The sequence below is a fragment of the Motacilla alba genome, chromosome 4A, assembly GCF_015832195.1.
Source record: "Motacilla alba alba isolate MOTALB_02 chromosome 4A, Motacilla_alba_V1.0_pri, whole genome shotgun sequence".
Classification (NCBI taxonomy): Eukaryota; Metazoa; Chordata; class Aves; order Passeriformes; family Motacillidae; genus Motacilla; species Motacilla alba.
Genome location: NC_052045.1, coordinates 11,103,945 through 11,225,840, shown reverse-complemented (window position 1 = coordinate 11,225,840; position 121,896 = coordinate 11,103,945). Strand labels below are relative to the sequence as shown.

The window sequence follows — 121,896 nt, the reverse complement described above, 5'->3', positions numbered from 1 at the left end:
TCTTTTAACCCTTTCAGTACATCAGCACATACCAAGAGCTTTCAGCGGGGTGTGTTATTTGCACACTTTGAAAGAAAGGCAATTCTTTTGAGCAGAAAGGCAAAGGTCTCAAAAATCTCATCCATGGCCCTTCCCTGCTTCCCTCTCTCTGACACCTCTGTGCAGGTGCAGATCTCCACTGCCTCTCCCCAAATGCCCTGCCCCTGTCACAATATCACTCCCAGGGCGTGGGTGCTCCCAGCTCTGCTAAGTCAGAGGACAAAACAGCTGGGTTTTAACAAGCTAAGTTTCACACCAGACAGACAAGATGCATGTGGAAAGGTTGAAATTATTTTCAACATTTTTATGAACATCAACTTTTGTTTGAGAGCTTTGGTGAGGGGGAGAGGAGCAGGGCAGGAGGGAACAGCAGGTCAGCTATCTGCAGGACTAACCCTGGATTTCCAAGCAGCTCTGGTCCAGGACACTTCACGCCTGCAGGCCTGGGTGTCCTGTTTGCCCCAGTCACTGAAGGCGCTGGTGACCCTTGTTCTTGCAGGGTAACCTAGGGAGATCCTGGTCACCACAGATCCCCAGGGGCTGGGCTAAAGAAGCAGTGAGACTTCCAAGCCCTTCAGCTCTCTTGAGGTAGGAGGAAAACTGTGTTTCTGTTAGCTATGCTGCCTCTGCCACGGGATGTGTGGTGGCCTCCCAGAGTGTGAGAATGATTGGAGCACACAGGGTGTAAGGAACAAGCTGAGTAGGAGCCTTGAAATGCCAGTGGTTTCTGCAGCAGCATTTCCATGACCTCCGTTTGGTAGGTTAGAATTTTTAGGATGTCAGGTTACAGCAATGCAACGTGGTAACCACAGGCACATGAAGGGAGACCAGTGAATTGGCACTGTCAGAGAAGAAATCTTTTGTAAGGGTCCTGTTCTGTCTGTCCCTGTTGACAGGATCAGACCTCTTATGGCTACTGGGACTCACCTACAGGAGCAAAGCCTGTGAGACCAAATCCAGTGTGGGTCACTCAGCATCACTGCCCACTCCCATGAGTCAAGTGGCTGTGTGCCACTGTAAAATAAAGACCACAGCCAAGCCTTTAAAGTTAAATATCTTATAAACTATACACACATGTCATCCTGAGATAGTGCCTGTAACAAGTCCCAAGGTAGATAAGCTTCCTGAGCCCAGAGGTCCTCATGCTGCATGAGCACATTGTTGTCCTGTTTTGGCAGGCTCCCGGCCTCTCAGAGCACGCTGCACTTCCTAATGCTCCTTTTTATTTCGGGGTGGGTCTAGTGAAACAATCAGATTGACGACTGCTACCAGCATTCCAATGGCATTCCTTCTGCTGTTCAGATGAAAGCAGTCTTGATCCTTTGCCAGTTCTCTCAAGGCTTGCAGAAACAGGCTCACAGCTTCCCTTTCTATTTTTTGGCCAGCCAAGAGCTGTGTGGCTGCAGCCTCCTCCTAGAAGAGCAGCTGTGCTGTGCCGAAGACACTTCCCAAGACAGGGCAGGAAACATCAGTAGGAATCAGACAGAAAAGTGACAGGTATGAGCCACAATGGAGGGAAGAAGCTGAGTACAATGACCAGAGGGTCAAAGACCATGCATTCCAGTCACATGGGCACGTAGTCGTGTTTTGAGTCCTGACAGCATCAGCTCACAGCCAGACCTTTTAAACCCAGGGGAAAAATATTTTTCAAAATTCTCTTTGCTTAAGCACTATATATTCAAAAAGTTCTTATTATTGTTTCAGTATTTTAGCCCTTAGTTGATTAGTCACCAAAACCTGTCAGATGCCTGTTGCCATAAAAGCACTCTGAGCACCTGCAGCATTTGTAGGAATATCAAAAAATAGCTTTAGCAACTAGGAATTATGCAACAGAAGGAGAAGGCAGGACAAACTAGATTAATACAACTTGTAGTGGATTTGTTAATGTTAAGTGTATGACTCGTTGCAGAATCATGCCAGAAAATGGTACCATGGAGCATACTGGTAAGGGCAGTAAAAGGCTAATGCATTACTTTAGTCATCAGTGAACCACTCACTCACTCAACATACTTCTTCCAGCTGAAATCAAAGGTTTCCAGTGAAAATGCCTCTACAGACTGTAAGCATCTTACAACTCTGCCTTTGAGCTCTACTGTGATAGCTGCTTCATTAACATTGTGGTTCCAGTGCAAAAAAAAAAAACCCTCCAGATCCCAAATCTTCGTTCTTTATACTTTTGATTGTCGTTCATCTGTCCATTCCTGCTTAGTGTTCTGTAAAGCTTGAGTCTTCTGTTCATCTACCTGGACATAGTCCACTCTCTGTTCCTCAGACAGAAAAGGTTTCTATGGGACAGAGAGGAAAAAAACCAATGTTTTAATTTTCAGGTTGAAAAGGGGTGCTAGTAAAACTTAGCTTGATTTTCTGTTTTCCCTTTCCCTCGTTCCTTGATTGCTTCACTTCACCTTGAAGCCCACAGTGACATCAGCTGACAAAAGCATTGCTTTACAGCCTGCTTTAGCTATAATTATCCATCTGTCACCCTGTCACTCAGCCCAGCACAGCAAGTGAGGGAAACATGCTGTACTGGCTACTTCCATGCAAGTAATCATTCTCTCCTCATCTGAGTGATGCTGCTGCAGGGATAACCTAACTGATTTTAGATACAAGGAGGGTTTAAATAAGAAAGCTTAAGAGTCTTGAGTCTTTTGCATCTGGGAGTATTGGCTGATGTGGAAAATGATACCCAGACATAGAATGATCCAAACTGACAGCAGTTCATTGCTTTGCAGTCATACCTACCCATCACTTGGGTAGCTTAGAAGTTCTTAGGAACAAGGAACGTATTTTCTCAGCATTGCAAAAGAAATTGAAATGGTTTTTGGTGATGCAAGAATAAAGACGCACATTTTGCCAGATTAAAAGAGATGGTACAGTTTTACCCCGTGAATTTATCATGGGCCGCAAACTTGTTACTGCAAAGAGATTTTTGGGAAAACTAGCAGGAAAGGCTTTGTGGAGATCCTGCAGGCATCAACCTGCTGGCCCACAAGCCCTCATGGCTGCACTTCCAGAGCAGTCTCATACCCTGTGCTGAGCTCGTGTTAGCAGCATCCCTATGAGCCACACTAAGGACACCTTGTCAGCACCCTCATCATGCTTTTGTCATATTAATCTCGGGCCTGACACCAACAGAGCCAGCTGGAAACACGACTGGCTTCATCATGGCACTCAGGGCACCTAGCAGAATGCAACCCTGGGTCTGGATTTCCTCCCAGCAGACAAAAGGGCAGGAGGCTGCAGTGTTTTTCAGATGACTCCTACCTTCTGCACAGGGGATGGGGAAGCAGAGTTAAAATCCAGTGCTAAGTAATCAAGGTTAGATTTCCTTGTCCATGGAAAAGCACCACTGTATGGAGAGGTGGCCTGTCTGTGTTCCTGTCAAGAAAGAAGAAAAATTTTTAATGCTCTAAAAACATGATCCTAAAAGGAAACAGGATCACAACTGGGAGATGGGAGATTCATCTGGCAGAACATGAATGAGAACAGTCAGGGCCCACATAATTTCCTTAGCCAAGGGTGCATTTGGTTACTAACCACAGCATAACACTGATAATAGTGGGATAGCATAAAGAAATTGTGAGATCCTTTTTCTTCTGATAGTTTTGTTGGCAAAACAAACAAAACAGGCTGATTTACACTTGATTTTATCAAGAAGGACTTGTGCCCAGCTTCTCAATCCAAGCCCTCAGATTTGCAGGGGTGCCCACTTAAACATCATCATTCAATGAATTTAAATAAATGGTGAAAATTCAGTTCAAATCCAGAAACTGAAAACTATCCTCATAAAACCACAAACTTATGTCGGGTTTTCCTAGACTAGAAAAACCAAATAGGGAATGGTTAAAACTGGAACTGCACTCTTGAACAGATTTCAGTCTGGTAGAGATGTGAGTTAAAATTTGAAACTATGGTTCATAGAGACTGTGGTCAGTTTTGCAGTATATTTTTATAGCTATTGGTATTGGGCTTTGACTATGGAGCAGATCTGTAGACATTGGCTCAGATAAATGGATTTGAGATCCATTTCCACCTAAAATTCAAAGTAAAACAAGATTCTGGTCTTTTGCAAGATATGGCTAAAGAGTAAATGAAAAAAAAGGAAGCCACAAAGCCAGATGTTCTTCTTTCATGGGATGGGAAGTGGGGTTAGTGCCACCAGCCAAAGCAGAAGCAATGAGACTTTAATAGGAGTTCTGTTTCTGCACAATATTTGGTGTGTTTCTTTAGGAAGTGCACTAACGGCTTTCTGTTATTTCCTAGGAGATTTTGCAAGGCACACTTTTAAAAGGTGAAAAGATTTAATTTTCTTTTGTCTTAATGAGTTCTCATGTAAATATGGCTGATCCCTGTGATCTCTTGGAACTGTTCAGCAACATTCGTGGGCGAACAGCTGAGTTCTGCAGAGTAGGAAAAGGGCTTCCCTTATCTCTCTGTAAATTGGTCCCAGTGTCTTTGGTTTAAAACCATTTCATCATTTGAAAAAAAAAAGAAACAAACCAGAAGGCAAAGGACAAACCTCCTCAACGTTTTTTTCTTAGAAAACAAACTTCTGCATTCTCCATCAATGTGACAGAGCAGAATAAAGCAAAGGATGGCTGTGTGAAAATGACATTACCATATGAATGTAACTTTCTTCCTCTTCTCCGGAAACTGAATTGGCAAATATTCTTGCTGAATTAATACTGTCTCTTTCTGGTGAGATAAAGCTCATTCGATTGCTATGAAGAAAAACACAGGAGAGGTTAAGGAAGCATCTTACAGATGCACTGAAATGAAGCCAAAGCCTGACACAGTCCATATGGTGAATAAACTCACACTAAGGCTGCGGCCTTTGTGGAGAGAGGATGTCCAAAGCCACTCCTTAGTTCTAGAAATAGTGTGCTATATTGCTGACTGATTTTGTTGATTTTTTTCCTCTGGGATTTATGAAAGTTTGCCATCTGGTACAACAGAAACCATAAAACATTGAAGCAAAAATTCTCTACCAAGGGTGACAGAGCTATCATTCCTTTGGGTAATAATGGGCACAGTTACTTGGCTGTGTAGGTATCCACATTTTGGAGACTGATGTGAATTAATCAGCTGCTAGAGGTACATGCAAAGGAACTTGGTCTGGCTTTGCACACAGTGTCAACACCTGCCACCCGGGCTGTGGAGATGGCTGTGACTCAGCTCTTGCACAAGGAAATCTCTCCCATGAACACAACTCTCAGAGGTGCATGGTGAATAAATTACCACAGGCAAGCACAATGGGCTTGGTTAATAGGAAATTAGATGGCTTCTCTGTGCATGAACAGCATAATTCCTTTTGCTGTATTAGTTTCAGGCATAACTTCTTTGTAATTTTTGTTAGTGTAAAACATGCAAACTCACTCTAAGCTCATTATCCTTCAGGACTCTGCACTGTGTCAGCACTGATTAACCTCAGTGCTCTGGCAGGGGTGCTTGGGAGGCAGGGTATTGGCTTTCCCTAACAGGCAGTGCCAAGGGCCTTAACCAGCCTTGGACTGGATGTGACAGAGGGCTCTGCAACTGAGAAACTACTCATCTTGTGTCTCTTTTGCCCTTCACATGACAATCTGAAACAGGGGAGTGGAAATGCCCAGTCTGGCACTCATGCCAGCAAAACCCCACATCTTCTGGAGTGCCCAGGGTGTGCAGAGGAGTTTGGTGGGAATTTCTGGCTTTTACATGCACACTTCAGTACAGCTGCTATTTTTTTTTTTTTTAATTTTTTTTTTTTTTTTTTTTTTTTTTTTTGTGCCAAGACCCTCCCAGCCAGCAGGTTGAAGTCCTCCCCTGCTCACAAGTTCCCTGAAGATCAACAGTATCATCCGCTCATACTACCCAGGCTTTGGGATCAAAGGCATTTGTTTCACCAACAACTAATTTCCAGTGACAAAAGGTCATGCCAAAAGTTCAAGTCTGGACTGCTGTGTGGCAAAATTCTACACCCAGTCTACAATTCAGGCAGATCTTTATCTGACCTGGCTGTCCTTTGCTACATTAAGGAGCAAAAATGGCTCTATCATCTCTATCATGGTTTAGACATGCTAAGCTTTTAGCCATTGTAGCAGCCACACCAGAGTGCAGACCAGCTCCATGTTAAAAGGAACCTTTAAATCATGACACTGAATTCTCTGGAGCTGCTCATTGTGAAAGGGAGCTCTGCTTCTTAGAGACAGCAAAAGCCTGGGGGATAGTGAAAGAAACCTTGGGGAACTTCTGTTTGTGGACTTTGCCAGGAATCTTTTTTGTGGGATGGGATAAGTTACTTTTAACTCTATTCCATGCTGATGCTCAGAAGATTGGAATGGCAGGTTTCTTGCTGACTTACTAAGGCACAGTCCACATCCTGGTCACGGCAGCATGCTCCCGGATCGTGGAGAGGTTCCTCAAGTCCAGAGGAGGTGGTCGTGCTGTAAGAAAGTACAGAAGGAACTATGTTGTCAATGAAAAGTACAGACTGTTTAGAAAAATGTGGTTTTGTATTAACAGAAAGAAATTAACAGAGTATTTCACAGAACATAACCAAGAAGGAAATCAGTAACAAATGACCTCTTCGGTCAGTGCGGGAAAGCAAAGTCCTCCAATCACCTTAAAATAACAGAATAAATATAGTGGGCATAAAGAGACCAAATGCCACACAAGATACATACACTTGCCCCAAATATGCTCTGTATATGCTGCCTGGGAGAGGTTGGTTCAGCCTACAGGTTGTAATAGGTTTTGGATTGTGTTCTAAACAAAAAGGTCCTATACATGGGGATCAGGACCATCCCTGTCACTACTCAATGTACATGTGCCCACCATTCTCACCACCCTTTAAAAAAGGATATTAGTTTGCTTTTCTTCATGGCAATGGTCTAAATGTCTGTCCCCACTTTACAGTAGCACTGCCTGAACCAATTTCTGAGTAACCCTGTGGCTCAGCAACCCTAAGAGCTTTACTGTAGGCTAGGTTTAGGCAATTTTTCCACTTCAAAGCTGAATTTTGTCCCCAGTATATTCTCTAGAAGCACAACCCATATTTTGGACATGCCATGAAAACCAGAAGTGGAAAATTACCATCAGCAAAAGTATCTGCAGAAAATTCCTAATTAAACTAAGACAGCTGTGCCTACCCAAAAGAGGTTTAACCATGGCCAACACATCAAGTTTGAATACTTGAGTTTGGATGTCCCATTCCTGGCAGGTTGGAGAGCTGGTGGGACAGGAGTACACACACATACTTCAGAGGGGCAGGATTTAGTCTGCTGTCTCTCCCAGGCTAGGTCTCTCTGGCTGTTTGCAGTCACTGTGAAAGACAGGCACTGTTCTTACATAGACACCTGGGCTCGGACTGCAGAAGCAGCCGTGGAAACTCTTCCTCCACTCACAAACCACCCTGCAAGCACATCCTAGGCTACAGTGCTGTAAGTCACCTATGCAGCATTTCAACCCGTCCTCTAGAGGGAGAATTGCTTTAAGACGTGCCAAGGACGCTATCCAAGGAGGTCACCCGTGTCCCCACCATCGGGACTCCCAGGCTTTCCACTTAAAAAGTGGTCTGGGCTTACACTTCCTCCGAGGCTTGAGGTCCCGGTTCACCGGCGGGGGCTCCACATCGGAGGGAAGCTCAGGCAAGGGGCTGGTGAGTTTTTCAGTGCTGACGACGGGGAAGGTGAAGGTGGCGGAGCCGGGGCTCATGGGGATGTATCCGTCGGGGGAGCAGTCGGAGGCGGGCGCGGAGGGCGAGGTGCTGGGGCGCATGGGCACGTAGCTGTCCTCCGCGCTGTCCGCGGCCGCCGAGCACAGCGGGGAGAAGCGGCACGGCTGCAGGGCACGGCAGGAAAAGGCAGAGAGTGAAAAGGCTCCATCAATGCACAGCCAGCCCCCTCCCAGCCGGGGGGTGCTGTGAGCTGGGAACACACCTGAGCTGAGCCCAGGCCAGGACTGCTCTGATGGGGCCCCAGAGAGGCACAAGATGGACAAGAGACAAACGCGTGAGTCCAGATGAACCCTCCAGCCCTGGAGCAGTCCACGCTGAGCTACTAGAGTCACTGCTAGAAACTAGAACCAAACTGACTGGTGACTTTATTGGTTAAATTCTTCAATTTCAGCGAGGCTGCATTTGCCTCTCACAGCAGTAATTCTGATCTGTAAAATGAGGGAGGATCCTGAATACAAAAAAAAAGTCTGAAAGGAGAACACCTGATGAACAAGACTTTGGCAAATGTGGAAGCTGAGAGAGCGGACACAGACCTACAACTCACTTCTGATCACTGAGAATTAGCATTAGAAAATCACTTTGTGCAGGTTAGTGCCGGCTGAGTGGTGAGAGGGAGCCATTACAATTCTTGCAAGCTTTCAAAAAGGAGAAAAATATAAGTTGCCCACCACCAGCAAAGGATCTCCCACAGAAAACAACATCCAGCCCCAGGCAGAAGACTGGCTATGTGATGTGAGATGGTGCTGCTTAGAACTGTGTCTGTCAGAGGCTGGCAGGAAGCTGTGGACTGACAGAGCCTTCAATCACAGGCACTGTGAGAGCAGACATTTTCCAATGTCTTAAAGAAGAGATATCCCTCAGGACCACAAAGTGATAGGCTTCTTTAGAGCCCTTTTTCAAGGAATAAGCCATTTGCTCTGGTGCTCTTGGTTAACAGTTTAATTCTTGAGGCTACTGGGAACCCTTGTCATAACAGACCCGCTTCATCTACTTAAAAAATGAGGCGCTCAGTATTGAGGCCTCTTCCTCCCTCTTCTCTCAAAGGCTGACTGAAGCCACAAAGCAGCCAGCACTGAAGTTGCCCAAAGCTAGGCACTTTTCAATTTTTTAAATTCTTCTACTGAACAGAGCAAGAGGAATGACTGAGTATCAGGATGTGAAATGATTAATTCTGAAGTTTGTGCCAGTGTTTTAAATTTGTGGAAACAGAGTACTTACCAAATTCAAGCTAAGCCTCTTATCTCGACTTCTTAGGGAACTGCCTTCCATGTCTGCTGCGAGGAAAAAAAAGTGATTAAAAATGGGATAAGGCAGTGCAACCTTACAGAGATAATTCTGGAGTAAAACATATGGCTCTGAAATAATTAAGAGTTTTATAAAGATTCCATAACTCCTAAATGAGGAAATACACTTCAGACCAGATCCAACTCAGCAGCATTTCAAGAGTGATTACATCTATTTTAAGTATGATGAAACCAAGGAACCTGTTCATGTATTATCCAGCTGCAACTTATGCTTCCTGTAACACAAGCAGTTGGGGAAAAAGGCTGGTGTGGGAGCAAGCAAGCAGTAATTTAAATGCAGCTCCTGCTCTAGTTGTTCTCTGTTTTCCCATTGTCAAACTGGGGAAATTATATGAAAAGGGGCTATTACAGATGATATTATTTCTTGGATATTTATTTAGTAGCCTTTTAAGGTGCCAGGGAAGCAATTGTTATTGCACAGAAAGTGGTACATGGAGGACCACATTCTTTGCTTTGTCATCCAGAAGTGCTGATGTGGTCAAGGGGCTCAAGGTGATGGGGAATGAACAGCCAGATCATGGTGACAATCACCAGTCTCCTTGTGCAGCTTGGTCTTGGGCCTTGGTCTTGGTATAGGCCAATTTTATTTTCCAAGCAAAAGCCAAAAATCCCTAAAATCCAGCATTCAGTACATAGAAGATCAGCTGTGGGAGATGCTTACAACCACCATCCTTTTCTGAAATGGGATTGTCTGTGCAGAAAATGGCTTTTCTGTGGGAATGCCTCAAATCCCTGCAACCATGTTAATCTGTTCCCTGCTCTTACAGTAGAGATGTCAGTACTGCAACTGGGGGCATTTTTGGTGCTACCAGCTAAACAAGAACAAAGCAATTCTGTTGGTGCAGATACATACTCAGATAGACACAGTCACTGTCCTGGGACAGGTACATTTATTTATTTTGGCAAGAAGACATTGAGGCACAAGGCTGTATCAGGTGCCAGGATACAGGTGCCTCACAGCTCATCTTCCTTCATGGCACTTCCACTAGCTCATGCTGCTTTTGCCCTGGGCTAATTACAACTGTGCACCTTTTGCAGGTTAGCAGGGCAAAAAATTAAGTTAATAACTTGAGTGTACTCACTTGGGAAGCTGGTGAGGAGCTCCTGCTTTCTCCTCTTTATTTTTCTGATCTTTCTTGTTAAACACATTTTAATTTAGAGTTTAACCCTTCAAATGGTTTCAACTACACTTAGGGTAAGAAAAAGTGGCAGCACTTATTAATTCATTGCTGCCCCCATCAGGCAGAGACAATCCTGCAGCACAAGAGCACAACATGACATTTGGCCACTTAATCCTCTTAGAGACGTTTTGGTGTAAATTGGGTTGGAGGATCATGAACCAGCTGTATTGGAGGAGCACACGTGCAGAAGCAAGAGCAGCACCTCTCAGGGAGCAACCAAATGTAGCTGATAATTAAGAATAGCAATTCCACTAATGGGTGTTCCTCCAGAAACCTTCCAAGAATTGTCTGTACACTGATAGACTGAGCAGAGATCCCCTTGCTTTGGCTTCTGAGCTTTAAGAGCAAGATCTAACAGCTCCACACATTGTCTGGTCATTCAAACTGCAGGAGTCTAAAGAATGCTTGCCCTTAAAAACCTACACTTTTTTCCTCATCAGAAATGAAGACTTTCACATCACTACAATATACCTGATGATTTTCAGCCAGGTATTCCAGCTGCCTCCCTCTGTTCTGTGGCTCCATGTAATAAAGTTCTCATGCTGCATATGCTGGTTTTTGACACCACGATGTTCTGGGTTTTGACTGTTGCTCCTGTTTGTGATGATGGTGTTTCAGGAGCAAGTGGAAAAGCCAGCTCTGCTCAGAGTAGAGTTTGCTTTGCAGCCTTGCCTTGCTCTGTAGCAGCAGGTTTTCAGACTGCCCTGACCCAAGTGCAAGGACAGAGTGGGATTTGTTCAAGGACATGCAGAGTCCCTGGTTCAACCAGGATTACACCCCATCCCCAGTGTCTCCCTGACTTCCTGGTCTTTACTCTAAGCTGTGAAAAGACACACAGCTCTCACAGAACGGACTGGGTGTAGCAAAGCAGCACAGCTCCAGAGGCATTTCCCACATCCAAGCCCTGTATTAACAGAGTTTGGCATTGCCCAATTCAGTGACTGACTTCTCATTTTGGCTTTTCTACTGCTTTCTCTTCTGAGGAGGAAGGGGGAATATTAGCAAAGCATGAGGCACCCTGAAGGGATCAGAGCCAAACTGCTGCCCATCTGTACACCTACTGAGAGGCTCCTACACAGCAGGAGCAAACCTAAGGGACAGGCCTGAATCCTGCTTGCTAATTAATTTGAAAGCAGCACTTGGTGTTACATTGGGTGGTATAAGATTTCACAGAGGGGAGGACAGAGAGGCACAACAGGAAGTCAAAACTGCTCTGTGCATGTGGGTAGCTCCAACCCACTGGTGATGCTTTGCTGGCTCTTGGAAGTGCACTCACCTTTCCAGTTCCTCATGTTGTCCAAGCTGGACAAGGAGATCCTTCTGGGCACCAGAGCGACCTGAGTGCGGCAGATGCCCGTGTGCCCGTTCTGCAGGGCCCCCAGCTCCTCTCCCCTCCTGTCTGAGAAGTGCGTTGGCTTGGGCGGCCGCGGCGGCGGCGTGTTGGACAGCACGTCCAGCTGCGTCACCCCGAAGGGCAGCGCCTTCTGGCTCTTGTCAATCTGAAACGTTGGGGTCAGTGGCGTCCCCAGCAGCGGGGAAGAGGAGGAAAAGTCACTGGATGGACCACTAATGTCTGTGTTCCTGGATACCATGCTGGGATTTGCCACTGGGGCTCCGACCTGGTGCACGGCGCCAGCGCTGGTTGGCTGTACAAGGTACAAGGAGGGCTGGGATTGCAAGGAGTCAACAAAAACATCGTCTGATGATGTTTGCTCCAGAGATCTGTCTGAATTTGACCAGCTGTCACACCTGCAAGGAGACAGAGGTCAGGACCTGAGCTTTCCTTTTCTCCTGGCTGTAAGAACACAGAAAACAAAAAAGCCCAACCACACAGTCTGGGACAAGATCTGTCCTTTCCCTCTGAGCTGGACTGGAGGCTGGGGCACTTTGTGGAGCACCTTGGGCAACAGCAGGTGTCTGGGGGAAGGCTGTGTGTCAGATCCTCAGCCACCCACCTTGGAAAGGGACAGGACCAACATATGATGCTCAACCACTAATCTGTGCTATGAAAAGCACCCTGTAAATTGGATTAGGCTGGTGGTCCCCCATTGTGTTTGGGAGCAAGCCTGAGTGGCAGGGCTCCCTGGGGCTGTGTTTCATGCCTGGACAGACAGAGGGGGGCTCCAGCCTGACACATGTGGCAGAGCCCAGACTCACCTGTTGTGGCTGAGCTTGCCCGACTCGCAGTTGGACAGGAAGAGGTAGTCAGGGAGGAAGACTGACCCAGACTCGCTGGGGGTCTCCTCGGCGGCAGCATCAGCAGCAGCGTGCTCCACTGAGAAGGAGGGGTCGGCGATGCGGGAGGCGTGCGTGGAGGCGGCCGGCGAGGGCTGTGGGGACGAGGTCGTGTGAGACAGGCTCTCCACAGAACCTGCAATGGCAACGGATGGCCCGGCTGAGGGACAGCTCTGACTCGCCCTGCCCCTCTGACTGTCCTGGCTGTCACCACCCTGCTTTTGCACCAGGGATGTTTTACGCCCGAGCAGCAGTGAGTCAAGGCAAACACTGGTTCTGGGTAGACGGCAGCCTGATTTTGCTCCCCCTGCCTGGGCTGTCAAAGTCCTCCAGGCTGCAGGCTTCTTGCTCTGGGGTCCCCCTCTCCCTCCTGCAGCCAGCAATGAAGAACAGACTCTGCTGAAGAAAGAGCTGAGGCACAGCAGCCTGTTTTATCAAGTATTTTTTTTTAGTATTGAATGCAAATAATTAATTATTCATCTCACAAACTTCAAATTAATGGTGACAAGGAAAGGGATTGGTTTCTTGCCACTTTCTAGATCTCAGTAGACAAAGCTGAGCTTTCCAGCTCATGGAGTAGCCAGACAAGCTCTGAACTTGTCTGCAAGCTTTTTATGCTTGTCTCAGCTGGCCACCAAACCACAAGAGCAGTGCTGTGGCTGTAACTGCCCAGCTGGAGGCTTCCTGGCTCTGCTGAGAAAAGTGACACTATTTTTCTGGAGGTCACAAGGCACCCAAAGCTCAGTGCCACCTTCTCTGGGCATAACACTCCAGTGTCCCCATCACAGAGTGGGATGGCAGTGGGACAGGAGGGGGTCTGGGCTGCAGGCAGTGGGGCTGGCCCAGAGCTGGCTGCTTGCTCACACCACCAAGGACCCCCATATCAGTGGCAGCCTGTGGCTGAGACACTCATCTGGCCTGGCAGCAGAGAAGTCTGGTTCTGTTTCTCTCCCAACCTCTGTCCCTGCTAGAGAGCTGGGGAGAAGGAGCAATGGCTGAGCCACATGGAGTCAAACTAAACAAAGATTTTGGGGCATTCCAACTCAAAAAATCAAGTGCAATCCAGACCTCCCAAAAGGGGCAGCTGTGGAGTGGGAAGGGTGTCTTTACCCCAAAAGCAGCTGCTCCTGGCAGCAAGCTCAAACAGTGGCACCAAGAGCACAAGTCAGTTAGGGAATATGATTTTTCTAATGAAGTTTTAGGTTGCTGCATGGCAGTTCCTTCACCAGAGCTGTGTGGGGATGGAGCACTGCTCACTGGGTCCCTGGCACCTGCAGGGCTTGGCAGTGAATGCCCATCTCTCTGGCTCAGACACTGCCTGAGGCAAAGCTGCCAAACCCTTCTCCAAAAGGAAAAACCCCACAGCAGAAACAAACACAAGAAACCAGCAACTGCTCATAAAACCACACTGAGAATTAACATGCCTTCAACGCGCAGCAAGATGGGAGATTTCTCTACTGCTGATATCCAGAACTTGATGGAAATGCTGGGAACCAGCCCCTGACCAGCTGCATGTGTCCTGTGCCCCAGATCCTGCACCGTGTGATGAGGTCCTGAGACCCTCCAGCAGGTCCAACCTAGTCCCTACCTCAACAGAGGCACAAGCATTGGCACTGTACTAGGCTGCTGTAGTCACTTCTCAACCCTGGGAGGTGCTGGGTATACATGCAAGCAGACCAGGGGGGATGGAGAGGACTGCCAAGCCTTGACTGGTTAGACATCAACATGACTAAACACAAACTAAACCCTCTCAGGCACACGGTACAATTCTTGTACAGCCCATCCTGTACAGGGACAGGAGTTTGGCGTGGTGATCCTTCCAGGCGCCTTCCAACTGAGGTTAGTCTATGATTCCAGTGATCCAGGATCTCACACCAGCCACAGTAGGCTTCACCCCTCATCTTTCTGATAGCAGAAGAAGAATAAAACAGCTGATCCTCCCTCCCTGCACTATCCTACATCTCATCCTCCCTTTCAACTTGGGAGGGAGCTGCCTCTGCTTCCCATCTACCACTATTGACTCCCTGCTGCTTCCTCCAGTTAGCTTCAGAGATCTGGGCAGTGGTGAGCCTCAGATCAGCAAAGCATGTAAGAACATGCTTAAATTCAAGTGTAAGCAAAGGATTTGCTTTAATTTTGAGCAGGTGCTTATAGCAGCAGGGTTTCATCAGTGATCATCGGGAAGGAATGGCTTTCACATTTGCAAAGCAGAGCTGACGGCTGCGGCCTTCCCATCTGAAAAATAACTTTTGTTCATCGTGCTGGCTCAGACAGTAACTCTGCTTTTCAATCTAGGACTCAAAGCAGTCTTGCAAGCTGACAATGATCAAACATACACTGGGCTAACTCCCATGGGATCTCAGAAAAGCATGTTCACTTCACCATCTGACTACATTTAAAAAATCCCAAAACCCAACAACTAAAACTGCCACAACGCATAAGAAACAAATTAATGACATTCTGAGTTATTAACACAGAGAACGAACAGGCCTGAACTCCATCTGGTACTCACAGGGTTTAGCCATGGATTATCCCATCAGGAAAGGCTGTGAGCTGCAGACCACATGGCAACGGTTGTGAGCAGGAGGGAGGGGTGGGGACAGCACAGACCTGCCCTTTCCTGACCTTCAGGGGGCTCAGGGACCTGCAGCCAGCTCCTCACAGACTGTTCCTGTCTCTGCCAGCTCTGCTGGTAACTGAATCGTGTGCATTAAAACTACCACGACAGCAGCTGGGCAGAATAAATTATGCATGGCTACTTTCAACAGTGAGAAGGCAGAGAACAGGTTTGGTGCCTGCCATCCCCTTTGCCAGAGAGACAGCAAGAGGCTTCACCTGCCAAAATAACTGCTTTGGTGGGACTAACACCCAGCATTTCTGCCCTGCAAATATGGACAAAGCCACACAGAGGTGCACAGCATCTTCCACAGTGACCTCTCCCATCAATGAAGGGCCATTGCTTGGAGAAACAGAGGGCTTTTCCCTTGTGCTACAGACCCAAGCCCCTTCCCCAAGAATTGCTATGGTGCAACAGCCATGCAGGGACACGGTGGAATAGGGATGTTCTCCTCACATCAACCACCCCCAAGGCTGCACTGACACACCAAGGAGGTAGAAATAATAACAGTAAGGCTTCCTAATGAAACTGCTTAAACAACCTTCCCACCAGTTTCTCCAATGAAAAGCTGTTACATTGGATTGTGTCAATTAGTCATGGCTTCGGCTTGTACATGGAATAAACTGTGCCCCTGGTGTTCCACAGCTGCTTCATTTCATCCCCTCCCTTGCCCCAGACACTCGGGCCAAGCATCCTCCCAATCCCCTGCATGGCCATGGATCCCGTGGGGCTGGAGAATGATGGCTCTATTGGGAGGTTTCACCAAAGATGGAAGCAGGATTTTGCTGAGATAGGGTAGGAAAACTAGGAGCAAGGCCTCTTCCTCTCTCCTCCAGCTGACTCTCCAAAGGTGCCAGCTCCCCTCTCATTTCCAGCACAGCCAGCAGCACTTTCTGGTGGCAGCAGTGTGTGAGTGCTGCTGGCAAGTCCTTCCTGACAGCCGCCCTCCCAGGTGCTTCCTGACATCTGCCTGGAGCTGCCATGTCATCTCTGCCTCCCAGCTGTCCCCTCTCTTGTTGACTACAGAGCTGTGCTCACAGGAGCCATGGCTTTTGTAACTTCACTCTGCATCTGGCTGCCAACACCTCTGGTGTGGGGATCTGGCTGTCCATCCTTCTTTGCTGCTGGAAGGGACTAACTGGGAACAACAGGATGGCCCTTAAAGCTGAGTCACTGCATAAACCTGGGGCTACACTTCGGGCATTAAGCAGAGAAAGCAGCAGCTTTGTGTTTTGTGTTTTGGCCTCGGTCACAGCAAATTTTCAGTGATGCACAGATTAAGAGTGATATGACTCATGGCAGGGACTGGTATTTTTTTAAAGCAGTAGCATTTAAGTTAAAAAAAGCATGTGGCATTTAATAGGGCTTTTCTCTTCTAATGTTAATTTTAAAGGGTAATGTGTTTAAACCTACAGGCTTTTGGAGAATTTAGAAGATCCTGAAAAGCTGAAGCAATTAGCAACTGTTTGAAATGTGATGTGCAATTTTTGGGGCTGTGCAGATTTAAATCAGAGGATCTGGATGTGCTTGGCAGCCTGACCTGGATACACCCCAGACCTGAGCTCACTGGCAGGAGCTGCAGGATAAATAGAAGCTCTTAGGAGCTATTTGGCATTAGAGACCCAGTAAGTGCATGTCTGGAGGCTTAGCTCACACCATCCTTGATGAGGGCTGCAAGTTCAGGTGCCAGACTTTGTACTGAATCAAGGCAAATGCTCGGCAGTGCTGAACTTCTTGGGGGGTAGTATCTGCCTTGGAAAGCTGGATAGGTGTCAGCTTTCCCAACTGCTGCTGCACGAGCTGTCATTTCTCATCCATCAGTGCCCACACTGGCAATCTTTGCTCAGAGAGAAACACCAGTGTGTAATACTCTGGGTATTGTCCATGTGCAAGTCTTACAAGCAATAGTGTACTGCACCAGCAAAACAGAGAAGGCATTTCCCAGTGTAAATGCATCTGTCTGGGACAGCCACTGTCTTAGCTCTTCTGCCACAGATCACTCCCCCCATGAACATCCTCACAAAGTGCCAAGAGAAGGCTGCTACACATTCGAGAGACAAAAAATATTTTTCTCTTTTGCATAGAAGGGTTTATCTTAATTTCAGAGTAATTGGTAAAACTGGATCTCAAATAAACCTGCACCAGAAATAACAATCCAAGAGCAACAACTCAGCATCAACAAAGGCAGAACAGTAGGAAGGTGGTTACTGAATATCCCTAATTCCATCCAGCCTCCAAAGGGCAGTAGACTCCAATCCCTGCCAGAGCTACTTTGAAATTTGTATTCACGGGCAGCTTGTACCGACACATAATCTGTCAGCAAGTTTTCATGGTGGTTTCTGAAGTGAAGAGGAAAAGAACAGACATCACATTTGTAACAGGACCACTGCAGTGTTCTTGCCACTCCCATTTCCCTCAGAAGACACTACTTAAAAGACAGCTAAGCAATGCCAGGAACCATGATAGATTAAAATAAAACCTTTCCCATAGCCTTTTGTTTATTATCAAGTTGCTTGGTAATGGTGTGGCCATGCAGCACTTGCAGACACCAGCAGCACTCCAAGTGCAGCAGCACAAAGACCATGGAAGGATAAGCTGCCTGGCCACACATGATACCCCCAAACACATTACTGCCCGAGGGCTCATGTCCCTCCATAGCCCCCTCTTCTACTCCTGCATTGCCTTTTATCACATTGAAGGCTTCATTCTGACTCACTTCCTCTGCAACTCTCAAATTGCTGCTGTATCTGCCCCTTGGAATTGTCAAGGGAAAGACAGATTGCTGTTATCTGAGCCTGATTGTCTCATTTAAAAGGTAACTTAATGATGGTACAGGTCCCCACTTTAATTACCGACTACATCCATCCTGGAGTAGTTAATTCTTGGCAGCTTTTCAAGAAATTCACTCTGCTGAGTATATACAGGTATAGGGCCTGGCAAAAAAGCTGCCCAGATGCTTCACTGGCAGGACCATCTCATAAGTCTATACACACACTTCTAACACTCCTATCCTCTGCCTTTTCTTTGTTTTCTCATATTAACAGACTAAGGCAGCTTAGTATTTCTGTCACTGATTTATGTACAGGCATCTACACCCAAGTCTGTGCACATTCCACATCCAGCATAGCCTGAGAAAATGGGAGTTGAGCAGGATGCTTTCCTGGAACAGGTGTCTTACATTAAGCCTAACTAAATAAATACAGGACATGTAATGAAATAAATGGCCCCAGAAGATAACACTCAGTCAGCTTTTTACATAAACAGCACCTTTTCTTATTAAGGACCTGCTGTTTGCTCTAGCAGGAATTGATTCATCAAAGGGAGACCAGGCAGCCAGTGAGTATTTCCACCCAGCAGCAGTGTGGTCTCTGAGAACTTTCAGATCAGGGTTTAGCAGCATCTCAGTCTGTATGGAGCTACAGGAACTCTTCCACCTGCCCAGCCCAGCCTGACAGCAAGGTCCATGCCTCCTGTCACCCCTGGGCATTCTCCCAGCCTCCAAGATGAGTGTGATCCTACCTGTGCCATCTTCCAGATGTCCAAAGTTACAGATCTGGCTGATGTTGCGCACCCAGATCTGCATCTCCTCCTCAGTCTTGGCTACCAGGTAGAAGGTGCGGTAGGTGGTTCTCACGATGAAGACAAAGTTGTTCTGGAATTCCTTCTTGATGAAGTTGGGCCCCGAGTGCTTCAGCACTTCGCACTCATTGAGGTCGATGATGCGGATGGGCTTTTTGGAGTGGTTGTTCCTGTAGTACTCCAGCACGTCGGGGTTCCCACTCATGCGGCCCCTGCGCAGCACGAACCAGCGCTTCCGCCAGGCCTGCAAGGGCACAAAGACCTTTAGTGCCAAACACCCACTGCAGCAACCAGCCCCATGCAGCATCAGCGGGGCTTGAAAAGACCCCTCAGCTCATTGAACCCAGGCATCAACCCAGCGCTGCCAAGCCCAACCATGTCCCTAACACCCCATCTGCACGTGTTCACAAGAATTCCAGGGATGATAACTCCGCCAATTCCCTGAGCAGCCTGTTCCAATGCTTAACCACCTTTTCAGTGAATAAATTTTTCCTAATGTCCAAACTAAACCTCCCCTGAAACAACCTGAGGCTGTTTTGTCTTGTCTTGCTGCTCATTACCTGGGAGAAGAGCCTTACCCCCACCTGGCCACAACCTTCTTTCAGGTAGTTATAGAGCAATAAGGTCCTCCCTCAGGCCTCTCTCCTCCAGGCTGAACAACCGGAGTTCCTTTAGCTGCTCCTCATAGGACTTGTGCTCCATGCTTACTTTCTTTCAGGTTTTATAGCTGTTTTGATAAGCTGGCCGAATTGTGATTTTTAGTTGATGCACTTGCTATCAGCCTGCACTGGAGATTGGAAAACAGGCAGAGGGCTGTCCCTGGGAGGTCAAGATGAACATTCTCCCTTCCCTTCACCCCGCCAACATGATGCAATCCAAGTGTTTCAATACATCACCACCTCATCCGTAGAAGGGAGAACACAATTATTTTTGTAGAATGAAAATACCAAGAACTTCATATACCTGGAAACAAGTGCCTTTTGCCCAGCAAAGCCCAGGGCTCCAGATACCCTGTGCAGCTTCCCTCCTATGATTTTCAGTGCTATTACAAAGCTGTTTGTGAGCTGCCAATTACTTCTGAAAGCCCAGACCAAACCCCTGAGTGAGTTTTAGTGCTAAACCCAGAAAACTTCAGCATCTTACAAAAGGAGAATTATTTACACAGGCACTGTCAACCTGAAGCAAACCTGGCAAGCACTGATGTTTTCTGACCCTTGTGACTGAAGGCATAGGTCCCATACAGGCTTAAATGAAGTCCTGCAGCATCACTCTATAAAGCTACATGCCTGTTTCTAGGCACAAAATAATATACTTTCTCCCCCTTTTTTTCCCCCAGCAGCTGCTTTTGTTCATCAACAGTATAAGCACCTCTATGTTGATTATAGCTGTCACCAACGCCGACTCTGGGCCAGAAGAAATCAATCCTGATCTCTGTCCCACAGAGAAAAGCCAAAATAAGACATCAGGACATTTGCCCTTGCCAAACTCCATAAAAACTGGTGGATATGTCATGCCCAAACCAGCCAGGCTAGGGACTGGCCAAAGCTAATGCTGCAGCTGCCTCAGGGCTACTGCTGCTGGTTCTACAACACCCCGAGGCAGGACAGCCCAGTACCTGATTTCATCTCCAAGCATTTTGGTTTTCATGATTCTAAAGGAGTGTGTAGGCTGCGTTTAGCACAACCCAGGCAGCTGGTGAGAGAACAGAGAAAACTGCTGCTGTGCTCTGGGGAAAAGCCCATGGTGCCTCCATGAGGCAAGGCTGGCTGTGGTGTGTGTGAGCTCGTGGCTCTGGCCCCGAGGAGCTGCCTGCTAACCTGTGGATACACAGCCCCATCAGCTTTGTCATCGGGCCGGCGCTGCAAGGCTGGCCATGGAGCGGTGCCCTGTCCGAGAGCTCGTGATGGGAGACGAGAGCAGGGCTGGGTCTTTGGGAGAAAACAGCGGCTATCGCAGCTGAGCAGCCGTGAGAACAGGCTGAGGGGAAACAATGGCAGATAGCTGCCCACATCTGCGCGGCCCTCGGGCAGGGTGGGCCCCGCTCCCTCTCCCGCAGGGCAGGGTGGCCTCAGCACCTTCCCCAGGCCGGCGGCGGGGCCCAGGCAGCCAGGCCGCCCGAAAAGCAAGGAGACTGTTCTTGTGGGGGCTACACAGGGACTACAGACACGAGCAGGAAAGGAGGGGTGGGTGAGACAGAGGAACTGCCCTTTGGTGGTATCACAAGCTCAGGCAAGTCAACAGCCCTTGGCTGCCACCGCAGAGTGTCCCAAACATCAGAGTGTCCCACACATTGAGTGAGCTCGCAGCCTCATGGAGCTGCAGGGACCAAAGCAAATAGCGCCCGTGCTGCCAACCACTGCTGAGCCTGGAGCACAGGGCAGGGAGAGGCACGGAGGGACGGCAGCCTGAGCCAGCAGCGCAGGTGAATCAACATTTGCACACTCAGATCTTCACAGACATTTAAGCACTCAAGCCCTCTTGAAATCAGGTGCCATGGCAGAGTGGCAGTGGCAGGTGAGCTCACCAGGAGGATCCAGCAGACTCCCCGTTGTCCCACACCACTGCCACTCTTGCCTTGTGCCAGGAATGTTCTATGCCTGACACCAAAGAGTCTGAGGGAGCAAAAGCAGCAGACACCGCCTCACCCAGCACTGGGAAATGGGGAGTGCTGCCAGCCCACTGCCCCAGCACACAGCCTTGGCTGGACACAGGCACCCAGCACCAGGGAGGGCGTAGAAGGGTGGGAGAAGATGAGAACACCTCTTCCCCGATTGCTTGCTCTTAATATTAGCTTCATGATACCATCAAACTGCATCTGCACACACCTCAACCCTCTGGGCTCTGTTGTCTGTCCTCCACTTTCTAAGGAAATAGTGGCATCAGCTGCTGACATGACGTGGTTACCTGTGTGGGTGGGGTTGAAGGACCATCTTTTGCACATCCTCTCACATTTGACATATCCTGTCCCATCACTGCCTCCTCAGACTAATTTCCATTCTGAAACCTTCCCCAATATGTGCATTTACAAAATCTTGGCTCCAAAACCCTTTTGCTTATCCAACAAGGCAGAGTGACAGTGCACAGGGTTTTTGGACAGGAGCAGGTTTGCCACTGCCAATACACAGGACTTACCCTGTTCTGTGGCATAGGCAAAGCAGGGGTTTTGGTTCTGGAACACCTTGCAGCAGGAGCCTCTTATCTCTGAGTCAAATATCCTCTCCTCATTTTCCTGGCATTTGCCTGCAATCTGCTGTACACCTCCTTTTCCCAGGGTAAGGGGATGCAGCACACTGGGGTCACTGGGAGCCCAGCAGTGACAAGCCCTGGCCAGAGAAGTCAGCAGGAGCAGTTTTATCTCTCAGGGCCTCAGCAGCTCAGACACCCTGCTGCAGAGGCTGCTTGGCCCCTCACAGTCCTGTCTAGAGGACAGGCACTTGTCCCTCTCTCCAGTCCCCAGCCCCAGGGCAGGGCAGGATGGGTTTTAGAGAGCTGTATATCCTTAGTAGTTTCCTTTTTACCATTTTCCAGTCACAAGACTGCTTCCTCCTTTCCCTGTTACAGGACTGTCCTTGTGTCTGCTGAGGGAGTTGGTACCAGGCTAAGAGAGACCCTGGCAACCCCTGCAGTGGCTTGAGGCCAGTGGGGACACCCAAGGAGGCAGCAGGGCCAGAGTGGCTGGGCTGTGGTGAGGAGGGATTTATTTCAGCTGGTCAGAGCCAATAATATCTACCAATGTTTAGTCTAGAGCTGCACATGCTGCCAAATTTACAAGAGAATGTGGATCAATTTAAGGGTGAAAGACTGCACTCCCATGCTGAGATGAAGTATATTATATACTGCAATAGGTACTGATTCCTGGCACTCAGCTTAGGCTCCTCAATCACACTATTAAAAGGTTCTATGTATCCAGGCTATTCCATCCAAACAATTACATTTATTTTGGGGCCTCCTGAAATTATTATTTTCTTGATGAAGGAGTGATAGGATAATTACAAGTTTACACATCCTCAAAAGCCTTGTGGGCATTAGAGAGAAGGCTGTATCAGAAAAACACAACTACCATCAGACAAGAGCCAACATCAATCTAGAACAATTTTCATCTGCCCTTCATAAGTGAAACAGTTCAATGCCAAAAGAAAGAAAGAATTTGCAGCAGCATTGGTTGGCTGCCAGCACATTCCTTTGTGTAACACAAGCTATCAGTGTTTTCATCTTGCTCCTGAATTTTTGACTTTGGGAATTCCAGAGTCACATCTAAAAGAAAGAGGAACAGCTCTGTTTCCATTTCAGTAGGATTTCCAAGAAAGAGATTGCTCCTTCCACAATCTGACGTCTCTGCTTCTGCTGAATGAGTGGTGTGAGGTTTAGAGGGCTGCTCTTACATGGGAGCATTTGCTCTACCTCAGCACTGTCAGACAAAAGCCATGAGCAAACCTGTTTTGAGCTGAGAAACAGCTGGCTAGTGAACAGGGCAGAATGAAGGCTGAAAAGGTTTAGCCAAGGACCTTCATCACTTACCTTCTGCCTGAGGACAATGTTCTCATTTGTTTGTACAACATATCCACTATTTGAGATCTAAATAATTTATTAGAGGACATACAAGCTCAGTGAGGTAAACTGGCCTGAAATGTAATTTACCCTGTGGTTTTTGATTTTTTTTTCTGGTTTTAACAACAAAACACAGAACAACCAACAAACCAACAAACGTGAAATTCTTGACCGGCTATATTAATGCTTACAACTCCCCCATGAGGATAATCTTCATTTTACAGAATGCAGCAAAGGGGATGGCAGGGTGAAGCAGAAAGAAAGGTGGCTGTGTGCTGGTTCCTTGCCTGCCTGGTGGCCTTGCAGCCAGGACAGGCTGCAAGGACATGGCACAGGGCATGGTCTGATCCCCATGCCTGCTGCAGGGCCTCTGGCACTCAAAGAAGAGTTTGAGAGCTCACTGATAGGGATGATTGCAAAAGGCTTGATTATTGGGCATTGCTCTCATCCTGCAAAATCCCTTGGAGAGGGGAAAAGCAGCAAATCCCACCAGAGAAGGGCTTGGCATGGCTTCTCTCCCACAGCTGGTTGAGGGCCGGGAGCTTCAGTGCACAGTGCTCCTCCTGCCACTTACTGTGGGCCCACAGCTTAAGTCACCATCCTTGGGGCAAGAGAACTAGCAGAGCTGCAAGATGATAGTCCCATGAGAGTGCCAGCACTTGAGACAAATTTTCACAGCTTGTCTTTTTTAAAGAGCAGTTTTTAAACATATTCCTGTGGAAAAAAAGAAGTTAAGCGGAACTTTATAGCATTTCCTATAAAAAGCCCAAAAGAGGAAGTTAAAATTCATATGTAGTCAGGTTTGTAAGTAGCTGATTCTAAGCCCACTAAGACCATGTATGTTACCAGAGGTTCCCTGCCTGCACAGAGTGGGGCTGCAGAGCACGGTCCCTGCAAGAGGAATCTGTGCACTGGCAAGGACTCCAGACCAGCTCCCAGCAAACGTCCTTGTGTTCAAAGAGGACGTTGTTGGGAGCTCTTTGTGCCACTCTTTCCAGAGCAAAGGGCCACTTCCACGCAGCACATGCTCCTCAGAATGTGAGACCCTTGCAGAAGGGCTCACACCTTAGCAGCTTGCAGTGCTTGGTTGTAACACTTGATTTACTCACTCACGGAAATCAGATGAAAAAGACCACCACTCTTAAACCACCCAGCCTGTCCCCCAGCTGGAGTTATGGTTTTGCTGTTTCAGTTGTGGCTGTTGGTTTGCAGCATGTATCAGCTCTGCAGAATTAATGATGCTCCTGATGAGGCTGCCTGCTTGTCCCTGACAGTATGTCCCTGTAGAGCACTCTGCGAGCAGATGAGCTCACTGTCCATCACTCACTGGTTTAATGCTTCTCTTGGATTTTGTCTCCTGTATTTTCCACTCAGCTCTCACAAATGTCTTCAGTAGTGAGGGGCTGAAACTCATGGTTTATGACTGGGAAAGAAAAATCAATAAATACTCAATTTCAGAGAGGGATACTCTTCCCTTAGGCCCTTCCTCTGCATCCACGGGCATGTAATTCTATTTAATCTAGAGAATAAAATAAGACATATTTTTTGCAGTAATTTTTCTCCTTTTGCTCGGGTGCCTGGAAGTTGAAGGGCATTCTTGATTGTGCTGGAAAGGCATTGGCTCTCCCTGCCTGTTCATGCCCGCTGCACCTCTGCTTTCTCAAGGCTAGGGCTCAGCTCTGTGGGAAAAAGCTCTGAGCTAACCAGTGTTTCCACACGAAACAACTTTCCACACAGACTGGCACAAATGCTCTGGCTCACCCCGTGCAAAGGGCTGTCACACAGCGAGCTCAGGACAGGCTACAGCCTCACAATGGATTTCCATCTGCCACGTTCTGACCTTGGTAGTTTCAGAATGACTCTAAATGAACCCTGTTTCAAGAAAGTCACCATGAGCCCTCAGAGGAGACGTGATGGGTACGTAGTACAAGGGGAAATACCTTCTTCCTTTCAAGGTGATACAGCTATGTTAATTGACTAAAAACACCAGTCAGAAAATTTCCTGCACTTTAAGTGCAATGAGAGCTTTGTAATAAATAAAGCACCTTAGAGGACATCCTGTAGAAGCAGAGACGTGTTCTTTGTTTCTGTTTCTTTACATGAAGGAATCTGTGGTTTGTGAAGAAAAGATGACACATATTTTAAAAAAAGTAGAAAAAAATCCCACAGTCACATGTTGCCTGCTAACCTACACACATTCCCATTGCCTGCTCTACATCCTAATCCATAATATTTATGGTGCTTTACATAAACAAACATCTGCATCTGAGTGAGTCACTGCTATTTAATAAACATGAAGATTCTTTGTTACTCTAATGGGTTTGTTTGGGCATGCAGGGTCAAAGTCATAGGGACCCAAAAACGTGAGAATTTTAAATACTAAAATTTAAAATTTAAATTTTAAAATACTTGCAGAAGATAAGTTCTGAAGGTAAAATCAATAATGAAACCACTTCATTTTGGGGAGGGAGAAAGGAGGCAGACATTTGGATGAAGAAATATCATTTCACTCATGTGCACTGCCATTTAATAAGGGCAATAAAGAACTGTGCTCCTCACAGTCATTTTGATGAGGGGTTTTCCCCTGAGGACACCGGCAAGGTGGCACTGCATCCCTTTGTTTCTCATGCAGGTAGGAATTGCTCACAGGACTCTGTGGGCTGCAGGGGAGCTGCAGTGCTGTGCCCTCCTTGCTTTCCCCATGGCTCCTGGTGGGTGGGTGTCAAGGAGGTCTCCCACAGAGAAGAAATGTGGGTGCTGTGGTCACGCTGCCCACATGGGTCCCTGGAGTTTGTAGGGGAGGATGCTGATGGAGTATCTTATCCCACAAGATCTTGCTGTGGGGGAAGAGCTCACTGACTGATCCCAGCTACAACAAACACTGCCACAGCGGAAAACCACCAGAGCTCCACCTCACCCAGGGGGCTGATATATGTCAAATGGCCTCACAGGGTCCTGTCCTGAGGTCTGCAGGGCAGGCAGGACCTCACTGTCACCCCATCACTCGACAGAGCTCACTGTCCACCACTGTTCCAGGCTGTGGAGATGGCTCTAGGCTGATAAAGCCTTGCTTGTGAAACACACAGCAACAAAACACCCGAGAAGTGGTGGCAGGATGGCAATCCATTTTCAATGTATTTCCATAACAGTGACATCCTGCAACAGGCATGGAGCCAATGACTACCCTCCCCATTGCCAGCCCAGGGCATCACACCTCTATTCTTCCTCCTATTTTGACAGCAGTGGTGTTGAAAGCTTGGAGCTTTCCTTGTGAACTGCCCTGCAAATGTGTGCAGGCCTCTTTGAGCTCATGTACAGAAAATATAAGGATCAATCAATATGAAATTAGTGCTGCTTGCCACCCCAGGGCAGGACCCAGCTGTGCCCCAAGGGCTGCACCTCCCAGGGAGAGGCTTGTGGCCAAGGGGGGTTTGTCAGGAGCACCGAGGGACCAGGGCCAGCCAACAAACCTGACAGCACCCGTGGGACACCAGGAAGAGACACAGTTGGTATTAATAAAAAATGAAGTAACTCCCCAGCTGCACTTGGCTGTGGCTCATTGGGACTAACAAGATGGTAAAAACGATCTCCCTTGCTTTCAGGAAACAACTGGAATTGCTGTGACTCAGCATCATGTAAAGCTATGCCCAAAGTGATCTGCAGAACTAATGTAAAATCAGGCTAAGGAAAAGAAAGACAGCTGTGGTGTGATACCTGCACAGGTCTGGGAACTGCCTTGTCCCCAGGATGGCCACCTTCCATCTGGGCTGCCAGCACTTCTAGTGGACCTTCCATCAAGAGTATGCTGCAATGGGTGAACAAAAGCCCTGGGTGGAGGGAAGCTGACTTTTGCCAGCTGACCTTGCCTTGGCAGGCAGGTGGAGCCTGTCCCACCTGTATCCCTGCATGCTGTGATGCCAGGCAGGAGGTACCAAAGTACTGGGCACCAGGGTTGGATTTGACTCACATCATGAGCACCCTCATGAGCAACCTCATGAGCAACCTCATACCCTCTGTTTCATTTTGTCTTCCTTTTTCACTTTTAGTGGGGATGTAAAACAGGTCACAGCTCAGAGCAGAGTTCCCAGCAGCAGAAGACAGCACTGCAGTGATTATTGCCACTCAAGGACCTCCTCCCACCCAGAGCCCTCTGCTCCTCCAGGACACTTTTCCTTCCCAAGTGCAGGCACTGTGAAACACTAATTCCTTTAAGCTGCCCCTCAAATGACACCTTCTGACTGCTGCCAGATTTTTGCAAGCATTTAAGCTCCCCCGACAGTGAAGACTTACAGGCAGGGCTCTTTACATGAGGATGTTTACAGCCTCGCCCGCTAGCCAAGAGTTTTAGTTCCATATTCCCTCACAGCATGTTTGTACGTAGCATTTAAAATGACATTGTTATCATCCTGAATGCAGCTTAAGTTTCTGGAGTGCTTTTTTTCACCTTTAAATCCTAAAGTACTTGACAACCAGTACATCATGGTTACAGCCTCCATATGTTGTGATTTGTTCACCTGCCACAGGCTACACCTGCCTCTGAAGTTGTGCTGTGTTCCTGATACTTGGACTGCTTCTCCACACACCCACAGGGATGCACTCCCATCTGTGTGTTCAGCCTCAGCCAATCTGCTGTGACACTTTCGCATCTGAAACCCTTTATTAGCTGCATAAGGTGGCAGAGGTTGGTGGACAGAGAACTGCTGGTCTGGCTTGGCACCGCTCCTCTGGTCAGTTAAAAACCAAAATTTGGATTTCTCATGATGCGGGATTGGATGCAGGATCTTTTTACAGACACAAGTTGAAAGCAGAGAGAAAGGAAAAACTTCATGCACTGACATAGGTCTTCCTGGATTTAACCATTAACTTTGTTTTCTTTAAGTGGAAAAAATGCTGCTGAAGCTTTAAGCTGCCTGATAGGAATTCCTACTTTTACATAAAAAGTACTTGTGTAAAATGCTTTGGAAACTCTTAAGAACCCCGACTTGTTCACAATAAATTCTTTAATACTAACTTAAGGAATAAGATGAAATCTTGAATAGAGGTAAATTTTGATTTCTTAGAATGGCTTTAATCCAAAAGTCTTGCGCAGCCTTAAAGGATTTTTGGAAGACTCTGCACGGACCTTTGAGATCTGACTGAAAAATAGGTTGCTCCCAAGTTGTTTAAGAAACAACAGTTCTGAAATACAAATGCCGGATATAAGCATCTGCTGAATAACTGAATAATAACTAAGTCACAGGAGTCTTCAGTCATTTTTGGAAACGAGTACAGGAAAATGTATATACCAAAGGGACTGAAGTTTGGACAAATTTTGAGCAAATTTGCTAAACTAATAGCTTTTATGGAAGGACTCCAAACCTGCTTCGCTGAGGAAAGGAGTAGGGGCTAATCCCCTTTCTTGTCACTCGCAAGCACAGTGTGAATACAGATGTGCAAAGCAGTTAAAGACCAGAAAAAACTGCGGGCAGACTGCGCCCTGCCTCAGGCTATCGGGAGTCCCTCTCCCTCTGCTTTACTTGGAACTGGCAGTTTTCTCAGTATTCTTTACACAAACAGAGCAAATTTTGCTGTTTCACCTTGTTAACTGAACATGTGGCGTGAGGTCAGCAACAGTCGCCAGCCTATCTACAACTGTCTGTGCTCACATGATGTTGCAGCTCGAGCATAAACAGGAAATTGGGCAAAGTGACTCTTTTAGTAGGGGACTACAACACCACTTTTTTTTTTATTTTTATTTTTAAAGTGTTCAGCAACACGCTGTCAGACCTAATGAAGAAAAGCAGAGTAGCCAGCAGGAGCAGAATAAAAGCTGCAAATGTTTAGGCTGTAGCACTTTTGCCTGATCATAACAATGAGGTTCAGGAAACGCCCCCACGCTCAGTGTCCTGCTCAGCTGATCCGGGTGCACATGGAGTAAAGAGCTGTATCCTCCACATCCCCTTCAGGCCAAATCTGGGCTGCTCTTTTTTACATCCTTATTGACTTCACGGCTACACGCCGCAAAGACTTGACCTTTGCACTTCATTTCACTCCTAAAATTGCCTGGAGAAAGGAAGTGTGAGGGAGGCAGGCAGCAAAACAGGGAGGAGGCACCCATGTGTGGGAGGACTTGCTGTGGAGAACAGGTCACTTTTGTTGAAAATAAGAATCAACCTTTCTGCACATATGGACAAAGATAGAAAGAAAAATAGGAATAGGTCCAATCTTGCAAGAGCAGCTATAGAGTATCCAGATGAGCTCTGGTTTTAGGCATGAGGAGGGGACACTGATTTAATTGCATGCTCCAAGGTATACTGACTCAGAGATCTCCTCTGGGATCTACGTACTGGCCTGAAATCAGTCCCGTGGGAACCACCCGGCCTTTGCGGTGACATTTAAACTCCACTGATGCAAATGGCAAAGCTCCCATTTGCTCTGAGGGGGCCAGGTCCTCCTCTTGACAGGAAGCTTTGAGAAATTCAGAGATTCCCAAAAATGGAAACATGATATGAAAAAATTATCTGAATAAAGGAAATCTGCCTCTGGACTTATGAGAAGCATTTCTACCAACCACATCAGAAGATGAACTCTCCCTCCATGGGTCTAGTCTGGGTTTTGCGGGTTGCACACAGGCTACCCACAGCTGATTTTTCTCCAGCCAAAGAGCAAGTATCTGCTGCTGACTTCAGGCATGGTAAAAGCCCCTGTTAGGGGGAAGGCAGGCTTTACCCTGGCCATACCTGGTCAGGGCAGGCTTTGTGCAGCACAAACACCCAGCTCTTACAGCCACATGGGCAGAGTGGCAAGCCAGGTACCACGGTGAGCTGCCAGGGCTCCTGCAGGAGCAGAGGGTGTCTGGTGCACTGGGAGAGCTGTTGGAATGCAACCAGAAAACAAACAAATTATGGTGAAATAAAGTGAAGTCTGGAAAGGTCTGTATTTGTCCCAGAGATGCAGTTTGAGCAATCAGGTCTCTGCAGCCTCCAACTGGAAGCAGTGCTGTGTGATTCAGATGCTCAGCCAAAGCCAGTCATCACTGGCCAGATTCCCTTGGTGAATATTTACAGAAAACAAACCAGATTATAAACTAAGAGTTATTTGTCAGATCTATTTAGTAAATATTATAATTGTATTTAAGAGCACACCAAGTGTGTGGGCAAGGCACAAACCAAAACAGACGGTGGAATGTGCTGGATGAAGTCTCTACATTGCATATATGCAGGTACTGATGTTTTTGAAAGGGGGTATATTTAGGTGGCCCATGCTTCCTTTAAAGTGGGTTGAGTTGAACCTCAAAGCACTGAAGGTGGCTGAAAGTGCTCAATAGCTGCTTTTTGCACCCATTGGTTCATTTCAAAGTACATTATTAGAAAACCAGCTATGGGATGGAATTAATAATTCTATTTTGATTGCACTTCTGCAGTTTTCACCTGTCTTCTCATCAACTAAATTGTGATGCTTAACCTTTAATTATTCTCTAGGCAGTGTTACATCTCCAGACCTGGGTTTACTTCTTTAAAAGCTGTCTTAAAATAGTCTCTGCTTCATACTTCACAGGAGGCAGAGCTAGTTTTTAAATATTTTTAGACTTTGTTTTTTTATTCTCCTTTGTGTAAAAGCGGTCATTACTCATATGGCTCATAATATACAGCATTCACTGGCTATTATTTTTTATTCTAAAATACATAAATGTTAGGAAACACATAAACAATGCTTCTTTTGCCAGGTTTTCTCTTTTTTTGTTTAAGACTTCTCCCTGAGTTGTCAGTACTTTTTCTGTTGATGTTGGGCCCTGTGTGTCATCCAAGGAAAAAGGTTTCAGCACAAAGGGTTTGAAGAAATAGCACCCTGTGAGCTCCGCTTTCCTTTAAGTTTTAGGTGTATTTCACAAAGTCAGCTGGTTAAAGTCAGCTCGAGCATGCAAACGCTGCTTGTGTAAACTTCCCATGCTCAGGAGATAACTGCGTTCCTCGCTCGGCTCTGGGAAGGCAGGGCTGCTGCCTGTGAAATTCTGCAGGCCTGCGCTGTTTGCCTCAGGGCTCTGCCTTCTTCACAGCAGCCCGTGGAGCAGAATGCTCCAGTGGAGCTGGGGATGAGCAGCAGGGCACAAACCTGGACTCTGGACTTGGGGCTGCACCTGGCTCCTGAGCTGTGCTGCTCCCAGAACCACACAACACCCTGTGCTGCAGAGGACCCACAAGGACCACTGAGTCCAGCTCCTGGCCCTGCACGGCACCATCCCCAAGAGTCACCGTGTGCCTGGGAGCATTGTCCAAACATTTCCTGAGCTCTGTCAGCCTTGGTGCTGTCACCACTTTCCTAGGGAGCCTGTTCCAGTGCCCAGCCACCCTCTGGGTGAAGGTGGTTTTCCTGATATCCAACCTAAACCTACCCTGACACAGCTTCATGTTGTTCTTTGGTCCTCTTACTGGTCACCAGACAGGAGATCAGTGTCTGCATCTCTTTTTACCCTCATGAGGAAGCATCTTCATCATCAGTGCCTTCTCTTCTCACCTCCTGAGACTAGTTCTTCCCATTGCAAATCACATGCAGGTTAAGCTTTTTCAGCCCCCTGTTACTGCTGCAACTTTGGCCTGGATGTGGAGACATGAATGTGGCCAGGGCTGGCATTTGCTGTACAGCACTGCTATTGAAAAAACTCAGCATGGCAAATAAAGTCCTAAGAGCATATGTAAAGTTTATCTTCATTTCCATGACTTCTCAAACTTCCCTTGCTGAACCAAATGATGAAATCACAACATGTTCAGAAATATTAAATCATTTCCTCAACATCTGAATACAACAGGCTGCAGAAGGAAAACAATTACTTCTGGCATGCTGCACACTTTAACACTCCGAATTCTGGTATCCCAGCATATTTGCAGGCTTGCACTGTGATCACAGCAGCATTAAAACAACTATGGATCATGATTTACGTCATGGGAAATGCCCCAGCCTTGCTGAACCCAGCTTTGCCTGGACATTGAGGATTTCAGAGCACACAGTGCACATGCAGGCAGAAACTTCAGGATGCCCCAAACCAGCTTCCTCCTGCTGGCCTGTGGGCAGCAGACTGGTGCCACTCAGGAATGTGCCTAAGCCAGCACTGGGTAGTGTCCTGCTGTCTCTGTGGTGCAGAAGGGCCAAATTCATTGTGGCACCGAATGGATGAGGTGCAATGCAAGGACTGCCCTGCCTGGCTGTGCACCCACCTGTGCCTCCCCACTGCAGCTGCACCCTGTGTGAGTGCCTGAGCTTCCCCTCGCTGGCCATGGGCAAGGGGCAGAGCAGAGTGGGGCTGCTCCTCAGCAGCTGGCCGTGGTCCTCCCTGTGCTGGGGAAGGCCAGGTCCCACACGTGGAATCCTGGCAGGGCTGCTGATGCCAGGGAGAGAAACAGGGCCTCCCCAAACAGAAAGGAGAGAAAGAGTGAAAAATAAAAGTGCTCATTTCTGCAGAACCCCATGGATTTCACACCCAGAAGGGTTCATTGCTGCAAGCTGATAAAGATGCAGCTTTCAAGAGGACAGGACAGCTTTCCTGAGCAGGTGCCTTCTCCTTGGGGTTATGTTCAGTCAGTTGACAGGGATTTGTAATGCAGATTTTTTTTTTTTTGTGACTACAGCAGAAGTAAAACTCACTGCCAAACTCCACAAATAGTGGAACAGTTTGGGAGTAAAGACAGATTTCAGAAATGAAAGTTCAGCTTGATGTATTGGGAACAACGTGCAATTAATGTGCTCAGCAATGTCTTAAATACGAGCAATGTGGGAGAAGGGTAATAGCTCCCTTTCTATCATTTTTCAACCTGTCAGCACACTAATCTATGAAACACCAAAATCCAGATTCTTAGTAATGTAAACTGGTAAATGTGGTTGAAGGCAGTGATATTGTGCAGCCTATCTGGATCTACGTCTTTTTTAAACAGTAAAGCTATCAGAAGAGTATGTGCCTGTGGGATGGTGAAATAGGATCAATGTTACTGTTACAAAAGTGAGGACAATGAGCCAGCTGGGTTTTTCCACAGGCATTTTTAAAACTACAGCGTTTATTTCTGCTTTTCTGCAACTTCTTCTCTATCTCTTCTCCTCCCTTCCCTATCCCCTTTTCTTTTTTTTTTTTTTTTTTTTTTTTTTTGTTGTGGTTTATACACTCTGAGCTACACCCAGAAAATGAGGTCACCAGGGAGCAGTAAGGATGTGGATGCAGACTGTGACTGCATCACTTGCTCTGTGCATGCTGCTGGCTGCCTTCTCTCACCAGGGCTCCCTGGAAGCAGCTGGAGAAGGGACCAGGAAGGAGGAGAAGGCATCGAGACTGAACTGCTTCTGTGTGATGATGCTCTGCTGCTAGTGCTGTTTGAACAGGCACCGGGGAAAAACACAGACAGATGGGATGTGCTTCAGGGAGAGCTTTCTTGTGCCCTCCTGGTGTCTGCAGCTAAAGAAGGAGGAATCCTTCACACCCAGGCTGCTGTGTCCCATGAAGGTTAAGGGCTGTAGGGGGTCTGTCATGGCCCACCCAGCCACCCTCTCCTAAGCCAAGGCTGCAGGCAAATGGGGAATATGAAGAACTGCACAAGCTCCTTGGCCATCCCCTTTCCTGCCAGTTCCCCTGCCTCACCTGAGTGTGACCTGTGCCCTCCCAGCCAGTCATGGCAGGACAGTGCCACCACCTTTGTGCACAGCCACCTACACACCTTTTGCCCTGAGGGAAATACCTGTACACTTGTTCCCCCTGTGTCCTCATGTCTGGGGAGAACCTGAAGCACATCTAGGGCATCTGAACCACATGTGACTCTACCCCAGTGAGGCTGCAGTGAGGGCTGCCCAGGATGATGCAATCCCAGCCAGCTGGTGAGGCCATGCTGCTATGCTGGAATGAAAGGCCCATGTGACCTTGGCCATGACCAAGGTGTGTTCTGCTTTCCTCTGATGGGAAGAGTTGGTCAATTGGCTTTAAAACCATACCTCAGCCAGCCCAAATTCTATAAATCTTCAAAGCCAAAAGTGTACCGTCATCTGCACAGTCTGCAGTGCTTGCTTCTGAAGGAAGCAAATGTAAGTGTGGCTGATGCTAATACTTGAACTGCTTGAATGCTGTCAACTTGAATTGCAAAATAGGAGTTGAAGTGAAATTCCAGCTGCCTTGGAGTTCCTCTGCTGAATTTTGAAATCATTTTCAGTTTTGAAGTGGGTTTTATTGTTTCTAATCCTATAGGAAAGATTAATGAAGACAGAGAAACTAGCAGCAGAAATGCCAAGACAGCATTACACCCTAAGATCTGCTCCAACCAAAATGCAGACACATAAAAATTCAAAACTCTCTACAGATATGACCATTTCCTGGTCAGCTGAATGTGCAAGCAGAGTTGATCCACAGGGCTCTCCTCCTGTGTTGAGGACACTGCACCCCCTTCTCAGTCACTGCTGAGTTCTCCTCTTCCTCTCACCAATGATGCCTGGCCACAGAATGTTAAATAACTGAAGGTTTGTGCCCAACAATGTGCTTTCAGCTTGTTTCAAAGAGTGCAAATCCTGGACAGTCAGTGCCTTCACACTGGCTAAGAAGGCCCTGCTCAGAGCATTTCTCTTAGGGAGAGTGTGGAGACAGACACATCATAACAAAGAAACCGTGTGCAACACCCTCGGCTCTGCACTGGAGCTACACTGCTCAGCCTGTTAGAGAAAAGCAAAGCAGAATTTCCCTGTGGCTGCCTTCAGCTGAAATGTGGTGCTTGGGAGCCATGCAGATTATTCTTTTTATAACAGGTCTCAAATCCACTTCTGTTTTAGCAGGCAATGTTTTGCTCCCTGGCTCTGCCATTTAGGCTCCTGCCTGATGTTATTTTAGGAGCGACAGCATGTGGGTATCAACAGGCCTGTTGGTGCTTGTAGGTAGTGATGGGAGAAGGGATGCAGGCTTGTTTGGAGAGGTCATTTCAAGAGTGTTTATGCTCTAGGAGCAAGACAAGACTACAGAATAATAAGTGTTTTTAAAGGCAGAGTTAAAGGAAGAGCTAAAAAGAGAGAGAAGGGGAATCCCAAATGGGCAAGAAAATTGGAAAGACAGGAATGGGAGGAGCAGGAAAGCTGAAGGAAGAAGGACAAATTTAAAAAGAACTGTGGGGACCATACAGAGAATGGACTGGGCACTGCAGCTCTGTGGGAGGATGTCACAGAGGAGCAGCTTCATCCCCAGCAGCTCACACACAGCACAACCTGCAGAAGGCTGACAGTAAACCCCTGGTCCCAGCACAAGGAAGGGCACAGCTCCTTCAGCAAGGGCTTCTCAAAATTAGACCTAGTTTTAACTAGGGGTGGAGTAGCCCCATCACACTCTGAATCATCGGGCTGTGCGCTGGCCATTGTATGCATTGTTATGAGGTGTCTCCTTAGCTAAAGCCAAGCAGAAAAGCCAGCAAAGCAACAGGAGGGAAGAGGCCGTTACTGGAACCCTATGAGAACAGTGAGGAATGATGATAGACAATGCCTCACATCCCTGCTTCCATTGCAGGAGCTGCTAGTGCAACAGCGCAGTGTCCAAAGCACGGTGTGACAGGCACGGCTGGCCAGGGCAGCTCAGAGCGGGCACCTCTGCTGGCTACTCAAGAACTGCACAGAGCCCTGGAAACCTCCTGTTTTGCTAGCGTACTGCAAGCAGAGGGCAAGAGCTAATCAGGAGTCGTGCTAATTAAGCTGCCTGTGCTGGGAGAGGATGGGGATGTGGCTGGATGCCAACAGTAATATGGTAGGCGGGACCAGAGGGCTCCGCTGACTCCCAGGGAAAGTCTGCTTTGGTAACCTGGTCCTTATGCATTCTTTCTTCCCTCTCCTGGGGTTGCTTGTGGAATGGCACAGCCCGTGCAGCCTTTCTGGAGCCCCCCACAGCTCCTGGAGGCACACGGGCAGCAGCCACTGGTCCTGGCAGGAGGGCAGAGCTCGGCCGGGAGCAGCCGCTGGGCTCGCATCCCCTCTGCTCAGCCCCGCCGTGGGCTGTGACGGCTGGGGCTGCTGCTGCTGGCACAGCTACAGCCTCGTGTTTTTTGACCTTTTACTCTTCCAGAGATAGAAATGGGATTTGTCTGAGGCTTGGAATAACTTCCTGCGATTGTGCTGGAGAGGGCTAGTCTGGCTTGCTAGATAGCTGTGTCTGTCGGGCTGGCTCAGGAACGGAGAAAGCCTCGGCTCCATGACTAAGCTGGAGACAGATTTAAAGGAGCCCAAAGACACAGCTGTGCCTAAGAGAAAAATAAGCTGAGAGCACTATACATTGTCCCCAGCAGGACAACTGGGCCGGGGCTGTTTCTGGGTTTGGGCATTAGCCATCACTGGAGAACCATAAACAAGCCTGAAGCAAATGGGTCTGTGTTTTGATAGTGATTCCTCAGATGGTAACTTATAAATCCTCTGTGGATCACTGACGTACGTGTGTCTGCGTGTGTGGGAAAGTAGGTAATGGTCTGAAAATTGATCCTTTGGGACGATGAGAGCAAGCAATGGTTGTGCAAGCCTCCCCCTCCTCCGTCACCATTCCTCTGCCTCTGCTGCCAGCACGGCCAGTGTCACTGGGCAGGCACTGAGGCTGAGGCGAGGGCTGCTTTGCTTTTCCTGCATCTTTTGATGCCCTTCTGCACCTCTTTTGTTCCATCTTAAATTGACTTCTAGCAGCCTTTACAGGTGACATTGACGGGTCAGACGTTTTCTAACAGCACAACATTCAACAGATCTGTTGGGATCTCCCAAAGAATTAAGGAAATGTACTTCAGATAAAGCCTTTTCTAAGCAAGCTTTTAGTTGTATCTGTATTTTACTCATCAGTACTCAAAATCACTATGTACAAGATGTGTGCTAGTGTATTCCTGGGTGACACTCACAGCCTGGCTGCCTCTGACTCTCCTTTCTTGAAGTCTGGAGCAGGAATGATCTTGGCCCTTTACTGATATTACTTAGAACAACTGAACACACAGCACCTTGTGGGCAAGATTATGGACTGAAAATGGTAATTTTCTACTCTTCTGGCCACCAGCAGTACCCCTGAAGATCCCCTGGCACATACCAAGGAACACTCAGGCTATATCCAGCCCAGCCAGCTATCAGCCCCTTCCCCTCCCGGGCTGGGTCTCCACAGGCTGGAGATGTCAGCCCTCCCTGCTTGGCACTGCTTGGACAGGACAGGGAAAACAGCTCTCCCATGGCTGCAGCTGGAGCTGGATCTGTGCTGTTCCCGAGCACGAGTGAGTTTCATAATGAGTAAGAAATAAAAATTTGGATCTTCCTGCCCAGCAAAAGCAGAGCTGTCCCAAAGCCAAGTCACGTTTCTGCTGCAAACAAGTCTTAACACAAAAGTTCAACATACTTAACACTTCTGTGCAAAGACACCATTCACAGGTTTTCAGCCTCAGGGGAATTCAGGGTGTTAGTGATATGTATCAGCAAATGTGATTTATAATGTAATTGTATAATACAGTAAGAGGGTAACACTTGAGCCTTTGAGCCTCAGTGCACAGCCAGCAGAGAAGGAAGCAGTGCTGGACTGCACTGTTTATCTGTTTGCATCAAGCTCTGGCTCCAACATATATTTCACTTACTGCTTTCTAAATAGGAAGTGTCAAACAAACTGGAATTTTTAATAAGTTTTTATATTAAAAAATCTGCAACCCAAACAGTGAAAAATTAACAAACAAAAACCCAAAAACAAACTAGTTTATTTGTAGGTAAATTAATATAATTCATTAATTCAAAATCCTTTTAAAAAGTGTTTAAATGCTTTTGTATTTTTTTCCAATTCTGTTCAAATGCAACTTGTTTCAAATCACATAAAATAATCCTTGCTGGGGGAAAGCAAGCTTTTCACAGTGATACTTCTTTAACATAAAAATTGTAACATAAAGAACATCAGTAATTGTGTATTAAGCTACACTGATGCCTGGATATTTATGGATGGATAAATGCCTGTTAGCAGAAATAAGCACTACATTTACCCTAAAAACTTCACTTAATGGTAAATCATTGCACATCAGCTAATGAAAATGTATTTCAAGGAAATAAAAGGAAAAGTACCTGTGGCAAAAGAAGAGACTTAGAAATCACCATTCAATTCAAAGATTTATACCTTCCCATTTAATATTATAAACATCTGTGCTGACACTATGTGAATTAATGCTCTTTATGGGAAATTTCCTCAGGATGACTGGACTAGACTGGGGAAGTATCATGAGGGGGAGCTGTTGAAATTAAAAATAAAACTACTAGTGCTCTCAGACTGAACAATACTTGCAGCCTGTGATCAATGGTGTCGCATGCAATACTCTTTTTCTACCCTCAGTCATGTATGTCAAAAAGACAGTGATGGACTGTCACAACACAAGGCATCTGTTAACCCACAGATTAAAAGGTATCCAAGGGCTAAGCCATTCATCTTTCTCACCACACCTTATTCCCAACAACTGAACTCAGTTATTTTACTTGTGGTACAGCAGGCAGCTAGCACATTTTCACAAGGACTCTGAGAATAATGCACACTAAGAGTCTTTGGAGCTTCTCATGCACATGGGATTTCCCTGGGCTCTCAGTGTTCACAGACTCTGACCTGGTGGCTACAGCCATAATTCAAACACAGCTAGAGTTTCATCTAAGAGCAAACATGCAGATATGCCTGATACCACTTAAAAAGACCAGGTCATGGTATACATGCAGTAGCTCACACTCTGGTGAGCACGTGTGAAGTAGGTCAGCACTGAGGGTGTCTTCCAGGCACAACCCAATGGAGTGTGTAGGTGTGAGAGCAGTCTTACCATAACAAAAAATGCCCCACATGAACACCACCACAAAAAGATGTAAAACACTGCAGCTCAGCTCCCTGTAAGCTTAGGCTTTTCTCTACTACACCAGGAAAAGAAAACCCAGAAGAGAATACCCGTTACTCAGACTCCTTCAGACTGCAGATCTTTTTCCTTACAGTTTCACAACCCATCACAAAGCATCCCAGTGTTTTCCATCCACTGCTCTTGGGCCAGTGACATCAATCCTGATACACACTGTGCCCTACAACACAAACCCAGGCAGGCATCCCACACCATGGCCCTGCATGGCTCTGCTACATCGAGAGGTTCTCTCACAGCAACAAACAAATTTCACATCAGCAAAGATGTTACATCATCCTGAAAGTCTGTGTGCTTCTCATAAAATTTCTGAAATTCTCTGCAAAAGGCATTTGGCTGCAGAGCCGAGAACTTCCTGCCCCATTCTTGAAGGTTGGTGAAGGCTCGTTCTTCACCAACCCCTTGCTGTCATTGTCTGACCCAGTTCCAGGAGCAGGAAGCTGTGCTGCTGTATTGCCACTTCTGACAAGCAAAGTCGACATGATCTGCCCTGCCTGCAGAGCAGGGATGGTGGCAGGAGCTGCAAGCAGAAGCGTGAACTTCCCAGTGGCTGGTTTTGCTAAATGAATCCCATAAAAAGTGATGTGAGATAAAAAGGGATGTTTGAGCACAGAGCAAACAAACACTCCACATAGATCCTGAGACTCCAGCGAGCTTAGCACAGTTAGAGGAGTCTCTATCTCTCACATCCAAAAGATAACTTTTGAAATTCAGCCTGACAGAAACTCTTCTGTCAAAGGCTGTTTCCTGAGAGTACCAAAAAATGTCCAATTATTCATGACCAAATTTGCCCTTCAAGCTTAGGTCCCAGTTCCAGAAAGCTCTTAAGCACATGCTTCACAGCAAGCTCAGGAACAGTTTTGACCTAATTTAAACTAAAATTTAAGGAATGGAGCCCGCTTATTTTTTTGCCATTGTCTAAGTTTCCCCTGTCATTTTCACTGCCCGAAGTGTGAGCACCACCTGGCAAAATTAAAGGAGAATTTTGACTCTGACTAAGTGAAATGCTCCTATTTAACCTTCTTATTGCTTCAGAGACAGTGAAGATTTTCTTTCAGAAAAATGCTATTGCACAGTATGTATCTAACACATACACATCTGTATGGTACGAAAGGGAAGGGACACTTCCTCTTCTAAAGCAAAAGCCATGCACCAAGAGGCCAGCAAGCACCACGCATGAACATGTGCATCAGAGGGATATGGAAATCATTTGGGATGTTGAATGTTTGGCATCTAATAATTGTGATTTGCAAATGGGCCATACAAAACCAGCAGCACAATTAACCTCTCTCTGTCTGGGGGCTGCATGGGAAGAAGTCTTTCCCTGATTCAGCAGAGAGAGTGAGGCAAAGCTTGGTTCTTCAAGTCTTGCAGTGATTCCTTAATTATTTGGAAGTGGTGGAGTCACCATCCCTGGAGGTATTTAAGGGTATTTAAAACATGTAGATGTGGTACTTGGAGACATGGTTTAGTGGTGGGCTTGGCAGTGCTGGCTTAACTGGTTGGACTCCATGATTTTGAAGTTTTTTATCCAACTGAAATGATTCTGTGATACTGTGATAAGGGATCTTGGCCTATGGGAGCTCAAACTGTGTAAATGGAAGAGCTGTTTGTGCTCTGAGTAAGGAAGTTTAAATTTGACCTGCAGTAAGTGTGTAAGGCTGCAGAAAGGAAGGGCTTTCTTCAGAGCAATCTCTCTTTTGTCTAAAGGCCACTGTGGCTGTGACTCACACACAGCCATCAGACTATTAACACTTTTATTCCAACTAGTTATTTCTGGCTTTTGGCAGTCAAAATACCTGAATGCCCAGAGTGCTTCCAGGGTAACTATAGTAATCACAAAAACAAACAACAGCAGTTCGACCCATGGGTCAGCTGAAGCCAAACTCTGAATCACGCACTTATTTTTTACCTATAGTTATGAAAAGGAATTCAAGCTGGACAGCAGGGCAGTTCATTTCCTAGCCACCTCAGGGTGCTCAGCCAGACAAGCTCAGCACAGAGGCTGTGACTGCTCGCCCCCTCCATGGGAGATGCAGAGAGGTGGGTGCTGCACAGCTTCCCTGAGAACCACAACTTCATCAGAAACGCTTTGTAAATCCACTGGAGGCTGATGGACTGAATGACTGATCTTTCTTTTTCTGGGTATTCATAATCTGTATGTTTCAGAGAGCTCTGAAGGTCAGAGCTCTGAAGTTAGGAGAAAGACTGTTCAAGCTCTAGACCTCCTTCACACTTTCAGTTCTTCCTATTCCTGCAACAGTGGTCAGTTCACTCTCAGCTGGGTCAGTAATTGCAGCTTCATGCTAGTGAAGGTGTAGGGCCTTCTAGAAGAAGCCATAATGTATTTAAATTAATTACCTTGCATCTCAAAAATGTCACATTTTTAAAATAAAATAGTATTTTTAAATAAACATTTGCAAGGATACATTGTGTTGCTGCTTCACCACAATGGGTTCTTCAACTCCTCTCCCTCTCTAAAACAAGTCAAAATTTACTATCTATTTTGATTATTTAGATTATTTAGGATATTGTAAAGACAGGTGGCTCAGCAGCCAAGCACTTTTCGAGTACATAATCCAAAAGCTAAAGTGCAATTTGAGAAACAAGATCACAAATAACAAACAAATGTATTATAGCATATAATACATATTTTAATAATAGACAATGGTCATTGATCCTTCAGTTGTGCTTCTATTTACTTTCTATAAAATCAATTTTGCTAAACTAGAGGGCCATGAGGTGTGTATTATCAGTAAATAAAAAAGATCAGAATACAATGGAGCAAGACCTTTATGATTCACTAGTAAACCACGAGAAAGAAACCACCAGTCTGGAAGCATCAAACCTTCCAGCAGAACAAAATGCAATAAAATGTGTAACAGGAGCAGCCAAGATAACTTGCAGGCAGCTCCCGGTTCTCTAAAGCTGTGTGCCTCATCTTAACTGAACAAGATCTAAATTAAATTAAATCCAAAATCTCAAGGTTTGAAAAAAAACCAAAAACCCTAATACACTAAAAAGGAAAAGGGAAAATATAATGAATTTTTTGTTTCTTCTCCTGGATTTCATTAAAATACACAAGTGCAAAATACTGTCTACAAACATGAAGCCAGAGTTACACAGAGGAGAGAAATTCTGTGTAGGCTGAGATAATTCTTGCACATGATACCCCAAAAGGGTGGTTCTGAATGAGAAAAGAGATTTTTTTTAAGGTGTTGCCCTTGTTGCCTGGGTGCTGCTCACAGCAACAGTGCAGGGAACAGCACACAGAAAGGACTCTGTAAAACCATGGGTGCTGCCAGCACCATCCAGGGCTGGGCACCGTGGAGCCTTTACAGCTTTCTACTGTGGATCAACTGACATTTTGAATAACAAATCTTCTGAATTCTATAGGGAAAGACAAGGTTTACCCTTGTGCCATTCCCCATGTCCTTGCTGGTTTCCAGGGGAGGAATACTGCAGGAGTTCCCTTCCAGGAGAAAACCAAGCCAGTAAAATCCCTTCTCCCGATCCCTCCTACCCCAACAATGCACAATATTGTTGAGTAAAAATGGAGTCATACTCACAGGCAGCAGATATAAAAGAGACTTCTGAAAGCAGTGGTTGTACACAGAAAGCAGTAACTGCTTTCCTTTTTTTTAGGCTTCATGCTTATTTGTTTAAACCACTAAGAGACATTTGCATGTTACCTTTTTCTGGTCCAACATGAAAAAAAAAAAAACAAACAAAAAACTTAGAAATAAATGCAAGAGCAAGTAACACCTCCTGTTAACTTTCAAATTTAATTTTAACTCATGAAACACTTCAGCTAAGATCCATCACTTGACTTTACGTTTTTAAAGAAGCAAAGAGTAGGATCAAAAATGACTTTACTAAGAGGTGGAAAGAAACAACAGAACCCCAACTATTATCTTTTCTTATTTTAAACCTCATCCCACACTTGACACAAATTTAGAACTGAATGCGGAATTACTCCTACTCTTCTCCTTCACTTATGACTCTTTCTTACCATGTTTTCCAGACTGTAAATGCTCCTTGGGAGGGTCCAGTGCAACAAGGAACATGCAGGGTGTGTGCTGCAGGCAGCAGCCCCACCAGGCTGCCTGCTGCAGATGTGGTGACTGACAGCTATGAGTAATTGCTAGATTTAAATGGAGCCTGCTGGGAGGTAAAATACCACCTGGTCAGGACAAAGATCTGTATTACACTAACAGAGATGCTAAACCAGCCACAAGTGAGTGGATTCCAAACCCCAACATTACAGAGGTTTTTCAGCCACAGAGTTAAGAGTGGCTGTAGCACAGATGTGCCCATTCAGAGGGCACTGGCCCAGAACTGGTAGTTTTATGATTGATCTAGTCCTTCTGCAGATAGAAATGCCTTTTCTCAGCAGAAAATACATTTTTATTACTTTACAATGCCCAGGAAGACTCATATGGTGATGATGTCTTGATGTTCAGGGAGCTGTTTTCCAGGGACATACCAAGGGAAATGCCTCTCCCATTCATAACGACTCTGATTTCCAGAGAAGACCATAGAGAAGAGAAAACAGTATACACAGGAATATTAAGAATGGCATCTTGGCCTTAGAGAAACAAGGAGAAGAATTTATTTTCTGACTTCAGCAGGTTACAAGAATAATCAGACACACACAAAGCCATGTGGCCTGTGCATCAAGACAAGCAATACAATGTGATATCTCAAACCAGGGAAATTTGTTGAAAAGCAATCTAACCTCAGAGAGCTGATGGGCTGACTGTAAGATATAGAGGAATACTGAAAAAGCTTCCAAAGAAGGCAAGGAAGACTTTGATGACACTACTCCTTGTTCAGCAAACTGTATTTTCTTGGGGAAATTTCAAGGATTGCAACAGACAGAAAAATTTCAGCCAGTGGCCACTTTCTGATTTCACACTCAACACTGTCTGAAATTGGTGGTTTCTGATGGGCATGGTCTGTGCTAAGTACAACCCAAAGAATTTTGCTCTGACTTTGGCCCTCCCTGTGGTGCTGCCATAGCTATTTTAGTGTGCAATCAGAGGACAAGCTGGACAGATGAAGACTTGAGGAGAAACACAAGGCATTACTTTTGCCAGGCAGCTCCAGACTTACAGTACTTGCTCAGCTGGGTTCCAGGAGATTTTCAAGAAAAATCAACCGTACTGACTTTTATGGAATTCCAATGTGCTTCTTGTTTCAGATGAAACAGTGCCAGTGCCATTATTTAATGTTCCTATCAATGAAAAACCGTGTGACGCTGATTCTTTTTCACCCTCTCAGCATGGATACTCAGACTATCTTTGATACTCCCACTACCGTTTTACTGTGAATCAAACCAGCATCAAAGAAACCCACATAGGAAACAAGATGGATTTAGATGCTTAAATAACTTAGACAATCTGGCCTGGGAGCAATGGGATGTTTGTGCCTGTATTACTCAAAAGGGACCCTCTAAACCAATAATGCAGCAGAGTCATGATGCTATGCTCTTTTTGCACCCTTCACCCTGCTTTGCAAAAGTAAGAATTTGCATTATCCATTTCCCTTCTGAAAAAGAGTTTGAACTGTCTTCCAATGATTTATTCATGTGGTGTCATTAAGCACAGAATCTGACCCAGCTTAGCAGAGGCACAATTTCCAGCTCTGTGGTTTTTCACCTCTGAGACTATTTACTATTTGCTTGCCAGTAATTACCACAACCATCTCCTGCTTTGAATTCTGGTACAGAAGAGGGTTTCCAATTAGTTTCCTTAAACTTAAAGGGAACTTAATTTTAAAACTCAGCTGAATGGAGAACTTCCATGAATCAGGCAATAAAATAATTTGCAAGTTTTTCTTCTTGCTCGTTCACCAGGTTGGTTGTTATTGGTTTCAAAATGCCCTGGCCAGCATTTTTTTTCAGTCCCTGAAGTAATTTTTGTTGTCGTTTTTTAATACACCCTGTGCCTAAAGGGACAAATGCTTGGAAGTGTTTACATTTTTCACTTGTTTCTTGGAAATGATGGCCCAAAGATAAAAAGAATACTTCTGCAACGATAATTTGGCACTTAAAGAGCTTCTAGTCTTACTGACTGTTTGAATTAATTTTTAAACCCATCACAGATGGTCATATTTTATTCTGTGAGTTCATCATAACTTAAAATAAGTTGAGAATTATGGTGCTTACTGCACCAATATTATTGCATTACTATTGTCATGAGATTATAATATGCATAATTTATACAATGGTTTATTGGAAAAAAAAGAAAATGGAATTTTAAGCCTATCTAGGAATTTGGGGCATTTGAGTAGTCATCTTTCAATAAATCCAAAGTAAATATTTTAAATATGCCATAGGACATTCCTGTCTATCTCTTTGAATACTAATATTGATCCTGTAACCTCAGTCTCCTCTCCACAATGGTTTATTTCGATTTTTACAAAAATTAGGCAGAATAATCCAATTGCCTTGAATCCAGCTGGAAAAGGACTTTGTGTTTGTTTAATCCAAGGCTCCTTCTCCACATCTGATTTTGTGTTTGTTCCTATTTGACAATTAAAAGGAAAAGAAAAAAAGCTTTTCTTGGCTACAAAATCATGTGCAAAGTCACCCATAATGTACAACTAAAGCTGAAGATGAATGAAGCACTAAAATCATGCCATGCCCGTTCCTTGCACCACTTCTGGCATCCAGTTTGAAAAATTGGTATTTTTGCAGGCCATAGCACTCTTTAGTGTTTTTCAGGATATTTTCACTTTCATTCTTTTGCTGCAAAGAATCAATGTCTCTAGAGACTGCTGCTTGCATGCTTTCTAATCCACATTTAAACCAGAACCCATGACATATACCTATGATTAATTTCACACATTGCTTCAGCTCTGAGGTAGAAACACTTTTCTCACAGCATTATGTGACTGATGTCACGTGCTCTGTGTGTCAGAAAAACCCTCTGAGAGAGACAGCTCAGCCCCTCCAGAGCTCCAGGACCACAGCTCTACTCACAGGAACACAAACATGCTCCAAGACCCCTTAACAGCCCCTGATTAAAGAAGCTGCCATCCAGGAGACAGACGCAGCAAGGAGAGATCTTTTTGTTTGTTTGCCATTTTCTAAGCCTGTGGCTACTTCACTTTTATGTGGGCTAGCATGGGCCACAGGCACCCCAGGGGGCCAGGGAAGCATCTGCATGGAGGCTGAGGGCTAGCATGGAAACCACCAAAGGAGGAATGTGGGAAAGGTGGAGGTGGCTGACAGAGTCCGAAGCAGGAGGGCCAAGGGCCTCTGAAGAGACACTCCAGTCCGGGGCTGCAGTGTGTGTCAGACTCCTTTGGGGTTTTTTTTTTGCATGTGTGTGTCTTGCATTCCCACACCACAAAGCTGCTGCCTCCCTCCTGACAGCTCCAGAGTTCTGTGCCAGGCACAGCTGAGCGTGGATTGTGCCTGAGCACGGACTGGTGGCTCTGCCTCGCCTCTGCCCAGGCAGAAAGTGCCAGCTCTGCATTTACTGCCATGGCAGGGTGGAACTGGAAGGGAAGTCCTCCAACTGCAGCTGGGCACTGCTTCCACAGAGATTCACTACCAGAGACTTCCCATGCCTGACAATCTTCTCCAGAGTTCTCTGCTTCTGGCTTGGTCCTTGATTAATTCAGGGCTTGACACTGTGAAACTGAGAATTTTTCCCAACAGCATTATATACAGGAAAGAGCAATCACAGGCTCAGGACTGAAATCACTAAATGCACTATACACACACTGTTGCACTCATTCCACTGAACTAAATTAGTGATTAATGGTATTTTCACCAAAAAGCCGAGCAAATACAGTAATAATAGTAAGTCAAATGTATAACGTTGTGAGATATGCGTTTCAAAAGAACAGGAACCAAAGTTGCCAAGGCCTCCTGTATTTAGGTAACTACCTGAGCTCTTCTTTCCACTCAGCTGAGATCTCCCCAGCATTCACCACAGTTACACCCTGACCCCAGAAGCTGAGTGTTATTATCAGCATGTCAGAGCTCCCCTCTGATTAACAGGTGTTTGTTTAGAAGTTTGTCGAGTCAGTGTTTATTTTTAACAGCTGGATTACCAACAGGCATTGGATGTGTTTCCCTGTTCCCTGAGGTGGAGTCCCTGCCCTGGGGCTCTGGTATTTGCTGACTAACAGAGTGCCTGTAGCCTGCTCCAGAGCCACAGCTCAGACTTTTTCTGGGAACAGAAGAGGCAACTCTGCACCAGCAGGCTGGTAACTGGTGGCTGGAGACAGTTTTTCAGGTAAGCTGTGGCAGCAGAAAGGGTATCTGCACTGGCACAGCCCTTGCCACCAGCAGTTTGTGCTTCCTACAGGGTCTTTCCACAAAAGGCTGAGATGTTTTCCAGCACTTGGGCATTTCCCTTTGCTGCTCTGGAGGCTGCTCCAAGGTCTTCAGCAGAAACATGCCAGGCCTGCTTCCACCATTCCTATTTGAAGGCAGCCCCTGGACAACAGATGCAGCTCTGGACTGGATCTCAGGGAATATAAGGAACACACCATTTTCCAGACAGCCACCGATGTTCAAGCATGGAAGAAACACAGTTTGATAATTGCATTCTGACTACTCTATTGCACAAGCATGTTAGGAACAAAAAACATTTCTGCAAAACTCATAGTGGATTTCACTTTTTCGTATTTAACTGTTTTATTGTAAGCATGTACAATGCCTCCCAAAACAATTTTTGTTGGAAAAAAGTGAGCCAGCATAGCAAAGTTTTAAACATCCTTCTGCTTCTTTACAATCAGACAGATGATCATGAGATTTAAGTTTTCCCTTTACTAGTTTAAAACTTTCCCCTTTATCTCAGAGTCCTTATGCTGAGAGATACTTCAGAGAGTTTGATTGTACAAGCAGTGAATAGAGACCCGGGTTTTTTGTTGTTGGTTGGCTTCTGTATATACAGAATTTAATCATGGAAAATCAGATATTCTCCTTGCTAAACCCTCTCTTGCTAAACAGGTCCAGTAGTGAAATATCCTCAACCATGCAACCTAGTCCACGACCTGGTCCAAAGAGTTTTCACTGGGGACTCACAAAATTACTGTCCCAATGATGGGCCAACAGTACCCTTGGATGAGCTTAGTAAATTGAGAAGTCTTAGTGCAGGCTTCAGGGGACCACAGTAAAAATGGGAAGGATTAATTTTGTTTGCAATTGGAGTAAATACACCAAGGGCAAAGGAGACACAAAACCTGAACTATGCTCTTAAGACCTGGAGACAGCAAAAGGAATCTGACAGGGCAGTGTGTGGGAAAGCAGGGATTACCACTGCTTGTGCTGCTGCTGCTTGAATCAAAGGGCTGTCTGCATTTTTACTGGCATGGCTGAGCTGCCATGTATCTGCTGGCATGAGTATGCCATGGGAACACTCTGACATTGATAAAAAGAACATTGTTCCCAGTTTAGTTTCTATTGCTCCAGAAACAGTTAAAGGAAAAAGATGCCACTCACCCCAAGAATATCTGAGGTGTTTATCAGCCTAGTTATAGTGATTTGAATTCATGCATCACCATACATCTCTGTGGGTTTCCTGCAGATTACATTGGAAATGGAGCCTCTGGGAACAAGTCAGTGGCAATCATTTTATCAATGTTAAACATAAACAGGTTACTGAAGCAGATTTTTGCTGTATCACTAAACATGGATTACTGGAATTTCCCACAGGAATATACTGCTCTGTCTTAACAGCCTGGAAAAAAAGAACCTTCTAACACTGGTGTGCTGAGTGGCATCACAATGTGACTGTGAGGTGTCAATGGCAATTATAAGCTTATATTAAGGGTAAAGATGCTTTTTTCCTGGACCTAGCCATAAGTGCTTAGGTGATTTGCAAACTGAGCCCTAAGGACTCAAACAGCAAGCACCCAAACAGATTCTCTGGAGAAAGTCAGTTGCAAATCTGCAAACTGTTCTGTTCTTAAAGAGATTTAGAGATTTTTCAAGATTTTCTGAAGTTTTTTCCTAAAACTCCCAAAGAGTTGAAGCTGTTAGGGAAGGTGCAAGCCACAAAGGATGCACATGAAATATCTAAATATCTCTGGCCACTAGACTTCACTGCTGGAAGAACAGGAATTGCAGGAAATAACCCCAAAACATGCCAGCAAGGCTGTTCTGTGGCCCAAAGCACGAGGTTTTCCTCCCCCACATGTGCCAGCTCAGCCAGAGAGCTGCTGCCTCAGGCAGAAGTCAGTAGTGTGACTTAGGTGTCACTGTGACTGGCAAGGACCTCCAGTGCTGGAGGTGGGCTCTGCTCTGTTTGGAGAGGGAAGACAAAGCCTGGTGGAGGAAATGGCTGTAATGCAGAACAGCAAAATGAAATACTTTTGGGAAGCTCAGTGTGCAAGCCAGGAAAGCACCATGATGGGGGATGGCTGGGGCAAGGAATGTGGCATCTGATGGTACCCTGTACCAGACACAGGGCAGGGCTCTGCCTGCTGCTGCCTCACCACCACTCTCATGCTATGATCAGATGTTAGGAAGAAGTTCCTTACTCAGAAGGTGGTGAGGCATTGGAACAGAGAGCTCAGAGAGCTGTGGCTGCCTCTTCTCTGGAAGTGTTCAAGGCTGGGTTGGATGGGGCCCTGAGCAACCTGATCTAGTGGGTGGCATCCTGGCAGGGGGCTGGAATGATCTTTAAGGTCCCTTCCAACCCAAGCCACTCTGTGATTCTGTGTTCTCACACATGCCGTGGTGCATAGCAACTCGTCTGCTGGGCCATCTGCTGAGCTGCCTGTACTCAAATTAGGACTGCAACTCCTCCTTCCTATGTGCAGCCTTCCAAATCCTACACCCTCCTCACTGCAAACCTTCTTCTCCTGCTTGATCCATTACATCATCCATCCTCATCAGCGGGCACTGGCTGCAAGGACAGGAGGTGTTTGGCAGCCTTTGCATTGTCTCTCACCCTCAGATCAATCCCCCCACCTGGGGAGAGGCATTACAGGCACTTGCCTGCACTCTGTGTGCTGCCCCATCAAACAGGGTCATCATTTCAGAGATGGGGAGGAATCCCCCAGCCAGCAGTCAGCATCTGCTCTTGTTCTGTATTTCTAGGTCCCCAGCTGGGGATGGTAGCATGGTCTACTGTTGGCCATGAGTCATGCAAATCTCATGCCAGGCAGAGCAAAAATGGCTGCACCATGCATAGATTCAATCTCTCAAATAGAAAGTGAGATTTTTCAGTGAGTTCATGCTTTTTAAGAAGTTACCAATTTCTCTGCAACTCTGCTTTTATTTCTCACCATAACTCTATCTGGCTGAAATATCTTTTTGTGGAAAATGGTGTGAGCGAGATGTTACACAAAACGAACTGAAACTGTGCATTTAAACACATTCATATCCATTCATTGCCTCCTGTTTCCAATCACAAGCTGGTAAATGCTGCAGTTCCCATACCACATACCTTCTCTCCCAGTGTCACTGGAGCTACCAGGAGCTCTGATAATAATGGCAGATCTGGGGGTTTCCACTGGGATGCAAAATCCTCCTACCTGCTTTTCTCTTCCCACTCTCTTGCTGCTGAGGCCCATGGCTCTGTGCTTGATCTGCATTCAACCAATCCATAGAAAAGCTAAACAAAAAAACCTTGAGCTCAACCTGACATTCAAGTTCAGTGTTTAAAGGTGATGAGACATCACCAGTCACAAGGTACTGTTGTTACTAGTAAGGAATATGCAGGAAAACAGCTCCAATCATTTAGATGTTCCCCATAAATATAGTCATAATGGGTTAGAATTTGAGACTACATTTTCTAGCTTCTGTTTTCTCTCTAAGCTCTTGTTTTGCTAAAGAACATGAGGTACCATTTCTATTTCAAGGGATTTTTTCTGATGAGTCTAAGTGCTTTGTACATGAAACCTTTTCAGAGAGGACAAAGAGGTATTCCAAGCAGATTCATGCAAACTCATAAAGGCAAATGAAAGCTTCACATCCAACCCTCCAGTCTGACTCTGCACCTGCCTGATTCCAGCAACTTATTAAAGCCAGTATTTACTTGGCCTTTCTGTTCTTTATGGGTGCACTTGACTCTGGAAGGGAAAAGTTTCGTGCTAAATGGTAGAGACTCAGTTGTGCTACAACACCACATTTCCTTGCTGCTGCTGCTGTGCAGGCTCATGTGCCTTTTCTTGTTATCCCAGCAAGGAGCCATGAAGATTGTGCACTATTGAACTAAATCTGGAGTGATTCTGAACAACCATGTTTCCACTCAAAACAGGTACTCTGACTGCAGCTACCTGAGCTGCAAGTCAGAAGTGACCAGCTGCCCTACAACAAACTGCCCTTAGGCTTTATGCCCATTAATGGTATAAGGTCTTATATCTGAGTGCTTTCCTCTGCTCCTTATCTTTTATTCATATGCACAGATGACACATAAAATACCTGCTTTCTTAAAAAACCCCAATCTCTGAACTAAAACCTGTAACAATCTGCTCATACAGAGATCCCAGCTCCACTTCCAAATCCAGTGAACCCCAGAAACAAGTCAAACTGAAACCTGTCTGTGGGTGCACAGTGAGTTCTGAGCACATGAGAATCAGAGCCACCACTGCTGATGTCTTCACAGAGCTGAGGCTGCTAAACTACAGCCTCGTCATTCCTTAGACCTGTCACTGGAGAGCATCTCTAGGACTACCCTTCTCCATCGCTGTGCTCTGGGAAGGACTGCACAGCTGCAGCTTCACACAAGCTCCCCTGGACTCTGCACCTCCCAGGCTTGTGCTGCCTGCTCTCTAATGGCAAGATTCACTCCAGCATCTCCGAGCCCTCAAGGTAAGTGCCACAGTGAGGGGAGTTTCCTCTGACTGAGAGCAGCAATGCAAATCTGCTTAATCTTCATCCAGCTAACTACAGTTTATCTGAAAGCTGGCTGTGTCTGCCAGCTTCTGCCTTGGCACAATTGCATCCAGTTTAACAATCAAGCTGTTTGCCCCAACAAAGAGCACAGGCAAACATCCCCGCAGCCCACCTGGACTGCTCCAATGGGTAAACTGCTTAAATCTACCAACCAGCAAAACAACTTTACTTACAAGTTTTAGAAAATAATGTCAAGGACCTGGAAATATAATGAAAGGCAAGAGGTCCCTTAGGAGGACAGCATAACAGAACTGCAGAGGGCATAATTCATCCTTCGTTCCACTGAGCAAGCTGCTGTTGCTGGCTAAAACTGGGCAGTTTACTGAGCATACGTAACAGAGCCCTGGAAAGGACAGGCTGTAGGTTGCTCTTCTTCCAGCTGCAGACTTCTGTGCAGAAAATGCCTGGTAAAATCTTATTCACTCCAAAAAGAGATAAATCATAGTAATTGCACTTTAGGGTTTGAGATAAATGCAGTCTCTGGCAAGGGTAAAGGATTTGACAGAGTCCAAATGAGGGTTTGAACTCCACAGGGAACAAGAAAGCTTCTAGCACCCTCTCAGAGTGAGGCTAAGTACTGGTTGTGGTAGAAAACAACCAATTTCAGCAGCAAACTTGTGATGAAAATAAATAAACAACCCTGATGGATCCTAAGCTCTTGTTGTTTTCTGACACAGAAAGTCAGACACACCCCAAGGTCTAAGACACTAGGGGTTGGTGTGGGGCTGAAAATGGGAAAGTATCTTATTAAACCAGCTAGTCACATCCCTCATATTAGGAAATGCTCCTAGTCATTCAAGTTCCATCCCTTCATTCAAGGAGCATTAACAAAGAAAATTTCAAACCTTGTGCAATGTAGGATCAAGATTTGTTGCATCTTTGGCTCTTGTTGTACCTCTAATTTAATCCTCTTCTATAAATTCTATGCTAAATGTGGGATTTTCTGGAAGGCTTCAGATCCAAAGGTGTCTTCCATAGGGGGAACTTGTTTGTTTGCAGAAAAGTAACAGATTTGTGGAACTACAAAAATAACACCACAAAATCTCTAATAGGACTGCATGCACTGAACTGGTTAGGGTTATTGCTGTGGACTTCTTCCCTAACACACAAAGAAATTAGAGGCCTCATACTGTATTGCGTGAATAACTTGTTTTTAAGTAAACATATATATTTATAGAGAAGATCCTCCAGATTAATTACAAATCTGCTAAATTAACTGATGGCTCAGTGCTGTTCCATGTCCCACCTCCTGCCAGGGGAAGGTCTGGCAGCTTCCAGCTGCTCTGCCGTGGGCTCAGAGCTCCTGATCCTCCCAGGAGCAGAGGGGCCACGGGTCTGGTGCTCAAGGAACACAGCCCTGAGCTTCCAGCAGCTGCCATAACACCTTGCAAATAAAGTCAGAGGCCTCCCTCTGCAATTAAGGAGGCTGCTGGGCTGATTCCTGGGCTAAGGGTGCTTCTGCCTCAGCCCACGCAGCTGGAGGGAGGGCTGGGGAAGCTCTTCACGCAGTGGCTGCAGTGCCCCTTTCACTGAATCAGCCCCTGGAGCTGGAACAAGAGCCCAGCTACAGCAGGGCACCCCCAGGCAGCAGAGCAGGATGAAACGCAGTGCCCCATTCTCTGAATCAGCCCCTGGGGCTGGAACGAGAGCCCAGCTACAGCAGGGCACCCCCAGGCAGCAGAGCAGGATGAAATGCCCCCGCTGTTGAGCAGGTTCACAAGCCAGGCTCACAAAGAGCTGCAGGCAGGCACCTGGGGCTGCTCACAAAGAGCCCGAGCACATTTTGTGTATCTGGGCTTTGGGAACCTGCCAGACTACCCCAAAAAGGACAATGGACTCACATTTCCTGGGGTTTTTTTCCCCTCAAAGCTTGCTCCCTCTGACAGCTTTTCCCTTCTGCACGCCTTTGCAGAGTGAATTTTCAGCAGTCCCTGGGTCCTTTGATACCTCCAAGTACCTGCTCGATTCACAGCAGTGTGAGGTGCCACTGTTTTACTGTGCAAATTTGATCTTGCAAAGAACAAAGCCAAAACACTTACAACTCCCAAGGTGTCATTTTTTTAGACTCTGACATGCTCAGAAATTCTGTTGTAATTTCCTTCTAAGTAGTCTAGGGTTAATGAGACTGAAGAGAATAATAGGAAGGAAATAAATAATTATATATTCTTTTTTTTTTTTTTTCCCCAACATGTCCCAAATGTCACCTTTGACCTGGCTTTCTATTTCTGGCATGGACTAAACTCTCTCTATTTATTTAGCAGCCTACACACCATTACAGTAACATAGCAACAGTACTTTCAGTAGTGAATTTGAAAAAAAAGCAAAGCAAAAAAAAGAACATATGAACATATCAAAACTGTTAAAGCACTGCAGTCTAGTAACACTTCAATAAATGAATTTTTTTTTTAACTTTAAATTCCAGAATTATTAAGCTTCCAGTCTGCAAACCCAAAGGAAAGGGATGCACAGGGGAACCAAAGCAGTGTCACCACCACGAAGCCTGTTCTTCCTATCTGACTGTCCCCTAACCTTTCTGTTTGTTTGTCTTAATGATGTTCCAGCTTGAATATTTATTGGGCTCAGAGCAGATGAAAGCAGGAGTTTGGGGAGGATTCTGAAATAATGATGGGGTTTAGCTGGTGGTTTTCCATCACTTTTCCAAAACAGTTTATCATTATTTTATAATCTGTAGCTAAAGGCTGCTGTGACACTCAGTTATCTGTCAAAAAGGAATATTTGAAAAAGTATAAAGTGTAACAGTAACAGGAATAATGGGAGTACCAGTCCCATTTTCAGTTGACAGTCCAAATCTCACTGTTTTCCAGGAAAGTTAACCCGTGAAGACCTGTAAAAGCAGCCCTGGAGTCAGGGGAGGACCCAGTGAAAACATGTTGCAAACCTTTTTACAGTGGGAGCAAAGCACATGAAAATCTCAAAAAACCCAATTCCCTGAGCTACTTGAGTGCTTCTTATTTTTAAACCTAAGGCCTCAGTGAGAATGCAATTATTTTCTTAGGATGGGTTCAAAATGTTGAACTTATTAAAAATAAAACTTCTTAAGCTTGCAAAGCTTCCACTGTAAATATTAGTAAACAATCCAGATGATGTAGCTGGAGCAGCAGTGAACACTTGGCGGAGGAGCATTATCACTTCTCCTGAAACTGTTTCTTCACTGCTACTGTAAACTCAGCTGGCATCTCTTGGGATGTCTCCTCTCCTCCCTCAGTGCTCTGATCAGCTCAGTCACCTCGGAGTGCTGGGGGCTTTTCTGTGGAACCAGCAACAGCCCCTCAAGTACAGCTTTACAGCAGGCACCCAAAGCCAGCTTCCCCGGCGCTCCCAAACCCAGGAAGAACTTTGGCAAAGCTCGTGGCTTTACTGCTTGCAAAGTTTGTAAAGTCTGCAAGCAAAACATGGCTCATGCTTGTTCTGAACTATTGGCTTCTCCTTGGCACGACCAGTTCGTGTCAGCTTGAAAAAATGGCTCCGCAACTGTAAAATCCTTGAACTTCTACAAACAGCTTGCATGTCTGGTATGTAAAAACAGGCTGTTCACAAACTGTGTGCTCTGCTGACATTACAGCAGTTGCAAAGATAGAAAGGGTCCCCTCATGGCCATTATTCTGTCCAACAGAAATATGAATACATAACCCACGGTCTCAGGACTTGGGAGTCACAGGATGAATATTTAGCACTAACAGGCCTCACAGAAAGCATTGTCTTTCAAAAAAAGCATTGTCAAAAATGAGCCAAAAACTTCCATATGACAATCCAAGTTCAGTTTAAATTAACACTCTCATTGAAGTAACTTCGAATTCATACTAATAACAACATTTTACTGCCTTTCTGTGAATGCTCCATGAAAAGGGATCCTGGATAACTGAAATGGGCTGTTCAGGGCTTTTGTGGAAAGCTACAATGCAGTTTTGACTGCAGGGGTCAGGTGGGGCTTTTGGCATCAGGAGGGAAGGGAATAACAAAATCTCTAAGAACAGTTGTCTCATTCTAACAATTACAAAGCTATGAATGAATTAGCCTCAGAAAGGGAGTATTTTTCTTGCACAAAGACTAGGCATCAGTTTTGGTCTGTTTTGAACAAATACGAAGCTCCAGCAGATTCCAGAATTGAGTTTTGCATGGCTATGTGTTTGTTTATTTTCCTGATGCAACACAAACTGAAGCAAGTCAAGGATATTATTGTAAAGCAGAAAAAAAAAAGTTAAAGTATTGCATTTTATTTAACAATTAAATGAGAGAGAAGAAAATGTATTTTATCTGGCTGCATTTAATGTTTTGACATGCAAATTTTATTTCAAAGCCAGCATTTTTTCCTTGTCTTATCACATTGCTAATTCATTTCCAAATCAAATGAAAAGGACAAAAACCCAAATAAAATAACTGTTTTTCCCACAAGTAACATTTTAGGAATAAACTTGTCCCTTTCCCTAAAAACCTATCAAATTTTCATAACAAATATTCATAGCATTTTAATGCATCATGGGTAGAAGTAATGTGTTTTCCCTATTTCCATAGATGACATGCTACAACAAAGATTTCACCAAAGTATGACTTGTAATGCATTTTCCTCTGAGCCATGTTTGACTGCATCACTCCTTTAATTACCACTCGAGTTAACATTTCCTTCTCTATTTCAAACTAGCATGTTTTTTTAAGGCACTATTTTTGAATGCAAAGACCTGATAACTTGTGGGTTTCTGTTTTGAATAGAAACCAATAGCTGGACATTCCTGTGCACTGAAAACATGTAGTCAAAGATTAAACTGGGGCTTCAGGACTATTACGGCCCCACCCAAATAAATAGTTCAAGGGAAATTATTCTGATACACAGGTTGCCAAGAACAGCAGTGTTTTTTAGAAATTATTTCTTTCTTAGAAGTCAACCTATTTCATTAAGCATTGCATTTAAGCTATCAAAACATCATTAAAATGGAAGAAAACGGTCTAAAATAAACACCACATTTAACCTACCAAAACAAGGTCTGATTTGCACACAGCTAATTACAAATGCTTAATTCCAGTGATGGAAACTCCTCCCTAACATAAATATTCTGCTGTTGTTTTACCAGTGAGATCAATTTGTACAGGATTTCACAGCGAAGGGAACATCCAGACTGCCACACAGGAACTTCTGTTTGAAAGCCTTCATGTTCTCAAAATTCGGTTATTTTTTAATACACAAACCAGATAGATAGAATATTCACTGGATTTTAAAATGAAGCAACAACAGAAAAAAAAATAGGCACGAAACGTACAACTGGAATGAGCTGAAAGGCTCTGACAACTTTCTGTAGCCCACGTGACTCGTACTTCCACCCAGCCTGTGAACCACAGTTACAAAACCCGCGCAAATTGGTTAAACCAGCTCAGGCAGCTCGGGATATTTATTCAGGAAAGTATGAAAGGTGGTCAGAATTCTCTGTTCAAAAGGGACAGGACTCAAGAGGTGAGGCTTTGTAAGGAGCATCTAGAAATAAAAAGACCTAAGGATAAAAATTATATTTGGGTTTCTTCTTGAGAATATTTTTCAGAAACTTCCCCCAAACCCCAAAGCAGCAGAAGTACTTGACCTCACAAAGCACTTGGGGATTTCTTTCAGGGGAGGGTGGCAATGTCCTCTGGTGACAGCAGCCCAGTGCTGGATCAGAGAGCAGATGCTGTCCATCCCACCCACCCTTCGCTGTGCTCTGCGACTCCTGTTCCTACTACTTGAGCAAACTCTTCCATAATTCTACTTTACTTTTTCTTCTTAGTAACTTCCTGTTTGTTCTCCTGATAAATACCAGAACTTCAGCTAAAAATGGAGAAGTCGCCTAGATTCTCTTATCTTCTCAACCCCCAGCCTTGGTGTGCTGCGGTTGGGCCCTGGCAGATCCCCCAACGGTCAGAGATGCTGGGCTGGGCTCTGCTCTGCCCTCCTGGCAGCATTACTGCCCCACACACAGACACAGCAGCAAAGAACTCTGCCCCACCAGCTTTTGCCATGGGCTACATCGACTTACACCTCTACTGTCTTCTCAGACCAGACACTCCAAGAAGAAGTGTGGTAGAAGCACAAGGCTACATTTTCCAACATGAGGTCCATTTGGGACTCTTGTTCTAGAGATGCTGACAAGGAATTTTGGTTTTCAACAACGTTTGAAGAAATCAGTCGCTCAAGTAAAGCGGGAAACTTGCCCTTTTTCGAGCAAGTGGTCTTCCCTCATCAATTTGTATAGTACTGACGATTAAAAATAGCTCTTCAGCTGGGGTACAGCTGCACAGCGTTAACTTAAATGGAGCTGCAGTGACTCACAACAAGCAAACATCTGGAGATGGCCCTTTACTACTGCAAACCACATAACACTAACAGCAAGTAAACACTGGCAGGGCATTCAGAGGAGCTACCGCTGCTGTTCCACACTGTGTGACAAACAATGGGACAGCGATTTGAGGAGAGGCTGCAATTAGAGGTTGCAATGTGTTAAAATTCCCATCTCCTTCTTCTTGTCAGCACATGAGCAATGTGTCTTCTCAACAGCACTGGTCTCTTATTTCATTAGACATTCTCTGGGACTTCTTCCACTTTGTTTTTTCTTTCATTGTGACTTTTTGCACTGGCTGTTTTAAGTCCTTTGTTTTCAAGTCATGAAACCATTCCTTCCTTCCACCTCCCCCAATAAACAAACAACAAATAATAACAGTCAGTGATCAGATAAATTTCCACATGAAAACTATCAAGGAGCCAGCTATTCAATGCTAACATTACAAAATAGTGATGGATGTACGCAGCACCAATATAAGGAACTGTGAAACCCATCAAATTTGAAGCACATTCCCCCATTACATTCAGTTTCCTAGGGAGGCTGGTATTCACTGATCCACTAACACCAACAGCAAAAAATCTTCAGTGGCTTTTCCTCCTGTGGGGCTGAATATGAGACTATGACTGATACTTAACATTTTTGGTCTAGAGCAGGATGGACTTTACCTCCATCACCACCACTTCTTAGTTTTTGTTAGCAGCTTCTTCCTCTCTGTCTCCTGTCCCATACCCAGCTTCCCCCCAGCTCTGGCTGTTCCCTGGCACCCCTCAGGCCCACGCAGACCTGGTCGGTGAGAAAAGCTGGAACCAAGAGGGGAAATGAAAGCAGCACAGCTTTCGGGTCACACTCACAGGACGAAATACTGCAACACACACCAAATACTCTCCTGGGAGACTCCTTGCACAACGGCCTCTATAGATAGGCTGACTGGTGGTTTCATGGTTCAAGTATCAGATTGAGAGAAAAGCATTGTCCATGCCATTAAATCATTATTAGAGTATTTGCCTGATGTAGCAAAGCTCCCCGTGCTTTCTAACGAATTCTCTGTGTTTAGCATTAAGCCCTCTGTTTTTACAGAAAGTTACACTAGGGTAATTAATCTCATGTTCGTTTCCTGCACATGCAAGAGAGCAGCCTTTGTTAGGGAATGATAAGACACTTCTAAGAATAGTGTTACTAAGAGCATCGGCTTTGTAAGACATTGCAGGAAAAACACAGACTCTTAACACCTGCTTTTCACTTTCAAAGTTTTGAAAATAATGTTCTGCTTACGTAGAGGCAAATTCTGACTTGTTTATGCGTAGAAAACTTAATTGCTTTCACCAGAGAACAAATATAAATGAAGATATTTTCTGGTCTTTAGGCTCCAGTCTTGGAAAGAATAATTTGTTTAATTTTATAAATACTGCAAATATTCCCAGTGGCTTCAGCGGGACTATTGCAGTTCCCAATCTCACAACCTGAATTCATTGCTTTTTCTGATATTTTAACCACATATTCCACTGAAATGAAATGAATTTTCTTAATGATATATTTAATGGAAGAAGGATTAAGAATTTATCTGTGTGTAAAACACTGGACCCTCAGGTCAGACCTTACAAAGGCTGGACGCTGAACTCAGGAAAATGTAAACTGGGAGACAACCCCATGAGAGCAAATGAGGCTGGGCAGCTTGCGAGAGGTCCCGTGAGCAGCAGGCCAAGCTGGACACAGAGCTCCCTGGTCGGCTCAGACCATGGGCTTTTCCAGCTGAACACAAAGGGTGGTGTTGAACTCGGGTTTTGTGTATGTTGTCAGTTCAGAACCAGAGCCAACACCATTCTCCTGTAAGCGGTTGACACTTGACACCTACTGAAGTCAGTTTAAACAGGCATTGTTTTAAAGCTCTGTTGTTTTTAAGCAGTCACCGTGGTTCAGCCCGAGCTATCTGCTACCCCAGTGCAAGATGCAGGAGCTGCCATGCTGGTGAAACTCTACGAAAAATAGGGGGAAAGTCGTTCCAGCAGGTGAGAGACAATTTCCATTTGGTTTGTAGCATCTACTGTGTAACCAGTCATATGAGGAAGGACATTGAGCTTTGCTGTACTTGCACCAGATTTCTTTCTGCTTTATTATGGACCAAGGGCTTGGTCCACTTATCCTTCTAACCAGAAAACAAAGCTTAATCTGCAGAGATCTGGCTAATCTAATGGTGTTTGGAGAATAATATAGACCACATTTCCCCTGGTTTTGTAGTGCAAAATCTGAGCAGAGCAGACTGCAAGTAGCCTTGTGAGCTGATCAGAGCCCCTGTTGTGACTATTATCTTCACTGTATAATGGGGGCTTTCAAATCCCAGCTTTATCACATTCTGTTTTCTCTACTTTGCCCTTTTATGAATATTGAGTCATCAAAAATAGCTTCACTGACAGAGTTACTAATGATACCAGCTGGGTGAATCAGTGGCTCTTACACTGTGCCTGCCATACAGCGCTATTAGTACACTCGTTACAAAATATAGCAAAAATGAGATGCCCATAATTTATTTGCAGCTCCCGTGAGACACATCATAGTGGTTATTTTAGAATTGGAAAATGCTAACTGAACAAAGCAAATATTCAGCCACTTCAATGCAATACTGTGGTCTACAGGAAGAAACTCTGGCTAAAAATAAGTTAAAAATAATTCTAACATCAGTAAATTATCCTTTCTGCTAGTTTTTAGCTAAAGAAAAAATACACTACCAAATGATATCCACCATATTCTTCCACAAGAGAGTTATGCCTCATATTACCGGGAAGAGCTAACATCAGCACTCCAGAGAAAATGCTGATAAACAGAAGAGACTACGACAAATGATGTAAGCTGTGCCTACGGCTCGGAGCGCCAGAGACACGGCCAGTGGCATCCTTCGAGTACGGTGCAGAGCTCCAGGGGAAGTCAGGTTAGAAGAGCATGACTCAAAGGAGTATTACCGATTCCAAAAGTGTCACAGCAGAACATAACAACATGCCTGATGAAGAACCACCACAAGTGAGTATGCAAAAATGGCCCATGATGGGCTTACATTGTTCATGCTGTCCCAAGCAAATTTTTAAGGGTCATTTATTCCTACCCGGAGTGCTTTCCTCGCACCCCTGCAATGAGACAGTTTCCTATGTTTGCAACGCACATCCTTTTTTTTTTTTTTTTTCCAGACAAACAGGCAAGCAGATAGAGAATGAAACAAGGGGCCCATAGTGCAGTTGCAGATCTCCATGCAGGGCTAGCTTCATCTCCCCAGCCCCCTTCACCTTCTAGCTATCAGGAACTTTACAGCACAGCATCTTCCAGCACCTCTTTATCACAGACCAAAAAGCTTTCTGAAGCTTTCTGCTAACATCTGGCATTGGTAAATAAAACTATTGAATATGTTGCCTTTAGCAAGTGTCATAGAAATTACAGAGCATCTTAACAAAGCCTAGCCTCAGAATTTAAATTACAAGAATTTTGGCTGTTTAGGTTTGATTCCCCCCCCTTTCCTTTTAGGATGTTCTTGTCCGTCCCTGGAAAAGTGACATCTGCAATTCTATTACAACAATTCTGTTAGTTACGGCAACGTTAACTGAAACCGAAATGTGGTTTTCAACCTAAAATATGTTGCATAACAGCTGAAGTACTATTATCTTACGAGCCGGGAAAGGTTAATTCCAGAGGGCACAAGAATGTCGGTGGAAACTAAAATACTCCATAAGCGCATGGACTTGGAATTCTTTTTGTTTTGGTCCAAGGCGAAGCCGAAACGGGCGAGAGATTTCAAAGGAAGAGTCAGGCAGCGAGCACATGCCGAAATCCCTTTAGCGAGAAAAAAAATATCACCAAAGCCTCTGCACTTACGTATCTCTTGAGTTTCTTCTCGGGGGGTGATTTGATGAGCCATCCAGTGCAAACCACGTCCCCCGAGCTCATCTTCCCCCCGGGCGCGGAGCGGCGGAGCGGGAGCCAGGGTGCGGGCTGCCAGTGCGTGTGTACTTGGTGTGTGCGGGGGTGTGTGCGGCTGTATGTCCGTCCGTCCGTCCGTGCGTGCGCTCGTGTGTGCTGGGACGTGAGTGTGTGCGCACTGGGATGCGAGTGCGTGTGTGTTTGTTGGGCTGTGAGTGTGTGTGTTTGCTGGGATGTGAGTGCGTGTGTGTTTGCTGGGGTGTGAGTGTGCGTGTGCTGGGATGTGAGTGTGTGTGTGCGCCGGGACGCGTGTGCCCGGCCGCGCGTGTGTGCGTGCCGTGTCCGCCCGAGTGTGCGCCGCTGTGTGCGGGCGTGTGTCCGCCCGTGCGGCTGTGTGTCCGCCCGTGCGGCTGTGTGTATTGTTCCCAGCCAGTTCGCACCGCAGCAATCAGCTTCCTTCAGCTGCGCTCTGCTGCGGCTCCAGCCCGCGGAAGAAGTCATGACATTGATCACTGACACGGCCAGCCCTCCCTCCGCCGCTAGCACAATGCAACACACCGAGCACGTGATGGGCGGCCGGGGCTCGCCGCCGCCGCCTGCGACACCCCCGGCACCGGCAGCGGCAGCGGCTCCGCGCCCGGCCGCGCATCGCCCCGGCCAGCCCGGCCCCGCGCCCCGGGCACGCCGGCTGTCCCTGCCCGGAGCCCCGCGGATGCTGGCAGCCCCTGCCCCCCGGGCACGCCGGCTGTCCCTGCCCGGAGCCCCGCGGATGCTGGCAGCCCCTGCCCCCCGGGCACGCCGGCTGTCCCTGCCCGGAGCCCCGAGGATGCTGGCAGCCCCTGCCCCCCGGGCACGCCGGCTGTCCCTGCCCGGAGCCCCGCGCTGAGCCGTGGGAGCGCCGCAGGCAGCGGTGACCGCGGAGGTCCCCGTGGGGACCCGGCACGAGAAGGGCTCTGGCCGCAGCGGGAGGCAAAACCAGGGCCGGTGGGGCCAGTCCCCGCTGAAACCTCCACAGCAGCTTCCGACATCTAACAAGCTTCATTAGTCTGTGGATTTAGTGCTTTTTCCAGTAGCATTTAGCCCCCTGTACGAATTTATTAGGAATAAACTTGATTTTTCTGCTCTCATCATCACAGATTTTTTAGAAACACGCCGTTTCAGAAAGTGACTTCAAGGAGACTGCCACTCCACTGTCACAACTAAAAAATACACCCACAGAGTGCATAATATTGCTAATATCCTTGTAGTCTGTGCCTCTTTCCAGGGTGGGAAACTCTTGCCTTTTCAAGGACAGGGCAATCTGTGTTCATTTTTCAGAAGACTTGTAAAACTCTGCCTTATTTAAAGAGGACGCAGTGGTTCTTCACTGCCTTCACGAGTCTTACGCAGAGGAGTCTCTCGTGCCCCTGGCCAGGCACAGCACTCACAGTGCAGCCTGACTCGGCAAGGTGTGATCAGCACCAGCACGCCCATGGCAGAGTTTATCTTTTCACAGAATTTTTCAGGTCTCTGCCAGGGCTCGTTGGCAGGGCAGGCTGAAAACAGCTTGCAGTGTCACTTCTCGAATCTCACAAACTAGAAACGTGTTTTTCAAGTTTTTAAGCAAAAAGGTGATTGCAATAAGTATTTATTATTATATTTATTTAATATATATGTACTCTTAATTACGTAACTGTATAAATATAGGCCCTATGTAAATTCACATAAAATATAAATAAATCTGTTCAAACTCATAGATTCCTGTTGCTAGTGCTTTACATTATCACTGGTCTCAAAAAAATCCTACAGTAAATGAAAACTGACATGAGTAAACTACAAACATATTTCAAATGTGCTCTGACTTTTTTAGATATGTTTTTATTTGAGAATGGCTTTCATGCAGTCTTGCAGTATTATTTGATTCCCAATTTTATATTCTACTACCACCTTCACTCAGCTCCATTTATCCATTATCCACAGTGATGTTTTAACAACTTCACGTTTAATAGCAGGTTTGTGAACAAGGCTTTGCAACACTTCTTCTTGGAGAGATATATCCAGCCATGGAACTTATTTAGGGAAAGAAAGTCACACTTTCCTTCCATATGTGACTTGCCTGTGTCACCCTCACAGATACAGTAGCCTAAAACTAAAGGCTTTAAAACGTCCAAATGTCAAAATAAAATGAGTTGGGATCCATTCATGTGTTATCCCTGCACTGTCCTGACAATATCCATTTTTTACTGGATCTTGCTTCAGACAGATGGCTTCCCTTGTGCAGCTGCATAACCACTTGCAGAAAGGCAACAGAGGGAATGGGGAGGGGACAGGACTGGGGAAAAAGGAGCTTGGGCTACCAAACGAATTTAAACATTGAATAGCAGACCACAGCCTTAAGGAGAGCTCTGGCTCTGTCTTTGCTGTGATCTGTGATAATGCTGCTTAAATCACCAGCAGTCCTTGTCCCTGCACTTCTGCCATCAGCTCCACTGTGCAGACATGGTGTATTTCTGTGTCTACATGAGGAACTGAATCACAAACCTGACTGTTTGGAAAAGAATGAGTCAAAAAAGAGAGAGAGGGATTATTTTCCAGCTGTATCAGGACTAGTTTCCTGATCTGATAAATGCTGTGGCCTGCAATAGCATGTACCTTATCAAGGGAGGGGGTGATGCAGGGGCAATAAGAAGAAATCAGCAGTTGCTTAAATTGGCACTTCTGCCCAAAACCCGCCTGCTGAGTGGTAGCCATGGTGACAGGGAGGGGTGCAGCGATTCTGTTCCCTGCTCGATGTGTCACTCCTCTGTCACAGGCTCCTGTCCTCTGGAACTGCTGGAATGGCTCAGCTGCCTGCGAAGCACCTGCCCGGCCACTTGCACCCAGCACATTCAGAATGAATCAAATCTGTGCCAGCTTACTTATGATGCCAGTAGCCTGAGGAGAAATACAGGAAGCCATAATTAAGCAGAGCATGTGGGGGTTAATGTGTTTGTTATGAAAGCTGCTGTTGCCTTCTTGGTATTTGTGCTCCAAACACTAAAAGAGCAAATAAAGTTATTTTCTTACACTGACAACTTTCATTGTGCTGATCATGTACCACTCACGCACGTGTTTGGCAATAACAGGCTTACAAATTAATAGTTTCTCATCCTGATAGAAGAAATGGGATTTCACTTTTGTCCTGATCCATGCACAAATGTTTCAGCCACATTTAAATAATTAAATTATTTTCTTACATCCATCATCATGATGGTGAATGACAGTGTCTTTGTTTTAAAAATCTTACAGTTGAAGACACATGTAGAGGGTGAACTGATGTTGGAAATAGAATGGAAAGTTCTCAATCCTCTCTTCTACTGCTGAACAGGTTGTTTTCCCCTTCCTAAGGTAATTATCCAGAGGTGCTACCACTGTCCCTGATCAGCTTGGCCTTGGCCAGTGGCATGTCTGTCTTGGAGCCAGCTGGTCTTGCCTCTGTTGGACATGGAGGAAGCATCTGCCAGCTTCTCACAGATGTCACCCCTGCAGCCCCTCTGCTGTCAAAATCTTGCCACATGAACCAACACCGCCCTCCCCAGACTAACCTCGTATGTGCCACTAGCACAGACCGGAGCAACCATGGCCAGTTTGTCATGGAAGTACTGGTGTATTCCTTTCATTTTCTAACTTAGGCTACTGATGTTCCAGAGGAAAATAACACTAATAAAGCAGAAGAGAACAAAATGGCTACTTGCATTGATGGGAAACTCCTTCAAGACTTGACAGACCACTGATAGAAGTTAAGTCTGCTATTTAAGCTTCTCCATTTCTATGTTGCACAGCAACTGATGCTGTTATCATTAATATTGAGAGTAGTGAAAGCTCTTATTTCCTTGGGCACAAATGGATAATCAGGATGGAGAGGATGGAAAAAATCAGAAGGATTTATTTAATTCACAAATTTATAGGTATAAAAGGAGAAAGAGATGCCAGAGTTATTTCAACTGACATTTCCACAAGCAGATAGTTTTCTCAGAAGCTAGCTTCACATTTAATTTACAACACCACGCAGGCGTTGAGAAGGTTGAGGTGCATGCAAGAGACAGCCCTGGGAGAACAGCCTTTTTCTCTCATCTAGCAACTGATCCCTGTTTACATATGGAACTCACACCACACTTACTCAGCAGAATGCTAACATGCCTCTGCAGCATTCTCTCAGCAAGCAGAGAAGCCCAGTGCCACAAAAAGACATGACACAGTATATATGTTCCAGCTGTTCCTGACACTTACCACTCTGCTCCCCCCTGCAGACAAGTATTTCACTCTCTCTCTCTCCATTCACAAGGACAAATTTAGCGAAGTCACGGGATAATTCAGCCCCTGCTCTTCCTTTCAACAGCCTGTCCTCACCATACAAATCAGGTCTAAAGGAGGAATGCACTCAGATCCTCAGAGTCACGATTTATTGCTGTTGTTGAAACAATTAACTACCAAAACCGGAGCCTGACCACAGGCCCAGGGTGATGCTGACCCATCTGCACTGTTTGATTGATGAATATATTCTGCCTGGTTCGTGCTCTGTCACCCCCAGGACCTTGGTGGCAGTGACACCCCATGGGCAGACACCTGATTTTGGAGCAGGAGTCATTGTGAAAACAAAAAAAGACAACGGACGAACGTTGCTGTGGTTTTGCTCCAGGAAGCTCTGAACTATGTAAGCTGTGTGTAGGGATGGCCTTTATTGTTGTGGACAGGGCAGAATCTAATTTTACCAAAAGCTCTCATGACACATAGGGAGAACTCTGTCAATCCCTTTCAGAAAACAGACCAACGCCCTCTGGCACTAACCTCCTCTGTGAAAAAGCTGCAGACATCCAGCATCTCATAGCAAAGTCAACTGTTTAGGAAAGTAGCTGGTGGAAGACTGGAGTTCTGCTGAATAGTGCATTTATTTGCAAATGTAAAACTCTTTTTCTGAAGTGGGAGTGGCAACAAACAGGTTCACTTTGGTTCAAACCTCTGCCCTGGCTCTTTTGCCAGATGAGAGGTTTCTCTCTTCTCTGTCATCCACAAAAGCACACACTAAAATTTGTGGACTTGCTAATTTTCAGCTTCTGTTTGCAGACTAGTAAACAATTTTATGATGTCTACACAGGTGATGAAGTAAGTCATGGCTGTTCCTTTCCACATGTGAATCAGTAGCAAACATTTTCTGAGGATTTCCTCATGGGGTGATGATATTACTGGCCCCTCAAGGTGAGCAAATAATCCTTGCAGTTGAGGGAGGAGATACAAAGGCTTTTTTAAAGATCCAAAATTTCTATTATAATTGTCCTAATTACTTTTATGAATTAAGAAAAATCTACTTCATTTTTCATACACAACAATGACCAGTACAGTACTCAGCTCACACATGAGGTCTACTTTATATAGCAATTTCAAGGAGTTTACCTTCTTTACTTTGTTAAAAGAATTCAAAATAATCCATTTGACATCAAGATTATGATATGCCTCTTCCAGATCAGAAATAACAAATGATTATTTGAATTTCAATATCCTGAAAGTGAGGATTTGCTGCGACCCGTTTACTCCAGACTATCTGGAGCAGCCTGAAGTTTGGATGGGAAGCTTAAAGAAGGGTCCCAGGAAGGCCTGAAGAAACAGATGGAAGAAGAAGGCTGTAGTTTTATGTTTAGATGAAAAAATATCTGTCTAGCTGTTTTCAGACTCATAAATGTGGAAGACTCACCATGAGCTGGAGGATGGGTCTCAGCTTTGCCCAAATAGTCCTGCTGAGAACAGAGAACACTCAGGAGTGATGAGAAAATGAACCCAGGAGAATTAACAGAGGACACTGCCTGCCTCTGTTCTCTAGATTGCCCAAAAACGCCTGACAATAAATAGGAACCCTACCCATTACACTTGGGAGAAATTTTCATGCTGGTGGAAGAACTGTGGGTGAGAGAACTTCCCTCTCTAGGCAATTAAGTATGTTTAATTATGATTGAATAGAGCAAAATACAGCAAATAGAGCATAAAGCAATACACCAAAATACAGCAAACAGATCAGATTTCTGAGCTCTGTGTGTAAAAGGTTGCTCAGTGTGGAGAATGCAAATGCAGGAAAGGAGGGATTGTTTTGATGGCAGCTGTGTGTTTGAGACTGTTACAAAAAAGGAAGAATCAGTACAGGATGAGGAAGAAAGAAGGCCCAGGCAGTCAGGGAAGCAAAATAGCAGAAAAAAAAAAAGAAAAAGAAAAAGAAAAAAGGACAGCAAGGGGAAAAGCAGACACATATCTTATGTGGACTAAGATAAAATACTTTTGTCTAACAGACCCCTCAGCAGAAATGGATAGTACTCTGGAAAATACAATAGCTTCAGTCGAGCTTTTCATAGTGTGTAGATGTTTACAAGTAAAAATAGATATAAAGGACAAGATTACAAGTATTTTCACAGCAGGGTAAAGCCTGTGGTAACTGAAGTGATGGCTTTTGGCTTATGGAATGGATCTGCCATGTTTGCAAGGCTTAGGCAGGCAGCACTTTGCAGCATCCTTTTGTGCATTTCCTGTATTGAAAGGAAATCCTGGTGCATGCTAAAACCTTTAAACAAGAACTGGTATGTTTACAAATAATCTGTGATCGGTGTGAAATCAAACCCACAGGCTTTTGGTTAAGAGAGAGATAATTTGTTTTGGGCAAAGAAGTAAGAGAATTCTTTGTGAACAAAGAATCTCAAGCAACCTTTAAAAGAGTTAAAGTCTGTACTGCACCAGCCTGCTCACTGGATTCTCACAAATATTCCAAATTTTATAATGCTCTGTCTTTGTTAAGAGCACTTTGTTTTTATAGGCTTTCAATATTGCAAAATGACTGCATAGGTTAGGGAGAAAAAGAAGCCATTGCAGGGAGTAGCAAATTATGCTTCAGCTTCATTGCAGTTGGAGGAAACTTTTGACAGCTTTTGCTTTGATCTAAAATCTCTTTTAAAGTGCTCTTCTGGTCAGGGACTGTCTTCTTGAGACAGTGCTCAGGTTTTGGCAAAGTAGTGGCTTATTACAGCAGGAAATATTTTATGACCTCCAAAGGAATCACCCATCATTGTTATATGTGGATGACATCATTGTTTGTAGGTGGGCAAAATCTGGCATTCAGGACAGAATACACAGTTGTAAAACTGTTTATTAAACCTTGTTATGGTAGCTTAAACTGATACAAATTAGTGTGGCTGCAATCCCACCCTTCATCTTGCTGTAGATCTGTTTTGCTGCTGTATTGGCACTGGCCCCTGTGTGCGTGGGCAGTTGAGTTGTTTTGCTGGGCTGATCTGAGGAAAAAATAGTAACTCTCTTTGTTAGAATCAATTTTGTTTTTTAGAATCCAGAACTAACCCACTGCTCACCTGCAGAAACACCAGTAACAGTACAAGGGGTCAGGAACACAAACTGTGAGAGCTCCTGGCTCTCCCAGTGCAAAAATGAACACGCAGCCAAAAAAAAAAAAAAAAAAAAAAAAAAAAAAAAAAAAAAAAAAAAAAATTAAGCAAAAAACTGCGTAGTTGGGAAATACAGGGATGTTAGAAGACTTTCCAGTACCACAATAAAGCTCTGGCTACTAAAGCCTGGATTAAAAATGCAATATTGGGATAAAGTTGTAAAAACAAAGAGTATTTGTACAGCTATCAACACTTTGAACCAGATACAAAGGACACATTAGCTATTTTGTTATAGTTCCCAATGCTGAATGTGGTCTTGCATTTGCAAACCCTACTGGCAACACCAGAGACTCTCCATTGGGTGAAATGAAAACTTGATACAGAAAATTGATGTGTTGATATGAAGCCTGCACCACAAAAAAAAAAAACAAACAAAAAACCCAAAAAACCCAAAAAAACCCCACCAAAACAAAAACCCACAAACAAACAAGAGGAAAAAAAAACAAGCAAAAAAACCCCTGACAAAACTCCCAAGCAATAACAACAACAACATGCAAACCCTTTTCTACAAGAATACTCAATGTCAAGTCTATGAGGGCAGATTGCTGCGTGTCACTGATGCAGAATCAGGGAGCATTTGTTTGTGAACTGTGCTGCTCTCGTCTCGGCTGCTGCAAAGCCCTGCAGCCATGGACATCCTCAGAAATGGCATCTTCAGCAAAACCTGGCTTACAAATGCGTGGCACATAAGCCAAGAGCCCATTTGAGAAGTACCTTCTGTATTGTAAGCTCTAGAGGAGGAGTCCTAGGCTTCTTTTTAATCCTGTGAACAAGAAAATAATCTGGAACCCTGAAGCTGGTAAACTTGGAAGGGAACCTGTGAAATAAGGAAGTGATTGAAACAGGTAAGTGCAAGAATGCATAGAACTGTGCTACTGGACATAGCCAAGGTTACTTGTAGAAAAATACCCTGTTACTAACAGCAATATTAAAATAGCAACACTTGATATAAGCATTTTAAGCAAGTCGTTAGCACTGCTGCAGTCAGGGTAACGTGTGGTTACTGTGGTTGATCACACTTGGAGGATGATGCAGGCATGGAGATAAAGGTGGCAACTAGTCAAGTCAACTAGCAAATACCCGAGAGATAGCTGTGTTGCTTCCAGATCCTGCTGTTTATATATAAAGCTGAATTATAAAGCTGTTTATTGTTTACAGTTAACGTGCATTGCACAGTTGTGGTTAAAGTTAATTGCTGTACGATTAAGCTAGAAATGACCAGTGTCCTAGAAGTGCATTTTGGACTATGGCATTCAGTGGAGAACCTCCTGAACGTGCACGTGGGAGTGGAGAGATCCCAGAGTAACAGGATACAGCCTTCCCAAGGCCCTTCTTAACAAAACCCTTTTGCCATTCTATGGGAAAGTGCTATATGTACGTGATACAGTTATAGAGATAATTAAACAACAGCAAGTATAAGATGGTTTACAAAGTAATTTTTTTTCCCTATTCTTGATGAAATTGGTTTCAAGACTGAGCAGCATTCACACCCAATGGTCCTCTGGCTGCCGGGTCCCCTTGTCGGGACTGCCGAGCTGAGCACAGGTCGGTGTTGCCACCTGGTGGCACGTGGCAGCGGCACTGCCACTCGGAAATCGGACTTCAAGTCTGCAAAGACACGCATCACAACTGATATCTAAGACACATTTTATTATTTAAGCTGTTGTTTTCTACAGAATCAAGGTTTTACTGCTGACAGCAGGTCACCATCCCCACGGTGCGTTCACACGGCTCCATTTCACCAACACGGAGTTTCTTGGTTGGTGTGACAGCCCCGCCTGCTTACCAAGGGGCTCAGAAGGTCTTTGAAGGCTCCTCTTTTTTCAGCAGGTGCCTACATAGTCCTCTCACTCCCTTTCCAGTTAGCAGCCATAGCCACTGCTCTTCAGCTGTGGTCGGAGTTCCAAACCTTTTGTTGCTACCTTGGTGGCCTTGCATGGATTTGGCAGATTCTTGGTGTGTTGAGTTTATTTGTTCTCGTGAATTCAGCAGCCAGCTGGGTTAAGGGTCCAGCATTTGTCAGCTCACACAAAGGGGCTTGTATAACAATTTGGCCTAGAAAGTAATTCCACAGAATACTAAGATTTGTTTAAGAAGTTACCCAAACCCAGTTACATCTCTGCTAGAGAAAGGAAGACTGCTACAATTTGGAAAAGGTTGAGTGATCATTGTCCAAAATTTTAAAATCTTATGGAACTACCTGGATAGTATATAAAATGTCACTGGATGTGTATCTTATCAGCTCTTTAGATATCTCATCAGTGTTTAAAACACACAAGCGGGTAACAGTGAGCCTGCAATTTCTCTTTTTAAATTTGACAAGGAAACAATGAAATAATTCTCATCATACAGTATGGGCAGAGGAGGCCTGCTGCATTGGGGTGTAGGAGACCTCACATTCAGTTCTGGTGATTGTATCTGGCAGACTGTAAAATACAGAGTAATAAACCTGGGAAAACAAGGAGCTAACAGCTAAATCTACAATGTTAACAGAACAACTAGCCCCTTGCCTCCCAACGCATGAAAAAAGAAATCCAAGCAATTAGATATATTCAGTAGAATTTTTCAAATATGACTACAAAATCTAGTCTACAAAGTAAGTACAAAAAAAGCACTTCCTACTTTTAAAAAACAATTAATTAGATTATCACATGATAATACTGTTGGGTGACTAAGTGGTTTTTTCAGCCACTGCTGTAGATCCACAGGGAATACACAGCATAGTCTAAGAGAAGCAGCTAAGAACATCTTTGCAAAGTGTCAAATGTAAATGTGAAGCACACAAGCAAAAAATAGCCAAAAGAGATCTTTCATAAAAGCAGCAGCTCGATTGTTTTGTACAGCATGCAATGTTCCTGTGAATTCCAAGGAAAAAACAAGCTGTGACAAACACTTGAGAGTGTTCTGCATAAACAGAAGCTTCAAGCATTTGAAAGTGGAGAAGGAAAGTCAGATATTAAAAGTGGTTAGTGAGCTATTTGCTCTGAAGGTTAAGAACAACCACGGCATGGACTGGAATTTTCTCACCTTAGAGACTTTCTCATAGCTAATGGTAAGCTTCATTTTCTACAGAGTGCTGCTTGGAAAAGCTATTTGGAGTAAGTACTCTTTCAAAACCAGTCATCAAACGTCACTCTTCTCGATTGCTCTATGAAAAATGTCCTTCCCAAAGCTTTTAAAAATAAATCATGTGCAAGGGCTACTGCAGATGCTGTGGGCCTTGCTTTTTGTGTGGATGATGAAGCATACACAGAAGGTGCTAAATAATTTGGAACAGCACTGTTACTGCTTTGCAGCTGTTTCACAACATGAAAAAGGGGAGTTTGGAGCTTAGATTGTCTATGATGGGCCATAAAGCAGATACTGAATTTTAGAGTAATCAGGCAGTCATGGAAACAGTTCAGACATATGTTACTGGCACTTCTTTGGAACCCATGTATGGATGGAATAGAGGTCTCAGAAGTTTTTCTAAATGCAGCATATGAGATCTGCAATAACCCATTTGCTCAGCTTAGTTGTTGAGTTGTGCAAAAATATTTTGATGATAGTTACTGAGCTTTTTACTGGACTGAAGGAGCATTTTTTTCTCATTCTGCCCACTGGGCTGAGGTTTCATTGCTGCCACTGGACAAAATGCTCATGCTACTGCCTTTGTAAGTAATCACCATGGAACATGGCTGATTTGGTGCTATGTTTTTAAAGTCTACCAGTTCAAGGACTGTTTTGGGATTCTTTAGCAGTATGAGCAAAATTACAGCTCAGCAGCTGAAAATCTGAATGTCTTGCATGGACAGTCAGAAATATGTGCGTGGCCAGTAACTAAACTGAGTGGCTTCATCATTGCAATTTTCAAAAGAAATACGCAAACACTGCTGAATTTAAAATCGCTCAGGGAATAAAAAAGTAAGCTACTTTTGCTTTGTGAGCTCCACTGGCACCTCTTAGAGCTGCAGATGTTAACAGATGATTTTTTTCTCTGGGGCGGTTTAGGAAAGCACACTTGCCACTTGCAGCAGGGTTTGGAGCTGCTGGGCTGAACCCAAAGCAGCGAGGGTGGCAGGCCGAGGGAGGATAGCGGCCCTGTGCCCGGCTCTGGGACACCGCACCCAGCTCTGCGGTCCCCAGCATGACAGGACACGCTGGAGCCATTCCAGGGGCTGGAGCAGCTCTGCCGTGGGGACAGGAGGCGCTGGGGAGAGCTTATTGAGCCTTTCAGTTCGGGAAGGGGCTCATGACGTGGTGAGAGCAACATTTTACATGGGCAGATAGGACAAGGGGGAACGGTTTTAAACTAAGAGGAGAGATTTGGATTACTAGTAAGAAATTCTTTAATGTGAGGGTGGTGAGGCCCTGGCACAGGTTTCCCAGAGAAGATGTGGCCGCCCCTGGATCCCGGGAAGCGTCCAAGGCCAGGTTGGAGGGAGCTTGGAGCAACCTGGGATAGCGTAAAGCGTCCCTGCCCATGGCAGGGTGGTGGAACAACATGATCTTTATGGCGCGTTCCACCCCACCGCGGCTGTGCCGCTGCGCGGCTCTGTGGGCAGCCGCGCTGCCCCGGGGCGGCCCGCGCAGCTATCGCGAGATCCGCGCAGCTATCGCGAGAGCCGCGCGGCGCGGGCCGGCCGGAGGGGCGGGGCCGCGCGGCGCGAGGGGCGCTGGGGCCGCCCCCGCCCCCCCGGCGCCCGCCGAGCTCAACATGGAGCCGGGCCCCGGCGAGGAGCCCCGCGCCTCCACGTCCTGCGCCACGGCCGCCGCGCAGGAGCCCGGCGCCGATGAGGTACCGCTCCGCCCCGGGGGACCCCTGCGGGTGGTGGAACCCGGCCCGGTCGCCCCCTCCTGCAGCCCCTGCTCGGCCCGCGCCGCCCCGGCCCTGAGGCCGCCCGGGCCCCTCCGCCGCGGCCCGGAGCGCCCTGCGGGCCCGGACGCAGCCCCGGCCCCGAGCCTGCCCTGCGCATCGCCCCGGCAGCGGCCGCCGTGCCCGCCGCCCTGCGATACCCCCGGCCCGTTCCTGCGGCCCGGGGCTGGGGCCGTGGAGCCCCGCGGAGCCCCTGCCAGCCCCGCGGCCCGTCCCGCGGAGCCCCCGCCCTGTTGTTTCCTTTCCCGCGCCCCGGGGAAAGCTGTCCCGGAGCCGGCAGCTCCGAGGGCTCGGGGAGGGAATGTCGGGGGGGCGGCCCGGAGAGTTGGCGGCTGACAGGGGTCAGGGCCTGCCGCTGCTTCTGCCCAGCTCGAATTGTGCCCTAGTGCAGAATTAGCCCCTCGAGAGAGCACGTATGGCTGCCAGCCGCCTCTCCTTAGGCTTTTGGAAGAAAGACACAAGGCATGTCGAAAGTGACGTATTCAGGTATCCTTGGAAACAGAACAAGATTTAATCCGAAGAATGAATCTTAGGAAAAACTTAGTAGGAATGAGGACCGTACATCATATATTTCTGATACTGGAGAGGATAGCGGAACTGCTGATAAGAGTACATTTAGGTGTTTTATCCCAGTTACTGACAGTCCTTTTTGCCTGTAAAGAATATTTGAAGCTTTATTTTGTTATGTATACAAACAGTTATGGGACACTTTACTTGGTTGCTCTAGAGAAAATGTTTAAGGGCTATTTCTCTATTGTATTCAACTTTGCAAAATTTTATGCATGTCAACTGTACAGTCACAGCATCTGCACAACAGTGGCAGGCAGGCAACCTGTTCTGCTCTGCTCTCCTCTCAGTGCTTTACTTCATAAATAGTCTTTGTTGTACTACCAAAACTGTCTTACAGGCTATTTGGAAATGTATTTCCACCTTTTAGGTGTGAGTTCAACACAGAAGGAGTCCTAATTATTCTTTGTGCATCTGTTCAGAGTTTTCAGTAGCACAAGTTGCAAGGGTAGAGTCAACTAAATCAGCAGCAGTACTTGTTCCCAGTTGTTTTTTCAGGTGTTCATGGGGCCTCCTCACTTTAGGACTGTTAAACTCTCTGGATAGACATCTCTCAGCCAGAATTTGGGAACTCTGTTTAGGGTAGTTTGTATCCTTGGAATACTCAGGATTTTTTGAAAGTGCTGTGTGGATGTTGTGTTTAAATGACAGCAGTTTTTAGGGGACTGTTTAATCTATAATGGAAATAGGTTCTAGAGTAGAGACAAATTGTTACTGGTGAGTTTCCTGAGCTAAAAATGAAACTACTTCTGTGGTGGTGAATTGCACAGAGACTTCTGCTGTCCTGGTTCCTGCCAAGTCAGCCCTCTACACGATGGAGATGTGATGTGTAAAGTTTCTAGGGAAAAACTCTCAGACTTCGTGAAATATTTTGTTTCTGTGTTGTATAAAGCTACATGGTCCAGTTGTTAGGGGGAGGTATTCTTACTCATACCAAAATCTAGTAGTTGTCAAAGTGTGGATTTTTGTAGCTCAGAGCATTATGCGGAAGCAGCTCTGGATATGACCCTGTCCCTGCCTGCCTGGCACCGCTGGCACTGAGCAGTGGTTCAGTGAGCCTGCAGCACATGGTCCCTGTTGTGAGGAAGAGAAGGGGCACAGCGATGCGTGTGTCACGTTTGTCTCTTTCACTGGCTTTTGATAATCTCCTGTTGGTTATTTCTGATACTGTGGAGCCATCAATATTCAACAGAAACACTGCAATGAGTAGTGGGAGAGGCAGGGACAGTGTGTTTTCTCTTTTAAGGGTAAGGTGTTCACTGTGCTTTTATGTGCTGTGGCTGCAGTAACATGTCAGCTCATTGACTGTTTTAACTCAGTGTGTTATTCAGAAATACTTACTTCAGAATAAATTTGATTTGTATGCCTCCATAAATTTTATCCTTCTGGGATAAACTGAGTAAGAACAGAACTGGCATTGCAGCTGTCTGCCTTGGGGCTTAGCAAGATAATATTGCATTGCAATTTACTTGGAAAACTTTCAGTTTGAAGGGATTCTCATAATATTGAGTTGTTCTGCTTGAAGAAACGTCATACTTACATGAGGTAGACAGATAGCTTTTTTTGCTGTAGCACATATCTATGTAATTTATTTCTAGGGCAAGTGAGGGCAGTGCCTGAAATGGCCTACTGTCAACTTGTTTTCATTTAAGGAAGAATTTGACACTTCAGCTGAAGGACTGGACCTGATATTAGCAATGCCAGTCTCTTTTTGGAGTGTATATTGTTTTGTAATGTAGTGGAGGTGTGAATACACACCTCTGTATGACCTCTCTTTGGCATGTTGGAGTAACTTTGCTTTCTGAGATGAGCTCATTACCTGTGTGATTGAAGAACATTGAAGTGAATAGAATATTTCTAATATTTCTAAATTACCTATTTGCAACATTTGGCCTTGCACAGGTGAGCTGGAGCATTTTATAAATCATGAAGCTGTCAAGCAGCTTCATTATACACTTAGTACTGTTCACCTCTGCGGAGAATTGTGGCTTTGGGCCAAACTTGAAACAGTAATCTCTGACTTCAGAAAATATTCCTCCCATTTGCATGGTTGTGCCTAAAGAAGAAGCTGGCATGTGTATTTATCAGTAACAGTTCTGAAATTTAAATGCAATGTTGCTTGACAGATTTTAAAATATTTGGTACCATTTTGGCCTGGTTTTGCTGCTAGACCCCGAATAGTTTAGTGTAATTCTTATTTTAATGTACTTAATAGTAGTCTGATACTTAAAGCGGATTTGTGCTCTGCTCTGGTATATTTTATGCCAACATGCACTCTGGCAGCTTCTTCCAGTTTATTCAGAGCTTTTCAAAAACATATTTAGAATTGAAGGCATCTCAAAATAGGTTTATTTTTTATTGGCATATTTCAAAGACCAATTAGGAAAGATTTCCTTAATTAGGGGGGGAAAAACATACCATTTCATCATTTTACCAATATAGTTGTATGAACCCTGCTTTGAGCTTCACAATTAAAGACGGGTATGAATATCATCAACTACAAAAGTTGCAATTTAGTTACAGTTCCTTAGATTTATTTCATATATAGTAAATGAAGTGGTTCTTCTGCTGACAGTGAACCATGGAGTTGTTGCTGCATGGATTGAATTGGTTGGTTGTGTGTCTTCCTAGGTTTATGGTTAAGTATAATTAAGCTGTGTTTCCAACTGAACTTGTGACTCTTCATCTAGAAGTGGAAACAGACAAAACCCAACCGAAATGCAAGTGTCAGCAACTTAGAGTTAGGAATCTGACATTTAGAAAACAAAGATGTTAAATTTTTTAAAGGATCTTTTCAAGATATTAAACTTAATGATGCTTTTACAGTGAGATTTCTGTGAGATATTAAACTTAGTGCTCTTTCAGTAATTTCTTTCTATTTGTATCTTGCTTGTAGTGACAAATAAGAGGATTTTTAGTTTCATTGTGGACATGAGGTTTTGCTTTAGGTGAAATATGATGAATGCACTCATTTCATTTTGAAATAATTATTTTTTAAAAGTAGCATGCTTGTCTTGCAGTTTGTAGATTTGTTCAGTTTGATACATTTTTTAAAGAAGTAAATAAACTGGTATTTATAAAATGTTTAACTTTTGACTTCCAGAAAAATGATCCCCCATTCCAACTCAAACTTCCTCCAAAGGCAGCTAGACCTGAAAAAGAAGTTGATCCAGAATATGAAGAGAAGATGGTAAGTGCTTTGATGAGAAAATGTACTGCAGCTTTTTATGGCACTTGGTTGTTGGAGCAGGATCAGCACAGTTACAAGATTGCAGCCTGGGTGTGTCAGAAAAAAAGCCAAATCAAGATTCATTTAGGTGTCCATGTGTCCCTCACAGTGACTAAAAGGTCAGGTAGTGGTAGTTCTGTTAAATTCTGTCCCATGCTTCCAGTATTTTTGTCTGCATGGTTTTTGGAGTTGTAGCCTGTGGTTTTTATATTTGGTAGTTGTCAGTGGATTTTTTGTTTTTGTGGTTTCTTTTTTAGTTATCCACACCCATCTGTGGTAAGGAGTTACTATTTAATGCCTTTTTTTTATTTACAACTCTCCCCGTTTTGTTTTGAATTGGTCTCTGTCAGTTTTATGTGATGATTCCTTGGGTCATGTCAGAGGCATCCTTAAGCTACCTCTTACTTAATTGAAATACTGAAGCTGCCAGTTTCTCATATAGAAACAAGGCTTTAACTATTTAAATACCCCATAATATGTGTGCCATAACAATGCAAAAGAGGATTTGTCCTTGACACCAGTGCTGGGAGCTTGTAATGCTGGAGAGGAGATGTAACTGCACAACTTCTGTGTTACTAAGAGGCAGAAACCTGCAGGACGTGATAAGACTCCTTGGATGACATTTGTAGTAAGTTCTTGGTTTAAGCTGGTGCCTCTATCTTGCATTGTTTTTAAAAGCTTTAATGTTAAATGGATGCCAGGTAATTACTGTAGAGTCTGAAAGGACTGGGTATCACAGAAGTCAGGGAAGAATAGAACTGTTAGACATGGAAAAATTGATACCTGCGTGTATGAGCACCTAATTTATAGCCAAAGAGAAGAGCTACAGTGAATCTGTTCTTTGAGAATGAATTGAGTAAGCAGGTAAAATTGTTTCACAGTAATACATGACTACCACTTCTCTAAATTACGGTGTTAGTTCAGTTGTCCTAAGAGGCAAAGGGATTAGATACAAAAAACTGCCTTTTATCAATTACGCAGTTGTGAGCTGGACCTTTACTGTCTTATCAAGACATACTGTTTATACTGAGCCTATGATACTGCAGGCAGAAATTTATATTGTTTTATTCCATATAGGTCCTTACCAACAATGATTATTTTGCCAAAACGTTAATGTATTGTTTGTTAACTACGAATCCTCTGAATGGATTTGTTTTTATACTGATGATCATAAACATCAATGCCTCTACTTCCCCCTTGTGTAGTTTATTTTCCATAGAGGTTTTGCCCGCTGTTTGCCTTGTTTTGGGCGGTCAGGTTGGCAGGAGCGGTGGGATGGCGATGCCGCCAGCAGCGATCGCCCCGGCGCTGCGGTGACGCTGTTCTTGCCGCGAGTGCGGCGCTGTTACAGCAACGCGGCGCCCTCGTGTGGCGGCGCGGTGCATTGCGCGCCGGGATCGCTCCGCCGCCCTCGGGGTGCCGATTGCGCTGTTGCTGTTGGCTCTTGCTTGCTCTAAGCGACCTGCAGAAAGGTGTTCCGCGGGTCCGGTATTCCTTGGAAAGGTCACCATGCAGAACTACGGTTTCACTTCTGTCCTTTGTATCATGATATGTGAATGAGATCACATGGACGTTGCCTTACATGGTACAGTGTTACATGATGTTTAGATTTCCCATAGAGAAACTGATAACAGTTGTATTCTCTCAGATAGAATTTGCATTTTTTCATATTTTTCTTTAAAATGATGCAACATGTTGTCTTTGAAGTATAAGGAAGGCCACGTCTTGCTGAATGACATAGTGAAGTGCATGTGCCCCATTGAGATGGCAAAATGAAATGCTCAAAATTTGAAATCTGGCACCAAATTTCACAAACCCAAATGAAAGCGGTACAACCATTACTTCAGAAACAGTTCTAAAAGCAGAGCTACTACATTGTTGTCTTTGATCAAATTCTGATAGCCTAGAAGCTGATGAAAGTTCTGCCACTGATGAGCAAGGTTAGGATTTCATCCCTTACTGCAAGTCTTAACTTTAGTTTTGTTTTTATCTTTTGTAGACAAAGATTAAAGCGTCCCTTCACCACTGCTGGTGTGCCATGAAGCAGCTCCAGCTCTGTTTCACAATGCTTGTAGCCCTCTGAGTTGTCTAACAGATGGTCTTGTCAGTTGCTCCTCATATAAGTTGTTCTCATGAGTGTCTGAATCCTGTTTCTTTACAAAAATACATTTTTATGAAGAAAAGTTAACTATTTTTCTTTTTCTTTTTTTATTCTTCACTTTGGAAACCAGAAAGCAGATCGAGCAAAAAGGTTTGAATTCCTCCTGAAGCAGACAGAACTTTTTGCACATTTTATTCAACCTGCAGCACAAAAATCACCAACATCTCCACTGAAAGTCAAGCTGGGACGGCCACGGATGAAGAAAGATGAAAAACAGAGTTTGATTTCAGCTGGGGAGTATGTGTTACTTTTATTTATGACTTCTTACATGTTCAAACAACTTAGACTTTTAACATAATCTGTTTAGAGATTGTACATAGAAATTGTGCTTTCAGTAAATCCAGACAATTAAATTGTACTTTGAGTAAATCCAGACAATTTCCTATTAGTGGGGTATCAATTTCTTTAACAGCTGGTTGGTTTGGAAGCATCATCTGCTCCATCAGCATAAGTGTGACCTTGGATCAGAAATGCACTTTTAAAGCAAGTTGCCTGATTCTTGCCATGTAAAATGCTTTGGTCTGTATTGGAGCACACTAATTGAATTTCTTCTGCATGATGCTGAAGGGGCACTCCAGAAATCCACCTGATGTGACCCAGCTGGTCGTGCACCTGTCACTGGGATCAGGGTGGGGCTGGACCAGGTTGTGACAAGGCAGTGTCCATGTAGTGGGGATGTTGGATCCTCAGCACCAGCTGGCTCTCCCCACTGGTCTGTCTGTGTTAGTATTGCAGCAGAGTCTGCCTGTAGTGCCTCTGAGAGGTCTTGAAATAGCAAACAGCTAGTTCTTTTGAATGTTTGCAAACTGGCATTCTATTTCAGAAATTGTAATTTTTAAAAAATTTGAATATGTGATTTTTCTAAACTTTGCAATTATCAAGTAATTGAGTCTAAGGCCACCCTGATGTGTCTTGTATTTCTGTGTTGCTCATTAAAAAGTGCCTCAGAGAACTCACGATATTGTCAGGTTATAGCTGTGGCTCTGAAAGGGAGCGCTTCAAGTCAGCCTTTCAAATTAAAGCTGGAATGACTCCTGAGGAATAATGGGTTAACAGCATGAGGGTTGGGTCAGGATACCAGAACATTCACACTGTGGGTCGGTGATTGCTTCTGTTGTAGTTTGGAGTTTGTAGCAGTGTTTAGAAGTGGTTTTGTTCACACATCAGTGTTGGGCTGTTTCTGTAGGTACCGCCACAGGCGCACGGAGCAGGAGGAGGACGAGGAGCTCTTGTCTGAGAGTCGGAAAAGCTCCAACGTGTGCATTCGGTTCGAGGAGTCCCCTTCATGTAAGCATGGTGTAAACAGTTCTCTGATTGATTTGATGTAATTATGATCTGAGCAGATTGCAATTGAAATTTTCTACTTTGAATTAGTATTTTTCTACTTAGAGGAATCTTACATTTACAGATGTGAAAGGAGGAACACTAAGAGATTATCAGGTTAGAGGTTTGAACTGGATGATCTCATTGTATGAAAATGGAGTTAATGGCATTCTGGCAGATGAAATGGTAAGCAGTAATCTTTAGGATTTTTTTGTGATAATTATCGAGCAAAATGCAACATTGAAGTGCTTATAGTGTTTCATGTACATGCAGTAGTGTGCTTCATTCTACAGCAGTCTAGTTTTTCAAATCTGAAATTGTAATGAAAGAAATTTTATTGCAACATTTTTTTTGTCGTTTGCTTTAAACAAATGGCAGAATTATATAGTAAGAAAATGGTTTGAAAGTATTTCTTTATGGTATTTCACTTCAGCAAGTTTCTTTCCCCCCTCTTTGTCAATGCAGGGGCTCGGTAAGACTCTGCAAACAATAGCTTTATTAGGCTATCTGAAGCATTACCGCAACATTCCTGGGCCGCACATGGTCCTGGTTCCAAAATCAACTTTGCATAACTGGATGAATGAATTCAAGCGCTGGGTTCCATCCTTACGTGCTGTTTGCCTTATTGGAGATAAAGATGCCAGAGTAAGTGCTTCACATTTCAGAAATTTATGCATTATTTGGCAGAAAATATCAGTTTGGTGCGTGGAATTCTCCCCAAGCTATTTCCTTAATTACAGTATATTTTAGTAATCTAACTGCATTAATGTTGAAAATGCAAAATGCTATGCTTGTGACTATGAGGAAAAACTGAAAATCAGTAGATGAAGTAATGGACTGGGATCTCAGTACAGCCCTTTGAGTTGTCTGTTTTTCTGTTGTCTTTCTCTTTGATTTTTGCACCTGTTTTTAATCTCTCTTCCATATTTGTAATGTGACAGTGTGCACTCATTTTTCATTATTGCACTCACTTTGTTACCGCTCTCTTCACTTTTTTCAGGTGACTTTTCCCACTCTTGCATTTTATAAACCTGCCTGGCCTTGTAACTAGGATTCTGCTGGAGAGCTTTTCATCTTTCATTGTGAAGGCCTTAAAATAGATAGGGAATGTTTTTCTAACTGAAGGGGACGAATGAGCTGGATATTTCTGTGAATTCTGTAGCTGCTCATATCGATTGCATGGCTGGCTGTTGCTGCTTGAGGGTAGAAAGGTTCTAGAAAGGGAATAGGAGCTGGCAGTGTGGCCAGGAAGACCAGTGGCATCCTGGCTTGTACCAGCCATGGTGTGGCCAGCAGGACCAGGGCAATGACTGTCCCCTTGTACTGGACAGTGGTGACATTGAGGTGCTGGAGTGTGTTCAGAGAAGGGAACAGAGCTTAGGAGGAGCAGCTGAGGGAACTTGTTTTTGTAAGTGATAGGACAAGAGGAAATGGCCTCAGGTGCACCTGTCTGTGTGGCTTTTCTATGGGATGCTGTTCTTTCATGTAGAAGGATTTATTTGCTTTGGTATGTGCCTTGCAAAACAGAGATGGACCGAGGAGGGGAGCTATTTGGGGAAGAGAGGATAGTTGGGAGCGAGCTTTGTGAGTTGGTTTGATACACTTCTATGGATTGTATCTTTGGACAAGTTAATTCAGAAGGTTTTTTCCCCTTTTGGTTGTATGTACTCTGTTTGAATTACAGAGAAATGATGCTGAAGAGCAAATAGCTAATTTTGAGTAGAAACTGATTTCTGTTTTGCTTAACTCCAGCTTTCTCTGTGTTTGAAGTACAAAGGATTGAAGGCTTTTGTTACAGTAACTTTCAGTTACTGAGAAGATGTTTGAGATGAATTTTGTGGGCTAGTTTAGTGCATCAGTGGTGGTGGTGGAGACAGCTTTCCCTGAATGCCATAAAAATTGTTCATATTTATAAATGCTTACTAATCCAGTTCTTCTGCCCTAGGCTGCATTTATCCGCGATGTTATGATGCCTGGTGAATGGGACGTTTGTGTTACATCCTATGAAATGGTAATTAAAGAGAAATCAGTCTTCAAGAAATTTAACTGGAGGTACCTGGTAATTGATGAAGCCCACAGAATAAAGAATGAGAAGTCTAAGGTAAATTTGAAATTGTTTGATACTTGGAAGTTAGTTCAGTTCAAAAGGATGCATCTGATTTGAGCAGATTTCAAGTCTTAGCTGTGGTGTCTTTTTAAAATAGATGCTATAAGCTATAGGGTGGTAAATATGAATTTCAGAGGTAGCTCACTATCTCTGAGTTTAATTTGCCTTGTTTTAGGTTTCAAAAACTGTGCTTTCACTGTGCTTTAGTGTAGATGGTGCTGATAACTATGTTGTGTTTCCAGCTGTCAGAGATTGTACGTGAGTTCAAGACAACAAATCGATTGCTGCTTACAGGAACTCCTTTACAGAATAACCTCCATGAGCTGTGGGCATTACTCAATTTCCTTTTACCTGATGTCTTCAATTCTGCAGATGTAAGTTGATGTTTGGAAGTACAGTGTTGTTATTTTGATTCCTAGGCTGCTGTCAGTAGAAGAGAAGAATGACCAACCTAGTAGGACATGGACATTGTGCATGACCCAGGTTCAGGGAAAGCTCTGTGCCTTACTGTAGACTACTTTTCTTACTCTGCCTTGTTAAAACAGTGCATTCTGTTGGTGTGGATGAAGCCTCAGACCAGATTAATAGCCAGTGCAATACTTTAAATAATTCAAGAATTGTGCAAAATTTGAGAAAGCAATCAAGTAGCAACAATATGAAGTATCCAAATAGACATAAGCCTTTTTTTCAAATTTAGAACTTGAGTAATCTTTCTTCTCTTTTACTGTTAATGTTTCTTTGTGCTTGTATTACTTGCTTATGTTATTTTTGCTCTGCTGTCCATCTAATTTTCTTAAGGATTCAAGTTTTTGTTTTTTTTTTAACTTCCTGCCCCATCATCCCATAAGCACTGAAGGGAAGCACTTGGACACTGCAGTGATGAGCCTGGAAAGTTGTATATTAAGCAGAGTATAATGGTATTTTGCCTGCAGAGTGATGCACTTGACTCAAATGTTAGAACGTACCGGGGAGATGGCACAGAATTGCAGCCTGATTTTTCTTTTACAAAAGTAATTAGTCTCAAGGTTTATGCCACTCTCAGCTGGAATGAAAGAGAGTCAGTATGTGTCTGTTAAAAGTGCAGATGATAAACTCTTCTTACCAATTGTGCTGTTTCTCATCACAGGATTTTGACTCATGGTTTGACACTAAAAATTGTCTTGGTGATCAGAAACTTGTAGAAAGACTTCATGCTGTAAGTAATTAAAGCTGTAATCACATGTCATCATTAGCATGCACACTGTAAAGAAAACCAGATTATTTTTAAGTTGAAAAGATGAACATGAAGGTCTTTAGTTATAGGAATGCCTATCAGAATTTTCTTGAATTAAGCATCCTATCAGAGGTACTACTTTTTGTGTGTTACTATTTGAAGCAGATAAAATCTGAACATAAGATGTGAAAGTGGAGAATTTTGAGATCTTTTTGAAATCATTTATTATTGTGAATAGTACACTGATACATGTCATGCTGATCTGAATAAAGGCATGCCTTTGCCTTTGTTTTACTGTGCATGCGATAAGGCATTTTTTGCAGTAGCAAAAGAGGTCAGAGAAACCACAACATGCATTGCTTATGCTTGAAATGTTGGTGTGTTTTGTCCCTGCTAGTGGAAATGAAACAGGGCTTATGTTAAAAAGGATGAAATTTTATAAACTTAAGAGGTTTGCCCCTTCTTTAGATAACAACTGGGATGATTATGGCAATTCTTATATAGGGATACATGTATTTATGTGTGAGTTTAGTCATTGCTGGACAGCCTGGTTTTGCAGAATTTTTCTCATGGAGTCACCATGACAGCAATAGATAGAATAGATACCGATTAGTTTTGAATAAATATCAGATAATTGAATCTGTTCGTTTTGTATTTGTGGCAGTCAATTTATCTGTGTAAAACATTTTAATTTGTGTAGGTTTTGAAGCCATTTCTCTTACGTCGCATAAAAGGTGAAGTAGAAAAGAGTTTGCCTCCGAAGAAGGAAGTAAAAATTTATCTTGGGCTCAGCAAAATGCAGAGAGAATGGTAAGTTATTTACATCAAAGTAAGATTCTTTTCTGATAAACACTACAGCTCTTCACACTGATACTTTTCTATCTTATATTTGCATGTTGAGACAGTCAGAGAAACTTACTTCTAGCTGTCTTAGGGCTTTTGTAAAAAGGCAAAAGTTTCAGAGAACTCAGGAAGGGTAATGAAAAGAGCTGGGAGGAAGAAAGGAGAAACTTTTGTCCTTCCCTAAGTTTATTTGAAAGAACAAATGCCTCCTAAGCTTCCTTCTTTGATCCAAGTATGTATGCACCAAAAGGTTTTACCTGAAATGAAAAGAAAACCCTGAAGAGCTACTTACCCTGAAGAGACAAGGAGCCAGGTCAGAGTAGCAGTTTTCTGTCAAATAAGTTATATTTTTAATCCACTTAGTGCTACTAAAATGAAAGTGTAAAGCAATGCAGTGAATGGCAGATCATTGTCACTCGCAGAGGATTCCCTTTCATATTTAGGTATGAATTTAGAAATCCTTATTATCAGTTTCATAGTTATTTAGCTCATTGTTATGTAAACAAAGCCAAGTCCCACATCCAGAAATAGGAATGGTGATATTGCAGGGTTTCATTCATTCATTGAAATAAAAACTGGGAAGTTGCTCAAAACTGCCCTTAAAACCTCAGGTATACCAGGATCCTGATGAAAGATATTGATATCCTGAATTCAGCTGGCAAAATGGATAAGATGCGTCTGCTGAATATTCTGATGCAGCTGCGGAAGTGCTGTAACCATCCTTACCTGTTTGATGGTGCTGAGCCCGGCCCTCCTTACACCACTGACACTCATCTCATCACCAACAGTGGCAAAATGTTAGTTCTGGATAAGCTGCTGGCAAAACTCAGAGAGCAGGGTGAGTATTGTGTATGGACAGCAGGGATCTGAATGCTCCTTCTAAGTTAAACTATCTTTCAAAAACAGCACAGGTTTAGCCTCTCCTGCAGCGAATGTATTCATCACTTTCTCTGAGGTTTTTGTTGAAAATTAATTTTCTGTAGATGTTAATACATGAAGGGAAAGAAATCTTACGGGAATGATGAGTAAGACTAAAAATATGGAGAAGCAGAAGGAAAGGAAGAATTTTCTTCTTTCTGTAAGACCATTTCTGATGATAAGATTATTTCATCTATGCACATCAGTTGGCACCAGATTTTCTTACAATAGCTTTAGGTGTTCTGCTTGTATATTTCTCCTCTATAATTTATCAAGTAATATTCTTGAGTGGTTTAATCACTGCCAGAAAAGTACCTTGAGAAGAAAGACTTACTTAATGTAGGCATAGTACAGAATATTTCTGTACAATAAATTCTTAGCTATGCTCTGTAGTACTCTGTGATGAGATCAATGTGAAAACATAAAATGAATGTCAAAACCTTCTGTGTTCTGTCAGGTTCCAGAGTTCTGCTGTTCAGTCAGATGACTCGTTTGCTGGATATTTTGGAAGACTATTGCATGTGGCGTGGTTATGAGTACTGCAGACTTGATGGGCAGACACCACATGAGGAAAGAGAGGTGAGAAAGTTGTATGCGAACAAGAAAAGCCTTTAGGTTAGGTTAATAAATTATTATTTACATATATGTATGTAGCCACGTCATTGTTTAAAGTAAAGCAGAAATGCTACAGTTTTTAAAAGAATGCTAAGGGAATGCTTTTCCTAAGTTAAGTCCACAGTATGTTTCATTTGATCCTCAGCTAAATGCAAAATACTGTATATTGTGGAGTCAGTACGAATTTTCTCACCTGTCCAGACATACAGTTTCTTACTTCGATAAAATTCTTTTTTTATATGAAAATTGTGTAAATTTAAAAGAAATTTAATTGGAAAGCCACCAACATACTGGAAACTTGTTTGAAAGATCTGATACTTTAGTGACACCTGTAGTTTTTTTCTTTCAGGAAGCAATTGACACATTTAATGCTCCTAACAGCAGTAAATTCATTTTCATGCTGAGTACCAGAGCTGGAGGTCTTGGAATTAATTTGGCAACTGCTGATGTGGTTATTCTCTATGATTCAGATTGGAACCCTCAAGTAGATCTGCAAGCCATGGTGAGTTAACTCGCTAATACACACTTGTTTGTTTAAGTTGTCGATGTTCTATTTTGTATAACTGCTTTCAGAACTTGCACTTTTGTTATTTTTCTTTACTTTTTGTTTACACAAGACAATACCAAGAAACAAAGGAATTGAATAAAAGGGCATGAACGGAATTTGTGGAGGAAATTGTAGATTTTTGCCTGTAAATATTTGTCTTAATTATTTTCATAATGAGAGATTACTTCTATCAACATTCTGTATCAATATTGTTAATAGAAGTATGAAATTATTCTTAATTCTGTCTTTTCAGAAGAGAACAGTCAATGAATAATAGAGGATTGTTTTCAAAATAATAACAGATAACTAAAAGCATGCAGCCTTATATTTCTCTCATTTTGGAAGTTCATGGTTTTACTTTTTTGTTTCTGCATAAGTATAAAGGCATTTGGTGGTGATGCTGGGAGGGGAAGTTACCTTAAACCTACTCAAATCTTCTCTTTCTCAGTGCTGAATGTAAAAAAATAGAGTCTGTAATTTGTTTCATGTGGAATAAAACTCATGTGAGCCTTCTTGCATGATTAGTAGGGTGGGTATTTGTTCAGTGGTTTGTAATTTTTAATTTTCTTTTAATGCACTTCAACACATCAAATATTTAATATCAATAGCTCATCCTTTAGATATGCATGTTGACTGCCAATAGTTGACCAACTTCCTGGAGACTGTAAGCGGGATTTGTCAACTTCAGTAGGGTTTTCAGGAAGAAATTAATATTATGCAGGGGAGTGAAAGATTTAACAACTCATGTTTAAAGAGAAAATCCTGGTACCCACAGCTTGAAGGACAGCTGTTTAACTTTTTTTGATATACAGGACACCTTTCCCAGAGAGGATAAACACAAGTTTTGTTACAAATGAATATAGTGTGTCAGTCATAAGCCTCGTTTGCTGGCTTGGGACAAGCACAGTGTTGGAGCTGTGGCTGCAGGAACTCTGTGCATGGAATTAATGTGCTCAAGCCAGGGATACAGAATATCAATACCTGTGTCAAGTGAGAGAATTCATCTGCAAACAATACAAGTGTATGCATGTATGTACTGTTGTGTGTCCACTACCCAGCTGCAGTCTGGACAGGCGTTCAGTTGTTTTCATTTACAATGAGGGACATGCATTTATTGCTGTGGAATGACTCAGAAATGTAATAGCCAGGTATAAGTAAATACTAGCATACTGGTTTTACAGTGATCTGTGCTTTTGAATAGGCAAGGGACCAAGAAGTACAATGCTAGTTTGAGGCTGCTGTTTCTGCAAGGTAACTGTCTATTGCTTGTGAGTTCTTGTTGCTGAACACTGATTGATTTATGTTTGTTAGGATCGTGCGCATCGTATTGGTCAAAAGAAACCAGTACGGGTGTTTCGACTTATCACTGATAATACTGTTGAAGAGAGGATTGTAGAAAGAGCTGAAATAAAACTGAGACTGGACTCTATAGTTATACAACAAGGTATCAACTGCTATATATGTTTGTCTGCAACACAGTTGTTCAGTCCCTAAAGTATGGTTAAATAACTGTACAAACGTACAGTGTTAGCGAAAGCAGGCCTTGTGTATAATAGCAGTGTACTAAATCAACCTGATGTGCAAGGTATTCACTTGTTCAGCTGAATTGTTTGTAAATTCTGTTTTCTGATTAATGTAGACAAAGACAGTGAGTCTAAATGAGGAAAGTAAACTACAGCTGAGTAGGTATTAGTTCGTTTTGTGATAGGTTAGAAAGAAATAGAGAAAATCAGGTATGTTCCATGGCAGTTGAAATAATGATTCACATATGCTTCTTACCACATAAGAATTAACTGAACAATAAAACACCTTTGTGGATTTGTTTGGAAGCACTTAGAGGAATAGTTTGTCAAAACTAAGTTTTCAGGGTTGTTTATATTTACTAGAGGGTGGGCTACTGAAAGGATGAAGATCAAAATTTTCATAGCATGAGGAGATAGGAGAAGAGAAATTTTGGGACAGCAGTTAAATTTTGGGAAGAATAATTAGAAAATTGGGTTGAAATCAGTGATGTGAATGTTGAGAATGTCAAGCACTTCTTAGTGGTTATTATAGAATACTTCGTAATTTTTTATCTTGAGATAAGATTGTGACCTTAAAAGTTCAGCTAACTTTGTAAGAATAAGATCTTACATGTAAAATTCAGATTATCTGAATGTGAAATGTTTTTTGTTATGGCTTGAGTCAAAGTTGTGTTTTTAATTTTCCCCAAAGTTCCTGACTTCTGTTTATTCTCCTCTTGAACGAAATGTACTTTTTCTATATGGTTGTTCTGTTTTGCATTTCTTGTTCTGTCAGTGAAGTAACCACTGCTTGCACAGTCCTACTAGAACTCCCACATTATAACTTGCAACATATTCCTTGTGATTGTAGGAAGGCTCATAGACCAGCAGTCCAACAAACTGGCAAAAGATGAAATGCTGCAGATGATCCGGCACGGAGCCACGCATGTGTTTGCTTCCAAAGATAGTGAGCTGACAGAAGAAGATATAAGCACTATTTTAGAAAGAGGTGAAAAGAAGGTTAGAGAAGTTTAATATGGAGTTAAAAATACCTATGCACAAAATGCAATGAGACCTGATTACGTAAATCAATTATTACTTTACTATTTGTGCAGATTTTAAATATTATGGAAGTTTTGAAGAAGTAGAATTAGTGATTGTAATTATTTTCAAGGTTCATGCTGTGTGCATCATATCTTAAGCACTGGTTATTTTGTGGTCTTTTAGAAAAATGTATATTTAATGCCAGTAATTCTGACAGACACAAAGTCTTTATGGAACTTCATTAGGTAATAGATAGCTCTATGGAAAAATTAACTGCCATTTCAGCTCCAAGGAGATGGGCATAAATTTAATTTAAATTTTAAAGTTAAATTCTACAGTTGTAGGACTAAATCCCAGCTTAATAAATTTAGTTTAATGGAGAGTCTTGAAGTCAAATTGCTCTAAATTGAAAAGGACAATGGGTATCTCTCTTTAGAAGAAGGTGTAAGTAAAAGTTAAAATCAGAAAAAGATATTGAGAATGTTGTAATAATGATGTAAGCTGTTTTTTTTCAGAAAGCATTAAATAGCTTGAGTGAACCTAAAAATAATCTCCTTTCACTTTAGACAGCTGAAATGAATGAACGATTGCAGAAAATGGGAGAGAGCTCCCTACGAAATTTCACTATGGACACAGAGATGAGCTTATACAACTTCGAAGGTGAAGATTACAGAGAAAAACAAAAGGTAATTTTTTGTAGCATTTAAGACTTCAGTTTTAAGGTGCAAGCATAAAAGCCATACTATAAATGTTATGACTATGAAGGTTTCGATTCTAGAGAAGTAAGGACCTATTGAAAAATACACCTGGCTCTGCCTGAGCATTAATATTCTGAATTTTTGATAAACTACTTTTAGCCCCACTGTTTTTTCATGGCAAAATCTGATAACATTGCTCAGATGTTATCCCTTCTGCAGCAAAACCACTGTTGCATGCTGCTATACTGCTGCAGTCTGTATTATTTTGCTGGCGCATAACTAAGGTGAAAAAACAGGCCTGATAATAATTTTTATGTGGTTCTTGGACTTGAGTCTGTTTTTGCAGTGAAGGTTTGTCTTAGTTTGAAAGACAGGTGTCTGCTAAGGAAGGCAGCAGCCTCCCTTGAAATGGGAAATGTAAGTCCCTTCCCTCTGAATTACTGTAATTTGAAATTAAGGGGCTCTCAGTTCTTTATAGTACGTATACCAGGGCAAACAAACCCCAGCAGCTGTGGCGCTGACGGCAGCCGGAGCCAGGAGCGCGGTGACGCCGCGGCTGCGGCGCTGCCCCCGCGGTGCAGCTCCGGGCGCGGCCAGCGGGGGCGCTGCTGGCTCCCGCTGGGCAGGGCAGGTGCGCTGATTCCCCCGCGGCTGCAGGGGGCGCTGTGGCTCGGGGAGCGCGCAGCAATGGCGGCTCTGCCCCAACGGGAAGGGATGGAGGAGACAAGAGAGGCTTTGCTCCACAGACCCTGGGGCAGCCCATCTGGTGCCCAGCCGGGCTCTGAGCAGCACCAAGTGGAACGGCAGGACATCTTGGCAGGGAGGGGGTGCGGGCGAACTCGGAGCAGTGCTGAAGAGACAGCAGGAGTGGGGCAGGGGCGACCCGGCTCCCAGCAGGACAGGGAGAGGCGGGCTCAGGATCCCGGGCACCCGAGCAGGTGGGGATAGGTCCCCCTTTCAGTGAAGTAGGTGTCAATAAGGTCCCGGTTGAGTGGCTGCTCTCACAAGCAGAGGCTCACCCCGCGGCAGAAGCAGCAGCTCTGGGCTGGGCTCCAGTGGCAGCAGCGAATTCCCTTCCCCAAGCAGCAGCTCTGACCTCCAAAGCTGGAAGAGAGGGAGCCTGCAGCTGCCCCAGCCTCCTCTTTTACCAGCCCAGTTCCTGAGGTATCTGCCCCTCAGAGAGAAACTCCTGGGTAAGACAAGTGCAACCAGATGCCCTCTTCCCCTGAGCTTGGCCACTTCTTTTGTTTTTCTTAAGTACCCAGTTGTTAATGTTTCCTAGCAACTTATGGGAAAAAAATTTATAAGTAAAAAGGAACCAAAAGAAAGAAACATAGCCCCCAACCAAGTTTTAGTTTGTACATTGATTTTACCTAATAGTAGAAGGATTGTCCATACAAAGAGATTATTACTCAATCCCACAATGTTCCCTTTGCATCTCTGTTTTGTACAAGAGGTATAGTGGAGGTATCTTTAAGGTCTTACCTGGAATCAGATATGTGAATTCTTACTTGTTACCTACAAAATGCCCTTCTAACTCAGGTTTTTATTGATTTTGAAGAAACAATTGGAAAAATAGAATGTTGGTGAGAATATAGTACAGTGTGTGGGTATATACATAAAATTCTTTGTCTTGATAATTTCATTACAAGAAGTGAGTTAAATACTGCATAGTATGAAATAACATTAAGGATTTAGTTAAGATTAATTGATTGCTAATGGATTTTTTGTCTGTGTTGTAGCCTTTATAGAGGTTATTCATTGTGATATTTAGAGGAGAAGCAATTTATTCATATCACAAGAAATTAGAGAATTCAGAGCCCAAGTCCTCAGCCCTTCCATTGTGTTTTGGTAGATGGAATCATAACCCTACTCAGGTGTCTGACATACTTAGAGTGCTGTAAAAGAATCTGTTCTTGCCACTGCACTGCCTTACTTGTGTATGATCTAAGTGCTTAAATATTTGTTGCAATCAGCTATAATTTCTAGCTTATTTTTGAGCTCTATTGTAGTATCCAAATTATTGAGCACAATCATTAGATTTGCTGTGCAGAAATACATTCCTGTTTTGCAATGCCATATTAGTCATTATTCTTGTGACTTTAGGGAAGCAAGCAGTTACTTAAGTAGCTTTTTATTCTGTTCTGTGTGTAGCTGAGCATGATGGAATGGATTGAGCCTCCAAAAAGAGAACGCAAAGCCAATTATGCAGTGGATGCTTATTTCAGAGAGGCCCTACGTGTCAGTGAGCCAAAAGTCCCAAAGGTAAGGAGGTGGCAAGTGTGGAAGGGTTTTATGCTGTTCTTATGCTCCTCCTCTCCCATGCTGCATCCCTGGCTCTACCCCCGTGTGTGGTTGTGATATTTTATGAAAATCCCTTTGCTAGGATTTTCTTCTGAGAAGCTGAAGGGCCTCAGCTTCAAGTGTAAACAATTTGTTATCTGCTGCTGTGGAATGCAGCAGGTGCTTTCTTGATTGATCGATGTGGATGTTTCTACTTGGTGGCCAATCGAGGAGGCAGCAGCTCTGGGACTCTCTGGGAGTCACAGCACTTTATTATTTATTCCTTTCTATTCTTGTTTTGCCTTCTGATGAATCTTTTCTTTCTGTTCTTTGTAGTATAGTTATAGTGTAGTTTTTTTAATATAATATATATCATAATATAATAAACTAGCTTTCTGAAATGGAGTTAGGATCTCTTCTTCTCTTTAGTAAGTCCTAACTGCCCAGAAGACCCACGGTAATACCCGTGTATTTACAAAGTCATAGGTTGCCACTGCTGCTGAGTTATGGTAGTTTACTTGTAGAAAAGTTAAGCTTCTATAATGTTGATTTATCTGTGTATTTTTGAAGGCTCCACGACCTCCAAAACAACCAAATATTCAGGATTTTCAGTTTTTCCCGCCACGGTTATTTGAACTTCTGGAAAAAGAAATTCTGTATTACCGTAAAACTATAGGATACAAGGTAATGCATTTTTTTCTTTTCGAATCAGTGAAATGTATTTGTATTCCACTTTGTAAATTTGTTGCAGCCTTGACTAGTCAAGTTATTGTGAAAGAAATGGCTTAAAGCCTCTATTCTTCTGTTTCTGTTCCACTGAGGAGCAGAAAAAATAATCTGTTGTTCTTTCCTTCACTAAAAGTTCTGTATCTGTGTAGCTTTGTGTTTTGTGGTGGATTCCTAATGATAAAATAGAGTAGAAAAGGGAAGGACAGTTCTGATGCTTCATATACTCAAAACCAAAGGTGTGACATGTGGTCTAAGGTGAGGATAGTTTGGCTAATATAAAGTCACCTTCCAGAGTATGATTTTTTTGTAAAAACTTTTGTATGTCTTTGTGTTGATATGAAGGTAATTAAAATTACATCAGTTTTCCTTGGATTTGGGTGGGATATAAAAGGTTTAAAGGTGTGGAGAAGTCTGAATGTACTACTACTACTACAACAAGGAAACCAGACAACAGATTTCTCGATTTTCTTTTTATTTTTTTTTTCCTACTGTGCCTTAGCTGAATTTCTCCCTTTTCCCTGCTGACATTACTGGACAAGCAGGGAACAGATTCTCTTATCCTTGCTTGGACCAGTATTGATTGAGTAAACCAAATGGATTCTCTACTTCCAGCCAGCCATGTCTGTAACTTGCTTTACAAAGCCTCAGGTTTTGTGACAGGTCGCAGCAAGAAAACAAAAATCACCTAAAAATGTGTTGGAGAACATAAAATTGTCATACAAAGCAACAGATAGAAAATTGCTGAGAGTAGAATTAATATTAGTAAAATGTATTTTTAAGAAAAAGCAGAAGGTTTTTTTAGAATCTTGTTTGCAGCCAAAAGAATTTCATGGGGATGTCAGGATAGAATTAAGATGAGTATGCAATTAGTTTAGGGAAAGAATTTATTCAATTTATGCTCCATTAAAGAAGGATGAGAGAATTGTTCATGTTGACAATATGCATGTAAAAAGAGGTGGTTCAGACCTGTTATGGAAACCTGTCAGCCTGGAAAGGTTGACCATGAGTAGTTGTTATCTTAAAAGCTTAGTGTGACTGTTTACTGGTGGGGAAAGTGATAAATATAATTAAATTTGTTTAGTTTTGAAATGGAAGTACAACTTCCAATCTGAAGAGAGTTTATTATAAATACTGAAAACGGCCATAAACAATATCAGAAGGTAACCAACAGGCCGAGACCAAGCTTTATGTGTCAGTCTTAATTTAAACCAGTAAAGTCAAGAAGATTTGTTGCGTATTAAAACCAGCTCAACAGTTCTTACCTTCCACTGCCTTTTGCTGCAGGAATAAGTAAGGTCTACTAAACCTTTACTGGATACTGTTTCTGACTTGTTTGCTGTTGTGTGCAGTGGAATTGGAGTACAGTTCAAGGGTCACAAATACTAGATTGGCCAGTGTGGAGAGGGACAGATAAAATGTTGCTTGTTCTTGCTTACATCATGTTGTGTCTGGTCCTTACTTGGGCAGTGTGCATGGCTTTACAGTAAACCTGGCAGAACTTAGTGTTTCACTGTAGTTATAAAACATTGTAACCAGTGAATGTAGGAAAGCAGGTCCTTCGCTGGTGGAAAGTACCACTGAAATCAGTGAGCTGTGACAGCTCAGCCTCTCACAGTATCCCGAGGTCATTGTGTGCAGGAGTGGTAGGTTCAGGGCATAACGAACTCAGAACTTCAAGCCAGTCCTGTTTTTGGGAGGAGGGGTTTAAGCAATAAGATCTGAATCTAAGTGGAACACATTTTGTACAGATTAGTGCTTTTAAAATGTAATCTTTGAAATAACATTGCTGCACTACTGCTTTCTGATACCCCTGATTTTAGGTCCCCAGGAATCCTGACCTTCCAAATGCAGCTCAGGTACAAAAGGAGGAACAAAAGAAGATAGATGAGTCTATGCCTCTGAATGCTGAGGAAAGTGAAGAGAAAGAAAAGCTTCTAACACAGGTAAAATAAAATCAGCTGAAGTATTTCATCATATGTTTTTGCTAGTATGGAGTATAAGTAATGGTAAACACACACAGGAAAGCTATGCTGATCTTACTGAAAGAAGATCTTTCCTGTCCTTGACTCATCTATTGTTTCCTTGAAAGTCCTTGAACATTTCTGAGGCAACAGTTGGTATAGTAGATGTACAACCCAGCAATACATACAGACATCAAATCAGTGGGATCTCTGTACATGCATAAAGCTTCTATTGTTTTTAAATCAAAAAGGGTTTGAATCAGGACAAGCCTGTGTCAACATACATGGTGTTTATGCAGGTGTCTAAGACATGCCACATTTGTTAATTTTGTCCCAGTCGAGTTGTTAGGCACGTTCTTTTTATACTGGGTGAATTTCTGTCACTGACTAGTTTCTTGACCTTTTGGCTGATTATCCTGCTGAGTTAAGCTGGTTGTTAAGGAGAAGGGTGTGTTCAAAGTAACGGGACTTTTTGATTCAGAAAATTTTCTGTAGAAGTATTGGGGATGGTGTACCTTGGAAGAAAATTCCAAGGTCACAATTTCACTATTAATTTCACCTATGTATAGGAGAGGAAATATTTAAGCTGGTGCTGATATGCGTATCAGTACTACTGTTAATGACTAAAAAGAAATAGTTGTATTGTGTCTGTTAGGCTCACTCTGAACATGCTAATTGTGGACTGAGCTTTTTCAGCTGGAGAACTGACAAAGTTCCTTGTAAATACATTTCTGTGATGAAAGAAACTCTGTGCACTACAGATTATTGCCCAGGCATGTGATTGTCTTGGTTGTTCTTGTCATTTTCTGCTTTCCCTGTCTATAAATTGTAATGTCTCTTTCTTGGATGATGTTTTTGTGCGTTGCATCTCACTTGTTCAGTTTTGGATTGATTTCTTTGGTACATAACAAATTCTTTCTTTGACAGTGCTTTAGAGTTTCCATTTGATTGCATCTTTTTGGACTAGAGATCTTTTCTTGACATACTTACGCTTTCATCCAGCTGTTTGTCTGGTTCCAGGTTTGTAACTGTCTGAAGTAGGAGCTCTTGCTTTAGATACTTGCACTGCTCTAAGAACTTATGATGACACAGGCATTGCTGCACCTTGTACTGCTCTGAAGTGTGGTGCTTGTATCTGCAGAAGTGCAGCTGTCACTGAGCTTGTTTCTTTGGAGAAGTATCACAAAAACTTTAAAAAGAAAGGATAAAAAGCTGTTACTAATGCACGTGGAGTCATGCCCAAAAATAACTCTTAAGTTATAGATTCAGTAATAAGCCCTGGATAACACAAGTTTATGGAAATCCTGAAAGATCATTAGCCACTGTAATTATGTGATGTTGCAGAGGAGCAAATGGTACATAAATAAATCAGAATTTTGGAAAATGCTTCCCTTTGACCTGTTAATGCCTTCTTAATCTCTTGTTACTTACAGGGTTTTACAAACTGGAATAAAAGAGATTTTAACCAGTTTATTAAAGCTAATGAGAAATATGGTCGTGATGATATAGACAATATTGCCCGTGAGGTGGAAGGAAAGTCACCTGAGGAGGTCATTGAGTACTCAGGTTTGTGATATTTTGAAATGTATTTATTGCCTAATACCAGAGTATTACCATGATTTTTGCCACATGTTCTTTTTAAATTACAAGGCAGAGAATTGGATGCATTTAAGAAATTTTTTTTGTTAAAGTATGCAACTTTGGGTTTTTTTTCAGGAGACTAAATTCTATTAAAAAGGCTGACTTTGTAGCATATAACTAACACCTACAGCTGCCTTTAGCCCTCCTTAGTCAAGATTTAGAATTTGTCATAGTTAATTCTTGCTGACAACATGGACTTGTGAAATTGTGAATTTGCTTTATAGTGCCAACGTGATTCTTTATGCTGTATCTCTGCTATTTTACCTAGTACTCTGTATCTTTGTCTTTAGTATTTACACAGTGCTTTTGAGATTTCTTCCTCTTTCACCCTTGGATGTAATTTTACTAGACACCTTCATAAAATCAACTTTGCAATGTTGTTTCCTGTAGTTAAAAAGGAAGAGCTCCATGAGAGTTCCCTTCAGTGTTGAATTTATTTTACAATTAATTATGTTGCATGTAAATTTTGTTAGAATTTGTATTAAGCCCTTACTTACAGTTACTTACTTACAGTTAATTTGTAAAGATTCTGAATAAAGAGTCAGAGCAAGCTTATTTTTTGGCTAGCATAGTAAGCTGGAGAGCATTAGCTCACTGTTTAAGATTTAATGGAACCATAGGCTAAATTCTTTTATTTTTTTTTTGCCAGAGCATCTTAACAGTAAAGTCATAAGAGCAGAGGAAAAGATTACATTGAACAATTTTATTTTGTATTTTTAGCTGTTTTCTGGGAACGTTGTAATGAACTACAGGACATTGAGAGGATTATGGCTCAGATTGAACGAGGAGAGGCCAGAATTCAACGGAGGATCAGTATCAAGAAAGCCCTTGATGCCAAAGTAATTATTCCAGGTTTTTTGTATTCTGCAGCTGACTTTTTCCAAAAATTCCTTCAGAAAAGGAATAATTGGGGATGAGAGTTCTGTCTTTTTATGCAGCATAGGTAGTATACCATCTCTCAAGTGATCTACAGTGTCGTGTACATTCCTTGATGTAGCATTGTATGTTTATTAGTCCTGATTTTTGTTTTGCATTCAGATTGCGAGGTACAAAGCACCTTTTCATCAGCTGCGAATTCAGTATGGAACAAACAAAGGGAAGAATTACACAGAAGAAGAAGACAGGTTTTTGATCTGTATGTTGCACAAGATGGGCTTTGACAAGGAGAACGTGTACGAGGAGCTGAGGCAGTGCGTGCGCAACGCTCCTCAGTTCAGGTTCGACTGGTTTATCAAATCCAGAACTGCCATGGTAGGTACCACTTACAGGCACTAGGCATGACATCAGGCATCTTGTTCTTTTTTTTAAGCACCACTACATAAAATTTGTTTAGGAAGCAAGTGCTGAAAGAATAACTTTGGGTTTTATTTCATTTCTGTTTTTTTTTTAATAGTACCCTTCTGTCTTAGTACAGCAATAATGCAGTACAACTCAAACACAGATTAGAAAACCTGCCAGACTGAAGTCCCATGTTACCCAAAGGCATTAAGGCAGAAGTAGACTAGACTTAACAAATATCCTTGTTACTTTTATTTCAAACTGAGTGTTTTACCAAACAATGTCTCTTAAATTATGATTCTTTTAGAGTTGTTGCATAATATTAAAGACTGAAGACATCTGAATAATAGACTTGGAGAAGGGAGCAGCTTTTCTAATACAGTATTTAATTTCTAACAGCATGAGGAAAGTTAGTGATTCACATAGAAATAAATCATTGAAACAATAGGTTTAAAATGCACTTTGTAGTTTGTGAATGTGGATTATCCCATGCAAATTCTTAAATTTCTTTAGGTATACTTTACTGAAATTTTTTTTGTATTTAGAGAATATAATACAAGGTTAATAGCAAGTAGACTAGTACTCAGAATTTTAGAGTAGAGCCATTCATTTTTAATTTAGTTATTAAGCAGGAATTGATAACACTAACAGAAGCTTTGGTGGTTGCAAATATTAAGGTATGTAGGTACCAACATCAGAATATAGGACTCTTTCAATGATAAAAAGCTGTTGGATCTGCCCCAAAATTTTTGCTCAATTCTTTCTACTTGTTGTTTGTCTTCATTTCCTGACCTCAGGATTTGTTTGTCTGAAAGAATGTTCTCTCAGAGTTCTGGGTACTGTACTAAGAATAAATAAAACATAAAATAAAATATTTAAAATATGTATTTAAACAGGTGGGTATATTTGCTTTTCCCACTACTACTTATAATTATGCAGTACACTTTTTACTTGATATTTTAGCAGTCAGAGTGTTTCTGGGTAGTGCAGCAGTTAGCCCCTAATTAAAAAGAATTTCAAGTGTTTCTTTCTAAAATGTCTGAAGAAATACTGAGTTTTAAAATTACATCCATAAAGAGAGAAGCCTGGAGTATTTACCACATTAAGAAATTTCCTTTAAGTTGTCTATGCAGGAATCTATTTAAATAAATCACAGAAATGGGTACTAGAAATTAAAAATGTAGCTCAGCATTTAGTATTAGTTGATATATAGTTGTCAGGGGTAGAGTTAAATACTCACTTTAAGTCTTGCAGATCCTTGTGTTCAGTATACTTTTTTTTAAAGGGGATAGAAATCATTTGCTCAAGTGTAGAAATATGTTCTGTGGTGTCTTAATGCTGAAACTGAGACACTGGGAATATTATGAATCTTTTGGCTTAGGTTTTCTTTTAAAATTCTATCCCTTAATAATCTTAGTTTTTCTGCTACTGCAGGGTTGAAAAAGAATATGGAAATACAAACTTAAAACGATCTTTCACTTTCAATGTGCATTTAATTTTCTGAAATGTTCTGAATTATCATGCTCTGTATAGTTTAGTAATATAACTGATATATTCTAATGTCCTGAGATTTGTGGAGGTCTTCGTTTTTGTGGGTCCATTTTGCACTAGTTTGGTGATTTTTTTTTTTTTTGGTGAAGAAATGTGCTGGAAAATCACATCATAATTACAGTGAATGAAGTATAAGTACAAATATTTATAGAGGAGTAAATAAGTGAAAGTGGAGAAGGCTTCCTGAAGTGCTGAAATTCACATGTGATCATTTAAACTCATATGAAACAAGATAAAAAGGGCACTATAATTCAGAAAAGGACTTAGCAGGCTCTTTGAGAAAGCTTTGTGTTCTAACCACTAGATGTCTCTTGAATTCCATATAAATAGCTAATTTATCTTCCATCTTACTATTTCTGTTTGTTCTCCTGAAGATTTCTCTTTGAAAAACAAATCCTATTTCATTTAATTATTTCAAAATCAAATGATTTACCCAAAATGTAAATTCTTAAAGATACCATGAGTGCCCAAGATTGTAAATTTTTTTTTTTTGCTTTTTCTATTGAGCACAGATTTGTTTATTTGGTTTTTTTTTTTTTTAAATTCTGTCCCTGCAGGAAGAATGCAAAATATCATGGCAGTAGTGAAGCATGTATCCATTCTCTGAAGTCATAAATTATGCATGTTCTCTTTTAGCTTTCTGCAAACACTCCCCAGCATAAGAGAAATGACTTCTTAGTAAATACAGGAATGCCCAGGCCTGTGGACAGAGCTGAGGGAGCCTTTGCTCCCAAGTCAGCATCTCTGCCTCCAGCCATGCAGAAGGCAATGGTTCAGTGCTCCCATCTTATTTATTGCAATCCAGGTCTTTACAGCTGTGAGGGGGTGAACAAAGTATATCTTCTCTCTTTCCATTTGAAAGAGAAAAGTATCAAGCTACACAGAATAAAAAGTCATCTCTGAAAGTGCAAGGCATTTTAAAAAAGTGTGCCAAAATGGAATGCAGCAGTCCATATTGAAATTTCAGTAGCTTAGTGCAGGATTTATCATTTAGATTATTTTTCATGGTAAATGTACAGGAAACCTGTGTGCATGTCACATCTTACTGTCAACTGATTCTGGGATTCTCCAGAGAAAATTGTTCTTGAGTCCATCTTCTGTCCACAGCAGATGCTTTGGAACAGTAGTCCATCTGGAAAGTCTAACTATGACCCTGAACACTTTATAAATGTATGTATTTATGCAAGCGTTTGTCCCAGGAAAGAGGAGGATCGTTGAGTGCCTTAGGCGAGTGGATCAAGGTTTTTTTCTTAGTCCTTTCACATTAGTTGCTTGCTTTGAGTTTAACACAGTCCCATTTTTCATGCTAGAAGAAATCCAGATTATGAGGGTGGAGCAGCTTGTCATCAGTCTTTACCTCAGCTCCTATACAAAAATTTTAATGATGTACAATACTTCTGGCATGTTGACAGTCATAATTTTATTTTGGTCTTTTTTCATCTCTGTTCATCTGTAGAGTGTAGGTTTTTGGGACAGAGGCTCTCTTTTGTTGTATGTTTGGGGTTGCAATATATGTTGGGATGGCTTGAACTCAAGTTTGCTCCGAGTTGTTGCTTTTTTATCTAAACATTGTTGTTTGGGTGGAATTTTAGAGAGTTTAATGATTGAAATGAAAGTATTTTAGCTCCAGAAGGACTGTCACATACTAGGGCACAAGCATGGCACCCTAATTCATGGTTTAACCTTTACCAGAGGGTGTGGGGTTATTGCTACAGGGATGTGATAAAAGTGACTTATTACAGTACTCTGTTGGTGAAGCTACAAGCATGACACTGGAACATTTCTGGAGGGGGCTTGTAAAGAAAAATGTCCTGAGGATTTTTGTGTGTGTGTGTCTGGTAGAAAGAATTCAAGTGGTGGTGAGATTCTCTCTGTCCATTCTGAACTACATAGCTTTTGCCCCAGGCCATGGAGCATCCTTTGTAGAGGAATCAGTGGAAACTGTGGAACTTAAAGACTGGTTAAACCTTGAGGGTTTGAATGTCTCAAAGATGAGTCACATGCCTGCCTATTTGGGAAGGTTCAGATCAGGAAAGCACCAAGGCTGTCTTATCCATGATGGACCATGATGGCTGAAGCAATATCCAGCTTACAGATGCTGAGAAAATGAAGACTAATTTCTGGGCATAAAGGTCACCTGTTCACTTCATTGCAAATGGACCCATTGTAGGTTAAGATACATGCTACTAGGTAATTCTAGGATAGCTTGTGTTTCAAAAATGCCTTCACTGAGTTTAGCAGAGATGAGACATATTTTTTGGGCTTTTTTTTTTCCTCAGAAGAGAGCTTCCTGCTTTGAGTTGGACAGAAAAACCCATGGAATCATGTTCTTTATAGTGCATAGAATATACTGAATAATTATAATAAAAATAGGCACTGTTAGGTGTTTTGTAAGAGATCTTTTCTTTTAAATGGAGTACAAGAAACTGTCCAAGTCAAGTGAGTTCTATTAAGCAAGCCAGCCATTAGTAACTGCAATGCAGATATTTTGAATTGTATTGGAAGTACTTCTTAATGTGTAAACAACCTTATGGCATTTAGTCCTGATGGCTTGCAAGTCTTGATGCTGAAAGCATTTAGGGCATTTAGGACCCTGTTTGAATAAAAATGCAACAGTGAGTTTACAATTGAAGACTGTATAGATTTTTGGCCAATTTGCAGCTCTACTGTGTCTTTTCACAAAAAAAACCTCCCTAGCCTGTGTGCCACTGAGAAGTGTTGCTTAAGATAGCTTTGCTTCCTTTTCTCTGCTTTAAAGATATACTTGAAGACCTCTTTCCTAAAATCTGGCTTACTGTGCTGGTAGGCTGTAATTTGCTTCATTAACCAAGATGAAAGATCCCATCAGTCTTTGGAATGTCAGTTTGGAAGACAGAATCCTGAAAACTCCTTGTCAGGGGGACAGTAAATCCTTTCCAGTTTCTAAAGGTTACACTGAGGGAAAGGCAGATAATAGTAACTAAGCTAATGGTTAGTATTATTGAATATTTTAGGAAAATGTAAGTGCTTTGAAATGAAAGGAATTCGAACATACTTATGTAAGCAAGAGAAGTTGTATAATTTACTTAAAAATTTGATGTGTTCTCTTTCCTTAGGAGTTTCAGAGACGCTGCAATACACTCATATCATTAATAGAAAAAGAAAATATGGAAATTGAGGAAAAAGAAAGAGCTGAAAAGAAGAAAAGAGGAGCAAAAGTTACAGCGGTATGTTTAGCTGCACTTACTTTACTTCCAGTGGGGTAGAATTCAATTATATATTTTTAAAAAAATTTAAAATATAATTGTAGGCACTGATTGCATTAGTAGAAACCATGAGGTGAGAGATTAAACTGAAATACTTGTCTATTCACAGCTCTCCTAGATTTGCTTAGGGAAGTATTCCCAATGCATAGTATTTGAAGGCTTTTATTTTTTTTTTTTGAGAAGTCTTTTGTTGAAGTAGCAGAGGAAGACTCTTTTTAGAAAGTTGCACTGCCTGCCTCTGCCTACTTACATACATCGCGTGTTGCTTCAATTTCTTCTCAGAGATTTTTTCCTCCCCTACATAGTAGTTGTTGGAAGAAGAAATGAAAGTGCTTGTTTTATTTTGAAGGGTTGTACACAGAATTGTGTATAAGTCAAGGTCCTGATCTTTTCATCCAGTTCATGGTATGTGTGGTGCCTGCACCACTGAGACCATGTAATGATTTTAAGGATATAAAAAGGGTAGGAGAATTCAGTGTCTACATCAGGGATTAATGTTTGCCTTTCCATTATATCCTACAAAGGTGAACTGAGCTCTAGAATGCATTGGGGTCATACATTGCCTTCTGAATAGTCAGTTATGTATTTAAACTTTTTTTTTGTAATGCCACTGTCTTGTTAAATTTATACTTATTTTTTCTCTTTAGTCACAGAAGAGAAAAGCAGATTTGGCTGCTGAGAACTCTGGAAAAAAAGATGCTAAGAAAGTGAAGTCATGAACCTGAAAACTGAATGCTAAATATGAAACTGCCACTTTCTTCACTCCATCTATGTGTATTAATTGCCAACTTCCTTGTATTCATGGTACTCTTCCCCAAGTCCCATGCTTTTAATTTTGCAAATTTTGTATCCTTCACAATGCCTCTCTTTACCTAAAATGTGTAGCTTTATATCTTATGCATTCCAGTATTTTTGTGTACTGTATTTTGTGAGTTTCATGTCTTTGGCAAAATTCACTCAGTCCTTGGTTTTTTGAAGCTTGTGCTGAGGTTTTAGCTTTTATATGTTTTATATGCTGCTGCTTTGAAAGAAAACCTAGATTCTATAGCTGTATTATTGTTGTTTCATATTTTAAATTTATATGGCTGTTGGAAAATAAACTGACTTAATTATTTGAAGAGAAATATACGTCACCTTTGTTTTCCCTATCCTCTCTCTCTTTTTTGCATAGCTACATTTAGAGAGAATGTTAAGGTTTGTATAATTGTGCCTTCATCATCAATCAGATTTTTTTCAGAGGAGTACTTAGACAGGATCAGGAGCATGACAGAACAAAATCTAATTAGACTGACATCCTTGTTTGCTCTCTGCATTAAATGGACATTTTCTCTGAAATGTTCAGAAGGAAACCCAGCAAATACACGCCTTTTGTTTTTCTTTATCAGTGATTTCTGCTGGGCTACATGCTTAAACACAGGGTGAGGTGTTTCTCAGAATGGCCCCTAGATGAAAACTTTTCTATGCCTCATAAAAGGAAGTAGTCAGCTCACAGCTTCTGGCTGTTTAAGTAGCAAACAAAGTAGTTCACTCTCTGGTTGGTAGGCTCCTCAGCTCTGCTGCCTTGTGCTGAAAGATCTTCATTGCTCTAATTATCTCTGCTAAAGTTTTTCTTTTACCTTTTATTCAACATGTCAGTCACTAGCAATGGGGATATGTTATGGAGTGCTCCTTTTTAGTATTTCTATTTTAATGAAGGGATGAAAGTGTTGGATGTATGATTTTTTGACTTTGCAAGAATGGCCTTTATTAAGCAGGTTCACAGTTCCTGCTCACTTTGGAGTCTGCCTTTCCCAGATCAGTGGAACAGTGGCTGTGACATCTGATGTTTTACTTTAATGTTCTGTCTCTGATCTGGTGTTTAGTACAGACCTTGCTACAGTGAGACATGCCCTCATAATGTCAGGTCTAGATTAATGCAGTGTGCTTTACATGGTACTTCCCTTGAAGACTACTTGTAAACTTCTTCTAGTGCAGTTTGCTTCCTTCAGTGGTTTGAGGTGTTTTTAGATAAAGAAACCTCTTTACTCTTTGTATTTTGTGCTTTGCATTGGCTACCTTCTTCTGTGTTTGTAAAACATAGGACTTTATAAAATAAAGTTCTTGAGCTCTGCCCATATTCTTTTATGTCATTTGAAATATATTGGTATGTCTTTGAAGTTTTCTGGGATTAGTATCTCTAAGTTTGATGAGGTATTTCCAGCTTTTTTCGTAGTGTCTGTCAAAGGTTTGGGGCAAAATGGGTGTGATGAATGGTTGAGCATTTCAAAAGATAATTCAAAATATTAGATACCGAATTTTGGAATGTAGCTTTTGTCCAGGGACCACATTAATTATTTCACTGGGCTTATATTTGTAAAACTAGGTATTTGTCTGTTGAACTTCATCTGATGAGTTGAGAGGTACACCCGATAATGATGGGGCACGACTTCCAGGCAGGAGATTGGCCACAGGAGTCAGAGCATGCTCTTTAATGGGTGTGCAGCCCAGGTGGGATAGGTGTGCTCAGGAAGAAACATGCCTCCTCAGAATGTGGTACTGGAGCAGTTAACATCATGCTTTATCCTTGGGAGGAGGACATCCCATGTAATTATAGAAAAAGGCTGTGCAGCTACATGCATATATAACCACAAATCCTGGGAGATTGCTATTAATAGGGAGAGGAGGATGCCTTATTTACATTTGAATTTTGGCTCGTGTGACATTCACTAAGTTTATGGCCTGAAATGATAAAAACAAGTTAAAAGAGATGGGGAATAAAGGCTGAAAGAGCCAATTGAAATGTTTATGGAATTACATGGCTAGGTCTAGAGGTTATTCTATTGCTCCTATTTAGCATTGGATGAATATTTTAATGTTTTAAGTCTTGAAATAAGTGTATTTTGGTTTTGTATATTGTAGATTACCTTTGTTTGACTTGCATGTTTTTGTGTACCCACTTTCTCTGTGTTGCAAAGTGTATGGAAAGTCTTAAAATGGTAGTATCTCAACATGTTGTTTTATGCAGATTTTTTGGTTTGAGTTACCACTTGAGTTGATGTTCTTTCTTCTCAATGACTCGATGCACAAACCATATAGCAAAAGATCATGCAGTGGTTCTTCCAGGTATTACCCCTTGATCAGACAGCTTCTCTGAAGAATGATAGATTCTCCCAGGAGCTATCTGTTACCTCTTGCAGTCTGTAGTCCCCAGTTAAACTGAATGTGCTGTTGAACAACAGTCCTTGAGAGCATTTGGACACTATACACCAGTTCCTAGCAGATTGAGCCTTCCCATCCATCATGTCCTACAGTGATAACTAAAGAAAATTGCTAACAGCTGCTGGTCGGGATTAAAGGAAAATGGATCTTTCTTTTCCCTTTTTCATTCTTCCAGTTGCCAATACCCACACAGTGTGTGCCTAGCAGTATCTTAAATTATATGCTGCTGTGACTCAAAATTAGGTGACAGAAATGAAAGAATCTTTCCTCTTGTAACTGCTATTTTCTTAGGCAAGGAATACTGTTTGTAAGAAATTAGTAAGTGCTGAATGTAATGTGACAGAAAACTTCTGAAAAGTTTGAGCCTTTAGGCAATTTTAGAGTTGCCAAAAATGCTGCAAGATTTTGAAAGCTAATTTAGTTCCTTTTCAGTGGACAAGTAAAATTTGACTGTGTAAACATCAGGCTTGAAGAAAGTCACCTAGCACCTTTGACTAACCAGGCAGTGCACGTAACATCCTGGGAGAAGTCACAGCAATTGTGGTGGTTTCCTTTTCACATATTCATCATTTCCAACTTACTAGTCCTTTTATTTTTGAGTTCTGTTAGTGATGACACCAAAAAACTAATGCTGCTAGCCACCTCCATTGTTTTTAATTTCAGTCTGCTACAATGACACGGAGAAGAAATGAACTTTCTTCTTGCTGGTAATACTAGACCATCTTTAGATGCTGGTTTGCACAAGTGGTGTTACTATACTGAAATATTAAGTAAGAAATTTTTTTTCTTGTAGATTAGCATTGCTGTTTGATTTAGTGCTAATGCTGGTTAGGGTTTAAAAAAAAGCAGCTGTCACTCTTTTGAGATGATGAGCAAGGAGTATACAGAAATTAATCAGAATCTTTCTAAGTGTCTGATGGTGTTGCCAAACTGATTTTTGCTTTTATATATTCTTCATATATATTTGTAGCTTTGTAGCTATATGAAGGATATATAAAAGCAAAAGTTAGTTTGGCATCAATGGAAGTAACATTGTTGTGCAGTGCCTGCAGTTGCTGCTGTGTGCTGCTGTGTTACAGGCACCCTCTGTACATGCATCCTGCCCACGTTCACTAGGGGGAATAAGTACTTTCAGTGATGAGAAAAAAATGCCAAAGTGTTACAGGTTGAAAAAAGGTGGAGTTTTGCAGTCAATACCAGTTTATGTGAATGCAAATGATGAGGTTGGTGCACACATTGGCACTTGTGCTGCTGGAAGGGATTGATCACCAACTGTAGTTCTGATCTGACTAAAGAGAGGTTGACAATTGTTACATTTTACTTAATTTTATGTGGTCCACGCATACTCCAAGCATGTATGTAAATATGTTTGTGGCTCATAGTTCTAATGTTTGATATGTTCTTTTTCTGAAAGACTTAAAGTTGAACTTAGTTTGCATATTTTGAAATGTAATGTACTTTTAAATTGCATTTGCATGGTATCCATCCTTTCATGAGAGCCTTAATAGGAGTAATATTTGCTGCCTCAAAGGTATGTTAGTGTCGTGTTGCTCAAGATGACTTCTGAACTTTTTCAATCTGGGATTTGTTTCTTAAGTTGTACATACATGAAAATAAAAGTTAATATGAACCTTATGTCTTCTGGTCATTCTGGTACACAGGGGTCTGTTACTTGCATACTTTCAAGATAGTTTGCTTTGGTTTTGTTGCTCTTGTGCCTCCCATAACCTTCAGGCCGTGGTGGCTGAATGTAAGGGGGGTGTGTGGCTGTTCCACATTGCTTTCAAATTATAGTTTCATGTAATCTAAAACTATACTAGCAATGCCTATGTTTTTGTGACAGCCTTGCCTGTGTTGTCTCTTACTACAATGTTACACAATGTATGTTGATCCTACATTAAAGTGTATTGCTGGTTCCCTTTTATTTCATACCTCTGGTGTGTTCCTAAAATTAAATACTTCGGAGCTTAAGTCCAGCTGACACAATGGTAGGAACCATAAATTTTCTTGCAGTTGCTGATCACTTATAGCCTTGCTAGATACTGTGCTTGGAGAGATGCATGCCCTAAATGACTGCTCAGTTTTTTCCCTCAGGCTAACCTAAAAAAAAAAAGGACAGATGGGAGGACCAGTTTCTCTGGTGTTGGCTGGTAGCAATTCTGTCTGCTCCACAGTGAACTTTTGGTTAGACATCACTCTTTTTCAAGTGAAGCACCTAGACCAGGATGGAGGAGCAGGGAAAAGATGTGTGGTTCCACCTTACCTGGTCCTCAGTAGCAGCCAAAACAATTTTTGGGTTCACTCCAAGAGGTACAGTTCTTCCAGATAACTTTGCTATCTGGAGATAGCAAGATGAGAGGTTGCCAGTTGTTACTATAACCTGCTTTAGTTCCTGACTGGTGTTGGGATGGAAGGGGGGTGAAGTCAGGAGCAGGAAGATGCACAGGTATGTGATGTGCTGTTAGCTGGGACTTATTTCAAATCCTGTTGGGCCAGTTAATATTATGGGTATTTTCATGTTTTCATGGCTCCTTGGAAAGCTGTCCAGACTAACAGATGGGGTGTTCTGGCACAGTGCCCCATCCCTGTGCAAGCCCTGCTCTCACAGCAGGCTCCCTGTCCAGCATTTGAAATGGGGAGCAGAAAGGCTGAATCCTGGAAAAAATGGAATGTACTGGGCAGGGGTGAGAGCTGGGCTGGGAGAATCCATGTGTAATTAACTGGAGATTGATGGCTAAATCTATCTATTTTTATTGCTAGTAAATGGAAATTGAAGGTAAAGCCACTGCAGCTTGCTGCTGAGTGAGTGGAGGTCGGAAGGCACTGGAGCTGTCCGTGTGCCCCGTGTGGAGCGCTGCTGTTGGGCTTCGCTCCTCTCTGCCTTCCCTGCCTGCAGTGCTCCCGTGTTGTTACCCGTGCAGACCCCAGGTGGTGGTGTTGGATCTGAAAGGAGGGACTGTGCAGCTGGAGGAGCTCCACGCGCTGTGAACAAGGCCAGTGGTGTGGCAGTACTGAGGTGCTCCATGCGTGTCTGTGTTCACAGGGCTGCAGTCCAGCTGTCTCAGAGCTGCCATTCCTTTCCAAACATACACACAAACTGCCTGGCTGGCCGGTTAGTTGCCATCTAAGAGGTGATTTGAGGAGGTCTTCCCATCCAGAAGTTGCATCATGTTCAACTTAAAAGGCTTCTCTCAAAGTTTGAACTGAGCTATAGTTCATGTGGCACTTGATGTGATGCTCAGAGCCAGCCTGCAAGGTCTCTGTTGGCTTTGTATTAGAGCACATTCAATGGCTGCTTGAAGGCAGGCATGTCTGCACCACAAAAAGCAGGACTTTTCTTCAGGGACTTACTATTAAAATTACGTTGCTGTAATTAAAAAAAAAAAGGCAAATCAAAAACTCCTACCCTTTCAAAGTGTGTCAGCATTAATTTATGGCTTCTATACATACATATCTCTGAAATAATTTTACTTATTTATGTTACAAAGGGTTGATAATTATTACGTGACTGAACATGTGGAAGAGGTACAAGAAATTTCTTTTTCTTGAGTGTCAGCCTTGGAGACTCAGCATTTTCTTTCAATATTCAAAAAGAAATTTAATTTTAGCTTTTTGTGATACTCGCTGGTAATTAACTGCTCCATGTACTGCATCTTATTATGCTACGGGCCTGAAGATTTTCTGTTGGAAACGAAAATCGATTTCAACAAATTCAGTTGTTGCCATCTTATTAGGTTATGGTACTCAATGTAAATTAAAGTTTTGAATTTGTCATTGATCAATAGATGCAATTATTGATTTGGGATGTATGAGGTAAAAAGTGAATAAGTTTTTGTCTTTGTTTTTATAACATGAAAACATGTCAAAATTTATTGAGCTGAAAGTTACTTTGTAGTGAACTTGAGGCAGAATCAGAAACACAAGAGTAATGAAAGTCTATTTATTTATTGGGTGCTGCAGGATTTTCTTAAAATGCTGGCTGTCAGACATCCTGGTTTAAAAGTCTGTTTAGAAGCCTGGGGTGCAAGGATTGTTTGGCTGTCTGATGCCAGGTCCCAGTGCCCAACCATGAATGTTGTACACAGGCCCATCGCCCTTCAGAAACTGATGTCTCTGCACAGAAGGCTCCTTGCAGTGTTCAGTGTGTCTGGTGGTGTATCCTTCCTCACTGGAGGAAGTGAAAGTAACATGGTGCTAATAACACCCTATGGATACACCCCATGCAAATCAGTACAGTCTTCTGGATCTGAATGAAACCACTGATTGCCCTCTAACTTGTTCCTGGAGTTTGGAGGGGTGTGCCATTCCTACCTTGTTCCCAGAGTTTGGAGTGGCTGTGCCATTCCTGCCTTGTTCCCAGAGTTTGGGGTGGCACAGCCATTCCTGCCTTGTTCCCAGAGTTTGGAGTGGCTGTGCCATTCCTGCCTTGTTCCCAGAGTTTGGGGTGGCTGTGCCATTCCTGCCTTGTTCCCAGAGTTTGGAGTGGCTGTGCCATTCCTGCCTTGTTCCCAGTTTGGAGTGGCTGTGTCATTCCTGCCTTGTTCCCAGAGTTTGGAGTGGCTGTGCCATTCCTGCCTTGTTCCCAGAGTTTGGGGTGGCTGTGCCATTCCTGCCTTGTTCCCAGAGTTTGGAGTGGCTGTGCCATTCCTGCCTTGTTCCCAGAGTTTGGAGTGGCTGTGCCATTCCTGCCTTGTTCCCAGAGTTTGGAGTGGCTGTGCCATTCCTTGCTCAGAGCTGGCTGTCCTGCTGTGGGCCAGATGAAGTGATGTGTGTCAGTCCCAGCCTGTCTGTGTGTGTGGGAGAGCTGAGGGGGCTCCTCAGTAATTCGTGCAGCAGGATGAGTGTGAGTTTGGTCAAATTCAGCAGATGAGTGTGCTCAACACAGCCTTGCTCAGACTCTGATCCTGGGTTATGCACCTCAGTTTTCTGACTTGCTCTTGGTTAAACAAAGGTGCCTACAACCTGAGATCAGCAGCGTTGACAATTTCTCAGCATTAATAAATTATTTTTAATTTAAAGGGCTTTGGGGGCTTTGTTTAAGGGTTGCTAGAGAAATGTTTTTCTCATCGGGAATTAGCTAAAAGTTGAGAAAATGCAATATTTTTTACTACTTTGATGGTCTTGGGCCGTTGCTTTTAAAAATAGAGAGGAAAAAAAATCAGGAATGGTTGATTGAGGACATAGTTCACTTGATCAGATGGATACAGACCCCAGCTGGCAGGAAACCGATTAAAATAAAAGACAAAATAGATAGTTTTGTCAGATGGAGACCACATTCCTGTGGGACATGAGAGGATTTATATCAATCACAGCAGCAGTAACTGCAGGTTGTATATAGCAGGGCCTGTAGTTTGTATCTCTATCTTTTATAGGTGGAAATAGATACAGATATCGTGTCAGAGTCAGTGGTATCAGAAGGAAAAGTGTGTATGAACTGATGTGCTAGAGCTTGGTAGATGTTAAAGCTGTTGAGGCAGATTTGAGGAGGTATCTCTAAGGTTTGCTGTATTTTCCAAACAGAAAAATGAAGACAGTTTTTTCCAGTTCCCTAGTCACCTAGTAGCCATTCCTCTCATTAGAATGACAATAAAAATCAGTGTTTTGGAATTGAAGTGACTCTTAAAACTCAAAACCCCCTGAGAAAGTCCTTGGTGGCTGTGTCAGGTCTTTATTATCCTGCTGCTGTCAGAGGTGGGTGTGTGCAGTTTCCTGATGCTGGAGAGACTCTTTACTGGTGTGAGTGTTGAGTGGAACTTCACAGTGAACCCAGGATTTTACTTTTAAATGTGGTGACACAGTCCAGCCCACTTTTTCTGTGCTCACTGCTGGTGGACTGGTGCCTAGGTCCCCTGGAGCTGTGCATACAGACAGATAGCAAGACTGGCTTGGATTTCCTGTTCTTTCCAGTAATTTCTTTGGTCCAATTCAGTAGGATTTCTCTGGTGTGGCTGCAGAGAATTGAGCTTCTGGTGTCTAGATGTTAATCAACATTGATGTAGGACTGACAGTTCTTTTTCTAAGTGTGAGGTCTCATGTTCACCTGAGCTGGGTAAAACCACCCAGAAGCAGCAGAGAACCTGTGTGCTCACACACGATGGATGGAGCAGCCATGGCAATGAGCTGGGTAAGAATGAGATGGTGTCACTGCAGCTTGTCGGGGTCCCTGGCTGAGCCTGCAGGGTTTGTGTCAGGCCATGCAGGAGAGCAGCAGCCTGGGTCTCTGAGCTGGGACACTGCCATGCTGTTCTGTGTCTGCTCGGGGACTGCAGCGAGCTCCTCTCCCTGCAGACTCTGTTGTTGCCTCTGCTAAGGTCTGTTTATGCTGTGTATTTCCTTTAGGGCTAGGATGGGGATTCATCTCTGCATTATGGCAGCACTAAGTGATCTGGGCTGTGATGTTGGGTGGGGTCTCAAGGTGCTGCTGTAATATTAATAAGAGCCTCGTAATAAGATTCAGTGTCCACAGTTCTTTCCAATTCATGGCTGTTCTGAGTAGTTCACTGCATCGGGGCCTTAGCTATATATAAAAATAAGTAATTTATTTGCTTTCTATTGAATAAATGACATGCTAGTGGAATGATTAATGAATAAGAAATCACAAGTGTCACTGGCACACAAATGGAAATCATCATTCCCTTAACAAATTTTTTTCTAGTTGGGTTTTAAGTTTCCGTTGGGAATTTACAGTTTCACTAATTCAACAAAACCACCTGATAAATAACTCATAATTTTTTATAGATGTCCATTAAATAAATCTATATTGAAGTACCAAGAAATGACACTTGTAGAAGAAACATTGCTGCAAATAATGAGAAAATTGCAGACGTATTTTATACCTCTTCTGAAAATCAAAAGGTCTCATAAATACAGTCTGTAAAAATGTCTGTGGAAGAGTTAACATAACTGTACAAGCAATAAGCCTGACCTTTCGGTGTAATTTATTTTAGATTTGCTCAATCCTTTTTTATTAAAACTAGCACATCTGAAGCAGAATTAAATCCTATTATAGCAGCTCTGTGATTGTATCAATTTTTCTCTGCCATGGCACACTTTATTAAAAATTACTTTGTTTCATATTGGTTAACACAATCAGGGGAGTAAATGAAGTTTTGTGGTCTTTGGTAAAGAAAGAAGTGTGTGGTTTCTATCCTTGAGAGCCGTGTAAATTGCTGTGAGGATCAACTGAGTTCCAGCCCTGCAAAAATCAGCAGGTATTTCCTCTGTGGTGATAAGACCCAGGTCCCCGTCGTGTGCCAGGGACCAGGTTACACGGGACCAGCTCCATCAGATGTTTTTGTCTTAGCAAAAATATTCCTGTCAGCTAGATGCCACATCTTGTTTCTGCCTCCTCCACAGTCCTGTGTTCGAGTGCAAAACCACCATTACCACCAGTGCAGCCTGTTCTGGCTCCTGTTGCCTGAGATGCTCAGATGCACCTTTGATCTGAACAAGGATACGAGCTCACAGACATCCCCTGCCTGTGTTTCACCCCTCTCTTTCAGAGGAGTGTTTGTCATGCTGGTGTTGGTGTTTGCTCCAGCAGCCAGCAGCTGTGAAAGTGCTCCTGTATTTTCTGTCCTTGTGTGGGTTTTTCCTGCTTGCTTTGTTCCCCTCAATTTCTGGCAGTGCAGCACTGGGTTGGATTGCAAGAAGGGGATTTAGATGGAGCCAAGTACTTTTTTGTGGTTTAAAGTCTATCTAGTGCTGTTTTTTAACTGACCAAGATCTACAGCACTTTGGAGTATTTACTGCTCCTATTTAATGGGCTGTTTACAATTTCAGGACCAGCCTCAGTACCCTTGTGGAGCATATTTCCATGCTGATGACATGTTTACAGTGAATAATAAGAACTGACACATTTTGTGTGCACAGGTTAATGCCCTCAAATCAGGTGCCATAAATTGTTGTGGGTGGGTAGCTGGTGCAAGAACCTGTTTTTCTTTTATAGAGCATCACAGCAAGATCTGGGAAGCCCATTAGTTGATTTCTTGCTTCCTCTACTCATTGCAGGCAAAGTGTGAGGCTGCCTTTTTCTTCCCCTCTCCTGTCTCATATGCACAGACTGAGGGAGAGGTATGGCTAGGGCTATCCTGGAAGGATGCTCTTGGTGTGGAGAAGGTGACCAGAACAGCCTTGGTGCTTTGAGGATCACAGGGGTGTCTGCAGTGTGGTTTTAGGAGGCTCTGAGGCTGGCAGGGTCCCTGATCCCCTCTCCCTGTGTCCCCTTCCTGCTCAGCAGCTGCTCCCAGTGCCTGCAGTGCTTTGGCTGCTGCGGGGGCTCTGCGGGCTCAGAGCAGCAATCCTGGGAGCAGTAGTGCTCTCCCTGCAAAAAGGGCCTCCACTTCTGCCCTTTAAAACGGTGTTTCAGTTTGGGAAATCTCAAGTAGCCTTTTGCTTTTAAGATACATTAAGTGTGTTATGTCACAGGAGTAAAAGTAACTCAGAATGCAGATCAGGCAGGGAATGAGGCCTCTGGGCAGCGTTATTGGTGCTGTGGGATTACCTCAAGGAAAAATGGCTTATTGCTCATTTCCATCTGCTCACAGCAGACCTTTCCAGGTGCAATGTGTTTCATGTGGTGCTTCTGGAACTGCTCCAAAACTGCAGTCTCCTAGGCTTTGGGACCGTACATATTTCTTTTAGAGAAAGCCAAGTATCTGCAAATAGGAAGAAAAGGAGAAACTTCTAGAGGAGAGCAGCCTATTCATCTCTGCAGCAGATCTGAGTTTTACCTGGTTCTTCTGGGTTATAAATGCTGCCTTCAGCATTCACTTGGAACAATTTTAATTCTGGTGACAAGCAGTGAGCTAATAAGCCCCAATGTCAAGAAAATCCTTTGTTTTGTTACTGAAGAACTGCATTACAGCCAGCTCAAGAACAGACTTTCCTCCATGGCAAGGAAACTCAGGGTGCAGGAGGGTTTGCTGCTTACTGCACTTGCCTCACCACTAAGACAGTCAGTAGTGTTAACTTGAAAGCACAACAAAACTCATTTCACGGAGACCATTGAACATTAAACCATAAAAACATCTTCTGTCCCTTCCTCCAGATGGAACCTGAAGCAGTGAACTGGAGGTGAAATGCTCCCCTGCAGTCCTCTGGAGCCTGCAGTGTTTGTGTTCACCCCACAGAATACTTTTTCTGTATCAAAAAGCAAATTGATCTGTCACTGAGACTAATCCTACTTGTCTCAAGAGTAAACACAATTTTCAGATGTAGATGGGCTATTTGAGATGATTTTTACATTCTGAGTCAGAATGTCATAAAAAATGTTTGCATCTATTTTGTTATGTTTTTTTCTGTGAAAGTCAAGTGACTACTTTTTACCCAGCTGATTTTTTATATGAGGAAAAAAAGGTGGACAGCATAATAATGTAAATAATCATGTAGGAGCCTTTCACTTCCAACTGGCAATTTTTTTTTTCTGTTTTCGGATTTGGAAGTGGGATAGACAGAAAATGTGAATTTATGCCAGCAGGTGGATCCATCTGTCATCCCAATCACATTGTGGGCTTTGCTTCTCTTTCAGGATTGAGTAATCCCTTCCAGGCCAGGGAGGACTTGGAGAAGTGGACAACTAGAGAGGCAGCTATAAAACTGCAGAAGTCTTTATGTTATGCAAAAAAAAAACCCCAACAGTTTCCAGCTTTCTTGAACTCTTGACTCTCCATTAATTGAAATGAAGAGACTCTGGTCTAGTACATCAGTTAACCTGGTCTTGTGCTGATAGAGCTCCACAGTCCCTGCTGGGACACCTTGTCTGGTACGGGGTCTGTGACTGAGGAAGATTTTGTGAGCACAGCTCAGTTTCAGTGCAGTTTCTGAGCAGACTATTAGACAGTGGCTCACTGCTGAGGGAGCCCAACTTCTGATGTCTGGACAGCACAGGAGGGGGAAGCTGTTTATGTTCCTGTGGTTTCTATCAAACTCCAGTGATGTGCCTAAAAATAATGAGTGAAATAAATACTCAGGTGTTGATGCTCTGGCAGGACATAGCCAAGGGAATCATCTGCATGCAAAAGGATGATTTAAGTTGAGAGCATGTACAGGGATAATTGATGCCAAATCTACCATTACCATTGATTTGGGCATAATTAGTTTGGATGAAAACAAAATACTGTCATCAAAAATAATAAATTGAAGCATAGTAGGTAATTCAAGAGTCAGAAGCCTTCATCAAAGATGTTTGAGGAAGGTGTTTTGATCCTCCTATGCTGATTATGTGGCTTGATGCACTTGCTCTGTCTGGTTTGCACTATGGTTGGGCACCGACTCTGTACTACAAGAAAATTACCCTGCCTCTCTCAGCATTAGCAAGCTTGTTTATTGTGTTGTATTTGGAGAGCTCTACAGTGAAACAACCTTTCTGACCTGTTACTATGTCAGGGATTTCATGTGTCTCCTTTACAACTCACTTTAAGATTGACTTTTATTTCTGGATCTGCTACTAGTTTTTAAAGGCTCATGTAGCCCCTCTTTGTTCTGAGCTTTTGTAACTGGCTCTGAACTAACCTCAATTTCTTGGTATTGCCCTTTCATTGGTACATATTTTGAACTTCTTTACCCAATGGACCAGGCTTTTCTTTGACTCTGTTCCCTGCTTGCCCTGCAGGTTTTCTGTCTTCCATAAAGGGAAGCCCAGTGCAGTCGTGTGGTCCCCTAATCCCCTGGAGAACATGAGGTTCACAGAGGGTGTGTGTTACAGACTCAGCTACAGTGCAATCACAGACTTTATTCTTTCTCATGTGTTTAGTTGTGGAGATCTCCAGTTCACAGCTCCTGCATCAGCCACAGTGCTGGTTACCCCTGGCTACCCCACCCCTGTTTTGGTTGTCTGGTGAGCATCCTGGGAAGGTACCCCATGGCAGCTGGCTCTGTAGGATACAAAGCAACCTCACAGCTGCTAAATTAACACCTACTCTTATTTTGCAGGCTGGGGGGGATAAAATGACCATGGTTAAAGTGTAGGAGAGTTGACAATGGACTGATGTGGTGAGGATGGTGCAGCCTTCCCAGCTCACTGCAGGAATGGCTGAGGTGAATGGATGCCAGCACCACGGCATCTCATCCATCTCCTGTGGCGGGATAGAATATAAGAAAATAAAGATAGTGTAGGAAGCAATCTCACCCCTAAGGAGCTGCAGCTGGGCCAATTATCCAAGATTAGCAACAGGCCTGACTTTAACAGGCCACAGCTGTGACCAATGAGAAGAAGAGTGCTATAAAAGAGTGGCTTGGGTGGTTGAGAAGGGAGCTGGAGTCAGTTGGCTACTGTGTGAAGAAGGAAGAGTCAGTGCTCTGAGGAGCTGCTTACGAGAAAACACTGAGAAGGTATGAAACTTTTGTGATAAGGAGACAACAGCATGGAACTTTTAGATTAAGATGACCACAATCTCCTGATGGCCACTGGTGCAAACTGAGCAGTCCAGGCAAGCAATGGAAAGGAGTTGCACCTATATGAAACTTGTGTGCAAGATGCTTGTTCACAGAGGAGTAAGAAACTAACAATACACTGGAAAAATGAGTGGGACAAAAAAGAATTTAAGAATTGGAAGGAAGAAGCAAATGAAAATTAATCTGTTCCAAAGTAAGTGTGATCCTCACTCTAACCATCACAGCTTGAGGCTGTGTTTTAACCTCAGTTTACCAGCATTCTCTGTGTTTTTCTGCAGTGGCTTGCTGACCTTTCACTTGACAGCAAACACACTGAGCAAATGGCCCAAAGCCTTCTGCTGAGCTGTGCCAGCTTGTCCTGGGCAAGGCCTGCCCGTGTGCTGGGTTCAGGCTGACTCCCTGCCAGCTGGATGACTGGGAGGCTCAGGAGCCCTGTGCTAGGGGCAGATCCAGCATTTCAGCACCAGTATGGGAATGAGATGCACTGTGTGGGTGATCCTCACTTTCACAGCAGCCTGTTTGGTCAGGTGAGTAACAGTGTGTCACAAGTGTGTCCTTGAATGCACTGGTATGTATTGACTTTCTGCTGGAGTCCTCCAGGAACAGGCTGAAAACACCACAGGCTCTGTGGGAAATGGTAAACGGGGATGGAAAGTGGCCAAAGGAGTGAGAGTACCACGCAACTGGACAGCCTCAGCTCCGAGCATGAATGGAAACAAGCACTGTCCACCCCTTCTACTGAGATTTCTTCTCATATTAGAAGGTCACCAATTATTTCTGACTGATCAGCAGAATTTCTTCCAGGCAGCATAAATTTAATGTGGCCTTTTGTTCTGTTGTGTGGCCCCTTCTTCCAAGGGGCAACTCTGTATTGCTGGAGCAGATCACGGAGGCAGCACTGCTCCCAGGAAAGGGGAGCAAGAGGACTTGCACAGAGAGTCTGCCTGGGATTTAGGTAGTGAGAGATTAAATTCACTTACTAGGCCAGACTTTAAACAATCTCTACAAACTCTTGGTTAGGAGCTGGTTCCTCAGACAGTGTCAGAGTGATTCGCTGATGCCAGGTTTATGCTGATAGAGGAGCTGGCTCATATATATTTCCTTTTTCATTTATATTTTGCTGTTTTCTGTTTCTGGGAAATGAATTAAGCAGAACTAAGGCTGCTTAGGGAAAGTGTCTGTGTGAGTCTGGAGGAAAATCTAGCTGGACAAATCTGCTCGTTCAAATTTGTAGCTGTACTGAATTTGAATTAGGCCTTTCAAATATCTTGGTTTAAGCAAGCTGAAAAGGCAGGCTGGAGGAGCAGGACAGGGGCAAACTGGCTTTGTCCTCTGGGCTGACATCCCCTTTTGTACTGTGCACATGGTCAGGCGCTGCCTGAGAGACCTGGACTTACTGAGAAATCATCAATCCTGAGAGAAAAGGAAAATTGGGGTTAATGCTGTCCTCACTCACATTTGGGTCAAGGATTTTTAGATCAGTATTAAAAGAAGACCAGTGGTGGCTGTGAGGGGAAGAGACAACAAATGAGTGTGAATTTGCTTCCCAAGGCCTGGAGGGCACTTTTCTTCCTGTTGAGGAAGAACTTTGGGGAGGGCTGTGCACAGTGCTGCTGCCTGGTCCCTCTGTTCTGCAGCAGGACCCAGAGTCCCACAAAGCCTTTACTTCACAGGGGTACCAGGAAGTGAAGATTTAAAATGAAAAGATTCTCTGAAATGCAAACAATGTGCTTTATAATACGAAAGTATAAATTAACTAAGGAGAAGAAAATAGCATCTGTTGAAAACAGATTAGTGAGGAGTGTGCCTGTGGATGCCTGGGTAGCTTTACCAAGTAGTCAATTAGAGGCAATTATCATCCCCAAACTCCTCACCCTGTGTTTAGTATGCTTGCAGTGTGTCCCATTTAGCTTGCGCTCTTTCATAGGTTCACAATTTTCTCTCTGTGTCTGAAATGATCTAGCTGGAGACACCAGGAAAGAGCCAAGCTTTAAGCATATGACAATTGTAATTCTTTTGACTGAAACCTGATTTGATTCAGTTGAAAATGACTTTAGTGTATTGGATTTACGGTTCATTTAACAAGTGCTGTAGATGTCAATACATTAGTGTAAACCTGATGCAGGTAGTAATTTGGTTTCTAATGAGGTTCCCCAGCAGTATCCAACTATGAAAAATGGGACATTCTTCTTTGGAGCACAAAGTGCACCTGCCTGATGGCAGATGTTTTCTGAGGCCCTGCTACTTCACTCTGTGAGAAGCGTGTGGTGTTATTTCTTGCTGTGGGCTTTAAAAGTGCCTTAAACTGATAAAATGTTAAAAGAACAGATTGGAAAGAATAAAAGATTGCTCTTTAGAAGTTTTGTTTTAATTATAGGTTTAAATTACAACTTTATCTCTTGCAATCTTAATTGTGCAGTTGTTGCAGATGCAAAATTTCAGCCAGATTTAATGGAACTTTAAGGAGAAACCTTTTATTTTTATGGGACTGTGTGATCAGGTGTTCTCCTTTCCTCCCCACTGCCTTCAAACTGTTTCACTGGATGATTCTCCTGGTGTGGTACGGAAATAGCTGTAGTGCAGAGAGGCCAGGACAGAGAAGGCAGTGATGTCTCCATGTCCCCTGACCCTCCTCTTCCCCCTCTGGACCATGAGGTAGGTTTCAGAAAAGCAGCTGTAAAAAATATTGTCCCCTTTCAAGGCAAAGTGTGTGGCCAAAAGCCTGTCAGGTATCACGGGAGCTCTAGGTAGCCTTTTCCCTTTGGGAGAGACCCTTCTATGCTGGGCAGCCCCCAGGCACACCTTCCTTCAGCACCTGTGCTCAAAAAATGCTTTTAAAATTTTTATGTGCTGCCAGGTAGCTTTTGTTTCAGCATTAAGCTGATTTCTACAGGTTGAGACATTACTGATCAATGTGAGGGTATTTGAGAGCCTGACTCCAGCAGATTGTGTTGCTGTGAGTAAGGGTACTGAAGATATGTTCAGTCCTACACAAAGCAGCCTTTCAGCCTCTCTCAATTCTCTCCATGTCTCAGCTGGAAATACAACTCCTTTTGCTCCTCTATACTTTCTAATTTCCTTCCTTTGCTGTTATTTAGCTGCTAAGTGCTACGTGCTGCAGTAGATAATGGAAGAAGCTATTCAGAATGAAATGGTGTGGCATTTTCTGCCCTTTTGTAAACTATATAAAATAAAGATGAACTTTTCTGCCCATTTCAGCCGAGGCACGGCTTGCTGTAGGGTGTTGGCTCTTTATTTTCCCCTGGACCATGGCTGACTCCAGCCAGCTGTGTGTTAGGAGCACTGTTCACAGCCTCTATGGAAAGACAGGGTCTGGGGGACTGCTTGCCCATGGTCACAATTAAAACTGTCTCT

General features: G+C 43.4%; 2 protein-coding genes across 4 annotated transcripts; one reads left to right on the top strand and one right to left on the bottom strand.

Annotated features, from left to right (window-relative positions):
• Window positions 1-1,084: 1,084 nt before the first annotated feature.
• Window positions 1,085-62,329, bottom strand: GAB3 (GRB2 associated binding protein 3). Of its 3 annotated transcripts, none has more exons than XM_038164705.1 (10): window positions 62,121-62,329; window positions 18,610-18,913; window positions 12,396-12,609; window positions 11,515-11,987; window positions 8,972-9,027; window positions 7,602-7,857; window positions 6,380-6,461; window positions 4,658-4,760; window positions 3,304-3,417; window positions 1,085-2,324 (listed from the first exon to the last, which is right to left on the bottom strand). In XM_038164705.1, exons 1-10 carry the CDS (start codon window positions 62,190-62,192, stop codon window positions 2,208-2,210), a joined length of 1,791 nt encoding a protein of 596 aa, XP_038020633.1. In that variant the 5' UTR covers window positions 62,193-62,329; the 3' UTR covers window positions 1,085-2,207. The 3 variants fall into 3 exon arrangements, with proteins under 3 accessions (XP_038020633.1, XP_038020634.1, XP_038020635.1); XM_038164706.1 differs by having other exon boundaries at window positions 8,972-9,024; XM_038164707.1 differs by lacking the exons at window positions 1,085-2,324; window positions 4,658-4,760 and having other exon boundaries at window positions 3,318-3,417.
• Window positions 62,330-74,096: 11,767 nt separating this feature from the next.
• Window positions 74,097-108,762, top strand: SMARCA1 (SWI/SNF related, matrix associated, actin dependent regulator of chromatin, subfamily a, member 1). Its single transcript, XM_038122638.1, has 24 exons — window positions 74,097-74,396; window positions 78,145-78,231; window positions 80,502-80,668; window positions 81,618-81,718; window positions 81,840-81,940; window positions 82,220-82,399; window positions 83,700-83,855; window positions 84,104-84,235; window positions 84,988-85,056; window positions 85,775-85,884; window positions 86,529-86,755; window positions 87,293-87,414; window positions 87,800-87,952; window positions 89,309-89,441; window positions 90,371-90,519; window positions 91,110-91,229; window positions 93,396-93,506; window positions 94,095-94,208; window positions 96,074-96,196; window positions 97,648-97,780; window positions 98,576-98,694; window positions 98,894-99,106; window positions 103,780-103,890; window positions 104,577-108,762. Exons 1-24 carry the CDS (start codon window positions 74,103-74,105, stop codon window positions 104,646-104,648), a joined length of 3,297 nt encoding a protein of 1,098 aa, XP_037978566.1. The 5' UTR covers window positions 74,097-74,102; the 3' UTR covers window positions 104,649-108,762.
• Window positions 108,763-121,896: the final 13,134 nt, after the last annotated feature.

Excerpts from the sequence above, each read along its gene's own strand:
- GAB3 (XM_038164705.1), bottom strand. The coding sequence starts at position 62,192 with ATGAGCTCGGGGGACGTGGTTTGCACTGGATGGCTCATCAAATCACCC. Across the intron at positions 9,028-11,514 it reads CAACATGAGGAACTGGAAAG|CAGACATGGAAGGCAGTTCC; the intron begins GTGAGTGCACTT and ends TTTTCCTCGCAG. Across the intron at positions 3,418-4,657 it reads AAGAAAGTTACATTCATATG|GAACACAGACAGGCCACCTC; the intron begins GTAATGTCATTT and ends CTTTCTTGACAG.
- SMARCA1 (XM_038122638.1), top strand. The coding sequence starts at position 74,103 with ATGATCTTTATGGCGCGTTCCACCCCACCGCGGCTGTGCCGCTGCGCG. Across the intron at positions 81,941-82,219 it reads GCATTCTGGCAGATGAAATG|GGGCTCGGTAAGACTCTGCA; the intron begins GTAAGCAGTAAT and ends TTGTCAATGCAG. Across the intron at positions 90,520-91,109 it reads TAGAAAGAGGTGAAAAGAAG|ACAGCTGAAATGAATGAACG; the intron begins GTTAGAGAAGTT and ends CTTTCACTTTAG.